The sequence below is a fragment of the Hoplias malabaricus genome, chromosome 13, assembly GCF_029633855.1.
Source record: "Hoplias malabaricus isolate fHopMal1 chromosome 13, fHopMal1.hap1, whole genome shotgun sequence".
Classification (NCBI taxonomy): Eukaryota; Metazoa; Chordata; class Actinopteri; order Characiformes; family Erythrinidae; genus Hoplias; species Hoplias malabaricus.
Genome location: NC_089812.1, coordinates 34,132,016 through 34,235,342, shown reverse-complemented (window position 1 = coordinate 34,235,342; position 103,327 = coordinate 34,132,016). Strand labels below are relative to the sequence as shown.

Sequence of the window (103,327 nt, the reverse complement as noted above, 5' to 3'; positions counted from 1 at the left end):
GAGGAGAACACAAACTGCCTGTAATTTTGTTTCTAACAGATGCCCAGAATGGCTGACATCATGCAGAGTGACGTGGCAGAGAGAGGGCCGTCCCACCCTAAGTATAGAAGGTGTAAAGTATATATTCAGAGCCTGACTGAAGTGGCTGTTGAATGACTCCGCAGTGAACAAAAGCAGTACAGACAACCTGACCGCAAACTCCATATAGTCTCATCTCCAGAAGTGTATATTTCCTCCTCCTCTGACTTTACTCCCGTCACACACTCACTGGGCAGTGTGCACATTTTTACTGGACAGTCCTGTAACTTCACACTCAAAGCGAGGTTGTTCGAGATGAACACAGCCTTTCAGGGCAATAGGATTTATACATTAGGGCTCTGCTGCCCTCTGGCGGCTACTGTCTTTATTTCAGTTTTCTGCACGAGATTTATTTTCTGTAGAGATTGTGGAAAATTCATTGAGGACTTTCTCTCTCTCGTTCGCGCTTTCTGTTTTTTCGGTGTGTGTGTGTGTGTGTGTGTGTGTGTGAGCCACAGCAAAAATGTCATTGTGAAACTTTTGTTCCTCTTTAACGTAATCCAAAAAAAAAAATGTAGTGACGCATTTAGGTCAGGTGAATCAGTTGTAAACCAATAGAGGATGTCGCACGATTTGGATGGCGCATGCGCAGACCTTCACGCATGTAACTTATTGCAGCAGACTGTTTTGCAAAGCATAGAGAAGCTTTGGAATATTCAAAAGTGAGTAACCTTAGACACACAAAAACATGAGTTAGCTTTTCCTCACTGTCCTTTACAGGTTAAGCAACTGGAGCACCTGCAAAGTGTGATTATTTACCTTGTTGAGGACTTGTCTTTTGTTTAAACTGAATTAACAACAATGTAGAACACACACGATGTTCAACCAAGGGTCGTGTCTCTATACAATTGTCGAAAAAGACAGTAAAGTATCAGCTATCGGCAGTGTACGCAAGCATGATGTTTTACGCATGCGCAGTCCAAAACGGGCAGATTTAAGGTTTTGAACCTCAACAGGATTTATAAAAAAAAAAAAAGGTTTGTAAAATTAAATAAATGCACAGGAAGTAGTACAATCTCAACTGGTACGTCTTGTAGAAGGCTAATGTGTGATATACTAGGGTGACCTCCAGATCTGAGAGCTACTGACGTGCAGACTGACCAATTAAATATTTACAGAGAAGGTTATCGACCAATAACGGTCGCGCTACAGTCAGAACGTCCAATCAGAAGATTGTCACTACGCCCCCTTCTCACTCAAGCGAACCAATCGGAGTAGGGGAGGGCGGGACTAGTTTGTGAACGAAACTTGTCGAAGTTCTATGTAAGCGCTAGAAAAACAAAATGCCGGACGTTAGTAAAATTCCGCCCGGACATTTTTTTTAAGTCTAAAAAAGAGGACATGTCCGGGTAAAAGAGGACGTCTGGTCACCCTAGATATACTTAAATTGGAATGAGTAAATCCTAGGTGTAATACTAAATTGAGAGGAGAAATTCTAGAAGTATTAAAATGTAATAAATAATTTAGGCTTCTTTCAGGTTGTAGTTGTTGATTTGCCATATTTGATGTGACCTTTTTATGCCGAATGGGGAAAAGCACAGTGCAGCAAACGCACTGTCACCATCACACAGCTAGCTACAGGATCTGGGACTTCAAACCCTGCCACAGGTCAGTCTGAGGAGTTTGTTGTGTTCTCCTAGTGTCTGTGTGGGTTTCTGGACTTTGGACACATCAGAAATCGATAAAACAGTTACAAAAAATGAATGAAATTATTTAATTTTGAATTTAAGCCTGCCTGGGTCAGAAATCCTCAGAACATTTATTTAGCAAAAATTTAGCACAAGCCAAAATGCGTTAGGTTGCACTCCACTCTCTCGTGGCTTTTCCATCACCTCCTTCATTGTCTTCAAAGTAATGTAGGGAGTGTCGTACACCACTACTGATATGTTGGAAGTTAAAAAAAAAAATTAAATTAAATAAATAAATCTGGGCGGCACGGTGGTGCAGCAGGTAGTGTTGCAGTCACAGCTCCAGGGGCCTGGATGGTTGTGGGTTAGATTCCAGCTCCAGGTGACTGCCTGTGAGGAGTGTGGTGTGTTCTCTCTGTGTCTGTGTGGGTTTCCTCCGGGTGACTGTCTGTGAGGAGTGTAATGTGTTCTCTCTGTGTCTGTGTGGGTTTCTTCCGGGTGACTGTCTGTGAGGAGTGTGGTGTGTTCTCTCTGTGTCTGTGTGGGTTTCCTCCAGGTGACTGTCTGTGAGGAGTGTGGTGTGTTCTCTCTGTGTCTGTGTGGGTTTCCTCCAGGTGACTGTCTGTGATGACTGTGGTGTGGTCTTCCTGTGTCCGTGTGGGTTTCCTCCGGGTGACTGTCTGTGAGGAGCGTGGTGTGTTCTCCCTGTCTTTGTGGGTTTCCTCCGGGTGCTCCGATTTCCTCCCATGGTCCAAAAACACATATTGATAGGTGGATTGGCGACTCAAAAGTGTCCGTAGGTGTGTGTGTGTGTCTGTGTTGCCCTGTGAAGGACTGGCGCCCCGTCCGGGGTGAATTCCCGCCTTGCGCCCAATGATTCCAGGTAGGCTCTGGACCCACCACAACCCTGAACTGGATAAGGGTTACAGATAATGAATGAATGAATGAAAATAAATAAATCCTGCTGAAGTGAATATATTTAAAAATGACCATAAATCCTTAATTAAATATTTATGTAAATCAATACTGATTTGTTTTTTAACAAACTGTGGCTTCTATATTTAAACGAATTTAAAATGTACTGGTGTAAAAATGGCATAAACATATCCAAATTCATTAAACCTAATATTGACTTTCTGGCTATAGAACAAATGGTATCAAATGGTAAGTTTTTATTTGAGAATTAATTCTCAAAAGCAAACATCAGCATTTAAAGATTCACCCACTCATAGCGGCTTGTGATTCAATAGGTCACAGAGCAAAAGCAGCGGCGTAAAAGTACCAGCGTAGTCTTAGACAAGAAAGAGCTGTCTGAGAATGAGTTGACTGAGGCATACATACAAACTAACTTTTCTGAGGGGATTTTCAGGCCTTTTACCAAGAAGCAAAGCCATCAGTGGCTTCCTTGAAAGGTGTGATTTCTCTGTGTAGCAGGAAACTAGCTCTAGCAGCAGGCTGTCACACTTTCTTCAAAACATCTATCATATGTATGTGTGGTTTTGTAAACTGAATACCTTTGCGTGCATGATACTTCTTCTTTGAAGCAGGATATTACGTATTTATCATTATATGGGACACATGAGAAATACATTGTCAGTGTGTTCGCATGTATCTGGCCTACCAAACACCTTCTGAAATAAAAGCTCTCTCAGGTTTTTGTGAATGAAGAAGTAAAAGAACTGAGCCAAAAGAGTGAAAACAAGAGCAATGAGAACTGAGCCAAAACAGTGAAAATAAGAGCAGAGTAATAAGAGAACTGAGCACAAATGTACTTCTGGTAGCTTGTTCTTCTTGCAGTGCGCTCGGTGCTGTGGGGAGCTGTGGCGCATTCTGATTTAAAGGAAGAGGCTCTGAACAGGGTTTTGACAGGGTAAGGATGGTGCTGTGGCTTTTGATCCTTGTGGTGTTTTGACCAGAGCTTGTCCGATATGTTTCATTAAGACCCCAGTACTATGTTTTCTTGTGGAACAGGAGTGACTATTTCCAAGAACCAAAAAAAAAAGAGAGGCAAAAATAGAACGACAGTTTTTTGGACAAATTCGCAATTTTAGAAATTATTATTTTATTCATATCTTAAATTAAAAACATTTGAATTTCATTCAATTACTCCAAAGGCACAATCATTCTTGTGGTTCAGAAGATTCATAAAACACTGCCACCCTTTTTTAATCTTCTTTTTTTTTCCCTGTTTTTTCTTTAAATAAGAAACTGAAATGACCTTAAAAGGGATTTTTTTTTCAGTTATGAAAATGGCTATTGTACTGAAAGGCTTCTTCAGAAGACTGTGTGATATGTCTTTTTTTGTCTTTGTATTACTAGTTTCTGAGGGAGAGAGAAGAGTACATGCTGGTTTGAGTTCATGTTGATCGGTCAACACCAGGGCAGCCAATGTTAAGTTCAGTGTCTTGTACAGTCTAATAAATAATGGTAAACACACAGTGAAATAAAAACGGAACTGATTCAACATACGGTTGAATCCCTGAAATGGTGGGAGACGGCTTAGGATCAAAACACTTTTCAGTACAACACAGGAAAAAGTTCAAATACATGTGTTCCAACAAAAATAGGGTTTTTTTAGTTGTTGAGAGTCAGTCGGTTTCCTTAGAGACGATTGAGGCAAATAGATCAAAACGAGAAAAAAATGACTATTAAAAACTGTTGTACTGTGAAAAGTCAGAGACTTAATTTTGCTCATTTCCAGTCAAACCAGCCAATCAAATACAAGCAGATTTAAATATATATATATATATATATATATATATATATATATATATATATATATATATATATATAATATATACATAAAATAAAAAATGGGAATCTTAACAACAATGCAAGACCATCAGCAAAACTATCATCAAATAAACCAGAGAAAATCAAGCTCCTTTACGTCTGAGATAAAAAGAACTAGATTTCCAGATCAAAGAAATCTGCTGGTGACCTCAGAACAATGGAGGGGCCACACTTGATCCCAGACCTCAACATCACTGAATAGGGTTTGGACTGTGAGAATAAGTAGAGAATATCACGCTCTCCAAAGGCTGGATGTCTGCGAACTGTACTCAGTGGCTGTTTTGAATGGAACGTTAATAAGAGTCTCTGACTTATTCATCACTCCGTCTGCACAAAAACATCTCTACATATATTTTACACATCCCTCTCTTTCTCTCTGGGTATAAAAGATTGTATAGGCAGTGTATGGGGGGGGGGTCAGAATCAAATACACAACAAACCATTCAATGTGCACAAAACCATTGTGCAAATCATCATTATAGTACACACAAGGACCATTTTAGACATTACCATGAGAACTATGAATGGAAGAGGTGGTCGTTATCGGTTCTGTGAAACCGAATGATGAAGTGCAAACAGACAAAGGCTATTTAACAAAAAAAAAAGAGAGAGAGAAAAAACCATAAGGCAGAAGGTGGAGAAAATAATGTCAAACAAAGAGATTCTTAATCAGAATCGGAAAATTAAAGTGACACAACAAAGGGAAAACACATCCCCGTCTTTATGGTTAAACAGCATCTACTCAGCACTGACGGGGATGTAGCACACAGTAGTGTTCAATGAAGGCAACAAGAACTACAAAAAGTGAGATATGGATGCCTTTGAAAATATCCAACAACATAAACAACTATCAACACTTCTTGAGAACCACACACACACACACATACATATATACACACGCGCTCACGCACCCACACGTATATTCACAAAAAAAGCACACATATCCACTCAGAAAAATCAAATCAGCACGGCAGGAAGGCCTCGGTGCACTCACAAACACACAGACAACACACGGCGGGGGCTGCCACAATATCGTACGCACATACAACCACACACATACACACAACTCTCTCGTACAGCCAGTCTCCCACATGTGCCTGTTTTGCCCTCTCAGGAGGCCCACAGAAGCTCGTTTGTCCTCTGGGAGCCTGATGCTGGACTTGTTTCCAGTGTTTTATTGGCTGTTGATGTTTTAGTTTTCTTGCCAGTGTGAGGGAAAATGACATCTCCATTGTGTTCACATGTTGTGTACTGAAACACCCACACATTGTGTCATTGTTGGGTTTGTTTGTGAGATGCGTACGTGTGAGTACTCTCAGGATCCTGCTGCATTTCCTTAAACCTCTGAAGTTGTGCATCATTCTTGGCGCTGCCTCTTGCAGAAAATCTCTTTTGTTACATGGTGTGACACATTAGTCATACAGTCCTGTACAGTCCATCTTATTTAATAGGCGGATAATGTACCACAGACATTAAACAGCAACAGCTACTCAAACTGTAGGATACTACGGCCAAAGCCACCAGGCTACTGCGTTAGACAAAGCTTGCCTGTTTTAGTGTGAGTGTATTTTGTGGAGGTTGCCGGTCTTGTGAAGTGTGTGTTAGTACGTGGTGAGGATTTGTCACCCCTAACGTTTGTGTTTTCTCACAGAGAAATCCAGTTTGTGACACCAGAATGACAACACACATTCAGAGGTCTATTGGATCCTATACATCAACTCTCATGCTCTTCATCATCATCGTATTAAATAGTGCCTGTGATTGTGTTAATGTGTGTGGGTGTATTATGTGCCACTATTAGTGTGAGAGAATGTGTATATGTGTGTGTGTCTGTGTTTGTGTGGACTTGTGGGGGCTGCAGCATATTTTCCAATATGTGTACATACTGAATATCAAACTGTGTTGTGTGTGTGTGTAGTGAGGTGTGTGCTCTTAGTTCTCTGTGTTGCCCGTACTGAACAGAACTCTCTGGTCGGTTCTAGCCAGTTTGGCTGGTGGTTCCAGAGACTCCTCCCCCAAAGGAGCACCATCAGCAGGCAGTGACAACTCCTGACACTCATCGTCACTCTCCTCTTCCTCCTCCTCTTCCTCTTCTGACAGACACAAGTAAACAAACAAACAAAAAAAACATTTAAAGTATCTGCTCAAAAGCTACTAAGACTTTAGTGTCTAAAATTAGCGTTTTGATTTTGGAACTTTAGCTATAAGGGTTAAGGTGGGTACAAAGGGAAGGCCATGGGGTAAACAGGCTTTGATCATGCCGCACTTTTCTCAGCTTGCATCGTGTTGCTCAGATAGAGTCGCCCGCTCGTGTTTTGTGACCATTAAAGGCGACATTCAGGATTTTAATTAAAAAAAAACAATTTTTATAAAATTCTGGAGATTTCTTTTAGCAAATTTTAGCTCTCCAGTTTGTTTCTGTACTCAAAACCCGTCTAATGTTTTTACAAAGCCCTGTTGTCAGTAAATGGATACAAAAATAAATGTGTCTTGGTCCAGTATGCTAGGTTTTCTTGCTCCTTACTCATTGCATGCAAAAATTCAAGCAAGACTGTGCCTCGTACCCCCCACCTTCCCCTTTGAGACATCCGGCCTAATGTGGGTGCTGATCACACCACTACAGCACATATAAATCTTTCTACCTAAGCTTGTACTAAAGAGTGTGATGACTACTAGCGCTTTAAACCAACCTGTGAAGTTTCCTTGACTCACGCTCGACGCACTATAAACACGGCGTGTTTGGACTAGGCCTTTGGTGTTTAAAGCTGATGCTGAATATTTTTTGTTGTTTTTTTTTAAAAGATGTTATTATTTTGACAGAAAGCAGAAGTGGATGCACGCAAGACTTTACCTTTATCAGGATCCAGTGTATTCAGACTGCGACCAAGGCTGGCAAACTAAGAACAAGAAGCAGAACCAAAAGATCACTCACAGAATAGTATTAGCTTTCATTTTTGGGTGTCACTTGTTGATAATGAGTAAGAGTAAACTTTCTGACAAAGTGAAATTTCACATTTCATGTGCTGTGTGTAGATGTACCTCTCCCATTACAGCAATAGGGGTTTCCCCTTTAGCTTGAGCCACCCTGTGTTCTATAAGATAATACATGTATTCATCATACAGCAGACGAATCAGGTGAAAGGAGCCAAAACTTGCTGCGCTGCGTAGTGTCAGATCTCGGATCACCATTGAGCTGCAGAGACAAAGAGAGACACATAGCAAAAGAGAAGGGATAAAGCATTGTAAAGTATATATTCAAGCCTAACAATTACCTATGGTTTCTGAGAGATGTCTTAAAGATATCTCTCAGTATTCCCAAACTTAAAAACCCAAGTTATTTGCTCTACAAATGTAGCACAATTTGCAATTCGAGTCCCTGAACTCAAATGGAAAAAAAGACAGTGTCATTGGCATAACGACCTAATTAGCATCACCTTGTGAAAAATTTACTAGCCTGCTAAACATGAGTGAATGAGTTACAAGCCAGTTCCATGCAGTGCTTCACATTTCATTTTGAATAGGCAATTATGAATGTCATTGTTCTTCTGACGTTTTCATGCTGACGGCCCACTAAACTCGGAGCCCTTTCTCTGTGGAGCTAAATGAAGGTGCACCTGTAAAAGCTCCACTTAAGCAGAAAGAGCTTGGCAGCCTTGGGGAACGCTGTGCTTGTCTGGTAGGGCTTTAAGACCTGTGATACCACACCGTCCAGCCATGCTGCCCACTGCTCCAGAGAGTTCTGCTGCTGGAGGGTCAGCTTAAAGTCCTGCTCCAAACGCTGCACCACCCGATCCTCACATCTGCACACCCAGGAAGCCTGTTCCTGAAGACAGACAAACCCAGAGGGAAAAATAGTTAATAATGTTGTGAGAATGGTCAGGGCACTGTATTAACTGTCTAGATATGCATATATGTATAGTAATGCAGATTTACTATGAACAATCCTGCTAATAATATATTTATTTTACTTCATATTTTCCCCACACTGACAATCAAGTAATATTATTAATTCATTCATTCATTATCTGTAACTCTTATATAGTTCAGGGTCGCGGTGGGTCCAGAGCCTACCTGGAATCATTGGGCGCAAGGCGGGAATACACCCTGGAGGGGGCGCCAGTCCTTCACAGGGCAACACATTCACTCACACACTCACACCTACAGACACTTTTGAGTCGCCAATCCACCTACCAACGTGTGTTTTTGGACTATGGGAGGAAACCAGAGCACCCGGAGGAAACCCACGCAGATACAGGGAGAACACACCACACTCCTCACAGACAGTCACCCGGAGCAGGAATCAAACCCACAACCTCCAGGAGCTGGAGCTGTGTCACTGTGACACTACCTGCTGCACCACTGTGCCGCCCTCAAGTAATATTAGTGGTCTTTTATTAGACAACCAAAATCTTTATGTATTGATAAAGGCCACTTTGCGTAAACTATTCAATGCTCCAACAATAAAATGAAATGGATTGCTGAAGCACTTTTCTGTTATTTTACATCACAACTGTGTAGTGCTTGCACATGTGTATTTTAGAGGAACATTCTTTTACCAGTTTTAAAAAGCAGTGATAATAAAATGATAGTTTTATTCAGGCTTATATATGGCCTATGTCTGTTCCTGTTTGTGCCAATTAAGTGCTTCTTTTACTTTATACTTTTATTGTAGCAATATACTTTGACAAAGATATCTTTATGTAGTTGATGCAATATACCGTATCTCTGAAATAAAGTGTAATAAAAGGGGTTCGCCAATCTCTGCTGAAGTTACAACTTATATCCGTTTATGTGAGGATTTGATTGCTGTCAGCCCTGAGAACATCAAAGAAGCCAGGTACTATTTTAAGATGTCTGTATCACTTATGTCATCCCAGCTAAATTACTGGACGTTGCTTCATCACTCTAAACAACAAAGCTGTCCTTAGAGGTTTATGCCCCTCTAGCTAACACCTTGCTTTGAGCATGGTGACCTTAGGCTCATGAGCGTCTACCTCAGAATATGCCCTTCGCTTTTCTATGGAAGTTACACAAGTTTGGCCTTCTCTTATTCACAGCTGAACATATGTGTTAGCCAGTAAAGCACTGTAGGATATCACGTTGTGCCTTAGCTGTCAGATCAGAAGGTGATATAGAGTCTCTCAGAAAAATGTGTTCGGATGACACCAACAGTGGTCCTGCACCTGAGGGCAACTATTGAGTTGTCATTCTGACAGACGCAGATTTATTTGTCAATCCTCACACTTTCTCTCTACATCAAAATATTTCCCTAACGTGAGAAGACAGCTCCTTGTGATTTCACTTTCTCGGCTCTGGTATTAGACACCCACACACAAGTCACAATGTTCTCTGTAGACTTGTGTTAATACGAGTGAAATCTCTTATGAAAAGGACTGTTTCTTTATCTCCACACACCACACGTCCTTTCACTTCTCTATGGAAACCTGTTCCTGAGGGTGAAGAGAAAATTATATTGACTTATTTCCAGTGGGTTTTAAAATATAGACTTGTTTGTATGATTTTATGTAGTTAGTCAATATTTTGAGTAAGTATTCTGAGATACGAAGTGATATATTTGATATACTTGGAGAAAAGTATTTTGTGTTCATCATTATTCTTTTGTTATTGTTAGATAATAGAAAAATGAAGTATATCCTTTGGACACACAAAGACACAGATGTACACTGTAATAACTGGAATGGACTGTCAAGTGTCCTTCTAACACGCACACATATAGGCATTGACCAATCCAAATTTTTCAATTCCGATATAGTACATACATTATACCCAATACAGATCCGATACCATTGTTGAATTAATAAAAAGCATACCTCACCAAATTTAAAGCACCAGGATTGACTTAAACATTATTTTGTTAAATATTACGTAAACATTAAGTTGTGTGTAGAAGCGCTGAGAGTCAGTCCTGTGTCTGCAGTGCTGTTTTATACACTTTATACGATCATTTCACATGAAAAGCCTTCTGTTTTGTATACAAACCAGTTCCATGGATTGGCCTAATTATCTGATCTAGCTAAATGTGATACCCGATGCTAATATCGGATGGATGCATTGTTTGAGACAGACCTGCACATTAGCGAAGTCCACTCGGTTGAGGTCACTGAGCATCTGGTTAATCTGTGCTGTGTTCTGTAACACGGCCCGGGCAGCCTGAGCCAGATGATTTAGAGACGTGTACCTGCGCAGTGTCTGTGCGAAAGCATTCGCACAAGTAACCTAAACACAAACAGAACAGCCAAATGAATATTAAGAAAGGCTAAAAACAGTCTCACTACCTCTCTACCTTCATCACTGCATACAACAATGTGCTTTCAAAAGAAATCTCAGTGTTCAGAAAGCCTGCTCTCCCATTATATGCTGCTTCAGTTCACATTGGCCCAAGCTGAACTTTGGTTTTTCAAGCCATTTGCCACCTCCAGAAGGACACAGGAGCCAATATATCACTAAAAAAATAAACCTGCCTTTTAGATCAGCATAAAAAAAACATAGCAGACTCTGACTGTAGTTTCCTCTTCTGTTTCTTTTTCTCAGCTCTCCCCAGCATTTAATAGCTATTTGTATTTGTTGGCAAGGTGTTTTTATTCAGGGCTGAAACCAAGCAAGGGTAGTTCCATGGCTGTAGGCTTGCCTCAGTCTGCGACACAGGGCTTGGCTTCGAGCTGTGCCTCCCTGGTCAAAGCTTTGGCTCCAGCAGGCAGGCTTTAGCGAGCCCTGATGTCCCATCTCCAAGGACTTGGGCCACAGTGATATAGACAAGTTTAGACACACCTAGCTTTTCAAACTGAATTTGGTGTAACTCAGCACCTCTGTGTCTGACAAATTAACCTATGTGTATTAATCTTTTTATCTGATGACAGCATTCATCTGCACTCAAATATTTTACATGTTAACCAATCATAACTAAATTATAAAGTAGTAAATAAATATTGCACATATTTTATCGGGAAAAGCAAACGAAGGATAGGTGTTCTTACATGACCAGTGTGTTCATATGTATAGACATAGTCGTATATTAAGACATTGAAACAGTATGGCTATGACCTTGATGCGGACCATCTCCTCAGGAATGTTCATCATGGCGTTAGTGAGCCAGCTCTCCAGACTCTTGGCAAAATTGCGGATGGCTTGAGTTAAGGCACCTGGATGTAAAGGAGAGGGCAGTGTATCAAGGGATGTTGAATTGTGTTGCATTAATTGAATCTAACATGATAAGTTCACATGCAGTTTGATGACTGCTCAAAAATCTAATTTAATAGAGCTTTAATAGCTTTAATAGGTTTGCTTTAACACACAGCAAACTAAGTGTAGTATGTGATGTAAGAGTAATTTTGGAATGTTTGTTAGTGGAAGTATGTTATCTGCACATCTGAGTTATAGCTTATAGTTATATGAGTTATAACTCACTGGGTATGGGTCTCAGTACATCTGGTATGAGGATCTCCACCAGGCCCTGGTACAGTGTGTTGTCGCAGTCCCGGCTCCAACGCAGTGCTGGCTCGTATTTACACAGCAGCACCAGACACGACTTGGGCAGTCTTTTCTCTGACTCATCATGACTGAGACACCAAACAACAGAAATAATAGTCAAGAAAATTCCCTCCATAAACCACACTCTCTTTACAGATTACTCTATATATAACCTATAACACACATACTGTCTAGAATTAGCTCATCTACAAGATGGATATAATCTTATGAGTCTGACGCATAGATATTTTCACATAAATTAGCTGCAGTATTCATTAACAGTGATATTTGGAAGTTCACCAAGATTGCCATTTAGAAATGTTCTCTTCAACAAGAATCTTGTAAAATAAATTTGGATCATAACACCTTATAAAACAAAAAAAGTATGCAAAATTTTAAGTTCCCCCAATCTAACATTAACAAAAGACGTATTCCCAGCACCTGTCTGACAACCAAAACAAACACTGACACACACAGCTGTAATCGGCCATGATTTTTTGGAATTTTTTTCTTAAATGTCCTTAAATAAAATAAAGACAAAAGCAGATCTACTGTATTTTTTTTATTGATTAAGATCTTTCAGAATGAAATATGTTATTGGCTGTGTCCAATCACAATGCAAACGACTGTCCAGCTCATCCAGAATTTTTAGATGCTGACCGATAAGGTGAGAATATTCAGACATTTTTCTCTAAATATTCTGAATTTATTCTCGAAATATTTTTACTTAATTTCTTGAAACATTCTCACTTTATTCTTGAAATAATCTTACTTCATTTCTTGTAATATTCTGACTTTATTCTTTGACATTTCTGACTCAGGAGCATGGCCACTAGAGCTGTCCCGAAAACCATCTTTTGGACTTCGGAGGTTCAGCTGGGATATTCAGCGAATATTCATAAAAATGGTGTATATTGTTGTCATTAACAAAATCTGCTTCTGACTCCTGCTTTAATATCCCTTTCTCCAGGCTGCACCGTGGCTCAAAGCGCAGCTTCGCTCGCTACGCTTTCTAACCTGCAAACTAGCTCACTAACTAAGGGCAGAGAGTATAACCAGTTTGAGTGGAGGTTCTCTAATTTCAGGCACAAACCTGACAAAATGGACCGTGGCATCACCTCGCTTTGTTGTAAGTGTGTTGTTTTAGCATGTTGGGCTGTTTTATATGATTGCGTTTTAGGCTTCATTTGCACAAAGACTTTTATGTTGATGAGCCTGAATACAGGTGGAGTGGGGATAGAACTGTCTTTACTGTTGGAGCCTGAATACAGGTGGAGTTATGAGAGAACTGTCTTTACTGCTGGAGCCTGAATACAGGTGGAGTTGGGAGAGAACTGTCTTTACTGCTGGAGCCTGAATGTGGTGGAGCGTTGCATTTATTGATAATCACATTTATCCAAATCTTAAAATTAGAAACTGAATGCATACCCAATGAACAAATTTCTGAATACCCGAATATTTACAGCCAGCCCTGTTGTTCAGAAAATCAACTCTCAGCGTCCGCTGTAAAAATAAAGCCGCACTTTGGTTCCCAGCATGGCTCCGCTTGCTGAGTCGTTCACTAATTCGTACGCTACACAATGCCACTAAGGGCACAGAGTGTACACAGATAAACCAGAGCTTCTTTGAGGTGTAAAGCTGAAAAAAAGAACTGTAGCTTTGCCATGCTTCGTTGTAAGTAGGTTGCTGTAGCATGTTAGTCTGTTTTAAGCTTTGTTCAAGACTTTTATGTTGACAAGGCTGAATACATGCCTTTTTTGCCACATTTTTTGTACCAGTCAATCTGATCAGAGCTTGTTAGATTTAGCCCCCAGTGCTTTCACAGGTTGATTTAGAATGTGTGGTGGAAGTGACTGATTCTTATTTATAAGAGTAAATGTCAGTTTGTAGGTATTTTTAAAGTGCCTTTCAAATGTTGTGGTGCTTGTTTCTTTCTTTCATTAATGTATTAATGAATTCATTGTCTGTAACCACTTATCCAATTCAGGGTCATGGTGGGTACAGAGCCAACCATGGTTCAAACCTGGGTTTGATATGTGACGGGTATGTAACTAAAGCAGTTATCCACTGTCACCTTAAACTTTCTAATGTCTAATGCCCACACACCCAGCCCAAAACAGATACAAACACACAACACAACAGTAAACCCCCAAAAGACCCCTTAAAACAGTTAGCGGGGGAGCTGTTAAAATGTTCTGTGGTGAACTCCAGCTCTTCCTGAATCATGCATTCCTTTAAACCATTACTTGATGCAAAAAAAAAAAATAGACAGGTACTTCAGACTTTGATTGGCTGATGCAATAAATGATTGACAGTATCCGCCTACTCACTGTAGACACTTTTTTTAAGTCTGTACATAAGTAAACATGATTATAATTATATATTTCAAAGGTATATATTTATACTGAAAATATATTCCCTTAGTTTGTTATATAATACTTGTTTCTATTTTTTTTTTATTCCAACTTAAAATGCAAATACTCACACGGCCAGTGTGGCTGTGTCTCCAGCCTGGCTTTCGCTGAACCTCCAGAAGGTTTTCCACAGCGTCTCTACCAGCGTGAACTGCAGGTTCACCATCACGTCCAGGATGGCCTGTGGGAACACAGAAAGCAACCAACTAACTCACAGGCTACTAAGATTTCAAGAGACGACCATTTCATTTAAGAAATGAAAACCCTACAGATTATCTTTGAAGACTATAGCTAAGCAAAATATGTTTGGTGTCCACACTTGCCCATTCCGATATTGAGCCTATCAGGAGGGTAGACAGGAAGAAAAACTGTAGTGGATTACCTCGCAGTGCTCTCTGTATAGTAGTTGAAAACTCTTAATGTGCTCAAGCTCAACACCTTCTGGCAAAGGTTTTTCCTGCAAGTCAATGTCGGGAAACTCTGGGAGGGCACGGGATGCATCTGCACAAAAAAATAGCAAAAAATATCAATCACAGAAACCTGCTAATCCCTCGCTATTTGATCTGTGGCATTCTTTAAGAATATGTTTATGTTTTGCATGCCTAACCATCATATATTCTGATCTGAGCCTACAATTTACATAGATATTTCTCTGGCTAGTTTCCCACCCTCACCTAATAGGGATTTGCAGATCATTTATTTAATGTTGAATAGAGATAGTCCTGGTCTAAGTTAAGTCCTTGGTTAAGTCACCAATTCATGACTGCTGCCATTTGTGATACATTTATCACATAATCAATACGCATATCTACAAAAATGGATCAGCATCAACCTGGTCAACCATATTCATATACCATCAGAAATTGAACTACCTAGGGATATACAATTTGTAAAACATGGCTTCACTACTTCAACATCACTTAAAGTACTGTTAAAAATGGTAGCTATAGACCACTATTACATTTTATTTATTCATTCATTATCTGTAAGCGATGTTCAGGGTCGCGGTGGGTCCAGAGCCTACCTGGAATCATTGGGCACAAGGCGGGAATACACCCTGGAGGGGGCGAGGGGGCGTCAGTACTTCACAGGGTAACACAGACACACACACACACATTCACTCACACACACACACCTACGGACACTTTTGAGTCGCCAGTCCACCTACCAACGTGTGTTTTTGGACTGTGAGAGGAAACCGGAGCACCCGGAGGAAACCCACGCAGACACAGGGAGAACACACCACCCTCCTCACAGAGAGTCACCCGGAGGAAACCCACGCAGACACAGAGAGAACACACCACACTCCTCACAGACAGTCACCCGGAGGAAACCCACACAGACACAGAGAGAACACACCACACTCCTCACAGACAGTCACCCGGAGGAAACCCATGCAGACACAGGGAGAACACACCACCCTCCTCACAGAGAGTCACCCGGAGGAAACCCACACAGACACAGAGAGAACACACCACACTCCTCACAGACAGTCACCCGCAGGAAACCCACGCAGACACAAACTATATTGTACTGAAAGTTCGTTTTGACAAACTAAGTAAACAAAAGGTGAACACTGATTTTTGCACAATGCTTTGTTCGATGTTCTTTTTTTTGTGGCAAGCTTAGATTGTTTAAACTCACCATTATGACATCAGACTTTGTGTCGTTTAGCCGTGTAAACTTACCCAGAAACTGCTGGTACTGCTGCACCTGAGCACTGATGTCAGAAAGACCTGATCCCTGTTGCTGTTGTTGCTGCCCTGCACCTGATGACATTCCATTAGTCATCCCTTCAACTTTATGGACTGGCTTCAACCTATAATACAGAGACAAGTGATGTGTTACATGCTGTAAAAATGATTGAGTTGAATGGGACAGGTAAATGAAAATAGAAAGTATACCTCTGTTTCTGCGAGAATGGCTGCTGTCTCATAGCTAGGTGTTGCTGATCCTCCATCAGCCGGAGGAGAGAGGAGCTAGCTTTAATCCTCAGGCCATAGTAGTGGTACTTAGAGTTTCCTCTGTCAAAAACAGACATACAACATCTTTGTTACACTAGCAACCGTGCTACATTTCTTTGCCACTGTTGGCCTTGGCTTACTTATAGGAGGCTTGGATCCAGATCCCTGTAAAGCTGCTTGTGATGACATTCTCTTGTATATAAATAAAATTTGATTGACTGACAGACTAACTTTTGTTTTTGTTTTTTAATTCAGTGCATGTCAAGACAAGAACATACAGTAAGCGGAACTGAACAGTTCCTGGTGTATACATTTACAGGGGTGTTTTTTCGGGGAGAGAAACAGAATTCACATTTAAAGTTTTTTTCAAACACTTTCAGTTTATCTGAGTTCTGAGCTCCTGGAAGGTTGTCTGAGATTACCAGCATGTTCTTTGTAAATTTGCAAATTTGTTATTGTTTCTAGCTTTACCCTTTTTCTAGTAAAAACATAATCACCCTATATATATATATTATATACAGGAGGTCCTCGGGTTACATCAGTCCGGAGTTACGATGTTTCGTGGTTACGACACATCTCCCATTTACTGTATAAAGCCTTGTTTCGACTTAAGTGCGTCGTAAACGTCGTAACGTGAACTTCGTGTTTGGTGTGCGCGGCGGAAGAATACACGGTTACGCGGCTTGGGACCGAGGAGGATAGGTGTGAGGATAGGATCAGTGCTTACAGTATGTTATTTACGTACAGTATGTACGTATGTTCCGACACCGAAAATCGGTTTACGACGCGACGTATGAACGGATCAACGTCGTAAGTCGAGGACCCCCTGTGTGTGTGTGTGTACATATGTATATATATATATGTATATATATATATAAACAAATAAGAAATATAAGATAATTATTTTCTATAAAGTAGTAGGTGGTGAGAGTGAGTTTGAAGAACAATGTTTTGTTCAGATTCTGCTTGATTTGCATGAATTCATTAAATCCACAGCACACATTATTTAAAATCATTATTTATTAACCCGTAAAACTAGGCATTGGATGATAACCTCAAATAATATGGACTACACGAGGAGAGATTTGGAAAAAGTAAAACCAACACATTCAAACACGGGATCACACTGGAATAATATTATTTGGTTTTATTCTTATGTTATTCTTTATTTGTTGTTTGTTTGTTTTTAGCAAATAAACACTTACTGCTCAGAAAAATAGCTTTAAATCTCATAATCCCAAATACCCAGTATAACATGTAGAAATCATCTAATTACTAATTAACTAAAGTCAGAAATACTGCTGTGTGTGATTCTTTGGAACTTCAGAGTGAATTCTGGAGCCAAACCTGCATTCTTCCAAACCACCCACAGGACTGCAACCACATTTTTTAAAACAAGAAAGGCATTTAGCTTTTGCAGTATTTAGGTCTGATGGCATTTATATTCATTAATTCATTTATCATTTATAACCGCTTTATTCTGCTCAGGGTCGCCACGGCCGCGGAGTCTACCCAAAATCATTACAGCACCAGGGCGTCTCACACACCCAGATCTATTGAAAATACTGCACAGTTCATCTATCAACATGTGTTTTTGTATGGTAGGATCTCAGCTTAGCTGTGTGCCCTTACCGAGTGCCCAGGCGTCTTGTCCTTAGGCCCATGAAGACCGAGCGGATCAGCTTCCCAAAAGAGGCGGCATTAACAGGCTCCAGTTTTTGCTCTTGGCAGTGCAGCAGGTAGTGGCAGTAAAGAGTGGAGCGGGGCAGGCTCACACCCTCCGCTGTCTCATAATTATCCAACAACCACTGCACCTGAGGGCCAGAGGACAGCTGCAGGGATGAGACACACACACAGCCACACACACACTCAGACAGAGAGCCCAGGGATGGCCTGACATACTCACACATAAAAGTGGACGGCCACAAAAACACAAAGAACGTGCACTTTCCAATGCAGCACTTGTGTATACACATGCAGAACAATATCTTCAAGTCACTCCATAAAATCAGTGCCAAATAACAACTAGAGAGTGCAGTTACTGTAGAAATTGTGTGTCTATTGTAACAGAGACACATATTTGGAATAGCAGAAGCACACTAGTCCAGATCAGGACAGACGTGTCAGTGAGGCCGGCATCAATATCTCAAATAAACGCAGTAGAGTTGAGTCCAGCAGATATTTTACTCTAATTCCAGGAATTAAACTGTGTGGACTCTAATGGCACTGTTCATGGAATGACCAACTTATGGACAAGAGGAAAATGACATGACATGAATAATTAATAACACGTTTAACAACATGCATTCACTTTAACACACATTAGCAGTCAATCCCAAACATACATCTTTTTAGAAACCACCTAAAGACACGGAACGTTACATGACACACACAGACACATGCTCATCAATGTCATTCTTCTCTGCGTGCCGTCGCATACAATATGGGTATGCAACAGAACATACAACCAATGAAATGCCTGTAGATTTGACTGGTTCCCCTAGCAAGGTGTACAGCCGTGTAGGAGGGCCATTAGAGTGGAAGTGAATATTAAAACTGACTCTCCTTTCTCATGCAAAGATTTATGATATGAAACATGATGGAGTCATGACTGAATTCTGCATTTGCATTCTGTGAACATGACAGCACAGTGAAAGAAAGAAAAAAAAACCTGTGCTAGTGCTGTCAGAGTCAGAAGAGTACACGTTCTTTTCTAAAAGAACACATCTGAATTGATGAATAACCTATATATTTTGGTGCTGTTGTTTTTCCAAAAGACCTCACACCTACTCCCATAACTCAGTGTTCAGTGCTGGGGTCAAAACAGGACACAAATACTGAGGGTTACGTGCTCTGGGCCACATCATGACTGACCTGCGTGACTCTCACTGAGTCACTCTGCTCTTTTACTGTGCTCTTTGATGCGTGAAACCGAACAATGATGTCATCATCGTCCTTATATACTGCAAAAAATGATCTCTTGGCAAGACCAATCATCTTACGTGTTGTCCGTAGGTCTATTATTTGTCGTTATACTAATGAATATACTTGTAACTCTTTTATATTAATATTTGCTTGTTTAACGTAACACAATAAAATGATTTAAACGTCTAGAAGCACGTTTAGTCGTTTTCTAACAACACCTAAACGTTTGCCTTCATACTATCTTGCTAATTTGAATACGTCTATATAATTGCAGGACAGCTTTTGCATACAGAGAAAGCGTGGAACAGATTTCATGTGCAATATACAGGGGTTGGACAATGAAAGTGAAACACCTGGTTTTAGACCACAGTAATTTATTAGTGTGGTGTAGGGCCTCCTTTTGCGGCCGATACAGCATCAGTTCGTCTTGGGAATGACATACACAAGTCCTGCACAGTGGTCAGAGGGATTGTAAGCCATTCTTCTTGCAGGATAGTGGCCAGGTCTCTACGTGATGCTGGTGGAGGAAAACGTTTCCTGACTCGCTCCTCCAAAACACCCCAAAGTGTCTCAATAATATTTAGATCTGGTGACTGTGCAGGCCATGGGTGATGTTCAACTTCACTTTCATGTTCATCAAACCAATCTTTCACCAGTCTTGCTGTGTGTATCGGTGCGTTGTCATCCTGATACACGGCACCGCCTTCAGGACACAATGTTTGAACCATTGGATGCACATGGTCTTACTGGTGCAATGTGGGATTAATGACGATTGGCCACCAGGCTGCTCCAATTTAGCCATGAAACCTCCCACACTACAATGACAGGTGTTTCACTTTCATTGTCTAACCCCTGTATTTTAATTCAATATTATCTGCAAGCTGAAATCTTTTCAACTCGATCTGCAAGGGTCCTACGCTGAATAAAATGCACTCTGTGGCAGAACAAGCCGAAGCTGAATCCTGCCACTGATATAAGGGCGTTCTGAGTGGGATCGCTCTGCAGTCTGAACGCAGCATACCAATTTAAAGTCTACTGAAACACAAGGTAGCTGCTGATGCTGTAGAGCTCCCACTTTAAAACTCACATCTCTCGTGTGATATCGCTAATAATTAACAAAACATTCCTGTAAAGTGGAGTGGCGCATGTAGAGTAACAGGTCCCCCGCCGTTAGCCAATACTCTGTATCAGCACTCATGGACTGTCCCTTGTCCAATCAAATTACTTGATCAGAAATAAGTGTTTGATGTATCGTGAGAATAGATAGTGGTATGCAAAAATTTCAGCTATTTCTGGTCAACATGTTTTTGTTGATTTTCAAAGTGAAAATAAGTTAAAAAATAAAAAGGAATTTAAATATAACATTTTCTGCTAAAATATATTTTTGTAAATACATGTAAACAATCACGTTTTATAAAATTCAGATGTTTCCTTGCCATTTGCTGCTGTCCTCTCTGTTTGTGTGCTCAAAACCAGTCTAATTTGTTTGTTAATGAGTAAAAAAACATACTCCATCGGTCCAAAATGCTAGGCTTTCTCTCTCTCTTCTCTCTCTCTCTCTCTCTCTCTGCCATCTCTTGGAGATTTTTAGACAACCGAGAGAAGTCTAAACTTTTAAAAACATGAAGCGAAATGAGGATTGCTCTATTCCTGCTCCACGGGTGGGAAATATTTACTTATTTTTACTGGAAATGTCTTCAAATTCAGCCAAATACAATCAACAGTTGTTAGTTTTCCTTCAAACACACAACTCCACCTTAAAAGACGTGGAGCTTAGAATTGCTTTTTTTCCCCCACAGTCATATATGTTCCCTTTAATGTGCCACATTCTTTGCATAATATGTTAAATACACCAAAACAGAAGTTGTTCTGCAACTGAAAATGTAGAATTGTGTTCTTTGTATAGAACTTTTTTTCACACTTAGAAAATCAACAAAAAAAAATCTGATAAGAGGTGTCCGTATTTGCAGAGGACTGTAAACTCAGACGATTTCCCTTGGCAAGATGTCATTTTTTGCTGTGTACTGGGAAGGGTGAAGGCGAGGAGTGACTGACAGTTGTGGCCGAACGATTGGTCTGGTCTTCGCTTTGTTGGGTTTTTTTTGGGTCATACCTTTTTGTCTGCCGACGGCACGCTATTCTCCTCTCCTTCGCTTATACTCACAGTGGCCGGGGATGCACGGGCCGTGTGGGAGTAACTTTGGCCATTTCCACTGCTACTGCTGCTGTTGTTGCCCCCGCCTCCCAGCATATAGCCTCCTTGGATGACGTAGCTACCGCTGCTGCCGTTAGCCCCACCCCCTCCCTCCCCAGAGCCGTTGGCCGCTGCCCCGGAGGCTGCGATCACGGCTGTGGCACCAGCCCCTGTGCCCGCTGTGGGGTTCGCCACAATCTGGCCTGTCCCAGCAACGAACATGGAGACACCGGTAGAGCCAGTAGTCACTGCAACGGTCAGCGGGGTGCCAGGGGAGGCGGACTGGGAGCCAGAGGCAGAGCTGGTCTCATAGTACTGACCACCACTGGTCTGCGTGTACAGGGGGGTGTCTGTGTAGGGGAAACTGCTGGAACGACTGAGAACAGAAGGGAAATATATTTAACCTCCAAAAAGTGTTAATCCTAGTGTCATGTTTGTCAACATAACAGTACTACTTCTAGATTTAGACTTTTAATTCTAACTATTCTCATAATGTTCCCCTAAATGTTCAAATTGACTCATTTCAATTATGGAATGTTTACATTTGTTACATCGACTCATCTCCATGACATAATGGGGCAGCCAAGTAATGCTAACATCTTCGCTACACTGATTTTCGCTCATTCAATTCCAGCTGCTGCTTTAAAACTAGAGGACTTTTAAACAGACAGAATTAGCACTGTTCACAGAAATCTGTATGAAGCTAATTTTGATTTACCTGTGTACAAGAATGCTAGCAGAGAGATGCCAATTCAGTGACAAACCAGAGGTACAAACTGGATAAAGCAACTCAATCTGAGTGAACCTTAAATACTTATGCTTCTGTCTCTTATATCCTCAGAATGTGTTCTCACTCATTTCCCAAATGAAAGTGATTTGGGAGTCAGAGTCTTGGCAAGTTTTAAAATGTTAAAAATGATTCAACTAATTTAGGGATGGTTCATATTTGCTCTGTGTTGTTGTCTTGTTAAGAATCAAATGGAACTGAGGAGTTGATTCTGTCGACTCAAACAACAGGCTTCAAAGTTAAGAGTCGACTCCAATAAACTTTGAGTCGTGTGTCACTAAATGAATGACACGAAGATTAACAAAATTAACAGCATGTGACGTAATAATGACATCAAAACTTGATTCCAAATCATGGTATTGATAACGTGTATGGATTTTATCAAAAACCTGTTCTGTCGATTATAAATTACATTTCATGTGAAGAAACGTACAAAGTGTATGGAAAAAGGGGCCATTGAACTGATCTTGTAAAAAAAGCATTACATATAAAGGTTATAAGGTCACATTGTACACACAATTGCACTGTTTATTTAAATGGCTTTCCACTTGACTCAATCCCAAATGGTGCCCTTGGAGATTGCTATGTAATATGTAACATATGAAAAGTCAGTATTGTGAACTTACATAGTACTGGTAGTGTAGTTAGCGTCTCCCTCAACATACTGCACCTGATTAGCATACACATGCTGCACTGGCACCTGCTGAAGCTGCTGCAGACAGACGTGCGCATTTGAGCACACACACACACACACACACACACAAATAAAAATGCTTACTTCCTTCCTTCCTTCCTCTTTACAGCTTTTTCTGAGAAAGTGCAGTTGCCACATAATCAGAACATTTTCATAAATTTCACAATACCTTTAAGCTTCAGATGGTTTTGTTAAACTACATCTTGAAGAAATATCCCCTTACTCAACACAAAAATGGAGAAATTAACAACCACAAATTTAATTAAATGAAACTACTGTATTTATATTGTAGGCCCATGGTTTCCAACCACGTGAAATGACTTGTTTACATGTCAGCAATTTAAATACGCATGTTGAAGCACAAGTGGAATTTCCCTTTTAAAACACAACCGCTGATGTTTTAGGTATGTTGTTTGCCCAGTGCTAAATTAACGTTCAGTACTTGTTAGCTAATTAGCCTCGTAGGCCCAGTGCAAAACTAGAACACCACTAAGGAACAGAGTGTGTAAACCTGCTTTTGAACCATTGCTTTAAGGTCGGCTTTGGTTAAAGTCACCTACTGCTTGGCTGGAAGCAGCCTCAAACAGGAAAGCCTGGCCTGTGCCTGCGGTTACAGTGGAGACAGCGGAGTAGAGGGGCTGTTCTGGCTCCCAGCCTAAAGCCATAATAGGGACAGAGTAGGTAAATGGGGGAGCAGCCACAGGAATTGAGATAGGGAAGTAGGGGGTGCCTCCAGGTTCCAATGTGTAGTCCAGTGTGTAGCCTGAGTGGGAGAGGTCATCTGCGTACATGCTTATACATCTGTCAGTTATTGCTGCTGCTGCTGCTGCTGCTGCCCTGTACTCCAGCCACTGCTCTAGCTCTCTTTCTCTTTCCCTGTTCCTCTCCCTCTCTGCTTCCATGTAAGAAGTCTACAAGTAAGTAATGGAGGGTTACACACTTCCTAAACTACTTCTGCAACTTCATTACCACAGGCTAATGCAATTCATTTAATAGAAGACAAATTTCTGTAATATGTAATATAGTTTCCAACATTGTTACATATATATATATATAAGATGGGAAGTAACCCTCTGTATAACATCAATATAAATGGTCTGTAAAGTGAATAGGCAGCTATAAAAGCATCCACTGGATGGCATCTACACTACTGGACTCAACTCAGCTTTGCTCAGTTTTTGGAACCTGGTTAGTTTTCCACTACAACGGCTGCTCCCGGAAAGTTCATGTAGAAATATCACACCATATCTAATAGGAACCACAGACTTTGGAAACCGCAACAATAGCAGAAGTTATGTTAGGCGTTTACGAATGCCACACAGCTAAGTATAATTTTTTCGTTCCTTGTTGCACCACCCAATCTTTCGGCAAATTGCTCCAAACGACGTTTATACCTCTCCTAAAGACTGCGGCATAATTGTATAGGCTGTCATTGTGACTTCGATAAAACCAAATGTGATTGTTTGTGCAGGACGTTTGCACTGTCTGCATTTCATCACGATTAATAAGTCTTGCTGGCCAGTCAGTGCTCTGCAAGGTTTGCACATCATGGTTTAGCCCCTACTTGGCTCGCTTGGAATCATGAGCAAGCAGGTGCTAAGACAGTACCCAGTTCCAGGTACCAAATTTGCCTAAAAGCCAAGGAGAGCTGGGTCAAGTAGGGTACATCCATTTGTGTCTGATTATAGAGTGCATGGACTGGAGAGTCAGTGGTATATTTTGAAATTTTAATTATGGATTAGAAGGCATCTTGCGACCAAATAGATGCTGGCTCCGTCCCCACAAATGCCAAGACATTTTGGGTGGGGGAGCAAAGAAATAGCAGTGTCTCCTCCCACAACATCCATTGCTGAGATGGCCTTGAACAAAGTACTTTGTACCCAGCTTCTCCCCGGGCCTGCCACTCCAGGTGTGTCACCACTGTGTATTTGTGTTCACTGCTTGGGATGAGTTAAATGCAGAGGCAAAATTTGGATGTACTGCTGTTCGACAGAACACTGTACAGAAAGGAGAAGTATGCGGCTAAACGAATGGATATTGTATAAAGTTCTAGTACATGGCACTGAAGTTCCAGTACGAAACTAAAGACATAAACATGCCTCAGCTGATGTACTGCATTTTGGAGAAAAGGGAACATGGTGTATGAATTATTCCTTTAACAAATAGCTGAAAAATAAATAAAAGGAATATGCTTGACTGTGTGTAGCTGAGCCAGATGTTGCTGTTTGGGATAAATGTGAGATTTGATAGTATGTGTGTATATGCAGTCACCTCCTGAGTCAGGTGTACAGACTGTAAGTTGGTGACGCTCAGTTGAGTGGCTTCAGTCTTGGTTGTTTGAGATGTGGCTTGAACCACTGACCTCTGTGAGAAACAAAGCATATAAAAGAGTTTAGTTTAGCAGACTTAAAATATGCTATAGGTCATATAGCTTTTTTGTTTATCCTTTAATTTTTGGTCAAAACAGCCATTAAGGAGCATCAGATAAAAGCAGGAAAAACCACAGCCACCAAAGTTAGGTCTTGCATTAGTTGCATTCCTGCTTCATTTTATTAAAGTAATCTTTAAACAACTTTGACTTGTCAGGCCATACATCCTCACTCCACACCTCAGAGTGTTTGTTCCACTGTAACTGTTTTAAGATTGAAAAGATCCATCCATCCATTTTGATTAGAAACTGAATGAATACAGCACTGAATATATATGGGCCTTTACCTGCTGGGCTGACTGCACCTGCTGCACCACCTGAGTGAGAACTCCAGTCTGCACTACTGTAGGAGGAGGACTGGAATCTGAAACAGAGTCACTGGAATGGAGGGAACCCTCTGGAAAAAGTGACAAGGGGCGAAAGAGCAGGATGTCAGATATTTCCCATAAAGATTCATAATACAAACTAATTTACAAAGTCTCTTAAGGAGCCCTTACCTGTGACTGTGACCACGATGTACTGTGGTGTGCTCTGGGCATTGGACTGTGTAGGGGAACCCTGAATCTCAGCTGTCACATACTGGGTTTGTGGGGGTGGGGCTTGAGTTGGTGGGGTTTGGGCAACAACTTGTGTTTTCTGTGCTGTTGCAGGAGGGGGTGTGGTCTGGCCTGTGGATGCAGATGCTGACCCGGACGCTACAGTGGTCTGCAGCTCTGCCAGGAACTGTTGAGGGGCCACGGGGGGAGCAGCGGCTGGCTGCCCTGGCGCTACACTTATGCCACCCCCTTGAGTCTGGGAGGCCTGCTGCAGCTCCCCCACATAGGCTGGAGTTGCCATTGAAATAGCCCAGTATAAAAGTCTGCAAAAGAGACAGAATGTTTACCTGTTAACATGGTGCATCAACAGGGAACATATGTCTGCAAAAGGGTTTTGTTTTGTTTGTTTTTTTCATGCTAGTAACTATGTAATTAATATTTTGAATAACACTTGTCACTGCTAAAAAATAGGGTACAATGGTCTTTCTCTACCAGCCCAGATGGATTAGATACCCAGCTCAAAGACTGAGCAAATCATTTAGTGTCCTGTTACAAGTAACGTGATCACTTTTTGCAAAGCAGTGGATCTAGGCAGAAACTCAGCGCATAGAACACAAAATAAGTGAAATGTGAACACCGCCAGGACATTCATTCATTCATTCACTATCTGTAATCCTTATCCAGTTCAGGGTCGCGGTGGGTCCTACCAAGAGCCTACCTGGAATCATTGGGCGCAAGGCGGGAATACACCCTGGAGGGGGCGCCAGTCCTTCACAGGGCAACACACAACCACACATTCACTCACACACTCACACCTACGGACACTTTGGAGTCGCCAATCCACCTACCAACGTGTGTTTTTGGACTGTGGGAGGAAACCCACGTAGATACAGGGAGAACACACCACACTGCTCACAGACAGTCACCTGGAGGAAACCCACGCGGACACAGGGAGAACACACCACACACCTCACAGACAGTCACCCGGAGGAAACCCACGCAGACACAGGGAGAACACACCACACTCCTCAAAGACAGTCACCCGGAGGAAACCCACGCAGACACAGGGAGAAAACACCACACTCCTCACAGACAGTCACCCGGAGGAAACCCACGCAGACACAGGGAGAACACACCACACTCCTCACAGACAGTCACCCGGAGGAAACCCACGCAGACACAGAGAGAACACACCACACTCCTCACAGACAGTCACCCGGAGGAAACCCACGCAGACACAGGGAGAAAACACCACATTCCTCACAGATTACATTAGAAATTCCATGGGTTGAGATTTATTGTTGGGAGTCAGGGCTACCATTGAAAATACTTTAGAATCATTTTGGGGCTTGTACAATGGCTTTTTCAACATTTATATACCAAAATAACTGACAAATATAATTTAATTTCATATATGTAGCTGTCAATTATATTTTTAAATTCTAAATAATGATTAAAAATAATTATAGCCAGTCATGAAAATTACGTTTCCTGAAATTTTCTTCAAAGCTTCTTCACTATGATACATTTACAGATGTATGTCTCAGCAGTTATTTAATATGCTTCCTTTTTTTAGTAACTGCATTTGTCACACCCCACCCACACATACATACATCATTATCATAAGCCATTATTTTCAGTCAGACTTATGTCTTAGCAAAACATGGCCCTTCTGATCAAGTTGACGTTGTTTGAGTTGGCTCTCCCATACCTAGAGAAAACAAACACATTTTTATGCTTATGTGCAACATTAAATTTTTTAACTTAATTCTGTAGCGTTGTTGAAAATAGGAAATAAAATATGGTCAGATGTGTTTAAGTTTAAAACTTCTTTTATAAACCGTGTTGTCTTTTTGGCCTCGTGCCATTTACAAACATTGCATAGTATCCCCCTGAGACAAAAAAAAAGTGCGCGCAGCCCTGGTTTAGACTGTGGACAAGGGTTGTTGTCTGAGGTGAAAGTGTGAAGTGAAAGTCACTGCTCTTCACGACTGGCACAGTTTAAACACTGTACGAATGAATTAACTCCAATGTAAAACAATGTAAAACACGAATTCGGCTGCATGAAGATAGCTACAATTCTAGAGCTCTTCGTTGCCAAAAAAAAAACATTAATCTCCTAGATCAAAATCTTAACTCTTAAGAACATTCTAAGTGATTCTGGAGCATCTCTGGTAGTTCACACTGAAATGGTAAAACAGTGTTAAGGGCAGCTGCCGAGTTGAAATGATGTAGAGAAATGAAAAGCGGGAATATGGAGGATACACCGTTTTATTCTTAGACAGCGATTAAAACCTGTTATGGTTCGGGAGAGATGCTGGAGACGGATATTTCTGTGTCGCCGACGCGACTGTGCTGAACGTAACATGTCCGTTTGGTCGTGGCTGGGTCTCTAGCTGTAGCTGTAGCTATGCCAACGGCGTTTATTTTCAGCGGCTCGGCTCCCTAGCAACGCTCTCCGGCCAGTGAAAGTGAGCGGGGCTCGCCGTCTCGCGCTGGTTAGCCCGACGTTAGCGTGGCAGACTCGCGTATATTCTACTAACAACACCCGCCATTTTGTACAGCCAATGTAGCATTTGACATCGTCATAACAACGACCAGCAGAGTGCCGAGGCGGACATAGGATAACGGTGTGTTCGGCGAGTGTTGACTCGGACCCCCGCGCTCCGTCAATGCTATTCTCCCTCAGCCTTCTCTACAGCGGCTCCCGAGCCTCATCACTCAGTAGCACAGCAGGCTCTAATGGCTACTGACACATATCCAGCGAAGGATAGTGAAAAAAACAACAGTGCTCCTAATGGTTTCTCTTACAGTGCAGCCCGATAGACGAGATTAGAATAAAGGTTGTCACCTCTTTGTCCGAGTGAATTTCCCAGCGGTATTTTAGACTGTTTTTATTGTTTCAATGAATCGGGCTGTTGTTGTTGATTCTCGTTGCTGGGTTCTTGTCGCCAGGACTACCGTGGCTATGGCGCTTCGTCCTCACCCGGGCAACTGTTGCTACCCACCCGCTTAGGTCCCGCCCCTTCGCTCCACCTCATTGGCCCAAAACGAGCGCTAGCGACTACGTTGTTTCTCTCTCATTGGTTCAACGGAGATGTTAGTGTCCGCCGCCGCATCTCGTTTGTCCTCGTTTCGCGTCAATCACCGCTGCCTTTAAAGAGCTACAGTCATTATTATGTCGATGCCATATTTCTGCCGATTTGAAGTCGCTCTGTGCTGTTGTTATTGATTTAAAATTGCAGAATGTGCTCAAAAGCCCGTGCAGCATGTTAGCTATTTTACCCTGCAACATTATCAGCAGCACTTACAGTTTCCAAGTCTTTATAAACTTCTATAAATTTCATAATTATCACCTGTTACTCAAAGGTCAAACTGAGATATCAGAGATCACGTATGTGCCTATTCTTCAAGAGACTACAAGAAGTAGGCTTGTAGGCTTACAATACGTAGATGTTTAGGCATCACCTCTCACTTAAATGTTAGACAAGTAAAATAAAGCTCAGTTAAACTGAAGTTCACTGAAGCATGTAGTACATTTTATATATATATATATATTGTTATTAACTGCACCATTATAACTTTTACTGATGTAATAAACATAGATTAATATGTTATTATTGACCCTCCTCCCTAATATTTACTGTAAGTACTAGGATTTGTAGATACTACTTATATTTAGTGAATACGCTGTTATAAGCTGTACCCATTGTGGACACTTATTTGTGTATTTTGTAGCTTGTACAATCTCCTTAAAGTCACCAGGCCCAATGTTAGTTTAGTTGCGTATAACCAGGCAGAGCAGTTCTCGAAAGTGATAGAGCTCCATTCAATGACTGGGAGTGGAGTTTATTGTCCAGAACTGATCATTACACGTCAGTACCTGACATGACCAGTGTTTTTTATTAGTTTCTTTGTGTTTGTTGTTGTTTTTATGAATGCCATCAGATCATCACACAAATGCAGCATCTAGAGTAAAGCTTTCTCAGGAGAGTAAATGTTTTTACTGCAACTAAAGGAACAAAACATTACATGAGTCAGTAATCTGACGTCTGGCCAAATAGTGTACTCTACATCATTTTAGAAGAGGGTTTGTTCTCGCACCATGTTTGACTAACCTGAATATATAGGTTTCATTTCCATCCATTATCTGTAACTACTTATCCAGTTCAGGGTCATGGTGGGTCCAGAGCCTACCTGGAATCATTCGGCGCAAGGTGGGAATACACCCTGGAGGGGGTGCCAGTCCTTCACAGGGCAACACACACAGTCACTAACACACTCACACCTACGGACACTTTGAAGTCGCCATTCCACCGACCAACATGTGTTTTTGGACTGTGGGAGGAAACCCACGCAGACACAGGGAGAACACACCACACTCCTCACAGACAGTCACCCGGAGGCAACCCACGCAGACACAGGGAGAACACACCACACACCTCACATACAGTCACCTGGAGGAAACTCACGCAGACACAGGGAGAACACACCACACTCCTCACAGACAGTCACTCGGAACGGGAATCGAACCCACAACCTCAATGTCCCTGGAGCTGTGTGACTGCGACACCTACCTACTGCGCCACTGTGTCTAATTGGAATAGTTTTAGTCATTTCTAATCTAAGGCTGCAAGCCCTCAGACCCCCACAGAGGGTCCTGTTTCCAATGTTCAACACAAAATTAAGCCCTTGACAAGACAATAAAGAATGCTTGGTTCACCTGAAGATAAAAGAGGGAAAGCAGGTATCGTAAATAAGTTATTAACAAGTCATGAAGACAGGAATGTCTTGAACAACTAGTCAAGAGGAGTCAGAAATTCTGTGATGGCACCTAATAACTATAATATGATGTTTAACTGAACATTAGATTGTTATTGTAAAATAAAAAAATAATGTGGAAACAGAAAAAATGCGCCCTTGACCTACAGCCCGTCCACTGCACGCAATGTGGCAAACCATTGATTTTAGTGAACGTCCCTCTAAAATGTCATGTTGTTGGCTTTATTATCAAGATACTAATTACAAATTCATTATTCCATTGTCATTTTGGAAATAGGGGACCTTTGTCTGTGTGGTCATGAAGATAGGAAAAATGCATTATCACATTTTGAAAATGTCATGCTCTCTGAATCTTATGTGGCTCTCAACCCCAACCCCCTCCTGCCCTGTGACGCCCATCGTTTCTCACCTCTCAGACACTGCCACATATACAGTTTGGACACCCACTGGTCAAATGGCATTTTTTTTGTTGATTGTGAAAAGAGCCCTATAAATTAGAAAAGTTTGGATTGTACAAATTCATTCATTCATTCATTCATTATCTGTAAGCGCTTATCCAGTTCAGGTTCACGGTGGGTCCAGAGCCTACCTGGAATCATTGGGCGCAAGGCGGGAATACACCCTGGAGGGGGCGCCAGTCCTTCACAGGGTGACACTCACACACTCACACCTATGGAAACTTTTGAGTCACCAATCCACCTACCAATGTGTGTTTTTGGACTGTGGGAGGAAACCGGAGCACCCGAAGGAAACCCACGCAGACACAGGGAGAACACACCACACTCCTCAAAGACAGTCACCCGGAGGAAACCCACGCAGACACAGGGAGAACACACCACACTCCTCACAGACAGTCACTCCGAGGAAACCCACACAGACACAGGGAGAACACACCACACTCCTCACAGACAGTCACCCGGAGAAAACCCACGCAGACACAGGGAGAACACACCACACTCCTCACAGACAGTCACCCGGAGGAAACCCACGCAGACACAGGGAAAACACACCACACTCCTCACATACAGTCACCCGGAGGAAACCCACGCAGACACAGGGAGAACACACCACTCTCCTCAAAGACAGTCACCCGGAGGAAACCCACGCAGACACAGGGAGAACACACCACACTCCTCACAGACAGTCACCCGGAGGAAACCCACGCAGACACAGGGAGAACACACCACACTCCTCACAGACAGTCACCCGGAGCGGAATGCGAACCCACAACCTCCAGGTCCCTGGAGCTGTGTGACTGTGACACTACCTGCTGCACCACTGTGCCCGCCCCCCCTACTGTTTCAACTTTTTCATAATAAAAGGGCATCGCAAATGACCATGTCCTTTATAGAGCACAAATCTAATTTATGTATTTTAATGCTGAACATTTATTTTTTTAACTTACTTCACTGTGAGTTAATCCTTAAAGTACTTTTAAAATGCTATTCATTATTTTCTTTATTGTTCCAATGGATATTTTTGTTTTGTTGTACTTATTCTAGATGTGGGCGTGTCTTAACATGACCTGTAAAATACAAAATTTAGTTTCCATTGTAGTATAGCTTTGTGTAGAAGCCAACGTATTTAAATGGTGAAAAAAGTGGCCTATAGAAATATATGAAGATAGAATAATAAATGACAAAAGATAAAAAATGGATGATAAGCTGGAATTAGAAAATAAAAGACAATGGGTGCTTACGTAGAGAAATGTCCGCTTTAATCAGATTGCCCTCTCCTTTTTCACATTGGGAGCCCTAGTTAATTATTCTTTTCCTTGTCGCTGCTTTTGTCTATGAAAAGGTCTCTGGTTTTACCTCACTGGGTTATCTATGACGCCCCAGTCAGGTGGGAATGAAAGTCATGGAGTATGTGTGTGTGTGTGTGTGTGTGTGCACACTCATCATACTCCTTTATAAGGGAGATCTGGAACTCAGTATGAAAATAAATCTCCAATCAACCAAGAAAGAGCTAGACATAGCAGCCAGCACCAGAAAACAAGAGACTGACTGCTTGCCATTGACCTCCATCAGCTGTTCTTCCAGCCTCTGCTGCTCTTCTCTCCTCCTGCTCTGAGATGTGGAAAGCTGTGGTTTTGGCCATGTGCCTGTTGCTGTCTGGAGTGAAGACCATGGATGGACCCACGTACGGAGTCAAACTCTGCGGCCGTGAGTTCATCCGTGCGGTCATCTTCACCTGTGGGGGCTCACGCTGGAGACGCTCCATCAGCAGCACAGGTAAAGATTTAAGCTTAACACTTAACCCTTATTAGACCAAGAGCACAAACGTTTTCTTGACTGCACGTGTGGGTTTGAATCTCACCTTCATCCACAAGTGATTCTTTAGAAAATACAGGAACGAAGTGAAACAATTATCTGAATTTGACTAGAATTTGTTTATATTCTGCTGGTGCATCAACATGGGAACACAACTGGGTTCTACCTGTAAAACAGGGTTAAATCCCTTTCCCAGGGAAGCACACCACACTACACCAGACTCCTAATGCCGTATTTGTCTATATCTGTGTGTAACTGGAATGGTCCATTGTCCAATGCATTTATTGCAATTGGATTCAGACAATGAACAAACATAAAAAACGATATTGCGACTGCATTTCTTTAAGCCAGGGTTTTGGTCGTTGATGTAGATTGTTGCATTGTAGGTTTGAGCAACAAGGTCCACAATGCTTAAAGCTAATAATGAAAGGGGAACTGCTGACACAGTTATAGAAAAGAAAGAAAAAAAGCCATTATTTTGAAGTCGGCTTGTAATTTATTGTAGTATTTTCAGGTGTTTAACTTTCCCAGGGTGTAACAAACTGCATATGAATAAATACAGTCCCATTGCTACTACACTTAGATAATAACTACACTTTTAGATAATAAAGGGGGAAAATAAAAAAAATGTGATGATAAAATTAATTTGAACAATTACTTGGTCTTTCATCTCTGGTTCCTAACTCACACTGAACTTAACAGATGCAGAGTTTCATAATGAGCCGAATGGTTGCATTAGATTTAGAAGTGGGGCAGGAGCCAAAGCTCTGGCTTAAAATCCAATTTAAAATGTGTAGTTGTGGTTTTGTTAAAATACATCTGAACACATTTGGACCAAAGTGATAGATTTATTGCTAAAATGTAAGGGAAAAAAATCACTTTTCAGTGTTGATTCTTTTGGTAAACATAGTGAATAGAAAAAACATGGCTCATAGCCTTATACAGAATATTAGTAATAAAAGATTGATAGATGTTTTTAAATCTAGATGATTTTTTGTAATTGCGCTCTTATACTATAATTAAGGGCTGAGTATTTACATCTCACAAGGCACTTTTAGATTTTTGATACATTATTCCTTATAATGGCCTTATATTTGGGCTTGTGTTGGGAAAAATGCAACGTTAAATGCAAGTTTAAAGAAGATTAAGTTATTGTGGAGTATTTACACTGGTGAAATGTCCTAGGAACTACAGCTTTTTAAATTATGTCAAAAAACATATTAAAACATCAAAACGAAGCTATGACGCTTTTTTTGCGGAGATTATATCACTATTATATTATTGCAAACATTGCTTCCAGCATTTTGAACAGGCATGTTTATGGACATGTATATAGACCTGGAGGTTGTGGGTTTGATTCCCGCTCCGGGTGACTGTCAGAGTTTGGTGTGTTCTCCCTGTGTCTGCGTGGGTTTCCTCCGGGTGACTGTCTGTGAGGAGTGCGGTGTGTTCTCCCTGTGTCTGCGTGGGTTTCCTCCCACAGTCCAAAAACACATGTTGGTAGGTGGATTGGCGACTCCAAAGTGTCCGTAGGTGTGAGCGTGTGAGTGAATGTGTGACTGTGTGTGTTGCCCTGTGAAGGACTGGTGCCCCCTCCAGGGTGTATTCCTGATGATTCCAGGTAGACTCTGGACCTACCGCGACCTTGAATTGGATAAGGGTTACAGATAACGAATTAATAAATGTTCATTATTCCTAATATTTATTTATTGTCTACAGATGAACTAGCTCTGGACCCATTCAGCACAGAAGACCAAGTGGCCGGAGACAGCTGGGTGCTGTCCTCAGGTCCAGAGTCGTCCATCCAGCAGGCTGCCGAATCTGCGTCTCTAGGGCTGAGCCACAGTGGACAAGAAGGTGCAGTGTTCCGTCGTCCAGCACGCTCCCTCATCTCTGAGGAGGTGCTGGAAGCCCTGCGCACATCCAGCAGGAAGGGCCGTGATGTGGTAGTAGGACTGTCCAACGCCTGCTGCAAGTGGGGCTGCAGCAAGAGTGAGATCAGCTCCCTGTGCTGAAACCTGCCTTCACCTCAGTGTGTGTGTGCGTGTGTGTGTGTGTGTGTGTGTGTGTGTGTGTGTGTGTGTAGGTCTCTGTGTCTTCCTGTTTTTATTGAGAATTTGGTTCTCTGTGCAAAAACAATCCTTGCTGATCCCTGCTACTGTAACTTCTCGCTTTTCAGTCTCACATGTTTCATTTTTAGTTGAACTGTGTTTTTTTCATTTTCAATGTTGTATTACAGTCAGTCTACTGTATTTTTCATCACATAAGTGAATTCTTCAATAAAAACATTGTAGAACCATTCCATATAGAGCTGATCATCCTTATTTCAGAGTGATTGTAAGTTTCTGACAGAGCAAACAGGCATTGTTCCTCAGAGATAAGCGTTAATATATTTTTAATGTGTTTCCGTACAAAACAAAAAAACTACAAATGTTAAAGTCAAATAGAAATTAATAGAGCAACAAAATATAAAAATGTCACAGTTTCAGATCATATTGATCTCTGTATGTTGTATTTGAATGGGACTGGTTTTTCACATAGAGGCTGAGTAATGAAATTATTACCTCAGAATATCTCAGAGACTGTAACCTCATGTGAGTCCGCCGTGCCCATGGTTTTACCACACTGTGCATTCAGTAAATACTACTTTGGATTTATAGAGCAAACAAATTATAACCTCAGGGTATATTAGGTGCATTCAATTTAAAACGTCTATAAATATTGCATCATATCCTGTGGAAAACGTGGATTAGCCATTGCACTGTCGAGGGTATGACTTGGAACAGTTTAATTACAGGATGTTCATGAATTCACCGGATACTGACACAATGGAATAAGTTAAAATGTAACAGTGTTATTTAAGGACTGATGTTCCGTGTTGGAAATGTCCTATATTTAGTTTGTGTACAACGGTTCATTCCATGCTTCCTTTTAAATTATGAGTACTACTTAATGTTATTTTCCTGGTGCAGTTACAGCCTCTACTCCTCTGGAATGATTAGCATGCAGTGAAGGAATGCTGTGATAATCTGATGGCATCCAGCCTTATGGAGTGTACACCCTGTACACCCATCTAGAACACATTTGGCATTGGGTATGATGACATTAGGCACTGAATGCTTTGTAGGGGGATTTAAAGGCTTATTATTTCCTGTATAAGGAACAGGCAACACGTCTGACTAAGAACAATAAAGAACAATAGTCTCGTCTGGCTTTGAAGAATGTACCAATGTAATCAATGACGTATGTAGCCTACTTGTGATGAGAAGGGTAAGCGTTTTCAATGTTTTTAACCACAACCAACCAACCATACCAAGCCCTACAGGAGTTGAGACACAATTATAGAGATTTCATCAAATTCAACTGAACAAACAGTTCATGTTTTAACTGAAATACACAGAAGAAAGGCGCTTAGACGGCCGTGTGTGAACTCGAGGACAGATGGGGTTTTTTTCCCTAGATGTATTGTCAGTAAAAAGGCCACATGGCTTTCGGTAAGACATCAGGATATCAGGGCGGAGCCTCGCTCACTCAGCTCAAATGGTCTCTTCCAGATTAGGGGTTTTTCATTTCCAGGCTCCAAGTAAACAGTAAGGGATACGTTTTATCTGACTACGTTAATATTATGTTATAAGAAACATGTTTTTAAAAGCCCCTAAACCATAGTGAAAAGACAGAGTGGAAGTTTGACGTGTATCCAAATCCTTGTGAACCCTTGACCCCCCCCCCCCTGGACTGTTGTAATGGTTCCGTCGACAAGGCGTAAGTGTAAACATGTACAAAAACTGTAGAAATACGTTCCGTATCATTCCATCGTCGGCAAGCGCCGTGAGAGGAAGACAATTGTGTTCATTTCAGAGGGATAACATTTTTGTGGAGGGTGTCGTCAGTGTAATTGTCTAAAGTCCAGTGTTTGGTCTTTATCTTTCATTGCTGTTCACGTGCCGTTATGTATTGGACTGTTGACTGGATTATGGCGCTGAGCTACAGTGTAATACAGTGGAAAAATGTAGTAAAGTGTTTATGAGAGTGATGAAGTTAGTGATGGCATGGCAGATTGGAGCCTTGGTTTTGTCTCAGTTCACTCTCTACTTCATATGCCTCTGTCCTGACGGTGAGCGACATTTATCTCTTTTCTGAAGTGAAATCTCGTTCTGTAGTATTTTCCACACCTGTTCCTGAAGTATTATTACTCTTTTCTGTAGTATTTTCACACCTGTCCCTGAAGTATTATTACTCTTTTCTGTAGTATTTTCACACCCGTCCCTGAAGTATTATTACTCTTTTCTGTAGTATTTTCCACAACCTGTTCCTGAAGTATTATTGCTCTTTTCTGTAGTATTTTCACACCTGTTCCTGAAGTATTTTCAGTTTCCTGCAGTATTTTTCACACCTGTTCCTGAAGTATTATTACTCTTTTCTGTAGTATTTTTCACACCTGTTCCTGAAGTATTATCACAGTTTTCTGTAGTATTTTCACACATGGCCCTGAAGTGTTCCTGTTTTCTACAGTATTTTTCACACATGTTCCTGAAGTATTTTCAGTTTTCTGCAGTATTTTTCACACCTGTTCCTGAAGTATTTATTACTCTTTTCTGTAGTATTTTCACACCTGTTCCTGAAGTATTATCACAGTTTTCTGTAGTATTTTCACACATGTTCCTGAAGTGTTCCAGTTTTCTAAAGTATTTTCACACATGTTCCTGAAGTATTTTCAGTTTTCTGCAGTATTTTTCACACCTGTTCCTGAAGTATTATTGCTCTTTTCTGTAGTATTTTCACACATGTTCCTGAAGTATTTTCAGTTTTCTGCAGTATTTTTCACACCTGTTCCTGAAGTATTATTACTCTTTTCTGTAGTATTTTCACACCTGTTCCTGAAGTATTATCACAGTTTTCTGTAGTATTTTCACACATGTTCCTGAAGTGTTCCAGTTTTCTACAGTATTTTCCCACACATGTTCCTGAAGTATTATCACAGTTTTCTGTAGTACTTCCACACCTGTTCCTGAAGTATTATTACTGTTTTCTGTAGTACTTCCACACCTGTTCCCGAAGTATTATTACTGTTTTCTGTAGTATTTTCACACCTGTTCCTGAAATATTATCTCTCTTTTCTGCAGTATTTTCACACCTGTTCCTGAAGTATTATCACTGTTTTCTGTAGTACTTTCACACCTGTCCCTGAAGTATTATCACTGTTTTCTGTAGTATTTTCACACCTGTTCCTGAAGTATTATCTCTCTTTTCTGTAGTATTTTCACACCTGTTCCTGAAGTATTAGTACTCTTTTCTGTAGTATTTTCACACATGTTCCTGAAATATTATCTCTCTTTTCTGTAGTATTTTCACTCCAGTTCCTGAAGTATTATTACTTTTTTCTGTAGTATTTTCACTCCTGTTCCTGAAGTATTATCTCTCTTTTCTGTAGTATTTTCACACCTGTTCCTGAAGGATTATCTGTGCCCAGTTTAGGCACTATATCGATACAAATCTTTGGATACTACCCAGGTCATGAAATCTGATAAAAAGTTGCTTTGTACATCATCCGTGTGATGACACACATGAAAATAAATTCCTTACTATGTCCTTATCCCATAATAATTATTTTGTATATAACACGTCTTTGCAATTAAAAAGCCTGATACACAATTAAAAATATACTTGTTTATTTAATAAAGGTGATAGTCACTGTGTAATTTTCATAATTATCACTCATAGGGATTGGATAGCCGGGACTACAAAGTATTTTGTATTGTGTTATTCCATTGAAGGCATATAGTCCAGGTCTTGGATTTATACCTGTCTGGGAAACCACCCCATAATATATGCATTGAAATTAAAAGAAAATTCTTGAAAAAAGAGGATATTATGAGATTTAAAAAGCTATTTATCTGAGCAGTAAGTGTTTATTTGCTAAAAAAAAATCAAACAATCAACAAATAACACCCAACAATAATTATTATACAAATAACATTATTCCAGTGTGACCTTGCTTGATGTGTTTAACATTTTCCAAATCTCTCCTCGTGGAGTATTATTTGAGGTTATCATCCAATGCCTAGTTTTAGTGGTGAATAAATAATTATTTTAAATAATGTGTGCTATTGATTTAACAAATTCATGCAAATCAAGGAGAATCTGAACAAAACATTGTTCTTCAAACTCACTCTCACCTGCTACTTTATAGAAAAACATTATCATATATTTCTTATTTGTTTTATATTATTATTTGTTTGTATTTACCATCATTATATATAACTTTATACAAGCACCACTCTTACTGAGAAGGCATTAGTTCATTATCGTAGGTGCCTAAGACTTCTGGACAGTGCTGTATAGAATATGTTTTGAAAAATAGCACTTCCTGTACTATTTTTTTTCTTTGCTTTTAATTATACATACAAAAATGACAGAACATTTACCACAAAAGCTCAGATTTTGCTAGATTTTGAGGCTTGTGGGTTGAAGATATCTAATTTAGATAGCAAATCACGAGTCTAGATTTTGGAACAAGCTTTATAAGACTGACTTCTTATGCATTGTGTCTAATGTAACAAATCTTTCTTTTTTTCTTACAGCCTCTTTTGGGCAGAATGTAACGTGCTGTTGGAATGAGGTTGCATCCACCGACCATAATATGACTATTGAGTGTCATACAGAACCACAGCATTACCTGCAGAAATGTGGTCAATGTCAGCTTTATCTAAATGGAACTGGATTCAAAAGACAGGCCGTGCTCAATCAGTGCTCCCACAGCTTTGCAAATTTTGCCACTTTTACAAAGCCACAAGCCATGCACAGCATTAACTGCATGCTCATTTGCCCTGGACAGAAACCTGGAACCTGCAAATTAACAGAAGCCTGTGAGTGTTTCATTTCTGGGATTTTGTACATCACTCCTTTTAAAGAAATGGCTAGAGAATGTAGTAACAAAACTATACAACAACTATACAAAGCATAGACCTACATTTATAATACTCTGCAGTCTTTATTAAACTCATAAACTGCAATGACAGCTATGTATACACATATTAATTTCCATAACATTAAGTTCCTCACCCTCATTACCACAGCTACACCCTGTTTTAGCTAATAGTTTCTTAGCAGTTACAGAACCATTCAGAGTAGGTACCCAAATATATGCCTTAGGTTTTATATGCTGGCAGTTTAAGAGGTTTAAACTAATGTTATTATTATGTTTGTTATAACAGTGTTAATAAACAGATTGTTATTAACTTAACTACTTATACTATACTAAGTGTGGCAGGTTTTTCATTGACGTTTAGGAATTCATTGAAAAACCAAAGACATCTTGAAAGGCACAGAGATGGTATCAGAAAGGCCTTTCTTCCGCAAAAAATAGGTGTGGGCAGCGAAAAGCTTTAAGTGAGTTCAAACATGTGAGTAACTGCCAGCAGTTATGAAAGTAACAAGGTCAGAGATGCATACTACAGTGTGATGGGTTTCATGAGAGAACTAATGAGAGATTGTTTAGCTGTTTTGCGTTTTTCTTTCAGTTAGTGCATGTTGTTGAATTATTGAATATTTGAAACATCACACTTATTGCACTAATTAGACACTAGACTGAGACATTACATCTGTGCATCATGACTACACCATTGAGAACCGAGTATGTGTTCAGTGCTCTTAAGCTAAGAGTAGTTTCAATACATCAAAGCCATATATCTAGGCAGTAATGCGCATCCTTTTAAAATAATTAAATGTCTTGTTTTCAGAAGTGCTGTTTGGTGTGGTTTTTCTCAATGTCTCAATTCATTGCATGAATTTTTTTTTGATCACTTGATACAATCGCTGAGAATTTCAAAAGCATAGTAAAAGGAAGAGGGCTGTGGTGGACAGTTAATGCACAGCTACCCACGAGACTTCCTGTATATAAGTTGTCGAACATTTACTCACAGAGTTCCCACACAAACCTTTAAATAAAGCACTGAAACACCCCGTAGGTTCTTTTTAAATTAGAAATACCCTGCTACCTTTATTAGAATTTCTCATCATTTTAGTAGTTGACTCATTCACTTTTTTTTCTCTTTGCAGATCCACCTCCCACTTGCTTAATTCCAGTTAATACTACAGAGGGTACTGACAACTATGAGCAAAATATTTTCTGCCACTGGACACGGTCATTTTACCCTTCAGTTCCAACCAACTTCACCCTACATTGGGGAGAGATCACTGAAAGCAAGTAATGTTGATAATACCATCTGAATCACTTTTTTTTTTTTTGTGAATTTCATTAACATTTTAATTGGTATGTTTTTGCACTACTGCAAATGTCACAAAATATTTGAAGCTAATTCAAAGTAGACTTAGTATTTCATAAGAAAAACAGTGAGCATACAGGTGAACAGTATTAAAAAGTGTTCTATTTATGTTATACACTTTGCATAAACTCTGTGCTCCTGGGTTAATCGGTGCAGCACGCAATGCATTAGTGGACAAAAGCATATAGTTCCGTTTAAAGTTCAGAACTTATTTTCGGATATTTAAATTAGACTTCAGTGATCTATTTTACTAAGAATTCATGTAAAAACAAAACCTTTGCACACAGAATATCCTTTGCTGCTATGCTGCATCATGTCTTGTATGAAACGAGTTAGTATCCACACAGACACAGAGAGAACACACCACACTCCTCACAGACAGTCACCTGGAGGAAACCCACACAGACACAGAGAGAACACAGCACACTCCTCACAGACAGTCACCCGGAGGAAATCCACACAGACACAGAGAGAACACAGCACACTCCTCACAGACAGTCACCTGGAGGAAATCCACACAGACACAGAGAGAACACAGCACACTCCTCACAGACAGTCACCTGGAGGAAACCCACACAGACACAGAGAGAACACAGCACACTCCTCACAGACAGTCACCTGGAGGAAACCCACACAGACACAGAGAGAACACAGCACACTTCTCACAGACAGTCACCCGGAGGAAATCCACACAGACACAGAGAGAACACACCACACTCCTCACAGACAGTCACCTGGAGGAAATCCACACAGACACAGAGAGAACACAGCACACTCCTCACAGACAGTCACTGTTTCTTATTCAGCTTATGTAAAAACAGGGGCATTTATAAGATAAAATATTGAGTTGATCCACAACAATGTACAAACCCTGTTTCTGGAGATTTGTAGGGAAGTTTGTAAAATGTAATAAAAACAATCTGTGATTTGTCAGTTTTCTTGAAACTTAATTTTACCAAGGAAAGTACAAAGAAATATTCTCAGTTTTTCACTGACCATTTTAGTTATATTATGAGAATAGAAACAAATGTAGAATTCAATGTCTGCAGCACACTCCAAATGGAAAATTTCAAGTTATTCTATTTTAAAACATTCTGTAATAAGATGGTGAATGAACAGGATATAAAAAGAGAATCCACCAAATGCTCAGCCTTTGTAAACACAAATGGGTTGTGACCTCGGTTTTCACTTAATATGTTCTGCTGCTGCATCAAGAAATGCAACCTGAAACTCTGTTATACAAGAAGAAAGCCAAATACCAGCAAGGTCTCTGGGCTGCTATCTCAGATGATAATGGAAATGTGTGCTGTGGTCAAATGAATAGATATTTCAGTTTGATTTCAGGAGAAAAGCGTTGAGTCGAGTTCTCTTCGCCAAAGACAAATGTAACTATCCAGTCAGCATCAGAGCCCAAGGCATTGGCGACTTGCATAAGTGTGAAGGTTTCATTGGTTTGAAAGTGTATATTGCATAGTTATTTTAACAAGACAATGCATCATGAATGGGACATCATGGGTCATCCTCAAGTATGTACGTAGTTTACTGGTTAAGGGAATTCAAATCCAAACAAATGCAGTATGTTGGACTTTTACATGTGTTAACAGTTTGTTTTTATGTCTAATTACAGTCACCTATCTACTGAAGTAGGAGACACAGACAATGGTATTATTCCCCGTGCTGATTTTGTAAGAAATGCTGACATCAAAGTTTGGGTCTCTGCTGTGAGCACACTGGGCAAAATGGAGTCAGAATCTCAAGTCTTCAATACAGGCAACATCCGTGAGTTTTTATTCTTTTATTTCTCTTAAGGTCTTTCACACCTCATACTTCAAAATTCATGTTTGCATTCATTTCAATTTACAGTCTTTTTTTTTTTCGATCTTTCAATTTTTTTAACCCACACCTATTCTTCAGACGAGCCATTGCCACCAGTATTCAAAGATCACATTCTTGATCCCCTTGATATCATCTGGACAATGCAGGATATTGTCGAAGGTGGAAGCTCACCAGAATGGCTGTGTGAGGTCCAGTACAAGAATGAGTATGACATGAAGTGGACGGAGGTGAGACTGAAAAAGGGAACAGAGAATTTAAGGTTTTGTCCATGGTTGACAGAAATGCAAATGCATTTTTAGGAATTACGAAGGCTGTTTTTGAATAATGAATTCATTTGTAAGCAATAACAGTTTCCAATTATACATCGTGTAAACTTTCACAGTGGAAACCCTCTATGAATATCTGTGCAATGCCACATTTTGGCACTATCATGTGTGAAACAGGCTATAGGTTCCCTTTACTGAACAGCTTGACCTTATTTATGTTGAACCTTCTATTTTTCATTACGTTATTATGAATCTTTCATCAGTTGCAATGACACAATACATTTGTATATGAAACTTGCAAAGATGAATCGACTGTGCTCTGCAGGTTTACTGCAATATGCAAAATAGTTTAGCTTTTGACTCAGATATGAATCATTATTTATATTTGGTATTTGTTGCTGAATTGAGTGTGTTTGCGTTTGCTTGCATGTGTTTGGGATCTAGGCTGAAGACTTCCATGGGACAAACTTTGTGCTTTTTTACCCTGTGCCATTTACTACATATACATTTCGTGTCCGTTGCGGCGCTCTTGGAGAACGGTTAATTATGAGTGATTGGAATTTATACATCGTCAAGATTCCTGCTGCTGGTAAGGCCCCAGGTCTTTGTAGCAACTTTTGTGAGTTTGGTAAAATTTTACAGAAAATTTACAAAAATCCTATTCTTCGTGGTATTCATTATGTCTTCAAACCATTCACATGTCATTTTAACGTATTTAGTACAAAAAAATGGAAAATAATTCTTGACAGGTTAAATATTTTACCTGAAGTAGAACCTTCTACTTTGTAAATCTTTGTAGAACTAACCACAATAGCATGTCTGATGAGAAATTACTGAACAAGGTTGTACTGTAGACTCTGCTGTACTATGTGTTCATTAATAACCTTGTCTACCCTTTACATTACGGAAAAGAAGGGAAAACCCATGCCAAGGCCATATTAGCATAACAAGGAAGCCATGGTCTTATTGTTAGAGAAGAGGACTGAAAGAGTGTTGGTTCGATTTCCATGACCGGTAGGAAAATTGGGGGCGGTGGGAGTGAAGGAACAGCACTGTCACCTCCTTCAGTCCTTGGCTGAGTTGCCCTTGAGCAAGGCACCGAACCCACAACTGCTCCCTGGGCACATAGCCCCTATAGCACTATTTTGTGCTATACACATTTTTTGTACGTTGTACAATGACAAATAATTACAGGGGATGAATGTGTTAGCTTTCTTTTGGGCTGGGGCAGAGTTTAGTTAAAGTTTATGAGAGGGACAAGCCACGACATTTGACTGGTGAGGATATTGCTTACGTAAGCAATGCACAAGATTAAGGCAGTCAGTGTAAACCAGAAGGAGAGTTTTGGTGAAAAATGGTAGAAATGTATTGGCAATTGGACTATTATTCTCATAGTTTGTTTATTTATGTTGTGTTCCCACAGGAATAACATACTCAGGATGAAATTTGTGTTATAGGTTTCATTGTGAAATTGAATTCCTTGTCTTTACAGCAACAGACAGCTTCAAATGTCCTAATATTTTCCCCGTAATCATACCGACTTTATTTTTATAATTAGATCAATAATTTATCTTACATTTGGAATCATTTCTCAGCTCCAGATGGAAAGCTTGAAGTTTGGAGTGACTGTGAGTCTAATTCAGAGGAGCCCAGCTGCACTATCTTATGGAAGGTATGCCTCAAAACCCAAAAGATTGAAAAACTATGTAAACTGTACTTTGCTGGACAAAGTGAGCAGAATTGGTTGTACACAACAGTCAAATATTTTGAGTTTAATACCTCACTGTTTGATGTTCGCCTAGCTCATTATACAAACATGGTAACAAGCCAAGATTTGTTGTTTTCCTTTCTGACATGTTCAAGGAGATGCCCAAAATCCAGGCTAGAGGTCTGATCAGCAGCTATGTGCTGGAACTGGAGCTAAATAATGGCTCAAACAAGCACGAAGTGTACACACCTGCAGGCACGTGCACAACCCATGGGATGTTATCGGGTGGAACAGGATCCATGAACAGTGTTTCACGTACTGGCCAGAGCAATCTGACCTGTTACCAGTGCTGTGTCAACTCCAGTCAGTTCACGGTTCCCATCTGGATGGTGAAGGGCATAAAGGTGATGGCTAAATCATCGGAGGGGATGTCAAGCCCCGCACACGTGGCATTTCCAAGAACAGGTAAATATTTGACACTGAAAAAAAACATGGTTTGATGTCTTTCATTAGTCATGTGCATGGCAGTAGGTGTGAATCTCCCGATTCTTTATAAAAATCAGCTTAATTTTCACCAAATTATTGCATTATTCATGATCATTTTAAAAGTAAACTGAATACACAGTAGGGTGGCAGGGTGGCGCAGCAGGTAGTGTCGCAGTCACACAGCTCCAGGGACCTGGAGGTTGTGGGTTCGATTCCCGCTCTGGGTGACTGTCTGTGAGGAGTGTGGTGTGTTCTCCCTGTGTCTGCGTGGGTTTCCTCCGGGTGACTGTCTGTGAGGAGTGTGGTGTGTTCTCCCTGTGTCTGCGTGGGTTTCCTCCGGGTAACTGTCTGTGAAGAGTGTGGTGTGTTCTCCCTGTGTCTGTGTGGGTTTCCTCCGGAAAACCCAGTGTGAATGTATGAGTGCGTGTGTTGCCCTGTGAAGGACTGGCGCCCCCTCCAGGGTGTGTTCCCACCTTGCGCCCAATGATTCTAGGTAGGCTCTGGACCCACCGTGACCCTGAATTGGATAAGCGCTTACAGATAATGAATGAATGAATGAATGAAGAAATAATGCATCACAAATTCTGGTATTTTCTACAATAATGTTCCAACGTTTATATTACATTAAACATACCTCTATGTAAATGTGCCTGAATATTTTCACATTAATTTTCCATTTTATCTGCACCTCTGACCATACCAGAGCACTTTGTAGTCGCACTGAAAAAAAGATCTAAGGGGCTGCTGAGTCTGCTCCATTTGTGTCAGTGCAACACCTACTTACACATTATCACCACATAAGTGTCAGTGAAGAGCCGAGAATGCTCTGTGGTATTTCAATCACTTTTTCCACTTCAGAATGTTAATATAAAATTTAGTTCATCGTGTCAAGTTGAAACACCCGATTAACCGTATCTTTGCTGTTTTTTTTTTAGGTCGGCAGATTACTGGGGTGGTTCTTACTGTGACTGGGGATAGACAGTTTCTGAATGTATCGTGGTCAGTGCCCTCACAGTTCACTGTACAGAGCGTACAGGGGTATGTGGTGCAGTCTAAACCTATAGGACAACTTCCTGAAGTCAGCCTTAACTGGGTCAGAGTACACCGAAACCTGACCTTTGCCACACTTAGAGGTATGTCTGTGTTTGTATACATTTACCCTGATCAGCCATCACATTATGACCATCTAACACTGTCCAACTGCTCATGTGTTGTGGTATAGTCTGTGGTCGAGTTATTCTCAGTGCAGCTGTGACATATTGCTGCTGAGTGTGATCTATCACCCATATCTTACCTGCTCGTTGTGGTGGGCCCTGACCATTTGAAGAACTGGGTAAAAATGCACAATCAAAGTATGAAAGCAAAACATTGAGAGAATCCAAAGTGAGTGTAGGCACATTTTGTTGTTTATAATGTTATGGCTGATCAGTTTGGCAGTGTTTCATTGCAACCCCAAGAAACTGACATCCAATTTAACAAGTTACAAATTAGTAGAATAGTTTATACCTGTTCAAACATGTAGTTTCTGTGCTATTAATGTTAATAATGTTTTGTATTTCTTATATTAGAGGCCAGTAGGGACTGTTAACACATTTTTAAATAAAGGCTTGCTTCTGGATGGCTTCCTCAGATTAAAGTGACTCTTATGACAAATGAAGATTGACTTTTATCATTTACCACCCTCTGCAGGTGCATTCCAGAACTACACAGCCTACAACGTATCTCTGTTCGCTGTTTTCATGAATTTCAGCCAACTGCTCCAGTCTGCTGTTGTGTTCTCTGTCGAAGGAGGTAGGCTAATTCTTCAAATGACTTGCAGTAATTAAAGTCATTGATACTGTGGAGTTTTGTGATGTAATTTATGAAACTAATAGGCCTTAAATTTGGCTACACAATCAAATATAATCATAATTTCTAAGTTTGAAAACCTTTCATGTTTTAATTATATCTCTCTTGCTCTTATTCCTGTTCTCTCACTTCTCAGTCCCTCCAAAAATCACAGACTTTGGTGTTACAAATATTTCTTCAGTGAGTGTGACTTTGACATGGAAGCCAATTCCACTTAATAAGAGCAGAGGAGTTATTCTGAAATACATGGTGGGCCTTGGTAATGAAACAGGTGAGTGTCTATAAAACAAAGCTTGATGTTCTTACAAGACCATGCATGAACAAATGATGATGATCATATAATGAATGTTTCAAATTGGCTGTGTAGCAATTTATATAGTCTTTTATTCTTACATTAACCATATATCTTATAGTGTATGTTCAATGTAGCGTATAAACTGCATTATGGTAATATTAACAGTTCTTCTGCATACAAGGTTATAAATAGATATCTGATATTCAACCAATTCATATTAATAAACAAAGAAGATATTTTTGATGGGCGGTATGGTGGCGCAGCAGGTAGTGTCGCACTGTCTGTGAGGAGTGTGGTGTGTTCTCCCTGTGTCCGCGTGGGCTTCCTCCGGGTGACTGTCTGTGAGGAGTGTGGTGTGTTCTCCCTGTGTCTGCGTGGGTTTCCTCCGGGTGACCGTCTGCGAAGAGTGTGGTGTGTTCTCCCTGTGTCTGCGTGGGTTTCCTCCGGGTGACTGTCTGTGAGGTGTGTGGTGTGTTCTCCCTGTTTCTGCGTGGGTTTCCTCCGGGTGACTGTCTGTGAAGAGTGTGGTGTGTTCTCTCTGTGTCTGCGTGGGTTTCCTCCGGGTGACTGTCTGTGAGGAGTGTGGTGTGTTATCCCTGTGTCTGTGTGGGTTTCCTCCGGGTGACTGTCTGTGAGGCGTGTGGTGTGTTCTCCCAGTGTCTGCGTGGGTTTCCTCCGGGTAACTGTCTGTGAGGAGTGTGGTGTGTTCTTCCTGTGTCTGCGTGGGTTTCCTCCGGGTGACTGTCTGTGAGGAGTGTGGTGTGTTCTCCCTGTGTCTGCGTGGGTTTCCTCCGGGTGACTGTCTGTGAGGAGTGTGGTGTGTTCTCCCTGTGTCTGCGTGGGTTTCCTCCGGGTGACTGTCTGTGAGGAGTGTGGTGTGTTCTCCCTGTGTCTGCGTGGGTGTCCTCCAGGTGCTCCAGTTTCCTCCCACAGTCCAAAAACACACGTTGGTAGGTGGATTGGAGACTCAAAAGTGTCCGTAGGTGTGAGTGAATAGGTGTGAGGACTGGTGCTCCCTCCAGGGTTTATTCCCACATTGCGCCCAGTGATTCCAGGTAGACTCCGGACCTACCGTGACCCTGAATTGGATAAGGGTTACAGATAATGGATGGATGGATATTTTTGACAAAAGAATAGACATAACAAAAATATAAGTACTGTATATGTGCTTATTTGGCAAAAGACTATGGCAACATGATGTGCAGCACCATATGTAATGTTAAAATCCTCCTCACAAACTCCAGGAAAGTTGGCATAGATTCTAATTTGTCTACGTTCATGCATCACTGATTGTCAACAACTCCAGGAATCATATTTTTGTTTGCATGTAGCATCCTCTTTCATTTCTGTTGACTGCCAGTGATTATGTAAAGGGCTTGACCAACAACGTCTCAAGGAAAATGATTCTTTAAGAATAAATACAGGAGAAAATCCTGGTTTGCTTCAGAAACAAACAGTCCGAAAAATTAAACTGTTCTGTGGACTAGGGGAGGGCAGTATGATGTTATTATGATGATATAATAGCACTGTATGCTTCCCTGAGGATAGTGTTCATAATGAAATTCTTAAAGAGCAGTGAACAGGTGAATGATTGGTTAAAATGGGAGCACAAGTTGGGAGTGAAGGTCACAGACCTTGTCATTTTTTTCAATAGCATGTTGTATTTCTGTCTGTTTTCCCTGTTTTAAATGTGTGATACAATTATATATCTTTGGGTATCAGTTTTTTTTGCCATATTTCCTATTCCTGTAATGGATCTGTTTTGAGGAATTATTCACACAGTCAAGGGTCAAAACAAATTGTTTCATAGCATCTGTCTTTTCTAAACAGTGTTAAATGTGAGCAGCGATATGAACAGTGTCCTCCTGTCTGAGCTGAACCCTGATCAGCGCTACGATGTGTGGATTAGTGCTGTAACTGTTGCTGGGGAGGGTGAGAGGACAGTCACCAGATTCACCACAACTGCCAATGGTAACCATTCTTCTTTTATTACTGTTAAATTTCTGTTCAATTTCAGGCAATGTTACTTTCCCATTCAAGCACTGTTTTTAAAACATCTTTGTGCAAAATCAGACTAGCTGAAAAAATTGTGAGCGGCAGGTTAGTGTCGCATTCACACAGCTCCAGGGACCTGGAGGTTCTGGGTTCGATTCCCGCTCCGGGTGACTGTCTGTGAGGAGTGTGGTGTGTTCTCCCTGTGTCTGTGTGGGTTTCCTCCGGGTGACTGTCTGTGAGGAGTGTGGTGTGTTCTCCCTGTGTCTGTGTGGGTTTCCTCCGGGTGACTGTCTGTGAGGAGTGTGGTGTGTTCTCCCTGTGTCTGTGTGGGTTTCCTCCGGGTGACTGTCTGTGAGGAGTGTGGTGTGTTCTCTCTATGTCTGCGTGGGTTTCCTCCGGGTGACTGTCTGTGAGGAGTGTGGTGTGTTCTCCCTGTATCTGTGTGGGTTTCCTCCGGGTGCTCCGGTTTCCTCCCACGGTCCAAAAACACACGTTGGTAGGTGGATTGGTGACTCAAAAGTGTCCGTAGGTGTGAGTGCGCCCAATGATTCCAGGTAGTCTCTGGACTGGATAAGCGCTTACAGATAATGAGTTAATGAATGAAACAATTGTATTAACTGTCGTTAAACATGATGGCCCTCAGGTTGCTAGTGTTCAGTGGAGGTAATGTCTTGTCACAGGTGATAAAAGTAGAAAGTAGAAGAATCCCCTCCAGGTTTGCATACCAACTGCCTGACTTCTCTAAGCACCTCAAACTGGCCTCTGAGATGTCAAGGGCATTTTCAAAATTCTGGGAAAATTTTTACATTTTGGAAACCTGCTTCAGGTTGATGCTCTGATAAAATAACACTATAACAATTCCATTTTAGAATATTACATTTTTCCATTTATAATATATCATATCAATTACATTATGTACAATATGTCTAATAATGTCTGTTCTCATTTGCAGATAAAACTGTTTTGATAGCAGTCTTAATTATGTTGGCATTTGTGATGATATTATTCATTGTTTTAATTTTTTGGTAAGTTAAAAACATTTATTGTCCTTCTCTAATCATATGACATGACACCCATTTGTGTTTTATTGAAATATACCTAGTGCTTATCCCATTCATATCATTAATAAAATATCTGCTGATAAACATAGAAAGCATTAATGCCATGGATTAATTCAAACTTATTATACAATGTCTCCAAATGCTCCAGGTGCAATATTTGGCCCCATTTCAGGGCAAAGCTGAAGATTCCAGACCCTATCAACAGCAGTTTGTTTCATCAAAAGAACAATCAGGTGAGTGAGTCTAGTAAAGCCTAGTAAGAGTAATCCAGTTCAGTAAAAACAGCCAGTCCTACAGTGGTCTCAGTTCACCGCGCTCTCAGTATGCAGTACATTTTGAATGACTTTACTTGTGCAGAAATCAAATAAAGCATGCTATTAATACTACAAAAATGAAAACAAATCCAGAATAAAAAAGCAGTTTGTGGATTAAAAAAAAGATTTTATAATTAAACCCAGCTCTTGTTTTATTTCAAAAAATACATTTTTAAATTTTTCTTTACCTTGTTTCTGACATAATTCAGAACTTGAATTATGTCTAGTCTGCAAACTAAAAAATGTCACTCTAGGTCAGGGGTCGGCAACCCGCGGCTCTTTGATCCCTCTGATGCGGCTCAGCTTTTGAAAATAATTACGTAATTATATTAAAATAATTTTGGTTCGTTCATTTTCAAAATGTAATTCTATGAAGATTGTGGCGGTCTTGTAACATCTAAAATATTTAATATTTAAAATATTTTTGTCGCTCTTAATATACGTCACAACTTCCAATGTGCGACACCCGTCAGTGAGCGGTTTCTGGAACTTTCTGACCGCTGACTGCACGGCGCCAGTAAAATAATGACGGCACACAGAGAGAGGACAGCGTTGTTGTTTGCTGCCAGTGGATAATTTTAGTTCAGGGATTTTTCCCCCCATTACTACAAGGACTCAAATAGACATTGAGTATTTTACTTAACCGTCAACACAACGTCTTTTTTCGGAGTTAAAAATGTTTTGTTGAATGCAGAAATGTTATTTCATTTTCTCTGCAGTCGTTCATTGATTTTATAAATGTAACACAGTGTAGTTTGTTTATACACAGCACAGAGGCAAAAAAAATAAATTTGTTATGCGCAGTGTTATTTCATGTAAAATTTCAAAAGGGTTTTGTGGCTCCCAGTGTTTTCTTTACTGTGTGAAACGGGTCCAAATGGCTCTGAGTGGTAAAGGTTGCCGACCCCTGCTCTAGAGTTTACTTCAAAATTGCTGTGGGTTGCCAATGAGAATGTGTACAACAGATAAAGCAATGTTTGTTTGTTTTTTTTGCTAATTTCATTTAGTGTTTTTAGATGTGTCACTGTCAGAGGAGATTGAAATAATCTTGTAATTATTTCATATATTCTAGTAGATCCCATTGTGCTCACGGCTAACTGAACTGTCAATGTATGTGTTGCAGAACTGGCAGTCATCTCTTGTACCCTCAAGTCTCTTGGAGCACCCTCTAACAATTTCTGCAGTGAATGTAGTCATGGGTCCTGACAACACTATTGACCCAGGGAGCGATCACGAACTGATAGTGGAGTTACCTGAAGTAGACCAGCAGAAGACCTGGCCAGAGGAAAACGGAGAGGACAGGGGAGGAGCGCTCCAAGAGTCTGGAGGATTAGAGAGGGTCAATTCCATGCTCCTTCACAAGACAAAAGACTACAGGCAGGTGATTGACAGCAGTGATGAGGAAGCCAACAGGGAAGATGAAGATGAGGATGAGGAATGGTTCGAGCAGACGTCTACTTCAGACTATGAGAAGCATTTTTTGCCCTGTGTTCAGGATGCATAATTGTTTTTATACATTGGACCTTGATCTATTTTTTTGGATGTCATAGAAATGCCACTTATTCCATGCATTTTTAAATACTGTATTTTTGAAATTCAGCGAGATTTCATAACTTGTTGTGACCACTCAACCAGGTGCCTCAATGAAGCTAGTCATTAAGACTGGAGCAAACACAGTAGTTCCTGATGTGCTACTTGTGTTTATTATTATTATTATAATTATTATATTCAAAGACACTCAGGGCATGTTTATTATCAAACTGACAGGTCTGAAACGAGATATCCAAGCTGGGGATGGATGCCAATCTGGGTGTGTGTTCACAGATCCTCCTTCACTAGTGTGTGCGTGTGTGTTCACTGCCACGGACGGGTTAAATGTGGAAGACACATTTCTTTGTATGTTGTACAATGACAAATAATTGCATTTTTCACCTCCTAAATACTGTACCCACTTGTGTCTTACTCATGAGACAGGTCTTGAAAACCTAGCAATGTTAAGTGATTTGACAACAGTTAATGAATCAGCTTCGATACATGGAAAAAGGTGCCTTCATTTTAGTAGCTTATTTACATAGAATTTGCAAAGTCCACGCCCCCTGTTTATACACATACACATATGATTTACATAAAGCAGGCTTTCAGCCAGGTAGGACTCAAGCAGTGAGTGCAGAGCTCCTCCTTTTGGCCAGTGATATTTATTAAATAATTTATCTATATTTGAGGTAGTAGGCTGATGAGATAAATGTGATGTTTTCCTAAACTCCTGGCTACTTGATCTGCATTTTTTTACATAATGAATAAAAAAGTATGAATGTACCTGAACTCATCAGCTTGACAATAAGTTTAGCTTTGATGAACAGAGGCGAAGGGGCCAGTGGACTTTACCCATGGATAGCAATAATCAGGATAACTGTTACTGTGTTGAACTGTATATAGTATATAAACATATATGAAAGAGCTCAAGTGCTTAAATATACTGGAATACAAAATATAATACAAAAGACCAGCATTCAAAGTTACATTTTAATGTGTTATCTCAGCTGCTGAAAGAAAGACTACAGCCAAGTGACTGAAACATACTGACCACTTACTACTTGCTTCCTCTCCAAAGTTCTCTGAAGTGCAAAGCAATTTTTGTAAAGACATGCAGGGACTTTTTTATTGTTTTCAAATCAGTTTGTTTTATTTTGTTGTTGTATACGTATCACCTTTGTTTGTTACGTAATAAATGTATTCTTTTAAAAATATATACACATAATTTATTCATTCATTGTCTGTAAGCGCTTATCCAGTTCAGGGTCGAGATGGGCCCAGAGCCTACCCGGAATCACTGGGCGCAAAGCGGGGACACTCCACACTCCTCACAGACAGTCACCCGGAGGAAACCCACGCAGACACAGAGAGAACACACCACATTCCTCACAGACAGTCACCCGGAGGAAACCCACACAGACACAGGGAGAACACACCACACTCCTCACAGTCACCCGGAGGAAACCCACACAGACACAGGGAGAACACACCACACTCCTCACAGACAGTCACCCGGAGCGGGACTCAAACCCAGAGGTCCCTGGAGCTGTGTGAGGTCTGCTGCGCTACTGTGCCGCCCATATACAAGATTTCATTATTCTAATAATTTATAGCATTTACTGGATGGGGTGCCAGACCACCACAGGGTACCTCACACCTGACACTTTTTTGATTAACTATGTGTTGGCTTCTAAATGCTTGAAAATAATCAGGTTGATATTTAGATTTGACAAATATTTTAAATTGAAACTATTAAAAATTAAATTTTAAAAGTATTCCAGGGTTTAAACAGCACAAGATTACTACACCTATTCTGAAACCATAAGGATTATTTTAGCCCACTCCCTTTTTTCAGAGAGGCACAGTGCAGAGAAACCAATCAGAAGAGAGTTTATTTAAATATATCTATCAGTCTTAAAGGCAAGAGGCTGGAAATATGTGCAGTAGGGAAAGCTTTTTTGAGTCTAGTACTCGACTACTCATGGACTTGACAAAGATGGTTCTGATTACAGCTGTAATTAATTGCCTTATATCTTTCATATTATAGAGTAATAATAATTAATAAATATAAGCCTGAAACTATCACCCTTAGTATTCGTATAAACGTTTAGTGGAACGCACTAAGTCTGTAAAAGTACTCGTATATATTTATTCCTGTGAACCAGAGTGAGTGAGAGTAGAATATTAATATTGGTGTGTAGTAGCAGAAACATTACTGTATGAGCTCCCATCCCCCACGTGCACTCACTGCCTGCATTCCGCCCTGCAGTGAGGCCTACAACGCGCATGCGCGCAGCCGTGAAGCCGGTGGGGGAAGGGGGCGCTAGCGAAGCGCTGGTGGAGCCTTTACTCAACGTTACAATCAGACACGGGAGCCCGAGCATGGGGGGGTGAGCGAGCGAGAGAGGGAGAGAGAAAAAAAAAGGAACAGACTGAACTGCTCTTTGTTTCTAGCTTAGCTTAGCTTAGCTGAAGAAAACGGGGGACCGGCGAAAGCGGAATTCAGACTGTAAGTGAGCAATAAACTTTTTAACCTTCACTCAATCACAACCACGCGAGAGTCTCTGGAAGTGGCGGAACGCGTATATTAAACGTGCACTTCATTTATTTCAAAAAGCACTTTGATTGCCGTCAGTTAGAGACCGACATTTCCAGTCGAGCCGCTCCGGTGGAGAACGTGAGGAATGAATGAGACGGTTCTTTTTGTAAATGTAACTCAGTTCGTACTGGGACGGAGCCAAAGGGACGGGAGGCGGGAGCGACCCGGCAACTTCACAAATTAAACATGCTCCACTTTCACCTTTCGCTCACCGCTTTAAAGCTCAAACCTCTTTATTCACAAACACAGACGATAATGGGGGAGGAGAGCGTGGCCCGCTGTGTAATACATACAGAATTTTCATGGTTTTATTTAACTTAAGTAACATGAGTTTGATCATGTATAGGCATTCCCAACTGCCCAACGAACGGTGAATTTAGTAACTTAAATGATTTGGGACACACACAGAGAGAGAGAGGGTAAACCTGCTCCCTAAATGTCGTTAGTTTCATGTTTTGTTTTCACAGCCGAGCGCTCAGGTCTCTCTCTCTCTCTCTCTCTCACTCTCTCTCTCTTTAAAAGCTGGGAGAACCAACATTTCAGGACTTAACACTTTAGAAAACAACTGCGATATTGAAACTAATAGAAATTAAAAATAAATATACATATATAAGTTCTTGGTTAAACTTTAATGAGACTGAACGTGGCCCGTGTTTGCGTTCAGTTCCACCTTAAATGTCGGCGCCAGAACGTAAGCTAAACGACGGTTGGGTTTAAGGTGGAACTGTTAATTGCGACTTTTTTTTTTTTTCCAAAAAGGCCACAATATGTGCTGTAGTTAACTTGGTCGTTAAACCGTATTTCGAATTTTGAACCAAGACCATGTAAGTTGTTTTCTGTTTGTTTTTTTACTCTAAATTTCAGTTGGTCAACTTACCGACTGTTCTCAACATTAACGTATCGCTAATTCTCAACATAAGAAACAATAAAAGACTCGACTGTGTAACTACGTTGTTTATATTTGGAATATTGATACCGTGGTTTGTGTTTCCTTAGTCAAAATGTATATGTTTTTAGGGCTTTTATGCAGCTTTTAAGGAAAAACGTTAACGTGATAGAAACACGAGTGGTCGGTGTTTTGCTGCCGGTTTAAACGTTCGTATAAATTTAATCATATTTCATGGTTTCTCTAAGTTCTGCAGAATTATGCTGCTACATTTACTTACTATTAACGTTAAAAATTAATGTATCCGGTTTTTATTTTGACTTAAGCAACACAGATATGATACAACATATGGCCCAAGCTAGAGAGGTGTCATTAGATTCAATGGAAGGGATCTTTAAACTCTTTCTAGAGTGACATCCAACAAAAAAAAAATGTGGAAACCAATGTTCACAGTTCTCAGTCAACAGTGTTTAAAATTGGTGCAAGTATTAAAACATGAGAAGGTTATTAAAGGGAAACAGAGATAGGCCTGTGAATGACATCAATGACCCAGTTTACATCTTGTCACATCATATGAATAGTACAGTAAATGGGTTACTATTCTGATAAAATATTTTTCATGTAAATTTACACCTGGTAGTTAAATGCATCTTTGGTTATTCGTACTGAAATACAATTGCAAATCCACTGGCTACATTGCAACCATATGTTTATTTGTTCAGCCTCTTCCCCTGCCATGCTGAAGATGCTATGAATCTTATTGTAGTGTCTGTTCAAATTTCCATTGTAAGCACAGATCATGTGCACAGTGATGTGCTTCACAGGGAGGAGGTTCTGTTTTCATATTGTCATTGTTCAGTCAAAAACATGTATCTCCATTTTTGTCCATTTTTATTTTACTACATGATTTGAACATAGCAGCGCTCCTTCACACTGTGTGGAAATTACGTGAAGATTGAACCAATATAAACTCTCCAGAATTACTCTGAATAGCATCTTTTTACACTGACTTTCATTGAAATTTAAGAAGGGTTTTATCCGTCTCCTGTAAAGTTGCTGTTTTGGGAGATAGGTGTTTTTGACTGGACCCTCTTACACGCCGATATTGCGGCTCAGCTATGTCTCTGACACACTCCAGAAGTGTTTGTGCAATCAAATTGGTATCTGTTTTATATGCGTTTGCATTTTTATGTGGTTTGGCCTTATATGGTCCTGATACTCAGGACAGATGGTGTGACCAAGTGTAAACGGGATTACAGTGCCAGCTTTAGCCATTTCTGTGTCAGGTATGTTCTCGCTGGAAATATTCTGCATGCCTTAGTCATAGGGCAGCGCATGCAGTACATACAGTACGATTCATTTGTGGCTCTGTTCACACATGGGCTAAATTTACCTGGAATCTGTAAAATGACATTAGCGGGATACAGTTCAGGACGAATATTGCATGTGTTTTCTGCTAAAGACCAGAAAATGTCTAGGTTCCCGAGCGTGTGTGGAAGGGGTCATAGAAAACACAACCCAGTTTGCCTTGAATGTACTGTATATTAAATTATAACATGAAAAACAAGTTGCTGGAAATTTGGGTGTAAAGGACTGTGAGAGAACTGTAAGTAATTAGCTGATTAAATAGTGATTTGTATATAGAAAATCAAAACAAAATATAGCCCTAACGTCTTTCACATGTAGTAGTCCGTTATAAATCGTGGATAAATAAATATTCTTTTATGTGTTCATTAATGAAAATCAGATTTTTTTTGGCCATCATGATGTAGGTCTGGCAAAAATACACTATGTTTATTGTAATATGGCAAAATATTTTAGCTAATAACTTTAAAAAATTGTTTCACAGTATTTTAACACAATCGATTGGTATTGACACACACAAAAACCATGAAAAAAATTAATAAAATCATGATTAGTCAGTGTTTCTCTCACTGTGCTGCACTGTATAAATTATATTCAGTTAAAATTAATTGTGCTCCTATGTTTTGAAATCTGCAGTGTTTGTGTTTTGTTCTTTTGAACATTATGGTGTCAGTGGTAGGCCAAGAAAAGCCTATTACAAGATTCATATCAAGCTTCCCATTGTTATCATCGTGGTATGAAGTTTGTGTGATTTACCTTTTTTATACTAAAGTTTAAGCAGTAATATTGAGCTAATTTTGCAGTTTGTATTGTGTCTCAACTACAAGAGAATCTAGAAGTAGTATTTTAAAGTAGAAGCAAACGTATATTGCCATAAATTGCTGACAATTTGCACTTTCAAAGTCCTGGGAAAAAGCATTTTGTTTTGGTTGTATTTACATCATGTACTACTACAGTGAAATGGATTTTCACCTTTTTATTTAAAGTTGCTTTAAAACAAATGTACCCCCTTTTTTATATTCCACAGAACAGTGCTCTCATTCTCTCGCTCCTGCCGGCTCTGCTGAGAGATGTCCACTCCGGACCCCCCCATGGGAGGGACCCCTCGGCCCGGCCCTTCTCCAGGGCCTGGGCCCTCTCCAGGGGCCATGATGGGTCCTAGTCCTGGGCCTTCACCTGGCTCTGCTCATGGAATGATGGGCCCCAGCCCAGGGCCACCATCTTCAGGACATCCTCTACCTCCACAGGGTCCCTCTGGCTACCCTCAGGAAAACATGCATCAAATGCACAAGGTGAGGGAATAAATAAGATGGGTTACATGTGAATACCCAGTCTGTGATTTTGTTTTTCTTCTTCTTCTTCTTATTATTATTATTATTATTAATGAAAAAAATGTGTTTGTTGCCATCATAGGAGAAAAAAACAATAATGCTATAAATTGGCGTTAAGGTATAATTAAGGGATATAATTTAATTCTAGTCATTTATATAAGCTTGTTAACTTTTTATAAATCAGCTTTGGCCTGCATGATATTGTCTCGGAGTTATGTAACACTCTAATGCCTTACAGTATGTCATCACTTTCCAAAGAAAAATATCTCAGGAGAAAATATAATGGGAGAAGGAATAAACCTTAACTTTCAGTAGAAGACAGTGTAAAAATATTTTATTCCAAGTATTTTTGGAACATTTTAATTGGTCTGTTCATCATAAAATGTTCACACATTTTGAAGGACAGCTGCTGCATTCAAATGATGTAGTAAACTAAAAATATCAGAAAATAGACATGCCTGTTTTTCTTTGGATAGTGGCAATATTAAACATATTAATCAACACTTGTTATTGTGGTTAAAGATTGGTCACAGTATTTTGGTAGGTATTTAACATTCACGGATTTCAGTGTTGCGTCCGTCTTTGGTTTTGTGTGAACATGATCCTGAAATCCTCTCCCTTCTTTACAGCCCATGGAGGGCATGCATGAGAAAGGCATCCCAGATGACCCACGCTATGGCCAGATGAAAGGCTTGGGTATGAGGCAGGGTACCCACAGCGGCATGGGACCTCCACCTAGCCCCATGGATCAACATTCTCAAGGTACGTAGTGGGCATGGAATGATTTAAACTAATAAACGATATATAAAAACAAACCGACACAATCATAGAACCATTTATGTGCCTCTAGGTCCAGCAACCTATAAATAGACATTTATATTAACAGTTATGCAATCTTAACTGCAATTTCATTTTATTTTATTTTATTTATTTATTTTTTTTTATTCTTTCAAGGCTAGCTCTTTTGTATGAGATGACATTCTGTTGTGTATATTTATATATTCACTTAGTTACATGGAAATGAGACGCAGAAATGTACATAATGCAGAAGTTATAGAATGTTATGTTGTGTATAAAAATGTATGACTGACTTTTATAATTTGATTGAGAATGCGTACTGTACTTACATTCTGTTTCTTCCATTTTTCTCTTTATTTACCTCTTCTGCCTATTTTCTGTAGGTTACCCCTCTCCTCTGGGTGGTTCTGAACATGCTCCTAGCCCTGTACCAGCTAACGGCCCACCCTCTGGCCCCATGATGCCCTCAGGCCCTGGTGGCGTCCCTATGGAGGGCAATGACCCCCAGGGTATGGGTCAGCAGAATCGAGGGGGAGGTCCTCCCCCAGGCCCAGGCTCAGGGCCTAGTGGTGGACCAACTGGTGCTGGTGGTCCGTGTAATGCTGGAGGACCTACGCCCTTCAACCAGAACCAGCTCCATCAGCTTCGTGCACAAATCATGGCCTACAAGATGCTGGCCCGTGGGCAGCCGCTTCCTGACCATCTGCAGATGGCTGTGCAGGGTAAACGGCCCATGACAGGCATGCAGCAGGGAATGCCCAACATGCCTCCAGCCTCAGGACCTGGAGCTGGCCCTCCGGGACCTGGAGGCCCTGGACCAGCAGGCACCAACTACAACAGACCACATGGTAAAAATCTGACAGAGTTGTTGTTCAGTTCTTTAATGCCCAGTTCCTGCACAAAAAATTGTTACACTGCAACAGGTTATTTGCAGTTTAGTGACACCTGCTGATTGAGGATGGTTTAGAGCTTGGTATAATGTCATCACGTATTAAAGCAATACAAAATCATTGAAATGTTCCATTGACTGGTAATCCATTGCTACTTCAGGCTAAGATTGATACTCAGATGATGCTGCAGTTTATTTCTAAAGTCTCAATACTTCATGTCAGAAGATGGGCAAAATCAGAATATTTCATTTTATTTGACTTTACTAGCCCTGTCTTCTTTAAGAGTTTGTGGGTTGGTAGGCACTCCAGATTCACAAAAGAATGTGTAAATGCTAGTCAAAAACCTTTAAACCGCTTAAACACACCATTGGGTTTTAGGTTCATGTTGATTTTTGCATGTTTAGTATTGAGTGGATCTTTGAAAACATCTTTTGTAATGTCTGAAGGAAAAATAGCATACGGGGTTGATCATCTTGCCACCTTTATTCCAGGAATGGTAGGACCAAACATGCCTCCTCCAGGACCCTCAGGTGTTCCGCCAGTAATGCAGGGACAACCTCCAAACGGCCCACCCAAGTCATGGCCAGATGGTGAGAAAGTAACCTGTAATATGTTTGCGATAAAATTATTGTGGATTCTACTTATAAGCTTCATTTTCCTTATTCCGCTTGAACAGACTCATCACTGAGTATTTACACTGAAATACACCATGCGGGAGTTTTTGCTACATAATTCTCCTATACCTAAAGACACTTTAAAATAATGTTCAATTTGTTTGCTTTCCAAGGGCCCATGGTAAATGCTGCTGCTCCAGCTAGTGCTCCTCAGAAGTTAATTCCTCCTCAGCCCACTGGTCGGCCTTCCCCTGCCCCTCCATCTGTACCACCAGCTGCTTCCCCTGTTATGCCCCCTCAGACACAGTCACCAGGACAGCCAGCACAGCCTCCTCCAATGATGCTGCACCCAAAACAGAACCGTATAACACCTATCCAGAAACCACGTGGGCTTGACCCTGTGGAGATACTACAGGAGAGGGAGTACAGGTAAGAGAGAACGGACACAGTGGTAAGACACACGTTGCCACCTTGCAATTGTTTATACTTTTTCATCCATCAAGTTTGGTATTGACCAGTAATACAGTCACTGCTATACGTTTTCAGACTGCAAGCGCGTATAGCTCATCGTATTCAGGATCTTGAGAACCTTCCAGGATCTCTTGCAGGTGACCTGAGGACCAAAGCTACAATCGAACTAAAGGCACTGAGACTCCTCAACTTCCAGAGACAAGTAAGATTTTAAATTTTAGCCACAATTTGCTCCACAATATGGGACTTAAATAGGTAGAGGTAATAACATCCATGTTCATTTCTCATCTTATCAGAAGTTATAGATTGTCTAGTTCTATCAGTAGACTATATATCTATTATTTAAACCAATATGGTGTATTTTCTCCTGCAGTTACGTCAGGAAGTGGTGGTGTGTATGCGACGTGACACAGCCCTGGAGACCGCACTCAATGCCAAGGCCTACAAGCGCAGCAAGAGGCAGTCCCTGCGTGAGGCTCGTATTACTGAGAAACTGGAGAAGCAACAAAAGATTGAGCAGGAGCGTAAACGCCGTCAGAAACACCAGGTACTGTGGTAAACAGGCAGATATTCATTATGCTTTCAAAAACATGACACAATGCACGTTTTAACAGTCTCTATATCTCTCTCTCTATCTTTCTCTTTCTATCTGTCTCTATGTATATCTGTGTGTGTGTGTGTGTGTGTGTATATGTGTGTATATATATATATATATATATATATCACTCTATCTATCTCTATCTCTCTTTCTATCTCTATGTATATCTATCTATCTACCTCTATGTATATCTATCTATATATCTATCTCTCTCTATCTATCTATCTATATGAGAGACATTTAGACATCTGAATGCTCTTGAAATTTAAACACCACTCTTCTTCTTCAGGAATATCTAAACAGTATCCTCCAGCATGCCAAGGACTTCAAGGAGTATCATCGCTCCATGACAGGAAAGATGCAGAAACTGACCAAAGCTGTAGCCACCTACCATGCCAACACCGAGCGGGAGCAGAAGAAGGAAAATGAGCGCATTGAGAAGGAGAGAATGCGGAGGCTGATGGTAAGGAAACAAAATGACACACTGTCAAAATGAGCTTTTCCTATACAGATTTATTTACACTTCTAATAAAAATTACTGTTTCTTTCTCAGGCAGAAGATGAGGAGGGTTACAGGAAGCTGATCGACCAGAAGAAGGACAAACGTCTGGCCTACCTGTTGCAGCAGACGGACGAGTACGTGGCCAACCTCACAGAACTTGTCCGTGCCCACAAAGCAGTCCAGGCGCTCAAGGAGAAAAAGAAAAAGAAAAAAAAGAAGGTAGCACTAACGTGTTAGTTAATTCCATCCTAGAGATTTAATTATTTTCTGTTCCTTGTGTTTCTTTTTTATAAAATATTTTTTGTTTGTTTCAGAAGACAGAGAATGGCGAAGTCGGGGCTTCTGCACTGGGACCAGATGGAGAGGTAAGATTTAAGATACATTTGTACCAACTTTATGGTAAGATTGTACTCATTTTATTAAAGTTCCAGAAACCGCTCTATTAATCTATTTTCTTCATGCTTTATTGACATTTTACACAAACGAAAATGAATCATTAATTGTTTAAAACAATTCTAATGTTTCTCCTTGTGCCCTAGCTCCTGGATGAGACCAGTCAGATGAGCGACCTGCCTGTGAAGGTCATTCATGTGGACAGTGGAAAGATCCTCACTGGCGTGGACGCTCCTAAAGCTGGTCAGCTGGAGACTTGGTTAGAGATGAACCCTGGGTAAGTGTGTGGGAGACGAAGGTTTATAACTAAATACAGTAATCCCTCGCTACTTCGCGATTCACCTTTCGTGGATTCGCTACTTCACTGGTTTTTTCAAGGGGGTTTATGGCCGCTATATCGCGGATATTGAGGGAAAATCTAGGAAAACCGGGAAAGACGTGTAAATTAAAAGTATTTTTTAAAATTATTTACATGTATTAGACTGGGCCTGTAGGTGACACAGTATATAATTTACAAGTATTTCTTACGTACAGTACGTGTATTGTTCATGTCCACATCCGAGTGAAATTTACTGACGCTAAATCACAGCTTAGGAATGATTGTATTAAAGAAACTGGTGGGACATCACATGTAGTTCCAGCTGAAAAACATTAGAGAACGACTGTTTAATGCAAAGAGTGTGTTGTTAACAGTAACAGGGAGGGTATTAAAAGTCCAAATACTTGTTAAATACATAAATATCTTTCCTCTACTTCGTGGAAATTCGTCATTCACGGGTGGTCTTGGAACGCATCCCCCGCGAAAAACGAGGGATCACTGTACAGCGCGTATATTAAATGAAGTATGTTCTGTTTTCCTACTGTATGATACTTATCAATTACATTTTCTTTTATCATCTTTCCGTAGGTATGAGGTTGCCCCACGTTCTGATAGTGAAGACAGTGGCTCAGACGAGGAAGAGGTACCATCAGTTTGTCTTTCACCTGTGTGGATAAAGATTTTAAAGAACTGAAGTTGTTTCCATCAGTGAAAGTCTGTGTATATTTTATAATAATATACTGGAATAAAATATGTAAACTCACCAAAGCTTAACAGACAAAACCGATACACATTATAAACTATGTACTGATCACAAAACAAACCCCAAAAAAATCTAACCTTCAACTTATCAAAGAAAAAACTGAACTGTAAAAGAACACAAGGTCTCTGCCACAAAAATATCCTCCAGTGTGTAATAGTGCATTATGGTATTTTATTGCACAACATAGACATAAAATTTAATACAAAGTCAACACTGATTCCTCATTATTAGAATTAACCGTTTCAAGCCCTTGTGGCTCTAATATTTTACTCTCTTATTAAAAATAAACCTTATTATTTACACACTTTTTATTCTGACCTCTGAAGGAGGAGGATGACGAACAGCAGCCCACTCAGGCTCCAGCTCAAACAGAAGAGAAAAAGAAAATTCCAGATCCTGACAGCGAGGACGTGTCTGAGTTCGATGCCCGCCACATTATTGAGTGAGTATCTTCTTCTGTGCATGTCAGTAGGTAGAATATGAAAATGCGCATGGAAAAAAAAAAACCTGGAAGGATAACAGTCAAAATTTGGGGGGGGAAAAAACCCAAATACAGGGGGTCCTTGACTTACGAAGTTGATCCGTTCCTACGTCGCGTTGCAAACCCATTTTCGGTGTAAGTCGGAACATACGTACGTAAATAACACACTGTAAGCACTTATCCTATCCTAACACCTATCCTCCTCGGTCCCGAGCCACGTAACCGTGTATTCTTCCGCCGCGCACACCACACACGAAGTTCACGTTACGACGTTTACGACGCAAAACCACTTAAGTTGAAACAAGGCTTTTTACAGTAAATGGGAGATGTGTCGTGAACACGAAACATCGTAACTCGGGACTGACATAACCCGAGGACCTCCTGTATTGCAAAAAGAGTTTTACGCTCTGATTAGGTGGAAGAGTTAGAATATAGACTTTTCAGTTGGTTTATAAATACTGTGCAATGCGACACAGCGCGCACTGGAGCTCCGGACTGATTTTAGTGCATGTGTGGAATATAATAGAGACACAGCAGTACTATGCAAAAGTCAGAGACCACACAGCATTTTACTTTACACTCAAAACCTTAAGAAAAATCTCTATACAACAGAAATGACACAGATGCTCAACAAAATAATATTAAATCAAATTTTTTAATATAAATGACCCACTCAGATCTCTCCCTCATTTCGATGCCATCCCTGATCACAGGGTCCTGCGTCATCTGAAGTTTATTCGCAAAAGTGCATTGGATGAAAACTAATTTTTTTAAACTGCCGATGTTTATTTATTACACAACATATGCGAACGTTTTAAAAGGAAACCCACCTATTGCTTGTTTGGTATAACAGTGATAGTCTTATCAAGATACCTCTCACTTAGTTCCTTTCCTTGCTGTTATCCACACAGCACAGCAAACTAATGAGCTATGTCTGACTGTTTAACTGGGATGAGATTCCAACCATTCATGTGTCGTTCATGTTTTGCAGTCATGCTAAACAGGATGTTGATGATGAGTACGGCAGTGCAGCATTCGCCATTGGCCTGCAGTCTTACTACTCTGTAGCTCACGCAGTCACTGAGAAAGTGGATAAACAGTCCTCACTCATGGTCAATGGAACACTCAAACAGTACCAGGTATGGTATGCACGGTAAACAGTGATTTTATAACTTACTGTAACATACTAGTTAATGCATAAACTTGTTTCTCTCTCTCTTTAAAACAGATTAAGGGTCTGGAGTGGCTAGTCTCACTGTACAACAATAATCTGAATGGCATTCTGGCTGATGAGATGGGCTTGGGAAAAACCATCCAGACCATTGCACTTATTACCTACCTCATGGAGTTGAAACGCATCAATGGACCATTCCTTATCATTGTACCCCTCTCGTGAGTATCTTTTTGGTATCCCTTGATTGATTTCTGTTTGTGCGCTTACCCACATCTGTTATTACTATTACTAGTGTATTTAATGTTTTGGGCACTTTACAAAAGCTTCTGAATCAGTCATCTGTTCAAGCTACTGTAATTGTGTGTTGTTTTTATTCACAGGACTCTGTCAAACTGGGTGTTAGAGTTTGATAAGTGGGCCCCATCTGTGGTAAAAGTATCATACAAGGTGATTAAAGCTGCATTTTTCTGAATAAATATTGCTAATTTATTTGGAATTTATTTATGATTTGGTCAATTCTGAAGTAGAGCTTTAGAGCTATGCTAAGTAAATCTGTTTCTTCCTGACATTCTCTCAGGGTTCTCCAGCAGCCAGGAGATCTTTTGTTCCTATTCTACGCAGTGGAAAGTTCAATGTGCTCCTCACGACTTACGAGTACATCATCAAAGACAAGCAAGTGCTAGCCAAGGTACCACACTTCAATACATTTAAATATGGGCCAGTGGTGGTCTGGTGTGTGTGTGAGGTATATGAGATTATATTTATATATTTGTTATCTCCCCTTCACTGAACTCTTGGAATGGTGGTTACTCACCAAAGTGAAGTGTTCAAAGTGTTGGCCTATTACTGTGAGATCACCAGTTTGATGCACTCAGCCATTTGAGGCCAGGAGTCCACACAATTTGCCTTGCCTTCTGAGTGTCTCTGCCCCTCACACGAGCACAGCAGGGGCGTCTGTTGGATGTTGCAACATATTTTGGCAGTCAGGGTTCTTCTCAAATGTGTTGAGCTGTCCAGTGTTGTTGCTGGACTTAAAAACATATAAGAAGGAGAAGAATTCTTTGTTCCTCATAATCACAGGCTCTCTCGATGGTTTTCTTTCTCTCAGATCCGCTGGAAATACATGATTGTAGATGAGGGTCACCGTATGAAAAATCATCACTGTAAACTGACTCAGGTTCTCAACACACACTACCTGGCCCCTAGGCGCCTGCTGCTTACTGGGACACCACTGCAGAACAAGCTACCAGAGCTGTGGGCCCTCCTGAACTTCCTGCTGCCTACCATTTTCAAAAGCTGCAGCACCTTTGAGCAGTGGTTCAATGCACCATTTGCCATGACTGGAGAAAAGGTAGCCATATTCACCATGTGTTGCAAATATTTTCAGAGTTCAGTGAGTGTTTGTATGTAAATAAGGGAAATTAGAAAATGGTAGGACTAGAGAAAATAGCACTAAAGGAATTTTAAAGGATTCAATTTAATGTTTACAGACACTTAATCCTGAAATATTTCAGCGTTTTTGTTCTTTTTGCACTTCCTCCTGTTTCACAGGTGGACCTTAACGAGGAAGAGACCATACTGATCATCCGCCGTCTGCACAAAGTGCTTCGCCCCTTCTTGCTTAGGAGACTCAAAAAGGAAGTAGAAGCACAACTGCCCGAGAAGGTCTGTAGTCTACATACGTTTGCGTTTATATGTTTTGTCTTCTTCCTCAAATGTAGCAGACTTCAAATATGATAATCAATATTCATCAAAATGATATACTATGGAAAATGTGTGTATTTAATGTATTAAGTGGGGTTCCAGAGCAGTGCAGTAATTTAAGCTTTGGCCCCGTCATCTGGAAATCACTGGTTTGGTCCCCATTGACGCCTCAGTAACTGAGTAATTAATGTGGAGACACCTGGGACAATGGTTTTTCACACATTTGTTTGCTGTGACCTGATGTGCTGATTTCTGTTCATAGGTGGAGTATGTGATTAAGTGTGACATGTCAGCTCTGCAGAGAGTGCTGTACAGGCACATGCAGGCTAAAGGAGTGCTTCTCACTGATGGCTCAGAGAAAGACAAGAAGGTATTTGTAATACCGCCTCCTGTTGGCTAATTGTTCATATGTTGCTGCATACAAAGAATGTATTTGAATATATATTTATATGTTTATTCATCACAGGGTAAAGGAGGCACGAAGACTCTCATGAATACCATTATGCAACTCAGGAAGATTTGTAACCACCCATACATGTTCCAGCACATTGAGGTAGTGCGGTCTCTTTTATCCTCTCTGCTTCTGTCTGTGTTTGTAAACTAGAAAATCTTTGCTCACACTATGGTTTGCTTCTTAGGAGTCCTTTTCTGAGCACTTGGGCTTCACAGGAGGAATTGTCCAGGGGTAAGTAAAAACAAGCACAGGCTTGATTTTTATTATGAGCTTTCTAAAGTCTATAAATAGACCTTTCTCCAGCCTGTGCGCTTAGTTTCTTTTGTGCCTCACTCTTTCCTTCCCCAGGCCAGACCTCTATCGTGCTTCAGGGAAGTTTGAGCTGCTTGACCGCATTCTGCCCAAACTGCGTGCCACCAACCACAAAGTGCTGCTCTTCTGTCAGATGACTTCCCTCATGACCATTATGGAGGACTACTTTGCATACCGCAATTTCAAGTACCTGCGACTGGATGGCGAGTACACGTTTTGTCCACTGTTTAATCTCATTCTTCAAGAACAGAACAATTTTGTGTAATTATAATTTTTTTCAATATTCTTGTAGGAACCACCAAGGCAGAGGACCGTGGCATGCTGCTGGCCAACTTTAACGACCCAGCCTCTCAGTATTTTATTTTCTTGTTGAGTACCCGAGCTGGTGGCCTGGGACTAAATCTGCAGTCTGCTGACACTGTGATCATTTTTGATAGTGACTGGAACCCCCATCAGGTACAGAGTACTGCAATTTTAGGATTTTATGTTGGAATTCGCTTCTACACTCAGCGGCTTCCAATAATTCAGTTTTTCCCCCACTCTAATGCAGGACTTGCAGGCTCAGGACCGTGCTCATCGCATTGGGCAGCAGAATGAGGTTCGTGTGCTGCGTCTATGCACTGTTAACAGTGTAGAGGAAAAGATCCTAGCAGCAGCCAAGTACAAACTCAATGTGGATCAGAAGGTCATCCAGGCTGGTATGTTTGACCAAAAGTCTTCCAGCCACGAGCGCAGAGCCTTCCTGCAGGCGATTCTGGAGCATGAGGAGCAGGATGAGGTATTAAAAAAAAAAAACACCTAGAGTACAATATATTTCTGCCCCTTTTCTGTTTTGATTGAACTTCCCATATTGTGGCATAAAGAAATATTTTGTTGATTTCCCCCCCCAACCCCACACACACCAGGAGGAAGATGAGGTGCCTGATGATGAAACAGTGAATCAGATGATTGCCAGAAGTGAAGAGGAGTTTGATCAGTTTATGGTGTGTACACACTGCTCATTCTTCTTAGCTGTAAACAGACAATTTAAACACATTTTTAAATGCTATACAAATCTACTGTCTTCATTCAAATCCTTTTCCTTTTCCACCTCCTCTTTCTTATGTCTTCACCCCCTGGCTATGTCCTCTTCAGCGCATGGATCTGGACCGGCGCCGAGAGGAAGCGCGAAACCCTAAACGAAGGCCTCGTCTGATGGAAGAGGATGAGCTGCCCACCTGGATCATGAAAGACGATGCAGAGGTAGAGAGACTGACCTGTGAGGAAGAGGAGGAGAAGATGTTTGGTCGTGGGTCACGTCAGAGGAAGGAGGTGGACTACAGTGACTCACTTACTGAAAAACAGTGGCTTAAGGTGAGATTTATATATATGAGAGTCATAGGATAGTAAAATATTCAGAACATATTTATGCACACTGAATATGGCATAGATTTTGGGGGTCACTTTGGCCTTGTTCATGAGTCGGCACAGAGACGCTGCATTTTGATCTCTCAAACTTTCTTCAGAGGTGGTTTAAAACACGTCACATCTTTAGTGTGAATGGCAAGGCGTCCTGGTGCATCATAGACAGCAACAAATTAACCACTCCTCTTCTGTTCATTCCTAAGTTGGAATATGTTTCAGTATATTTTTTTGGTTCAGCTCCATTGTCTTTCATTTTACAGACAAACAAGGAAAAGTTCTTTAAATACTCATTTAGAATATTGTACATTTCTCTTCTCAGGCCATAGAGGAAGGCACACTAGAGGAAATTGAAGAGGAAGTACGGCACAAAAAGACAACCCGGAAGAGGAAGCGGGACCGCGACCTCGACCTCCCAGGCCCAGCCACGCCCAGCTCTAGCAGTGGAAGAAACAGAGACAAAGACGAGGACAGTAAGAAACAGAAGAAACGAGGCAGGCCTCCTGCTGAGAAACTCTCTCCCAATCCGTCTTCTCTCACCAAGAAGATGAAGAAAATTGTTGACACTGTGATCAAGTATAAGGACAGGTATATAACCCCACCCAACTTGTCGGTGCATGTTAAATTTCTGTTTAGAACCATGCCCTTATAAAGAAGTTGCACTTTTTTGGTGTGCTTAATTTATCTTTATTTTACCTTGATTTTCAACAGCAACGGCAGGCAGTTGAGCGAAGTCTTCATTCAGCTGCCATCTCGCAAAGAGCTGCCTGAGTACTATGAGCTCATCCGCAAACCTGTGGACTTCCGCAAGATTAAGGTAACTTTCTAGAATGTTTGGAGGGGCAGCTTTTCGGATGGATGTGTGTTTGGTTTTATTTCTTTTAACAAAAAAGTATGTTTGTGAGAATACTGCGAAAAACAAATTCAATATTTAAACCTCTGCAACTCTGAAACCCTAGGCCTGCTGTTCAGTTCTTCACACTCATAACTACAGTACTCAAATATTACTTTCATAAGGATTCCTCATAATCCATAGTTTTACTACGACTGCAGAATAATAAACCACAGAATAAAACTATGGGCAACAGCATGTAAACCCTTCAACTGCAACATTGATGGTTAAATCTTATCATTCATTCATTGTCTGTAAGCTGTCTGGCGTCAGTCCTTCACAGGGCAACACACACACACACAATTGCTCACACATTCATACCTACAGGCACTTTTTTTGAGTCACCAATCCACTTAACAACATGTGTTTTTGGACCGTGGGAGGAAACCGGAGCATCCGGAGGAAACCCACGCAGACACAGGGAGAACACACCACACTCCTCACAGACAGTCACCTGGAGGAAACCCACGCAGACACAGAGAGAACACACCACACTCCACACAAACAGTCACCCGGAGGAAACCCACGCAGACACAGGGAGAACACACCACACTCCTCACAGACAGTCACCCGGAGGAAACCCACGCAGACACAGGGAGAACACACCACACTCCTCACAGACAGTCAGTTGGAGCGGAACTTGAACCCAGAACCTCCAGGTCCCTGGAGTTGTGTGACTGTAACACTACCTGCTGCACCACCATGCTGCCTAAATCTTATCTCATTTTTATAAAATTTTAATGTAAATAATTGTTACATCGTTTATCCTAAATGGTGGAATGTACCCATGATGATAATGCGGGTGTCAAGCTAAGTTCAGTGCAAAGACAACAGAAACAAAACGCTGGATTCAAAAAAATAGCTTTACACCAGAATTTATTTGTCAGAGTGTAAGAGTTTATTCACGTATAGGAAAATAACAAAAACTAAATTCACAAAAGAGGGCAGAGTAGTGTCACCTGGAATATAACTGTGGACAGCAGCTAAGAAAAGAAAATTATATAATGACCAAAGATTAAGCAAAATAATTAGCTCTACCTAAAGGGCAATGCACAAGTAGCGTCCACCTTCTCACCTAGTGTGTGTGTGTGTGTGGACACAGTTATTCTGCATGTTGGAATGGATATGTACACAGGCTGCCCTGCCATCATCCATCCATGGCAAACATCAGCTCTCCCACTTGCATCGGGTCTCAAAAAAAAAAAAAAATAGCAGCACAACTCCAACTTAAAAAGTAGACAACAGATGTTAATCGACACCCACCCGTCCCCTGCACACAGGTCGTCAAATGGAAAGCCACACCCACCCCCAGGAAAGATGGATTCTCTGGGATTGGATGTAGTAATTTAAATCTTTAACACAGTTGCCTTTTGTCTCTGTGCAGGAGCGTATTAGGATTCATAAGTATCGCAGTCTGAACGACCTGGAGAAAGATGTCATGCAGCTTTGCTCGAACGCTCAGATCTACAACCTGGAGGGTTCACTGGTAAGAGCTTTCACTTGGGCCACTTCTGTAGAGTATTAACTACAAATGCTACACACAGACTTCACTAAAAGATATAGGCCAGGTACTGGTTCTTAGCAGCAGTATTTAAAGTTAATTTGATCAGTCCTCTTGTAATCACCTGACGGACTACATCAGGCACAAGGGGTTCACCCAGGATAGAGTGCCAGTCTGTATCTGGGCATACACACATACAGATATTCATTCACATGGGAGGAAACCAGAGACCCTGGAAACCCTTGCAGACACTGGGAGTACATGAAAACTTCACCCAGATGCGACTCGAATTCAACCTGCTATCAACGTGCTATCCACCAAGCCACGGCGCCAGCACAATCTCACTCACCCATGATTGTGTTTCAGATTTACGAAGACTCCATCGTGCTGCAGTCTGTGTTCACCAGTGTGAGGCAGAAGATTGAAAAGGAAGAGGAGAGCGAGGGGGAGGAGAGCGAGGAAGAGGAGGAGGAGGCAGAGGAAGGTTCTGAGTCTGAATGTGAGAATCATTGTACTGTAAGATGATTGAGAATCGGAGCACGAGTGAGAGAGTGTGGTAAATAAATCGTTTGTTTTTCAGCGCGCTCAGTGAAGGTGAAAATCAAGCTGAGCCGGAAGGAAAAGGCAGAGCGAGGAAAAGGCAGGAGGAGAACCGGACGAAGCTCGCGCCCCAAACCTGTGGTCAGTGATGATGACAGTGAGGAGGAGCAGGAAGAGGTAATACATGGTCGTAAAAGGGATGCACCGATACCACTTTTTTCCCTTCCGATACCGATATTTATATTTATATATTTCACGTTCAAGTGCCGACAGTCTTTTAAACCTTATTCCTTGAATTAGTAAGAAATAACATGTTTTCTGACGATCAATAAACACAAGTTAGGAACTCAAATTCCACTGTAGTTATTTGTTTGACACTTTCATATCGCTGCTGCTTAGACTTTAATTATTTACATGTATTAGACTGGGCCTGACAAAATACACAAGGTCCATCATTTACAAGTGTTTATTACGTACAGTACATGTGTTGTTCATGTCCACATCCGAGTGAAATTTACTGACGCTAAATCACAGCTTAGGAATGACTCTATTAAAGAAACTGGTGGGACATCACATGTAGTTCCAGCTTACATAAAAATATCTTTCCTCTACTTCGTGGAAATTCTATTTTCGTGGGGGGTCTTGGAACGCGTTCCTCGCGAAAAAAACGAGGGATCACTGTCCACAATGCTTGCATAGGCCCAGATGATGCCCTATGAGTTGAGTTTGTGGGGTTTTTTTTAGATTATATCTGAGTAGGAATGACTTAAAAAGACAAATGTGCCTTTGCAGATTCACTCAGCTTTTTATTTGTCCCCTGGGACTTTTGCTAAAAAGTAAATAAAGTCACATAAAGGAGTATTTCTCATTATAAACACTGGAAATATGCAGAATGTTTCATCCCGTACGCATGTCCTAATCCTCCTTCATTTTATTCTCACAGGAGCATTCTGCCAGTGGCAGCGAGGAAGATTAAACACTCAGACGGGTTTTCTTGACGCCTGTTGAAGACTCTGATCCAGATATTGTTTTTGCTTTCTTTATGTTGACCAGACCAACCCAGTGGGGGCCTACTTTAATCCTGAATACACAGATTTTAGTGATTAAATTGTATCAATAACGATTAAGTTAAATTTCTAGTGCAGGTTTCTTCGGACACAGATTAGGCGCCGGGTAATGAAGTTTTTAAATGGAGGAATTCTCATAAACGGAATAATGCAGTCCAGCCTTAATCTGTGTCTCAGAAACCCAGACTGTATGATTAAAATATATTTAAGCAAGCATTCCCGGTTTATATATAGTACGACTGTTTTGTTTTCTGCCTTGTTTTTTTGTTTATTTCCTTTTTGAACGTGATGTTGAAAGTGGCATTGATGGCTGACCAGACTGTGGACCATAGGGAGAATTTCTTTGACTGATCTTAGGTGAATTGGTTGTTTATTTTTCTGACCTCACTGTCGTTTCGAGCAGTGTGTGAAAGTTGCCGCTGCGTGTTTCTTTAAATCCGCTCCAGTGCATGTCATGAATCTGTAGAAGAGCTGCGTGGGTTTGTTATTCTCTTTACTTCTTTTCTGTCTCTGCATTTCTTCCGTAAGGTTAATTTAAGATTATTAGCGGGATCAAGGTACTTCCTCCCTTTTTAAGTACTGTGTCGGTGTCACTGGATTTCAAGAAGTATAATAAAGGCATCTCACTAAAGCTCTTGGGATGTGTGTGTATTTATTGTGCTGCAAAATGCATATTCACGTTTGTGGTGTGAGAGAGAAGTACAGAGATGTGTATCCTTAAATGGCTCAAATTCCCTTAAGTTTTAGATTGTCTTCCCAAATCTGACACTAGATGGCGCTCTTAAGTCTTAATGCGGGTTTTCTGGTAGCACTTTTTTCAGTGTTAATTTCACAGATTGAGGCGGGCCACACTACGACATATAACTCATATTTTTACAGTGATTCAGTTTTGTTTTGAGGAAGCACTTCTGAACGGAGCTGCGTCATATATATTTCTCTGAGGCGCTTCATCAGTCCACATTTTAAAGCACTCACTCTCCCAAATGTCCCTCCTTTAGCCTGCAATAGTTTTTAAGGCTGTGAACACATTTAAGGAAGCAAACCTGGCTCATCAGACTTTGAAATATTACCACTTTTGAATTTGTAGCACTGAATTTTGTTTACACTGAAATTATTCATCTGAATATAACTGTTCTTGAATAGAACGTGAATTTTCAAAAACACGTTTTCATTGTTGTTATTAAAGGTTAATAAATTCAGATAAAAAAAATTCAAACAATATATTTAGAAGTGGCTCAAATTCGGTAGACGACGGTCCAAAATACGAGTTACAAAAAAAAAATAGAGTTCACATCCGGGTCACCAATACGACGGAGGTTTATGGCCACAGCGGTAAAAAAAAGAAAAAAAAAGATTCCGAGATTAAAGTCAGAATTCTGAGGAAAAAATCTCAGAATAATTCGCTGCGTGTAATGGAGCAGACACAGTGTAACAGAGTAGAACTCCGGCGCCCACGAGGCTCCATCGTGTTACGGCTCGGACAAAAGACTAAAGCCTTTATGCATCTCAGTCAGGGGCTGCGTCACGTCGTGTGAATGCGTTTAATAAATAATTCATGCATAAGGCTGTAGTTTATTGTACGAGTCCGAGTCGTAACGCGATGGAGCTTCGTGGGCGCCGGAGTTCTACTCGTTCTGGATCCATCATTTTCGTGATCATTAATTGTATCCTGTGAAACTAAGTGCCATGGGTTCGTGCACCGATTCAGGGTTTAAACACTAATCACACTGTGGCCCTGATGTGGAAGAGAAGAGTGTTTATCCCTGAAATCTATACCATAGCAATACATTGAGTTCCACAGTTACACCGTGTCTGCTCCATTACACGCAGCGAATTATTCTGAGATTTTTTCTCGGAATTCTGACATTAATCTCAGAATCTTGTTTTTTTTTTTTTTCAACGCTGTGGCCCTAAAACTCCGTCGTACACCAAGGATGAGCAATCGATTCATTTGGATTTTCTCTTTCACCTTAAATGGTGCAGTAGTTGCATTCTGTCGCCGCTAGATGGCGACATACGAACACAACTTCCACACCGTGGAAAAACTACACGTTTAACTTCCGTCCGCGGATATTATCTCTTTATTTTCAAAGTGTCTCAGAAATCTGAAAGGCTCATTAAAGACACAATATAACAGACTATTGAGGTCCTGAAGATGAAGACATTTTACTGTGGAATTTTTTTTGTAATGGCCCTGTGATATGACAGAATGTGGAAACATGAACTGTGGGGATACAGTCGTGTGACAATTAGAACACCCCATGAAAGCCTTTGTCTTTTTAAACAAATGTATATTTGACGTTCATTTGTTGTACAATGTAATTGGCTTTGGCAAATTTTTCACGGGTGCAACCCACACACTCAGCTCCACTGCTCCTCCCACACACTCAGCTCTACTGCTCCTCCCACACACTCAGCTCTACTGCTCCTCCCACACACTCAGCTCCACTGCTCCTCCCACACACTCAGCTCTACTGCTCCTCCCACACACTCAGCTCTACTGCTCCTCCCACACACTCAGCTCCACTGCTCCTCCCACACACTCAGCTCTACTGCTCCTCCCACACACTCAGCTCTACTGCTCCTCCCACACACTCAGCTCCACTGCTCCTCCCACACACTCAGCTCTACTGCTCCTCCCACACACTCAGCTCTACTGCTCCTCCCACACACTCAGCTCCACTGCTCCTCCCACACACTCAGCTCTACTGCTCCTCCCACACACTCAGCTCTACTGCTCCTCCCACACACTCAGCTCCACTGCTCCTCCCACACACTCAGCTCTACTGCTCCTCCCACAAATGCATGTTCCTTACAAATGTGGCACCATAGAAAAGGGAAATTAACAGGCTTTTCAACTGTATTTATTTGTTGTAACAATGCTTCTTGGCAATAAATTTTATAATCTACAAACACATTTGTATTTAAATATTTATAATATTAGAAATAACCAGACATTGTTAATACACACACCAACATTCAGTGTTTAAACAAACAACTTTATGAATTAAACTCTGCACTTTGGGATATTATATTTGTGTTACACCTTCTGTAAAATCAATTTCAGATTCTTGATAATCTGACAATTAAAAAATAAAAATGCCATACGACATATACTCCACAGTTCGTTTCCACATTCGGTCAGATCACATGCTCTGTTCACAGGGCCCTTACAAACCATCTCCACAGTAAAATGTCTTCATCTTCAGGACCTCAATAGTCTGTTATATTGTGTCTTTAATGAGCCTTTCAGATTTCTGAGACACTTTGAAAATAAAGAGATAATATCCGCGGACGGAAGTTAAACGTGTAGTTTTTCCACGGTGTGGAAGTTGTGTTCGTATGTCGCCATCTAGCGGCGACAGAATGCAACTACTGCACCATTTAAGGTGAAAGAGAAAATCCAAATGAATCGATTGCTCATCCTTGGTGACCCGGATGTGAACTCTCTTTTTTTTTTGTAACTCGTATTTTGGACCGTCGTCTACCGAATTTGAGCCACTTCTAAATATATTGTTTGAATTTTTTTTATCTGAATTTATTAACCTTTAATAACAACAATGAAAACGTGTTTTTGAAAATTCACGTTCTATTCAAGAACAGTTATATTCAGATGAATAATTTCAGTGTAAACAAAATTCAGTGCTACAAATTCAAAAGTGGTAATATTTCAAAGTCTGATGAGCCAGGTTTGCTTCCTTAAATGTGTTCACAGCCTTAAAAACTATTGCTGGCTAAAGGAGGGACATTTGGGAGAGTGAGTGCTTCAAAATGTGGACTGATGAAGCGCCTCAGAGAAATATATTTGTAACTCGTATTTTGGTGTCTGAATTTCGTCTACCGAATCAGAGCAACTTCGAAATATATTGTTTTTTTTGTTTGTTTGTCAGTCACATAGAGGAAGCCCACGCAGACACAGGGAGAACACACCACACTCCTCACAGTCACCCGGAGGAAACCCACGCAGACACAGGGAGAACACACCACACTCCTCACAGCCAGTCACCCGGAGGAAACCCACGCAGACACAGGGAGAACACACCACACTCCTCACAGACAGTCACTCGGAGGAAACCCACGCAGACACAGGGAGAACACACCACACTCCTCACAGACAGTCACCCCGAGCGGGACTCGAACCCACAACCTCTAGGTCCTTGGAGCTATGTGACTTCAACACTACCTGCTGAACAAAAAAAAAAAAAAAAAAAGTTAATTTCAGCATTTAAGGTGCTAATTTCCTGTGGTGGTGTTTCGTAGTTGTTTTGGCTTAGTACCACAACCCACAGTGCAGTACAGGTCCAGACCCAGTGGTTAGGAACTTACCAACAAACATATGTTTGAACTTCTACTTACCTCTGAAATGAAGAACTGAGCTCGATTGTGATCTGTCCCTGTAACGTTTACTCTTCTGGGAAGTCTTCACATGAAATGTTGGAACATTGCAGTGATGTTTATATCACAACCACACCCCCGACACATCCCAACTCATCCCTCACAACACGTTTCTCAAACACTCCACACAAGGCTCCACAGTTCATTCACGTCCTGATTGTCATCACTTACTGCTGAGATTAGAGATCTTTAACTTTTAACTAGAGATCTACAGCTGCTGCAGAGACATCAAACTGGGCTCCATGTTTGTCTTTGGAGATCATGCAAACAGTTAAAAATGAGTGAAATTCACCAATTAGAAGTGTCATTACAAACCATTGAACATTTAGTACAGGTTTGCATTTAGAAACAGGCCAAGATCTGGTGACCTCCTTTTTTTTGTTGAAGAAAACATGTCAGGTTTAAGTTTGCATAATATTTGTACATGCTGCCCCTTTGCACCTGTGTTATGTATTTGTTCACCTCCACTGTGGGAAGCTCATATTGATCTGATGAGGATACATTCATAACAGAGTGCTTCCTTCACTTTTACATATGATTTCAGCACAAACTCTAATAAAACACTTCACAGAACAAATACTTCACAACAAGTAACTACTATAACATTATATTTCTTCAAGTATAATTCAGTGCCATCTCCTCCATCAACATTCACAGGTGAAGTGCCCTTGAACAAGGCGCCTAATCTCCAACATGTGTAAGGAAGAAAATCTCATCAGACTTTGAAATATTACCACCTTTGAATTTGTAGCATTAAGTTTTTTGGGCACTGAAATCATGCGTCTGAATATAATTGCTCTTGAATAGAACGTGAATTTTCAAGAACACATTTTCACTGTTATTATTCAATGTTAATAAATTCAGTTTAAAAAAATTCAAGCTCAAAAAAACAAACAAAAAAAACCCACAATATATTTCAAAGTTGCTCTGATTCAGATCACAATCGAGCTCAGTTCTTCATTTCAGAGGTAAGTAGAAGTTCAAACATATGTTTGTTGGTAAGTTCCTAACCACTGGGTCTGGACCTGTACTGCACTGTGGGTTGTGGTACTAGGCCAAAACAACTATGAAACACCACCACAGGAAATTAGCACCTTAAATGCTGAAATTAACTTTTTTTTTTTTTTTGTTCAGCAGGTAGTGTTGAAGTCACATAGCTCCAAGGACCTAGAGGTTGTGGGTTCGAGTCCCGCTCGGGGTGACTGTCTGTGAGGAGTGTGGTGTGTTCTCCCTGTGTCTGCGTGGGTTTCCTCCGGGTGACTGTCTGTGAGGAGTGTGGTGTGTTCTCTCTGTGTCCGTGTGGGTTTCATCCGGGTGACTGGCTGTGAGGAGTGTGGTGTGTTCTCCCTGTGTCTGCGTGGGTTTCCTCTGGGTGACTGTGAGGAGTGTAGTGTGTTCTCCCTGTGTCTGCGTGGGTTTCCTCCGGGTGACTGGCTGTGAGGAGTGTGGTGTGTTCTCCCTGTGTCTGTGTGGGTTTCCTCCGGGTGACTGTCTGTGAGGAGTGTGGTGTGTTCTCTCTGTGTCTGCATGGGTTTCCTCCGGGTGACTGTGAGGAGTGTGGTGTGTTCTCCCTGTGTCTGTGTGGGATTCCTCTGGGTGACTGTCTGTGAGGAGTGTGGTGTGTTCTCCCTGTGTCTGCGTGGGTTTCCTCTGGGTGACTGTCTGTGAGGAGTGTGGTGTGTTCTCCCTGTGTCTGCGTGGGTTTCCTCCGGGTGACTGTCTGTGAGGAGTGTGGTGTGTTCTCTCTGTGTCTGCATGGGTTTCCTCCGGGTGACTGTGAGGAGTGTGGTGTGTTCTCCCTGTGTCTGCGTGGGTTTCCTCCGGGTGACTGTCTGTGAGACACAGGGAGAACACACCACATTCCTCACAGACAGTCACCCAGAGGAAACCCACGCAGACACAGGGAGAACACACCACACTCCTCACAGACTGTCACCCGGAGCGAGACTTGAACCCACCACTTCCAAGTGCCTGAAGCTGTGAGACTGCGACACCTACCTGATGCATCTCCGTGCCGTCCACTGTTGTTTGTGTGTTGCTAAAATTTAATTTGTCTGTAAGTTTTTATTCACTATTTTAATTACCTCAAAAACTCGTTTCTAACTCTGGTTTTTTAGATTTGTAGCATATTCCCTCTGTGGGTTTCTACCTAAATAATTTGAAAATGCAATAATAATCAATACTACCCACCAGTGGAGAAGACATAAAGCAATATATCTTCATCTCTTTTCGTGATTTTCAGTGTTTGGAGGTCACTGCCATTTCTCTGTCATCAACAGAGAAAGAAGCAGCCTAGATGGTCTGATTGAGCTGCTTTGTTTTTTTTACTCTACTGACACTAGCGTTTCATAAACACGTTGGACTGACCTCCAACACGCAAACAGGCTGGAAAGCTAGCAAATGGTGAGAAAACAATTTTTTTTATTATTTAAGAAATAGTGTTTTTGATTATAATTGTAAATATTCCCTTTAGGAACTGACCACACCGTTTTCTGGATTTAGGTTCTTCACTTTTGTTTACCCTGGACAGATGAGAGTGCAGATGTGTGTGAAATTTTGGAGGGAAGTCGTGGTTTCACTATGTGGGTGTCCCCCCCGGGCCACGCCCCCTCACACCACCCGGCGATTAAGACCCGCCCATTTCACAAACCGATTCAAATTGCAGTGGTTCATCACAAACACAGATCTTTAACCGGCGCTCGCCGCCCGTTACAGACGTCACCTACTCTTCCCCCAAAGAGTCCCACTGGAATAGTTCTGTTCAGCGGCTTGAAAAGTCTTTAGACGGTGCTTGTACAAATAGTTCTCACTACAACAGTGTGGGAAGCCCTTCAGTCATGGCACAGGCTTTATTCCTGCTCTCCGTGGTGTGTGTTTTCTCTACAATTGGAATAGGTAGGTGCCAGAATGTTCCAGAATTACCGCGGTTATATTAAATATTTGTATATACATTTTTTTTCTAAAATAATAGAAAATATATCAAAAATAGCTAGCGTTTTTATTTACTGATTTAAATTAATTAATTAGAAAATAATTAGTTAATTTCATAACTAACAAATTAATTAAATTATTTCATGTCTAGGAGTTTAACATTAGGTGATATATTAATACAGATTTGACTTCTAAAAACCCATTTCTGATCATGAAAATGACATATTTAGTTTATCTCCAAGAAATAATGTTCCTAAGTGGTTTGAATGTAGTTTTTCAACTGTATTCAGTCAAAGCAGATCTCCATTTAACCCTCTACAACACAACTGCAACTCAAAAACGTCACTTTGCAGGGTGATAGGATTGGTTTCTTAGGTTTATGATGTCAGAAACACTGGCTACCTGTAATCTCCTGTTTAAGCCTGTCTTTGAAACACTGCACGTTCACATGGGAAATTCTCATTAATGGATTTGACTTCTTATTTCCCTCATGATTCGTCTCAGCCCTTAATAAAACAAACCAATCAAACAACACCAAACAACGCAATAAAAAAAGTTAGCTCTTTCTGCACACACTCTGTAACAGTTTTAGGTGAATTTATAGAGATTGGCTGCAGAAACGGTTTGAGAAAGACTGAAATATTGGCATAAACATCATTTATTCGTTAAGCTGCCGAACAGGTTTTCTGTTGCGTCACCCCGCAGCATCCTTCCATTCACTTAAGACTGCGAACTTGTCCCCTGCGGCTTTTCCCTGAATTCTGCCGTTTACTCTGAGGGCAGTAAAACCACAGCTGTATTAAAGCTGGCCTCCACTTCACCGACAGATAAAACATAACACAGTCCTCCTCCCCTGCATCACACAGCAGAAACTACAGTATTCACAGGCAACACAGTCCGTTATTTACATTCCTCATAACTTCAGTTCCTACACTATCTCTGGCACAGTTCCATTCGCAGACAGACACCAGGCAATACCTTGAAACAGCAGTGTCACATCTATAAAGTACAGAGTTGTATTGAAAATATTACTTATCTCCACTATTCTACAACAAACTACTTTTAAATCTGAGTCAATATTTCAGCCTGAACCGTGTTACGTTTCTAAAGCATATGGTAAACTAGATATAATGATAAATAATGAGTAATGTTTTTTAGACGGTTATCTACTTGTTCTTCAGGTTAAAATGTCTATCTTAAGTATTGTGTCGGGTTTTTTCTGGATTAATATTTGGACAGATTTGATTTCATGGGAGAAGAGATTTCTTCAGATTTACGGAGGCATTTCATTGGATCACCATTGCTATTAACGTATGCCGTTCTCAACCTCAAAATCACTCAAGCTGTGACTAGGGCACGTAATGGATAATTTAAATTGAAGTTTGTATCTCACATTCATGTTGTTATAAATATTCTTCACTTTAAAAAGTGACAGCTACTTGGGGATTGTGCTGTCTTTGGAATGTATCTTCCCATGAGAATATAGAAGGATATCTAAATAATCTCAGATTGCAGTTGTGTCATCTTTTGCACTTTTGAGAAAAGAGTTACCTGTGGGTTAATGTGTACGTGATGTCAGAGAAACTTTGCTCTAAAGTGGCCTTCTTTCAGTTACGAAAAATGGGTTAGTGAAAGATACACAGAGGGTTATCATTTTCTCTTGTTTTTCTTCTTTTGCTGCTTGGAACCCATTTTATGGTTCCAAGAATAGGCTGCGATGATCATAAATCATAGAAAAACATTGGATTTGGTTGTGCACCGTAACCAATCCGGCAGTTGGAGCGCTTGATAAGGCAAAGTAAGAGATAACTCTTTTAGCTTCAGGGAGGTGGTGTATGACATGAGATGTGTATTTTGATGTATGTCTTTACTTTCCATTTAAAAACATCCCCATTTTGGTGGATTTTTAGTTTACTGCATCATTTGTAAATAACAGCTGACCTTCACACTGTGTGAAAAAGTCTTGATGAATGGCCAATAGAAATGCTCCTGAATTACATTGACTTCCATTGATATTTAAGAATGTATTTTCCTTCTCTTGTAAAGTTACTGTTTTGGGAAATGCATGTTTGTAATTGGTTGATCATTTTAAAAAATACACTGTATTAAGGTGCACACTGTGCAGTTTTTATATCATATAAGTCTCTCAAGAGTTGTAGATGCATTATGTACCTTCACCACTAATCAGTTATCCATGTGGCCCTCTCCATGTTTCCACTGTTAAATTATGAGTTGTGTTTATTTAACCCAATCAGCAATGAGTGGTGTGATACACTGACTCCTCCTCTTTGGTTCCCGACAAAAACAGGTGACAATATCACTGTCTGGAGGCAACTCCCAAAGCTGGGTTTAGGGAGCAATCTCACTTCCTGTCTGTGTTGACAGAACAACCAGACTGAGGTCATTTTAAGGAGACCTGCCAGCGATGGCTGTTACATTTCTGGATGTTGCAACTTCTCTTCTTCTGGGAAGGATTTAGACTATAATTTGGAACATTTCTATAAGGATTATTATTGTGGTCAAATACAGATGTTGGATGAATATTTCTGGATAGACATTCGTCATTCAAGAGAACGCAGTGTCACTGTTTCCAAGGCCAATGTGGGGCCTTATAACCCTGTATAAAACACACTGACTTGAAGTTCATTCATTCATTCATTCATTATCTGTTACCCTTATCCAGTTCAGGGTCACGGTGGGTCCAGAGCCTACCTGGAATCATTGGGCGCAAGGTGGGAATACACCCTGGAGGGGGCGCCAGTCCTTCACAGGGCAACACACACACACTCACACATTTACTCACACACTCACACCTACGGACACTTTTGAGTCGCCAATCCACCTAACAACGTGTGAACACACCACACCCCTCACAGACAGTCACCGGGAGGAAACCCACGCAGACACAGGGAGAACACACTACACTCCTCACAGACAGTCACCCGGAGGAAACCCATGCAGACACAGGGAGAACACACCACACTCCTCACAGACAGTCACCGGGAGGAAACCTACACAGACACAGGGAGAACACAGCACACTCCTCACAGACAGTCACCGGGAGGAAACCCACGCAGACACAGGGAGAACACACCACACTCCTCACAGACAGTCACCCGGAGGAAACTCACGCAGACACAGGGAGAACACACCACACTCCTCGCAGACAGTCATCCGGAGCGGGACACGAACCCACAACTTCCAGGTCCCTGGAGCTGTGTGACTGCGACACCTACCTGCTTTTTTTTGGAGATTATACCAGCGTTAGGAACAAGAATTACATTAGATCAGATTAGATCAGAGGTTCCCCAGGGTTTGTGTATGGTAGGTTAGTATTGGTGAGTCCATGCTCCACACACTTTGCTCAGACCACAATGACCATGTGTATTAGTAAATTAATTAAGTAAGCTCAGTGAGATAAAGCACAAAAAATATGCAGTGTACCATCCTGCCCAGCCAAAGATGGAGGCCAGTTGGGCTCTCTGGAACTCTCAGACGACTGAGGCAAGATGCCATCTCCTAATGATAGAGTTTAAACAATGCAAGATTACTGTAAACGGTTTCCTGGCTTTTTGGTTACATTTTTCAATGGAACATAGGTCAATCTTTTTTTTTTTTGGGTTGTGGGGGTCATATAACACTACCAATTTCAAAAGAAAAAAAATTAAATAAAACGTTATTAAGTGTCAGTGAAATGTTAATTGTTTTAAGATATATATGATATTTAAAATATAATATGAAATTACTGCAAATAAATGTGTAATAATTGTATTGTTCCAAATTACTTCAAATGTACTGTATAAACTGCAGTTCGTGCAATAACTGTTTATTACAGTTACAGTGTAACTGTAATGATACACACCCTAATTCCTTCTCTTAGGTTTAGACCAGTCACACAGCTCAAAGCAGAGGAACCTGCTCTATGCTGGTCAGACCAGTTATAATTAAACAAAAAGTCACTGTTTGTCTAGCTTCAACAGGACACATCTCAGTTTTTGATTCATATATCTATTCATGCTTCATGCTGGTTGCACAAGAGGTAACTGGGTTTATTTAACAGCCATCTGCGACTGTTGACTCCTGATCTGTTTGAAGTTGGCATGCAACCACGGTTACTGGACGTTTTATCTGCTTTTTTAGCATTTATCTGTTTAGTAACAGTTGCTAAATGTGTGTTAAAGGCTAGTAATCTCTCTCTCTCCTGATCTCACATCAGATCCCAGTGACATCATCAGTGCCATAATTGTGCCAAGCCATTTGTTTAAATAAAGTGAGACATTGCATTTAACAACGGATACTAAAAACGTATGTTTCTCAGATGCTGCGCCTTGTGGCTCCAGGAACTTCCAGTGTGCGAATGGGAAGTGTATTACGACGAGGTGGGTGTGTGATGGCACCGATGACTGTGGTGATGGCACTGATGAGCTTCCTGCTGCCTGCTGTGAGTATGTCTTTTGATGCAAAAGTATAAAATTTCAGTTGAAAATCACATTTGCCGTTTTCATTTTAAATCAAACAAAGTCAAGCTAAAACATCACATCCTATTGTTGCTGTCCAAAGAAAACCAAGTATCTCAGTTCATGTCCTTTCTTAATTCATTTTCATTCATTCATTCATTATCTGTAAGCGCTTATCCAATTCAGGGTCACGGTGGGTCCAGAGCCTACCTGGAATCATTGGGCGAAAGGCGGGAATACACCCTGGGGGGGGGCACCAGTCCTTCACAGGGCAACACAGACACACACTCACATTCACTCACACACTCACACCTACGGACACTTTTGAGTCCTCAATCCACCTACCAACGTGTGTTTTTGGACCGTGGGAGGAAACCAGAGCACCCGGAGGAAACCCACGCGGACACAGGGAAAACACACCACACTCCTCACAGACAGTCACCCGGAGGAAACCCACGCGGACACAGAGAGAACACACCACACTCCTCACAGACAGTCACCTGGAGGAAACCCACGCAGACACAGAGAGAACACACCACACTCCTCACAGACAGTCACCCGGAGGAAACCCACGCAGACACGGGGAGAACACACCACACTCCTCACAGACAGTCACCCGGAGGAAACCCACGCAGACACAGGGAGAACACACCACACTCCTCACAGACAGTCACCCGGAGGAAACCCACGCAGACACAGGGAGAACACACCACACTCCTCACAGACAGTCACCCGGAGGAAACCCACGCAGACACGGGGAGAACACACCACACTCCTCACAGACAGTCACCCGGAGGAAACCCACGCAGACACAGGGAGAACACACCACACTCCTCACAGACAGTCACCCGGAGGAAACCCACGCAGACACAGGGAGAACACACCACACTCCTCACAGACAGTCACTTGTGGCATGCCTACTATCTCTTTAACTTCTGTTCTGTTAGAGTGTGATCTATGCTTGTGCTGTGGCATGCGACAGACTTACAGATTGCCTCTTGATCAGAACGTTTTTCCTTCTCAGTGTCAAAGACATGCAGACCCAGCGAGTTCAGCTGTGGAGGACGACTAAACCAGTGTGTGCCCAACAGCTGGAAGTGTGATGGCAAAGCAGACTGTGAGAATGGAGAAGATGAGTTCGGGTGTGGTGAGCAGCATTTGAATTTAATATTTTGGAATCTGTAATTAAAGTTCAATGCTGTAGGGCTAACTATATGCCAGAATGACAAAACCTGTCCTGATCATCAGGGTCTTAGTTTTAAATACAAATCAGAAATAGGTACATTTCTTAATAATGTGTTCTTACTGAAAGCTACAAGAAATTTCATTCGGCAATGAAGGAAATTTTCAGAGTCACGATTGAATATTTCAGAGGGTTTTGGTACATTTAAAGTCTAGCCTTTATTCTGTTTTACTTGTCACTTCTAAAATGACTTAAATGTGTGGCTGTTTGATGTCATATTAGTAATGTATAAATGATCGATAAATTAATTAACATATATTCATTCATTCATTATCTGTAACCCTTATCCAGTTCAGGGTCGCGGTGGGTCCAGAGACTACCTGGAATCATTGGGCACAAGGCGGGAATACACCCTGGAGGGGCGCCAGTCCTTCACAGGGCAACACAGACACACATTCACGCACACCTACGGACACTTTTGAGTCGCCAATCCACCTGCAACGTGTGTTTTTTGGACTGTGGGAGGAAACCCACGCAGATACAGAGAGAACACACCACACTCCTCACAGACAGTCACCCGGAGCGGGAATCGAACCCACTACCTCCAGGCCCCTGGAGCTGTGTGACTGCGACACTACCTGCTGCGCCATAGTGCCGCCCCCATTAACATATATTATTATTATTTTTTTTTTATTCAGACCCCAAGAAGTGTCTCAGTGGTGAATTCCGCTGTGCCAGTGGTCAGTGTGTGTCTCGTGCATTTGTGTGTGATGATGAAGCAGACTGTGATGATGGCAGCGATGAAGCCCATTGCTTGCCCACCACCTGCAGCTCCTCTAACTTCCGCTGCAACAACTCTGTGTGTCTCCCTCGGCTGTGGGCCTGCGACGGGGACGTAGACTGCCCTGATGGTTCGGACGAGTGGCCAGACAACTGTGGAGTTCAGACCTCACCTCCGAAGCGTTGCTCCATTCTGGAATTCCACTGCAGCAGTGGAGAATGCATCCACAGCAGCTGGAGATGTGATGGAGGGGTTGACTGTTTGGATCGCTCAGACGAGAAAGATTGCTGTAAGTTAGAATCCTCCCGCTTTATCTGAACAATGTGCAAAACTTGACATTCTGATTATATTGGCCAATATTTTTTCAGTGTTCCTGGCTATTTCAAGGCTGCACAGTATTGTCTTTTGATTGTTATCACAGTGTTGATATTTTGATAAGGAAAATTGCAATATAAACATGAGTAACTTAACAGCCAGTAAATGTCATTGTCCTGGACATAGGAAATAAAGTTTGACGCAAATGTGTAAATGTGAGTTTTTGAAAAGCAAAAAAGTCACTGCACTGTAGAAAACTTTGCATGCCAGATGTCAACCACAAGAATTCGCAGACATGTTATACATAGCAAAGTAATTGTGATATGAAATTTTGTCCATTTTGTGTTGAATTAGACTGTGTATCCTTTGTGTCAATAAATTAGCTTTTTTAAATTAGTCTGTATAATAAGCATTAAAATTACTAACTGAATGTGAATCTGAGAGTTTAATGGGGTCTTTATCCACAAAAAATCCATCTATCCATCCATTTTCTGTAACCCTTAACTAGTTCAGGGTCACAGTGGGTCCAGAGCCTACATGGAATCATTGGGCACAAGGCGGGAATACACCCTGGAGGGGTCACAAGTCCCCTTACAGGGCAACACACATTCACTCACACTTACGGACACTTTTTAATTGCCAATCCCCCTACCAATGTGTAATTTTGGACTGTGGGAAGAAACCGGAGCACCCGGAGGAAACCCACGTGGACACAGAGAGAACACATCACACTCCTCACAGACAGTCACCCGGAGGAAACCCACGCAGACACAGAGAGAACACACCACACTCCTCACAGACAGTCACTCGGAGGAAACCCACGCAGACACAGAGAGAACACACCACACTCCTCACAGACAGGCATCCAGAGGAAACCTACGCAGACACAGGGAGAACACACCACACTCCTCACAGACAGTCATCCAGAGGAAACCTACGCAGACACAGGGAGAACACACCACACTCCTCACAGACAGTCACACGGAGCGGGAATTGAACCCACAACCTCCAGGTCCCTGGAGCTGTGTGACTGCGACACTAATGTTTAAATAATTCTCTGCACAGCTCTAGCCACATGCCGACCAGATGAGTTTCAGTGTGGTGATGGGTCTTGTATTCATGGCAGCCTCCAGTGCAACCAGGTCTATGACTGTAAAGACATGACTGATGAACTGGGTTGTGTAAATGGTGAGTTATGTCAGTGGTGATTTTATGGAGTAATACCAGAACTTCCCATTTACAGCTATAGTACAGGCACATTCTACCATAATTTGTCTTAATATTCTTTCAGCATCCCATTGTGAAGCACCTTCCATGTTTAAGTGCCGCAGCGGTGAATGTATTGGTATGAACAAAGTTTGCGACAAGCAGCGAGACTGCAGGGACTGGTCTGATGAACCATTGCGTGAGTGTGGTAAGTACAAAATACCTCTAATTATTAAACGTAAAAGAGGTTGTAATTAAGGATCTACTAAAGGGGTAATTAACTATTGAAGTTATGTAAGATCACCCTACATATACCCTGCAAAATCACGTAATTTCCGTGTCAGACAAACTTGCTCCCTCCTCCACCCCATCTCCTCGCGCTTTCTTGTATTCCTCTATCCAAAGGTGGGGTACGGCTTCGCACGCATTCATATGCCACCCTGAACTCCCCCCCCAAAAAGCTTTCTCCTCGTATTAGAATTTGTTGGCGTGGTCTATACTATCAAAAAATTCATTTAAGTCAAGTTAGAGACTTTGGCACTCCATTATGATCAGTGCCAAATACTGTACATTAAAATAGCCTTATAATTATAGCATCATTTTATGTAGTTAACAACTGAATGTCAAATCAAATTACGCTTTCAATTACATTTAAATATATTTCAACAAGAATATTCAAAAATTCAACAATTTTGAAAAAATAAAAACTCATATTTTTATCCCTAGTCCCTAATGACTTTTGTAGTTGCAGTTGACTTTACTGCTTTTCCAAAACCAGCTCTCTGATTGGCTCTGATTGCTGAAGGACGGGACTTTACCCATCAACAGAATCCATCTTCACCTTTATGAGAATATTTCATTCCCTTATTTTTAACATTTCTGTTTTTACGTCACACAACACTGTCATCCCAAAAGTGTCCCAGAAGAGCTTTTATCACGTCCCTTAAGTTATTTGAATTGGACCCAGGACAGCGGCGTCTGGAGCCTTGCACTGTGTGTGTCACTCATTCAAGTCACAGCGCTCATCATAATGCATAGATTTGATTGGCTGAATAGCCTGATGTGTGATATGCAGGAACACATGTGATTAGTCTGTGAGTTTTCTGGAGCGCTGAAACTGAACCGTAACGACTAGAAAGGTCACACAACTTAAAACAAACACTATGTTCAAAATTAAACAGCTCTTAATAGTTTATCAGTTACAGGTCCAGGTCCAGATAGGACAGCGTCTGGGTCCGCACCTGGACCGCGCATTTTTATTAAAAGTGGGTGTCATGTTTTTTTGCATTGCCTGTAGCTAGTGGCAGTTGCCTCAGTCAGAAAATAGCACCATTACCTATAGCACCATTGACCAAACTGCGGCATGGTGGTGCAGCAGGTAGTGTCGCAGTCACACAGCTCTAGGGACCTGGAGGTTGTGGGTTCGATTCCTGCTCCGGGTGACTGTCTGTGAAGAGTGTGGTGTGTTCGCCCTGTGTCCGTGTGGGTTTCCTCTGGGTGACTATCTGTGAGGAGTGTGGTGTGTTCTCTCTGTGTCCGTGTGGGTTTCCTCTGGGTGACTATCTGTGAGGAGTGTGGTGTGTTCTCCCTGTGTCTGCGTGGGTTTCCTCCGGGTGACTGTCTGTGAGGAGTGTGGTGTGTTCTCTCTGTGTCCGTGTGGGTTTCCTCTGGGTGACTATCTGTGAGGAGTGTGGTGTGTTCTCCCTGTGTCTGCGTGGGTTTCCTCTGAATGACTGTGTGGTGTGTTCTCCCTGTGTCTGCGTCGGTTTCCTCCGGGTGACTGTCTGTGAGGAGCGTGGTGTTCTCCCTGTGTCTGCGTGGGTTTCCTCCGGGTGACTGTCTGTGAGGAGTGTGGTGTGTTCTCCCTGTGTCTGCGTGGGTTTCCTCCGAGTGACTGTGTGGTGTGTTCTCCCTGTGTCTGCGTGGGTTTCCTCTGGGTGCTCCGGTTTCCTCCCACAGTCCAAAAACACATGTTGGTAGGTGGATTGGCGACTCAAAAGTGTCCGTAGGTGTGAGTGAATGTGTGAGTGTGTGTGTTGCCCTGTCCAGGGTGTATTCCCACCTTGCTCCCAATGATTCCAGGTAGGCTCTGGACCCACCACAACCCTGAACTGGATAATGGTTACAGATAATGAATGAATAATTTAACCAACATTTGTAGTTTTCAACGTCTTTAAAAACAAATTTCATTTCACTAGGATTTAGTGAAAAGATCTATGCAGAGTGTAACTGTGACTTTCAAACTGTGATTTTCAGATTCTAACGAGTGTCTGTACAACAATGGAGGCTGCTCTCATATCTGTAATGACCTAAAAATTGGTTACGAATGCTTGTGCCCCAGTGGATTCCGCTTAGTGGACATGAAGCGCTGTGAAGGTAAGATCATGCTGAAGTAGCATTCTGTTCCTGGCATATATTCACTGCCATTATGTAACAAAAGTCAATCCTGGCTGAAGTATTTTCTCAAACCCTGGTTTACATCCATTTCCAAAGCTAGAGACAGGTGGAAGTCCTAAGTCAAATTTGATCTGTACATTCAATTTTTAATGGTATTCTGGACACATGTATGTTCAGTGTTTGGAAAATTAAGCCGTATTTCCAGCTTCTACTCACTCTTCAGTAAAAGTGGCTGCTCTGATCTGTGCCATAACTTTTTGTTGGTCTATTTCTTATGATAATGTTAGTAAATGCGTTCTCCGTAGAGGATGTGTCAACCTTGAGGTTTGACAAGCAGTGCCTAAACTTTTCATCCGATTATATGATATTTTTCCCCACACAGATATAGATGAGTGTGCTAATCCAGACACTTGCAGCCAAATTTGCATAAACCAGGTGGGCAGCTACAAGTGTGAGTGTGAGGAGGGCTACCAGATTGACCCAGCAACCAAAGCTTGCAAAGCTATTGGTGTGTATTTCCACCTTCGTAGTATTGTTTTTTAGTATGGTTCAATATTGTTTGTCCTCATCATTCCGTTTCTCTCTGTCCCTTTCAGGAACTATTGCCTACCTGTTCTTTACCAACCGTCATGAGGTGAGGAAGATGACTTTGGATCGTAGCGAGTATACACGAGTCATCTCTCGCCTGAAGAATGTAGTTGCCCTGGACATGAACATTGCCACTAAGGAGATCTTCTGGTGTGACCTGTCCCTCAAAAAGATTTACAGGTATTATATAACTCCCAGTTAATAAATTTAACATTCACTGGCAGCCTGTATTGTACTTCCAACAAGCAGCATTTATACTTTTGGCCTTGTGTTCCTGTACAGAATCTACTAGACCTAAAACTGTGATGTGTCAACTGTTCAAGACTATTTCTCTAGTGGGAGAACTGTATATGAATAACAGGCCTTACTTGTACTAGCCTCATATTCCACCAAAAATAACTGAATTATATCTAAATATAAAATGCCATCTGTGGTGGTTGCAAGCTGATGACTGGATAAATCTGTGATCCAGATACTAGATATATTCCCTGTTGATGTCTCTACAGGCTTTTTATATATATTTCTAGCAAAATATATGTTATATATTATACATTAAATGTATATATTTTTGTTCTGGAAGCTTGATGTGGTTTGACATCTAAACACTGCCTTTTAAAGTGTTTTGATTTAAAATGCTTTCTGTGGAAGGCTAAGTCAATGGGAAACAAGTGTTTATTCTATCTAAAAGCTAGCTCCAAAAACGTTACTACACAAAATATAAAACACTAATTTTGTAATTACATGTGGTCCTAATTGTTTTTTATACACCACAAAGGATTTGGATTGCAATTAAAATGGCTTTCTAGTAATACTTTGACTTACAAGCTTAATTCGTTGTGTGACCGGGCACGTTGCTCATATATCAAATTAAATTTACGCATTAAAATGAATTAAAATGCTCCGTTCCAGCCCCCGCCTCCCCCAAAAAAAACACACCAAATTTTTTGTTATGTGTATTTAAATGTACTTAAATATCAAATAATGTATAAAATAATAATAATAATAATAATAAAAAGAGAATATAAATAACTAATCTGGTTCTATTAAGTGTATTTACATTGAAGATGCTGGCAGAGGTGGGGGAGATTGGTGGAGGAGGTTGGGGGGGTTTTCTTTTCGTGCTCTATCGCTTAACATACTCGCTACACACTTAATGTTACAATGCTACATCGGTGATATGACCGAGATGCTTGCACGGCAAGACAACCAAGTGAACTGAACGTGTGCTGGGCTTCCTAGTGTTGGGTGGCATAAGCTCACTTGCTCAAAATTCCTAAGTTGATTCACTCTTAAGTTAAAGTTTCACTGTATTTATTTCACTCAAAAATTGAAGTACTAGCAAATGAAGGATATAACCTCATAACCACAGCCTTCCCAGTAAACATTTAGCTGTTGATTCAACGTTGAAATAACGTAATAACTGCCGTCTAATCAACGTTCTCTTAAAGTTGAAAATGAAAGTTGAAAAACGTCCAAACACAGACATTGACCAGACGACTATTAGACATATTTTAGACGTCCATTGATGTTATTAATTGGTCACGAAATAAACTTACTTGTATAAAACGCGTTTTGGACATCCACTGACGTTATCGATTGGTCACCACTTAACTAACTTATTAAGATGGATTTTGGACGTCCATTGACGTTTAAAATATGTATTTAACGGACAGGCTACATTTAGACCTTTTTTGAACGTCCAGGGATGTTCCTTGTTTACTAGGTTATATCCTGAAGGCTAAAATAAATGTGCCACTGTCTAATCACTAACGTACTGCTCTGATTTTCCTAGAGCTCCCATGGATTCAGCCGCAGACTTCTCACAGCACAACGTTGTGATTGGCAGTGGAGTAGATGCACCTGAGGGCATTGCTGTAGACTGGATCCATGGTAACATTTACTGGACGGACAGTATTCGTAGCACAATTTCTGTAGCAACAGCAGATGGAGAGAAGCGAAAGACACTGTTTCAAAAAGACCTGGCCAAGCCAAGAGCTATTGTGGTTGACCCAGTTAAGAAGTAAGTCATGGCAAATACCTGAAGCTTAATTGATATGGTGTGGATGTCCAAACATGGTGCCAGCTTTATCAGTGATAATGACATACAACAATTAGTGTGGTCTTGTGACGTAAGCTCTGCTTCTTGCTAGCTTTGTGTACTGGACCGACTGGGGTACACCAGCTAAGATTGAGAGGGGAGGATTGAATGGAGTGGACCGCAGTGCCCTAGTGACAGATAACATCATCTGGCCCAATGGAATAACTCTTGGTATGGACCTGTCCAGCTGATTCGAGACTAATAGTTCTTCCTTACAGAGGTTAACAAGGCAAAAATAAATGTTGTATACATTTGTTTTATGGACGTTCACAACCACAACTTTCACTAGCAGTTTTCTGTTATTGATATGTGAAAAAAAATGTAATTTTCAGACTGCTTTATATACCTCCACTTCCAAGTTTATCTTTCCCTACACCACTTTTCATGATAGGTTGAGTGTTTATAAACTCTCTTCCCTGTTCAGATCTGTTAAACCAGCGTCTGTATTGGGTGGACTCCAAACTGCATACTCTCTCCAGCATCGATGTGCAGGGAGGCAGTCGACGTACACTTATCATAGACCACGGCAGACTGGCCCATCCTCTGAGTGTCACGGTTTTTGAGGTGAGGAAAACTTTATAGATGGTTTCTTACATGGTTCGGTTAATCCTTAGAAGTCTGTCCATTGTTATCGCTATTTTTGTGTTGTATGGTGCCTGACTTATTATTGGAACTCTTGGTAATTTTGAGGAAAAACAGCCCAGTACAAAAATAGCTTATTGCTTATTCTTTTACTCATTATTTCTAAATGCTAACAAACAACTAAAATGTATTTGATAGAGAGACAAACATTAATTAGATTTGTATTGTACTTACAAATGTCAATGTGGTGCTGAAGGTTCTCAGAGATTCTGAGGAACTGCACTGTGGAGGTGAATGCATGAATGATTTACAGAAATATATCACATTATCTGCCTGCTCCAGGAGAAAGTGTTCTGGACTGATGTTAGCAACAATGCCATTCTGAGTGCTAACCGTGTGACAGGAGGAGACATCACAAAAGTGGCAGAGCACCTCATGTCCCCGGAGGATATCGTGCTGTTTCACAACCTCAAACAGCCCAAAGGTACACTGGCGGGTATAGTAATGTAATGTAAATTATTCATTCATTCATTCGTTCATTGTCTGTAACCCTTATCCAGTTCAGGGTCGTGGTGGGTCCAGAGCCTACCTGGAATCATTGGGCGCAAGGTGGGAATACACCCTGGAGGGGGCGCCAGTCCTTCACAGGGTGACACACACACACTCACACCTACGGACACTTTTGAGTCGCCAATCCACCTACCAATGTGTGTTTTTGGACCGTGGGAGGAAACCAGAGCACCCGGAGGAAACCCACGCGGACACAGGGAAAACACACCACACTCCTCACAGACAGTCACCCGGAGGAAACCCACGCGGACACAGAGAGAACACACCACACTCCTCACAGACAGTCACCTGGAGGAAACCCACGCAGACACAGGGAGAACACACCACACTCCTCACTGACAGTCACCCGGAGGAAACCCATGCAAACACAGAGAAAACACACCACACTCCTCACTGACAGTCACCCGGAGGAAACCCATGCAAACACAGAGAGAACACACCACACTCCTCACAGACAGTCACCCGGAGGAAACCCACGCAGACACAGGGAGAACACACCACACTCCTCACTGACAGTCACCTGGAGGAAACCCATGCAAACACAGAGAAAACACACTACACTCCTCACTGACAGTCACCCGGAGGAACCCCACGCAGACAGAGGGAGAACACACCACACTCCTCACAACAGACTGGTGTCATACCCAGAATGTGTTCCTGACTCATGCCCCCTGATTCATGTAGGCTTCAGAGCCATTGAGATTCTGATCAGAATGAAATGGTTACAGAAGGTGAATGAATGAATGGATGAATGAATGAAATTGTGGCACGCTGACCAAGAACCTGGAGGTGTGAGAAAATATCCCTACAGGTTTCATTGAAAAACTGAAAATGATTCTCCAAAGAAGAACACATGCTATGAATAGTGTACTCACTGAATACTAAATACTGATTGGTACTGAATACTGAAAAGCACTTGTATTTAATGGCTATTTTACTAGAAATTAAACGAAGAGTGTTCTCATTGTCTTCTTCCAGCTGTAAATTGGTGCTTTGTTGGCAATGGTGGATGTGAGTTCCTGTGCTTACCTGCCCCCCAAGTCAGCAGATTCTCACCCAAGTACACCTGCGCCTGCCCTGACAACATGATGCTCCACACGGATATGAGGAAATGTGTCCCTGGTAAAATCAGCATGACATGTATTAAGACAAGCATTACCAGTTCAATTTTAATGTCATTATCAGGCTTCATTCCAGAAATATTTTAGGCAGAGAATCATTTCAGTACACTTTTTTGTTTTTGACAGCTGTGCCAACAAGAATTCCCACTGAGCACCCGAAGACCACCGCCATCGCTCGCCCTCAGAAACCCCTAACCACTGCAGCAAAACCTTCTCCTACCAAACAATCAGCTCCAAGTACCAACACTCCCCAGCACGTCCTTACAAGTGAGCCAAAGGCTGCCGATTCCAAAACCCTACCAACCAACACACCTTTTACAGTGCCCTCAGAGCAAAGTAAGAGTCTGTTTAATGGCAAATTCAATCTAATCTACATTTCTGTGTAAATGAAATTGCAACACAAGTTAGACTCGTTTTACTCTAAAGGAAAGAATAAAATGACAATACTGTACATGGTGAATATGTTTTGTTTTTCCCCCTTTTCTCTCAGTAGTGTCAGATTCTCCATGGCTTCAAACGAAAGCTAATATAATCTATGTTATATTATGTCTATGTTACTAGAATTTTGGTTTTCAATAAAAAATATATTTCATGAACACAATAATATGAATTTAAAAGAGAAGTCTTTGTCTAAAGCCATAATGCAAGGTGGTATTCTGTATATTGTGCTTTACATTGCATTGCTTAATTGCCAACGTTAAAATGGAGGGACTTAAAACTCGAGACTATGATGGGGATATTTTACATTTCTTTATATATATACAGTTCTCTGATATGTTTGATATTGTGTTGTTTCCATAGACAATCAGAGGAGTGTTGATGTTGCCATGTCCAAGACAGCGTCCCCAGCGTCACTGGCCCTTTATATTACATTGCCCTTGGGTCAGTATTATGAACTGGATGATTATATACTATATAAGCTGAAATAATGAGTGTGATCTCTTTGAAATTGTTAAATGTGGTTTCTTAACCATCTTATTCTCCCTAAAGGTGTGGTATGTCTTCTTGGAATTGGGGGTGTTTTACTATGGAGGTCCTGGAAGCTGAAAAATACTAACAGCATTCATTTTGACAACCCAGTGTACCAAAAGACCACAGAGGACAAGGTTCATATATGCAGAAACTTCAACACTGAGGGCTACTCCTATCCACCTGTAAGAATTATACTCTATAAAATAAACTGACACTGATCTAACACAGCAGTTAGATTAGCATTAGCATCGCTAATTGTTTGAAATTTCTTAAGATCGTTGGTGTTTGGCAGTGGTTCTAGTTTTGGTATATGTTGGTGTGTTTGGAGTTGTTCTTGTTTCCAGCAAAGATGATGCGTGTAATCAACTGCCAAACAAGCCCTTCCTGGTGTGAAATGTGTGTATTAGACGATGGAGAATGGGAATGTGAAGTATGATTGAGAACCACTGGTGTAAGACACTGTAATCTAACGGATCTTTAACTTGTTCTTCCAGAGGCAAGTTGTCAGTATTGATGATGAGATATGAACGGATTTCAAGATCGGCTGCAACAGATACGCTGCTCCAAATCCATAAGAGATTCATGGTTTACATTTACTAAACTTGGGAAGCCAGCATTTTCCACACATCCTCAGCAAATGGACATTCTGGAATTCAAACGGACAGAGAATTCAAGAACACCAAACAACTTTGTTTCACCAACAGTGTACAAATCAAGGCAATATGTCCTAGAAGCTCTTAGTAAGCACAGAAAAACACAGTAACCTCAGACATCGACTTTAGTCTTAGTCTTTTTTATCTTTTACAATCAGGCTTAGCTTAAATATGTGTCTCACTAAGTCATTATTTTAAGAAAAATGAAAATACAACAATGAGATATTCCAATTCTACAGGACTGCTACTCAAAATCCCAAAAATACGGTGTGTATTGTAGGTACATTTTTGCAAGCTATCAGATACTGTAAGTACTGTATGTGTTATATTGGGGTGTTTTGCGTATATATTCATTATTTTCCACAATACAACTTTATAAGTAACATACCTCAGGACATACAGCATAAAGCTTAACAGATAGCTCTGCCTAAAAGCCCCATTCTGCATCTTAGATGTAGACTTCTAAATGGTTTTTGGTTTTATAACTTTTCTGAAAACACAGATGATCGATAAACCAAAGTCTGTAACTGATTATGCAAGTGTGCTACCGTAAACCAGTTGGAAACAAACCAACGTCAATATGTTTTATGAGAAGCATATTGCAGCATTTTGCATTTGTGAAGGCAGCTACCCAGTTACACTACAATCCTGTGATGAAACACACACCGCTAACTCCTAAGACTCCTCAGAAAGAACCGTTTAAACATCATTCTTCAGGTTCTTCAGAGGTGGTTCTTTATTGATCCCAAGGGAAAAAGGGTTTAACATCATTAATGTTTATTTTATTGCATCATCACTTGCAAAAGTCCAGGTTTTTGACATCAGACACCCTTACTACTTGAAAAGCACCTTTAATAATATGTTTTCTGTACATTTTTGAGACGCTAAAATCAGGTTAATGGCAGAGGAAGAGGGTAGGATCCCTCTCTGTGGAAGTATGTAAATATTTTCTTGTGTATGTAAATATATTTTCATGTACGGTAGGGTTACCTCCAGTTTGTACATTTTGAACTTCAGATGTATATAGACTTTATTTATTGTAGAATCTACATGTCGTGATTAACAGGAATTTGCTGTGATTGTCTGGTTGAGGGCTTGTGTGAATGCACTCTGTAAAAAAGAAACCACTCTCCAATCTCAATAATCTAAATGTATGAGTATGTTGTTGTAGAGTACGTTCTGCCTGATGTTGTTTTACATGCAATGAATGTATTCACATATATTTTCTAGTATTTTCCAAAAATTATTCTGAATATATTTTCCTGTGCATAATGATTTTATAAATCTGAAATAAATGTAATTTTTCACTTATTATATTAGAGATTGTTTTATTATTTTGTACAATACATTACAGTTGAATACTTCCCTCTGGTTTGTTTACATTCAGAAGCGTCTTGCCTGTGACGTAGATGGTGGACAACAACTCTAGAAGTTGCACTTAATTTAATGCAAAATGACGAAAAGGTGTGTTTTTGGCTGCAATCATTCAATGTACAGTGGGACATCTGTGCACAAATGGCCCAAAGATCCCAAAATATCCAGAAATTGGAAAGGGCCATCCGCTCACTTCGTTATCTGTAGCTCATTTCACTGGCGCTTTTCCAACAATATGGGCATGTAAGGACACCAACATGGAGGTAAACAGGGTAAGGACACTCACTTCGCCTGTTTTAGTTGGTGTTAGTTAACGTTAGCTTGACTCGCTAAACTCGGTGCTCAGATTATACTCGGCTACGTAGCTGCATTATGGAGGTTTATAGCGTCGGATGAAATCGAGTTCGACTTCGATCACATTTAAATTTGAGTTTAGCTTATTGCTAGGCTATTGTCATGAATAATGTTGGTTATTTAGCTAGCTAGGTACTGTCATAACGGCGTTTTACCGCGGCATTGTTTAGCTGTTGTCCACCAGTGACGTCACGGTTGCGTTCAAGAATTTCCGTAGCGAGCTCGGGTTTTTCCGTCAATTTAATAGAATTGTCAGTTTTAAAGCAAATTGAGAATGCTATTTTCATTCTTATATATGTCAGTAACTAAAAAAAAAACCAAAGCACTCTCTCGGTCAGTTTTGCTAGGCTTTCTCTTCTTAGACTTCCAAATGTTGAAAAGCATGAACCGAGATGAGGATATTGCTCTATTCCTGTTCCATAGGTGGGTAATTTATATATTTTTTGTGTAAATGGAAATGACTCTAAATTTGGAAAAGTGCTAACAGCATGAAAGTAAAAACACAAATACTCAACTTACAAATGAGTTTCTGTGGCAGTTTCGAACAGTGAAATAACTTACAGTCAAGTTAAATTTAAGCCTTATACTTCAACACCAATCTCAATGACGTTGGGACGTTGTGTAAAACATAAATAAAAACAGAATACGATGATCTGCAAATCCTTTTCAACATATATTCAGTTGAATACACTACAAAGACAAGATAAAGTATTTTTGCTCATATTTCACCAGTAATACGACTGTTAGTAGTTAGTTACTGATGAAAACATAATACCAATTGCAATAAAATTCCAAATGTAACCACATGATTCTTTTAACTTGTGAGTTCAGTTGTTTTAAGGCTCTCATCTAGATGTTAAAATACTCTTCTATAGTTCCCATTGTAACAATGTTTTAATATTAATAGTTTTATTACAACGTACAATGAAATGTACACACACACACACACTAGTGCACTAGGGGCTGTGAACACACACACAGAGCAGTGGGCAGCCATCCCCGGCACCTGGGGAGCCTTTGGGGGTTCAGTGCCTTGCTCAAGGGCACTTTAGTCATGGATGTTCCTGCCGGTCCTGGCGGTCAAACCGGCAACCTTCCGGAACCAAGCCTGGTCCTCTATCCATTAGGCAAAGGCTGCCAAGCACTGACAGTAGACATTGCACTCATACATGAAATAACTAAGCCCACTGCCGTGGGTCAGTGTAAAGCTGAAAATCCCTCCAGGTTTTGGGCTGCAAAGCATTAGCCAATAATTTCTGAAGGTGTTAGAATGGCTCTGTGATCCAGAACTAATCACCAAATGACAGAACTTGATCTCATCTGATCCCCACAGCAGTGTTCCAACAGCTAATGCAAAGCACACCTAGAACAGCACTGTTATTTTAACCATTTGACTGTTAAATACAGGTACGTATCAAACACATCTCTTAAATGAAGCAATGATGCAGTAAATATGATTTCTCCGTTATTCATTTCTGCGTTCTTCTGTGACTATTGCTATACAGTTTATTTATTATGAAATGCACAGTTACTTTCTGTTTTTAGGTCCCTCTCTGCCTGTCTTCTTTAAACTTTGAGCCTCTCAAAAACGTTTTTATGACCCCTGTAACTGCCACTGAATCACAGGAGGCCATTACTTGTGGGGTGAGGTCAAAATGGACTTTTTTATATTGTTGTAGTCCTAAAATCCAGGACATATTCTTGTTAGGTTCTGTTAGAGATAATAAAATAACAGAAAATAATAATGGAAAAGAAATATTATTACTGGTGCGGCACGGTGGAGCAGCAGGTAGTGTAGCAGTCACACAGCTCCAGGGGCCCGGCGGTTGTGGGTTCGATTCCTGCTCCGGGTGACTGTCTGTGAGGAGTATGGTGTGTTCTCCCTGTGTCTGCATGGGTTTCCTCCGGGTGACTGTCTGTGAGGAGTGTGGTGTGTTCTCCCTGTGTCTGCATGGGTTTCCTCCGGGTGACTGTCTGTGAGGAGTGTGGTGTGTTCTCCCTGTGTCTGCGTGGGTTTCCTCCGGGTGACTGTCTGTGAGGAGTGTGGTGTGTTCTCCCTGTGTCTGCGTGGGTTTCCTCCGGGTGACTGTCTGTGAGGAGTGTGGTGTGTTCTCTCTGTGTCTGCGTGGGTTTCCTCCGGGTGACTGTCTGTGAGGAGTGTGGTGTGTTCTCCCTGTGTCTGCGTGGGGTTCCTCCGGGTGACTGTCTGTGAGGAGTGTGGTGTGTTCTCCCTGTGTCTGCGTGGGGTTCCTCCGGGTGACTGTCTGTGAGGAGTGTGGTGTGTTCTCCCTGTGTCTGCATGGGTTTCCTCCGGGTGACTGTCTGTGAGGAGTGTGGTGTGTTCTCCCTGTGTCTGCGTGGGTTTCCTCCGGGTGCTCCGGTTTCCTCCCACAGTCCAAAAACACACATTAGTAGGTGGATTGGCGACTCAAAAGTGTCCGTAGGTGTGAGTGTGTGAGTGAATGTGTGAGTGTGGTGTGTGTGTGTGTGTTGCCCTGTGAAGGACTGGCACCCCCTCCAGGGTGTATTCCAGCCTTGCGCCCAATGATTCCAGGTAGGCTCTGGACCCTGAACTGGATAAGTGTTACAGACAATGAATGAATTAATATTATTACTGCTTTAAACTGCTAATTTTTACAGTTGGACTGTAGTTGTTCTCCACTAAACTGTAGTGCTATGTACTGTGTTTAAACAGGGCTGATGCAAAATATCTGAAACAGCTGCCAGGAGTCTTAAGCAGCATTACTTCTATCTCAATTTGTCAAACAAATGTGGCCCACCAGATGACCACATGATTCTCAACCGTCCAGTTAAATGGGGCCAACCTTTAGCCGTGGCCAATGAGAGAACAAGATTTTTTTCTGCCAACTTGTTTTTGTCAAATGTGATTGGGCAAGCGGCTCCACTTCATATGGGCTACTTATCCCAGTCTCACGTTCCTGGCACCCCCCACGTGTATTATTCTACAGAGCTCTTGGAAAACAGTGGCAGAGGGAAATCCACGAAAGAGGTGAAAATTGGGGGCTCCTACCCAGTAAATGTCAGTGGAGCCATGTGAGCTCACAGCTGTTGGATAAAGTTCACGTTCAAGGTTGTGAGGGAGTGTAAGCGAGAAAAACTTCTAGAACAAATAGAAAGTTACGTTTTACTTTTAGTGGTGAACACTATCTCGCATTTTTTATACATCACAGGCGTCGTGTGAGATCTTATATGTTTAACTTGGTCTTATAAGCAGTTAAATTAAGAACAAAGTTATATTGTAATCAAAGAAAGATAAAAAAAAAATTTTCGTACATTTTGGTGCAATGTGTTATTCCTGGCAGGAAACAGAAGCACTTTTTCCAGAAACGTAAAACCAATGATTAACCTGTTTTTAAAAAAGGCAAAACGATGATGTATTTTTATAAGATAATATATTACTCATATTAAACTGAAATGTCCATGATATCGAAGTTGGAACTGATTAAATTATTCATTAATCCGAATTCTTAGAAAACTCCATTCTTATCATCCCCTCTTTCTGGTACATTCCTGTGAGCCAAAGCCAAACCTGAACGTTGAGTAACAAACTTCTGGTGACCAACTGGAGTGAGCAGACACATGTACAAGTACCAAATGTGCACTGGACATTAGCGCTGTCTTGGCGTTTCACTAGCAGCCATTCCCTGTATTCATCCTGCATCT

The 103,327-nt window shown here is 41.1% G+C and overlaps 5 protein-coding genes across 9 annotated transcripts; 4 read left to right on the top strand and 1 right to left on the bottom strand.

The window, feature by feature from the left end:
* Positions 1-1,383: 1,383 nt before the first annotated feature.
* On the top strand, positions 1,384-34,999 carry rln3a (relaxin 3a). The gene is made up of 3 exons (XM_066642029.1): positions 1,384-1,686; positions 32,742-32,945; positions 34,704-34,999. Exons 2-3 carry the CDS (start codon positions 32,786-32,788, stop codon positions 34,997-34,999), a joined length of 456 nt encoding a protein of 151 aa, XP_066498126.1. The 5' UTR covers positions 1,384-1,686; positions 32,742-32,785.
* rfx1a (regulatory factor X, 1a (influences HLA class II expression)) lies at positions 4,525-28,876 on the bottom strand. Of its 3 annotated transcripts, none has more exons than XM_066642026.1 (20): positions 28,781-28,876; positions 27,543-27,640; positions 25,891-26,252; positions 25,681-25,790; positions 25,237-25,329; positions 23,526-23,876; positions 22,898-22,983; positions 21,404-21,860; positions 17,998-18,197; positions 16,306-16,425; positions 16,090-16,220; positions 14,784-14,902; positions 14,473-14,582; positions 11,925-12,076; positions 11,562-11,659; positions 10,587-10,736; positions 8,114-8,322; positions 7,539-7,692; positions 7,351-7,396; positions 4,525-6,592 (listed from the first exon to the last, which is right to left on the bottom strand). In XM_066642026.1, exons 2-20 carry the CDS (start codon positions 27,551-27,553, stop codon positions 6,432-6,434), a joined length of 3,120 nt encoding a protein of 1,039 aa, XP_066498123.1. In that variant the 5' UTR covers positions 27,554-27,640; positions 28,781-28,876; the 3' UTR covers positions 4,525-6,431. The 3 variants fall into 3 exon arrangements, with proteins under 3 accessions (XP_066498123.1, XP_066498124.1, XP_066498125.1); XM_066642027.1 differs by having other exon boundaries at positions 21,455-21,860; XM_066642028.1 differs by having other exon boundaries at positions 17,998-18,179; positions 21,455-21,860.
* Positions 35,000-36,810: 1,811 nt separating the features above from the next.
* il12rb2l (interleukin 12 receptor, beta 2a, like) lies at positions 36,811-53,781 on the top strand. Of its 2 annotated transcripts, XM_066642236.1 has the most exons (15): positions 36,811-37,098; positions 39,566-39,850; positions 41,043-41,190; positions 42,897-43,048; positions 43,184-43,332; positions 43,816-43,960; positions 44,967-45,043; positions 45,235-45,544; positions 46,501-46,698; positions 47,255-47,356; positions 47,550-47,684; positions 49,539-49,679; positions 50,656-50,728; positions 50,913-50,997; positions 52,202-53,781. In XM_066642236.1, the coding sequence occupies exons 1-15, from the start codon at positions 37,008-37,010 to the stop codon at positions 52,580-52,582; spliced, it is 2,472 nt and encodes an 823-aa protein (XP_066498333.1). In that variant the 5' UTR covers positions 36,811-37,007; the 3' UTR covers positions 52,583-53,781. The 2 variants fall into 2 exon arrangements, with proteins under 2 accessions (XP_066498333.1, XP_066498334.1); XM_066642237.1 differs by lacking the exons at positions 36,811-37,098; positions 39,566-39,850 and having other exon boundaries at positions 41,083-41,186.
* Positions 53,782-54,958: 1,177 nt separating this feature from the next.
* smarca4a (SWI/SNF related, matrix associated, actin dependent regulator of chromatin, subfamily a, member 4a) lies at positions 54,959-74,281 on the top strand. 2 transcript variants are annotated; one of them, XM_066641833.1, is made up of 34 exons: positions 54,959-55,120; positions 58,489-58,753; positions 59,422-59,554; positions 59,974-60,438; positions 60,972-61,070; positions 61,268-61,523; positions 61,641-61,767; positions 61,939-62,112; positions 62,453-62,626; positions 62,717-62,884; positions 62,983-63,030; positions 63,205-63,335; positions 63,966-64,020; positions 64,467-64,582; positions 65,613-65,760; positions 65,850-66,013; positions 66,176-66,242; positions 66,373-66,483; positions 66,904-67,146; positions 67,347-67,460; positions 67,762-67,869; positions 67,966-68,052; positions 68,138-68,184; positions 68,302-68,468; positions 68,558-68,721; positions 68,816-69,043; positions 69,171-69,248; positions 69,400-69,618; positions 69,989-70,254; positions 70,378-70,483; positions 71,943-72,044; positions 72,426-72,558; positions 72,640-72,776; positions 73,543-74,281. In XM_066641833.1, exons 2-34 carry the CDS (start codon positions 58,532-58,534, stop codon positions 73,573-73,575), a joined length of 4,890 nt encoding a protein of 1,629 aa, XP_066497930.1. In that variant the 5' UTR covers positions 54,959-55,120; positions 58,489-58,531; the 3' UTR covers positions 73,576-74,281. The 2 variants fall into 2 exon arrangements, with proteins under 2 accessions (XP_066497930.1, XP_066497929.1); XM_066641832.1 differs by having other exon boundaries at positions 62,980-63,030.
* A 6,487-nt stretch (positions 74,282-80,768) lies between these two features.
* ldlra (low density lipoprotein receptor a) lies at positions 80,769-99,179 on the top strand. The gene is made up of 18 exons (XM_066641974.1): positions 80,769-80,956; positions 85,311-85,433; positions 86,474-86,596; positions 87,331-87,702; positions 88,794-88,916; positions 89,020-89,142; positions 91,191-91,310; positions 91,714-91,839; positions 91,928-92,099; positions 93,712-93,939; positions 94,070-94,188; positions 94,442-94,581; positions 94,942-95,083; positions 96,148-96,291; positions 96,417-96,626; positions 97,092-97,172; positions 97,281-97,444; positions 97,757-99,179. The coding sequence occupies exons 1-18, from the start codon at positions 80,899-80,901 to the stop codon at positions 97,787-97,789; spliced, it is 2,601 nt and encodes an 866-aa protein (XP_066498071.1). The 5' UTR covers positions 80,769-80,898; the 3' UTR covers positions 97,790-99,179.
* The last annotated feature ends 4,148 nt before the right edge of the window (positions 99,180-103,327 follow it).

Bases quoted from the DNA above. Each gene is read 5' to 3' on its own strand.
- rfx1a (XM_066642026.1), bottom strand. The intron at 23,877-25,236 runs GTGACTGCATAT...ACTTACTTGTAG, and splicing joins CTGTACACCTGACTCAGGAG to ACTTCTTACATGGAAGCAGA. The intron at 7,397-7,538 runs GTACATCTACAC...TCTTGTTCTTAG, and splicing joins CTATTGCTGTAATGGGAGAG to TTTGCCAGCCTTGGTCGCAG.
- rln3a (XM_066642029.1), top strand. From the start codon at position 32,786: ATGTGGAAAGCTGTGGTTTTGGCCATGTGCCTGTTGCTGTCTGGAGTG. The intron at 32,946-34,703 runs GTAAAGATTTAA...TATTGTCTACAG, and splicing joins ACGCTCCATCAGCAGCACAG to ATGAACTAGCTCTGGACCCA.
- il12rb2l (XM_066642236.1), top strand. From the start codon at position 37,008: ATGAGAGTGATGAAGTTAGTGATGGCATGGCAGATTGGAGCCTTGGTT. The intron at 37,099-39,565 runs GTGAGCGACATT...TTTTTCTTACAG, and splicing joins CATATGCCTCTGTCCTGACG to CCTCTTTTGGGCAGAATGTA. The intron at 41,191-42,896 runs GTAATGTTGATA...GTCTAATTACAG, and splicing joins GGAGAGATCACTGAAAGCAA to TCACCTATCTACTGAAGTAG.
- smarca4a (XM_066641832.1), top strand. From the start codon at position 58,532: ATGTCCACTCCGGACCCCCCCATGGGAGGGACCCCTCGGCCCGGCCCT. The intron at 61,768-61,938 runs GTAAGATTTTAA...TTTCTCCTGCAG, and splicing joins TCCTCAACTTCCAGAGACAA to TTACGTCAGGAAGTGGTGGT. The intron at 63,031-63,204 runs GTAAGATTTAAG...CTTGTGCCCTAG, and splicing joins CACTGGGACCAGATGGAGAG to CTCCTGGATGAGACCAGTCA.
- ldlra (XM_066641974.1), top strand. From the start codon at position 80,899: ATGGCACAGGCTTTATTCCTGCTCTCCGTGGTGTGTGTTTTCTCTACA. The intron at 92,100-93,711 runs GTATTATATAAC...TGATTTTCCTAG, and splicing joins TCCCTCAAAAAGATTTACAG to AGCTCCCATGGATTCAGCCG. The intron at 96,292-96,416 runs GTAAAATCAGCA...TGTTTTTGACAG, and splicing joins TATGAGGAAATGTGTCCCTG to CTGTGCCAACAAGAATTCCC.